Below are 119697 nucleotides of genomic sequence, written 5' to 3' on the forward strand. Positions count from 1 at the left end.
CGCTTTCATTGTATTATTAACATTATTGAAATGACAGTTATGTTTACAGTGATTTATTGGGGGCGACGAATCATATTTTTCCTATGATGGGGGGGGGGGGGGGGGTCGTGTCCCCTCTGTCTCCTCCAGAATTTCCGCCTATGTACAGTACAATATTTGAAGTAAAGAAGACTTCTGAGGCTTTGGTGTGTTTACAAAAGGCCTCAAACCGAGCAACCTCCTTCGTTCTTTCTTCCTCAGCACTCTTCCTTTTTAGGAAATGAGCCGCTGCCTTGGAGCCCCTCCTGGGAATCCGTGGGAATTCCTTCGCTGGTTTGGTTGGCAGTTGGTTTTCAATCCTGTGATATTGTTATTTCAGGGTGTGAGGTGGAATTTAAAATATGTGTATTGTAAAAGTGCTGAACGTTGACTAGTTACACCAAGCATTTCAACTAGTCTCTCTCCTGGTGGTCCAATTAAGTGAGTGAAGGCAAAAACTTATTTTTACGGAGGTTGTCATGACACAAAGTCTAACGTTAATAACTCCACAGCGGTGTAGCTGCAATATAGAAAGGTTGGCACATTGCTGCTTGATTGTTTGGGTTATTTTATTGTTCAATGACTTAAAGCAAGTTTTAAGTTCCCTCGAGAAAATGTGGACAATAATGAAAAAGGGTTCGTTTTGCGCGTTCAAGATCAGACCCGAAGGAATAAGCTAAATACATACAGTGGTTACAATAGCCTACATAAATATCACGACTTTATCCGCCTAAGTTTCTCAACTCGTCAAACAATGCGTAACCCCGATGTATTTACATATGCCTACTCCGTCTTCTTGCGAGTTGGAATTCACTCACTACTGAAGAGCCCATATTTCCCTTTTTAGGGCATGAGAATGTATTACGTAATTTAGGGAGCACTCGAGTCTCTAGCAAACCCGACTATGTGGAAAGGCGGAGCATAATGGAGCAGAGTAGCATTCACTTGTGCCAATCGCTGTAGCGATGGCATGCACGCCATTTCTCCAATTGGTCAGAAGGCGGACATCATTTTCATTGAGGTTTAGGTTGCTCACTGATTGCAAGCTGCGGTTGGATGTTCTCACGTTGATGGTTTCAAGGGGAGTAGTTGTAGTCTTCCCGGAGAGTAAAACTGTCCTGGGACAACCATTGGAATTATCGTAGACTTTGTAGAAGAACCAAAAAGCGGGAGAACTTTATAATTAGACGGCATTTCTTGTATTCCTGGATTGCGGACTCACATTTCACGATGCCGGTCTTTCACACAAAGACGATAGAAAGTATCCTAGAGCCAGTGGCTCAGCAGATATCCCATCTGGTGATAATGCACGAAGAAGGTGAAGTTGACGGAAAAGCAATTCCAGATCTCACGGCTCCCGTGGCTGCTGTGCAGGCGGCTGTCAGCAATCTTGTTCGGGTAGGCCAAAGTGTTTTACAGCTAAGTCTAAAAAGAGTGCTCTAGCGTTGCCGGATAGCCTACCTGTCGCTATCTGTCCCAAACAATTTACTACTCTGTTGAATTTTGCTTTGACTGTTCCAACGGCAAACTTTATTTTACTAGCTTGTGTAGTTGGAAAACAGACTTCGTAGTTAAAAGACTGCAATGTGTCAACATTTCTTTCATTTGGGAAAAGAGAGCAGTGACGCCCTTTTCCCCTTGAAATATTCCCTCCCCCCGGAGTCGCTGTAGCAGAGCCAATTGATTGCTTTCTCTTGTGTGGAAGAAGACACTTTCGTCTCTATGCTTATAGATTCAATGTATCCACAAGTTAAACAACGGAATTATGAATGCGATGCATTTTAAAACTTACCTGATAACTTGTCAAACCATCACACTACCTTAATTAATTTGATAGGCCTACTGTTTGAAGGCCTTTGATTCATGTCATTTTCTCTGAACTCGCTGTAAACATTTGTGAGCATGTCCATCATGTAATGTACGTGACAAAAATATAACTACTTTCCTACGATGCTGTTGTGGGATATTTGAGCAAACCTTCCACATCAGATGACTACAACGAGCAAGTCTTTTGGCTGTTTGTCTAATGATGGCCAAATATAGCATCAGATTGAATTAGTAAATAGTATTTGTGTTCTCTATCCTGCCATACAGGAAATTACAGAGCGTTTCCTTATGACATTTCTCACGGATTGTGGTTTCCAAAAAAGAGAACTGAAACTGTGAAATTTAGATTTAGAATATCTGTTTTTAGGACAGGTCCTTTGTGTGGCTTTAAGTGGTTGATCAGTTTGCTGGAGAAAATAATCCCTGACAGTTGTTGGAGATAAATATGGACAAATTGAACTGCTATCTCCCCCCTTGCAAATAAATGCCTAGTTTAACCCAGTTGGTTACCAAACCTGGCCATAAATCTAGGGCTATTGACATGAATTATTTCGGGGGGTTTTCTTTTCCCACTCTAGAACCCACTTTTGTGCCTAAAAGAGACAAGTTACTCTGCTGTTTGGATTGTTCATATCCCCACACCCACCAGACTTCCTTCCTGTGGGGAAGATTTGAGTTTTTCCAAAAGGATGAGAATCTGTTTTCTTGTTTTAGGAAGGATAGGGCTACCTAGTAGTTTGCAGCTGTGCTGCATTGCGGCAGTTGTTGTTGATCATTGGATGATAACAATATTCATAAATATTTTAGCTTTCAGACCAGAAGGAAATCTGGTCAAATCAGATCAAAATCAGACTTAAGTTTATTTTGTTTGGTAGTGAATCTCAGATGAGGTCTCAGAAGAATTATTACATTTACATGACAAACTGGAATAATTTCCTGTTGCACCAGAAACATTAGCCAACCAACTCTGCAATGAAGAATTGTGTGTCTACTGGGGTTGAGACATGGCTCATGTTAGATTCAAGTCATAAACCTACTCCTAGATTTGTGGTCTTGAAGGGTTAGCAAGCAGGGTTAGCAAGCAGGGTCTTCTGCATCATAACTCATGTCTTTAGCTGCTAAATAAGCATAATTGCTCCCCTGCAGACATTTTACATTGTCATTTAGCAGACGCTCTTATCCAGAGCAACTTACAGTAAGTACAGGGACATTCCCCGGGGGCAAGTAGGGTGAAGTGCCTTGCCCAAGGAAGCAACGTCATTATTGCACGGCCGGGAATCAAACTGGCAACCTTCTGATTAATAGCCCGATTCCCTAACCGCTCAGCCATCTGACCCTCAAGACATGTTGAGCAGAGGCTAAGCCAGGCTAAGCTATTCACCTCGTCTGTTCTCCCAAGAAAACCACAGGTTGCACAGACTTGTAGACCACAGGCTGCTTGTCAATGTAATGAAAACTTCCTACAATTTCCTGAACCAGCTGACTACAAAGTTTAACTGTTCTAGTATTGTTGACCATAGTATTGCGTAACTAATCTTCCTCGTTATTCAGCACATCTCATCAAAGCATTTCTAATGTTCTGGTGTTCGGTAAAGGTCTGGTTGAATGACCTTAATTATTCAATGGTAAATCAAGTGTCTTGTGAAACATTTAAATTGAGGGTTAATCTTATTATTTCGGATGCATGATGATCAAAAGGGCAGTGCTTGTAATGGTCCAAGATGTTCCCGGCTGATCCAGAAGACTATCTGACCACATACAGCCGCCACTTCTTTTTATTGACATGGAGAGAGCTCTATGGTTGGTTGGTACATAGTCTAATTAATGGCAGGCTATTACAAAGAAAAGGTTACTGTGGTTAGACAACCAAGAGGACCTTAAACCAAAAGCGAAGATTTACTTTTCGAATCTGCAATAAAGGGAAACAAATGTGTCCTTAAGCACTTTTAAAGTGAAGTGGTTTAAACTCTTACAAAAGAAAAGGCTTCCTATTACCTGTTTATACAGTTTCCTGTCATTTATCCAGGGAAATTATGTCATGCAGCTTGCCATTAGAACGGAACATTCCAAGGTTGCATTGTGATATGGTAATGATGCATGGTGTCTGCTTCACAAGCGAGCCCAAGACTTGGGGCTCACGAAACAATTTTTATCGCGTGGAGTCGTTAATGGATTCATTTGATCTGCAGTATTGAGCCTCTTGATTCTGTCATCGATCGGATGAAACGTAGCATTGTTAGGGGAGTGTGTGTGTGTGTGTTTCAGATGGATGAGGAAACGCTGGGAGCCAAGTTGTGAAGGCCTGGCGTAGCCTGGAGGACACAGAGCAGCTGTTAGCACTCTGCTGCAGGGGGGAGGGAGGTCCGGGCAGCGATGACAAGGCCTCACTTCCTCCCACCCCCTGGCCGGCCATGATCATGAGCGATAGATAGCCGTAGCCCTCGAGCCGAAGCCAGAGCCAGACGTATCAGACAGCACGCAGGTCAGAGTACTGCTTCTGTGCCTCGCTTAAGCTTCTGGCCTCGAATTATCGTGGGGTCATGAGGAAGAAGAACATGAGCCTTTATTTTATTTTTTTTGAGCAAACTGCACGGCGGATTTCTCCCACACTGTCTGTGAAAAAGATCCTTGTTCTTCATCCTTCTAAGGAGGGAGAAGTCTTTTGGAGACACTGCTGTGCATCAGAGGCATGTGCCCCTGCTGCGATATGAGTCCCCCGCCCCCCTCCGGTCCATCCAAGGAAGCCGTTTGATTTGTGTGTCTCATCACCAGAGGCACACAGTGTTACACTTCCTTAACTATATGAATAAAACACGTTTGACAGTTGCGGCAGGAAGATACACTCTGCCATATCTGCTGATCTCCACTGGTCTCTTCCTACTGTCAGCGCTCTCTATGATTGCTCACACGCCACTTGATGCCACTTCCAAGACAACACTGGCCGGGGAAAAGGCTTCAGCGGCGGCCCATTGATCAGGACACTAGGGCCTGTTCCCGTAAGAGACCACTAAAAGAAGGAGCCAGGGCCATGTGTGAAAGGCAGGCTGTGTCTGTGCCCTCTCACAGCCATTGAATGTGGGCCTTTCCTGTCTCTGCAGAGCGATGGCTTGATGTCGACAAAGCCCTGTCTGTTTGCCCAGCCCGGCCACTCTATCTAGCGACTTTACACTCCATCTAGCGACTTCACAACACAGTGTTTCACTGCCGCTCCTGGCAGCCCCCCAAAAATATAAATAATAATACAAGAGAGAGAAGTGTAAACTTTTCCACAGCGGAGCAGGCTGGTATGTGATCTGGCCGGCTGTACATCAGTGTGGTATGTGACAGGGTACTGCCACAGTAATACTAAACAGTGACCCAGGAGGGAGGGGGGGGCGTCATGGATGACATCAGAAATATTGATATCCACCTTTTTTGGTTGTAGAGGAGGCCGTTTGGGCTGTGGCTGAGGGAAGGTTGGTTTATCGCCGCCTGGTATAGGACTGCAGCTGGATGTACCGACCTGCCACGCCCTGAAACTATCATGAATAGAGGCTACACAGTGCAGTTCACTGAGAAGGTGTCAAAGCACATACAGGAGTGGTAGGAGAGAGAGAGAGAGAGAGAGAGAGAGAGAGAGAGAGAGAGAGAGAGAGAGAGAGAGAGAGAGAGAGAGAGAGAGAGAGAGAGAGAGAGAGAGAGAGAGAGAGAGAGAGAGAGAGAGAGAGAGAGAGAGAGAGAGAGAGAGAGAGAGAGAGAGAGAGAGAGAGAGAGAGAGAGAGAGAGAGAGAGAGAGAGAGAGAGAGAGAGAGAGAGAGAGAGAGAGAGAGAGAGAGAGAGAGAGAGAGAGAGAGAGAGAGAGAGAGAGAGAGAGAGAGAGAGAGAGAGACCATACATATCCCAGATTAGACCTTACTCGTCAATACACTCCTTGACGTTCTTATGGGCAAACTATAGTATCTCATTTTATATATCCCTGTCACATACATCCCCTTATATAGTTACAAGTTATCATTTAGAGTTTGCTGTGACCATTTGCCTCACGCAGGAAGTACCCTACATTAGTTTGTTCCTTGATTAGTCTGACTTCCTGTTCGCTTTCATCCGTTTTGTAAACAGAAGCTGAGAGAATTTTTTTTATCATAATACTCACAATATACGCACAAGTGAGAGACAGTCTTGTAGATAGGCCATCCTCGCTCGCCCACCCTGGCGTGAGGAGATAGTGTTGTGGGAAGGTGTCTGTGGAGTCTGGGATGTGGAGATAATAGTCATGAATGTGAAAGGACATGCTTTATGACGATGACGATGATGATGATGAAGACCTTAGTTTGAACAGAGTGTGCTGTGGGGGAATGTGCTGAACAGTGTGTGTGTGTGTGTGTGTGTGTGTGTGAGAGAGAGAGGGAGAGAGGGAGAGAGGGAGGGAGGGAGGGAGGGAGGGAGAGGGGGGGAGGGGGGAGGGGGGGGGGAGGGGGGAGGGGGGGGGGAGGGGGGAGGGGGAGGGGGAGGGAGGGAGGGAGGGAGGGAGAGAGGGAATAAAGAAGTGCATGGCTTGACAACAACAGTTATAAATGCGCTGTCACCGTCCTATTTATACCGTTGGTTGTTTGGATCCAGGCTGAGTCTGTTGTTGAACATTAGACTAGACTACAGGAAGGACCTTCTATGGGGAGGAGCTGACACGGAACACAGGATGAACCGTATGTTTTACCATTTAGAGGCTAATCTTCACTTTGTGCCGGATTCCTCTGTGCCTGAAAACTGTTCTCTGGGAGACAAACGCGACTGTTTGTGAAACATGTGCAGACGAAGCTCTGCTGAATGTGTCCCCCTTTCAAAGAGACTCTGGTGACCACTGAGTTCCAGACAACGTTTTGTAACCTGTTCCCCCCTCAAGTCTGCACCCTACTCTTTAAACACAGTCCTGCCTGAACAGGATAGCGTTGTTAGGACATTTCCTCCAAAGTCAGATTGATAGCTAATAGATTAAAAATCCAAACTAATGTTGTCTGTGGGTTAACATGCCAACAATTGATTCTAGGCTTACAACAACCTCCACCACGGTGGTTCAACATATTAGATCCAGACTTGTCTCCTCTGGTCCGGATTCCTCGTCCCAGACACAAGTTCTTAATCTGACTGATCTTCTGACTGAGTGCGGTTGTTCCTCATCTCCAGTTCATACATGGTAACTGGAGACCAGACATCAGTGTCTTATTAATCAGTGGTGATCATGTAAGATTAACGCCAGGGGGGGGAAGAAAGTCTGACAGTGTAACCATGTAGTCTAGCATTTTTTAGGAGGGTATCTGTGGCCAAATTCTTTTTTGGAATTCAAATGAACGACCTCTCTATGCTTCCCCTCCCCCCCTTCCCCCACACCTCTGTTCTAGCTGTGACTCTTTATCTCCAGGCTCTCTCTGGCTCCTCTCCCCTGTCCTCTCCCACCCCCTTGCCCTTTAGTTGAACGCCCCTGGAACGTTTCAGTCGGTCGTTTTTGGCTTTTGTTCACTGCCACTCCGGGGTGGAATGCCAGGGTGGCGTATGTAGGCTGTCTCCTGGACCTAGAGATGTGGTCTGCCTCAGCCAAGCTCCAGTTTTAGCTTGGCACAACCTTTTGTGTCTAATTTATGACCAGTCCGCCCCCCCCCTGACTCCTAGGAGAGGGAGGAGAAGTTCTCTTGGCCCACACAGACTCAAGTCAGCCCTGAGGAATAACTGCCTCCATTTGAACACATATAGAAGTTGTGACCCCTCGTTCAGCTCAACACTAAGTGTGCATTCTGTACCAACTAGAATGAACATGTAACTTGTCTGCATTGTGACAGTATGAAAAAGGGTTGAATTAAATGCTGGCCAAAATACACACACAGCCTAACCTGCATAGATGCTAGGTTGTTCCGTGAGAATAGTGTAACAAGTGAAGTCGGGCAGCTTGTATAACTGGGTACGCTAAGGACGTGTTAACACTTGCTGAACTGGATCATGTTCAGGAAGTGAATAAGATGATGGAGCAAGGGGCTCCTGGGGATGGAGGTGGGTTAACTGTCCCCACAGACCCCTCCCCCCTCTGTGACGGTGGGTTAACTGTCCCCACAGACCCCCCCCCCTCTGTGACAGTGGGTTAACTGTCCCCACAGACCCCCCCCCTCTGTGACAGTGGGTTAACTGTCCCCACAGACCCCCCCCCCTCTGTGACAGTGGGTTAACTGTCCCCACAGACCCCCCCTCTGTGACAGTGGGTTAACTGTCCCCACAGACCCCCCCTCTGTGACAGTGGGTTAACTGTCCCCACAGACCCCCCCCCCCTGTGACAGTGGGTTAACTGTCCCCACAGACCCCCCCCCCTCTGTGACAGTGGGTTAACTGTCCCCACAGACCCCCCCTCTGTGACAGTGGGTTAACTGTCCCCACAGACCCCCCCCCCCTCTGTGACGGTGGGTTAACTGTCCCCACAGACCCCCCCCCCCCTCTGTGACAGTGGGTTAACTGTCCCCACAGACCCCCCCTCTGTGACAGTGGGTTAACTGTCCCCACAGACCCCCCCTCTGTGACAGTGGGTTAACTGTCCCCACAGACCCCCCCCCCTGTGACAGTGGGTTAACTGTCCCCACAGACCCCCCCCCCCCTCTGTGACAGTGGGTTAACTGTCCCCACAGACCCCCCCTCTGTGACAGTGGGTTAACTGTCCCCACAGACCCCCCCCCTGTGACAGTGGGTTAACTGTCCCCACAGACCCCCCCCCCCCTCTGTGACAGTGGGTTAACTGTCCCCACAGACCCCCCCTCTGTGACAGTGGGTTAACTGTCCCCACAGACCCCCCCCCCCTCTGTGACGGTGGGTTAACTGTCCCCACAGACCCCCCCTCTGTGGCCTTTTCCTTGCAATTGATTGTGGGACGTTTGTTGAACTTGGTGTGTGTGTGGTGTGTGGGTGAGCGATGTGTCCCAGCAGAGCTTAGGTCATCGTGGGGGAGGTGAGTCACGCTCTGGCTGCTTGACAGGGGAGGCGTTCAGCTGCTTTACACATTACTCTGCTTTCCTGGCTCCCCACCAGAGAGCTGTGTTGAGACAATGGCTCATCAATGGCCCGGTTAACAAGTACTGCTGCTGGGCTAGTGGGTCACATGACATGGTTAAAACAACCCTAACCCCGTCCTGTCTTCTGTCAAAATAGTATTCGTGAATGGTCTTTGATTCTAGCAGTATTAACCTGAGATGCTTTTTACCGGACAGGGTGTGTTCCTTTTGACTAATGAAACGCCCCTCTGCTCTGCTGTAGGTGGGGAAGGAGACTGTCCAGACCACAGAGGACCAAGTTATGAAAAGGGACATGGCACCAGCGTTCATCAAGTAAGCAACACTAGCCCTCCTCATCTGATCTGCCAAAACGTTCATCAGAAACATCCCAGTTCTATATTGCTGGATTGTAAGAATTAAATCACTTGGATGTGGGTCTCTTTCTCTCTCTCTGTGTCTCTCTGTGTCTCTCTCTCTCTCTCTCTCTCTCTCTCTCTCTCTCTCTCTCTCTCTCTCTCTCTCTCTCTCTCTCTCTCTCTCTCTCTCTCTGTGTCTCTCTGTGTCTCTCTCTCTCTCTCTCTCTCTCTCTCTGTGTCTCTCTGTGTGTCTCTCTCTCTCTCTCTCTCTCTCTCTCTCTCTCTCTCTCTCTCTCTCTGTGTCTCTCTGTGTGTCTCTCTCTCTCTCTGTGTCTCTCTCTCTCTCTCTCTCTCTCTCTCTGTGTCTCTCTGTGTGTCTCTCTCTCTCTCTCTCTCTCTCTCTCTCTCTCTCTCTCTCTCTCTCTGTGTCTCTCTGTGTGTCTCTCTCTCTCCATGTGCTGCAGTAATGGCTGTTTGTACCCAGGCAAAGGTCAGACATGGCATGTTAAGTGCCTCCGAGGTGCCCTGGCGTTTTATAAATACTGCTGATGGAGGCTCAGGCCTCCGGCCTCTTCCTCTCTGCCCAGGGAGGGGCTCCTCTTAAGGAGCAAGACAAACCCACACACACCTCCACAAGATCTGCTCGGACAGCTGTTCTCACTTAACCTCCGCACACGGTCCCAGCTGAAGACATGCTGTTAAAGTATGACTTTGACCATAAACGCTGACATCCAGTGTCTGGGTATCTGATGTAGCTAGGCTATATGTGTTTCACCACATCTACCCTTAGTTGCTTTGCGTTGAGGCTCCATGAGTCACAGATGGCCTACGTTGTGTCCGATAGCTGCAGGAGAGCTCCACCTTCGGATGTGAGTCACCAGCGCCCTCCCACCCCCTAACCTCAGTCTTATTAAAGAGTGAGGGGCAGGGGGGGGGGGGGGGGGCAAGGTCAGAGATGAAAGGGACTGGCAGGCGTAGGTCATCGGGCTTAACGCATGTGGCGCCTTGAAGTCACATGGTCACCTTGTCATCATCCATCAGCAGCACACGTGCTGGGATGAGTCTCCTTCACTAAATATAGGGTGGGGTGTGTGTGTGTCCTTCCAGTATGCATGCTTGGCTGCTCTCTCTTTATATGTACGGAGCACACACACACACACACACAAAGTACACACAATCCCTGTGTCATTCCCGGCACTCTAACCCTTAATAAAGGCACACACATTAGCGCACTCTGCCTCAGCGAGAACGGAAAGCAAGCTGCTCTCGTCTTGCCTTTCAGCATGTGGAAAATACTGATAATGTTCCCCCTGTTACCCAGGGCAACGATTGACCCCGCAGGCAATAGGAGGAAGTCAGGGTTCTGTGAGAAGTCTGTCAGTCGCTGGCCTGTCGCCTGTTTCTGTGCATCCTGGACTGAATACAGGAGTTATGTGGCTGAGCCCTCCGCTATGATATTGACCCTGGCTGCATTCTGCTGACTGTCAGTAATAGTCAATTCACTGTATCTCATCGTGGCACCCCTGAGGACATATCTCAGCGGCCTTAGTGGCCTGTTTGAAAGTTATTCTCATCTGCATGATTGGCACAGTGAAAAGAATCGAGGGCACCGATTATGAGACAGAAGTTGGCGCCAAGATTCCACCTTCTGCTCAGCAGTTATGTCATGTTCACTCCCACCTCTGGCTGAAGCATAGTGGCCGTCTGGCTTTTGCAGAGGTCATCAGCATGGCTATTGATCTGTCCACTGCCTTGTATCAGTCCCTGACCTCTGACCTCCTGCACACACAGGGTGGAGAACGCCTGCACCAAGCTGGTCCAGGCTGCGTCCATGCTGAAAGCCGACCCCTACTCCGTCCCCGCCCGCGATTACCTCATCGACGGCTCCCGGGGCATCCTATCCGGAACATCCGACCTGCTCCTGACCTTCGACGAGGCTGAGGTGGGTCTGACGCAAAAAACTCTCCAGTCCTCTTGGTCTCTCTCTCTCTCTCTCTCTCTCTCTCTCTCTCTCTCTCTGTCTCTCTCTGTCTCTCTATCTGTCTCTCTCTCTGTCTCTCTCTCTCTCTCTCTCTCTTTCTCACTGAGGTACCAGGTAGCTGAACCATCCATCAGCCTCCTCTCCCTGGAGAGGAGGGGGGGTCAATTAGAGTAGTGTGGGCTCCCATCCAGAGGGACATCAGGCCCCGAACCTGTCTGCTGCAGTCAGCACGAGTCAGCAGTCAGACAGCGTGCCACAGCAGCAACACAGGACAGTGGAAGGGGGGGGGGGGGTGGGTGGGTACACACACACACACACACACACACACACACACACACACACGGTACTGGGAGGGAAACACAGCTGTGGCCAAACAAGACAGTGAGCCTGGCAGGAATGCCAGCATCAGGGGCCTTTCCCATGAGTTTAATTACTGTCCCACTCGTTTGTCATCGCAATCATTTCATCATTCACGTGTTGTGCAACACGTCATTCACACCCTGTTCGCTCTCCGTAGGTCCGCAAAATCATCCGCGTGTGCAAGGGCATCCTGGAGTACCTGACTGTGGCCGAGGTGGTGGAGTCCATGGACGACCTGGTCACCTACACTAAGAACCTGGGCCCAGGTCAGTCCACACCTCCCCCAGCGTGGGCTCCTCTCTCCATCACCATCTCCATCTCTCCATGGGGCTCTGCCCGGGATGGACAGTGTTCAGATAGGCTAGTTGTTGTGTGTAGCGTCAGGATTCCCATGCTGGGGGTTGTGTGCCGTAACGTGTTATTCTCCGCGTGGCGGTGCAGGGATGACGAAAATGGCAAAGATGATCGACGAGCGGCAGCAGGAGTTGACCCACCAGGAGCACCGCGTCATGCTGGTCAACTCCATGAACACCGTCAAGGAGCTGCTTCCTGTTCTCATCTCAGGTACGCCTGCTCGCTTCCCCTTCCCCCAACGGGCTGCACCAGGGTTCGGTTTAAAACGGCTGCCCGTGTCAGAGACACACCGTGCCTGCTGAACAGACCGCTGTCTCTGTGTTTCCTCACACACACACACGCAGGAATCAAGATCTTCGTCACCACCAAGACATCTCAAAGCCACGGAGTAGAGGAGTCGCTGAAGAACCGCAACTTTACCTTTGAGAAGATGTCCGCCGAAATCAACGAGATCATCCGGGTGCTGCAGCTCACTTCCTGGGATGAGGACGCCTGGGCCAATAAGGTACGAGGCACACGCTCTGGCCCCGCCCCTCACCCGCATACACGTCCACCCTCGACAGCTGCTCTGTTCACAGAGGGTAGACGCTTTGCTTAGTCACTCCCTTAAACAGCGACCGTGGTTAAAGGGTTTGGTGGCTTTTCCCCCCCCCTCACATGGGGGGTTAGAGAGCTCTGAGCGTCTGGGCAAATGTTTCTGTCTTGTGATACACCGCTTACGCACTCCCAGAATGCACTGAGAGATACGGCCTGGACTGGCTACAGTGTGTTTATTGTTTTATAAACGTTTTTCCGGTCATGTGCTTAATTTGTGCCTGGGTGAGCCTATCTTCAGAAATGCCGACCGTTAAAGAAGATAAAAAAGACATTGTATGCCAGCTGTTTGTTTCTACTGCTTTAGAGCAGAACACAACTAAGTGGTTCTTTTTTTTCCAAATTAAGCAGGTATGCTTATGTCTATTATGTCCCTGCTGAGGAAATCACTTCAACTCACTTTGACACTTCGAACCTCCACTCACTGGCTAGCATGCTGTGCTGTTTCTCCCATCCACCCCCCACTGTCAGAATGACTTCCTGTTCTGTGCTCCCTCTTTTCCCTTGATCTTCTCCTTTCTGTTTGGCCTCAATTGGTTATGTCTGGATAAACATTGTGTATATTTTTCTTGTTTTGTTTTTTCTTTCTTGACCGTTCTTTCCTCCCCTCCCCCTGTAGAAGGTAAGCCTACCTGTGGGCCCATGATTGTCCAGTAGCATGTCTGGTAGATGTGTGTGCTGGTATGACAGTCTTGTGCCGTGCGTTGCCCTTGGGTGCTTTTGAATAGTTTAGCCAGCGTGAGATATCCTGTATATCTTTTAGTGCCAGGTATTTTATTTGAGCGATGCCATGTACCCAAAAGCCATGCTAATGGAATGACATGTTGGGGGAGCGTGCAAGTTTTGGATGCATTTGTAAAAAAAAAAATACATATATATGTGCAACAGTTTAACCAGTGTTTTATTTATTTTGTACGTCATGTAAGTCAGTTTTGGTATGTTTTGAAGTTTGACGTGACATAACATTAATGAACATGTCTGCATTCCTCCGATGCCAAACCACACTCCCAGTGAGGAGAAAGGATGTCTTTAGATGCCCGATGCATTGATGACGCCCTCACTGAGTCATCCGATATCGATTGAGCCTTTGACGTGAATCCCTATGGCTTTCTCTTATTTCCCCTCGCAGCAACAACATCTCCCTGATCTGTGCATGCCCTTCAGAGTCATAGGATAAGGGCAGGCAACTGAGTGAAATCCATGGATTCTAGAACTGGATGCTCCTATTGTTAATCAAACGTCCAGGCGTCAAGGAGGTCATCTCTCCAGTGGACCATCCACTCACAGATTGTGTCCATAAATGTTGCATCATTTATGACCTGTCGCCTAACACGATCCTCCGTACGATTCCCTAGCAGCCTGTGTGTGCAGTATGTCCGGGGGTCCACTCTGTATTTATCAGATACATTACATTTAGTCATTTAGCAGGCGCTCTTATCCAGAGCGACTTACAGTAAGTACAGGGACATTCCCCCCGAGGCAAGTAGGGTGAAGTGCCTTGCCCAAGGACACGGCGTCATTTGCTTTGGCACAGCGGGGAATCGATCCGGCAACCGTCTGATTGCCGGATCGATTACTAGCCCGACTCCCTCACCGCTCAGCCATCTGACTCCGGACTGGTCAGAGGTTTGACTTCCTTGCTGTTTGCCCACCTCGCTAGACTCCTCCCCCTTCTCTGGCTGCTTTCGTGTTACATATTCAAAGGAAGCAGCAGTCAGACTATGAATCAGCAGCCAGGCAGCGCTGACGCACACAGCAGCACCACGCTTTGTCAGTTCACACCTGTTTTCTTCCTGTCGTCTGCCGTTTCCTCCTTACGGTGGGTGTGGCTTTCAAGAGAGTCAGAGATATCAGACAAACAAACATGTTGGTTGTTTGCTCTATTATTTGACCAGATCCCTTTTTGTAAAGATATCTTTTTTGATCGCCTTTCTGCTGTATTGTGATAGCTGTGGTTACAGAGAAACAGGAAATGTAGGGAATAGAGAGAGGGGATGTGGTGGCTGGCCTAGGTTGGACATCTATATTAAAGAAACATTGTCATCCAGCATTGTACAATGCTCAAATGTCCTCATTTGAAATTGTACAATGTCTGCCTACCATGTTAATTCAAAATATTGAGATATAAAAATATATATTAGTTATAAGATATTTTAGCTTTCAGCCAATGTGTTTGTTTGTCTGCTACTTTTGATTCCCCGTGTTTTGTCTTGCATTGTACAGTGTTTTGAGTCTGTAGATGCAGTAAAAGAGTCTTGTAGATACAGTAAAAGAGAGTAAAACCGTTTTTATCTGACAGATATTTATTTGACACTCACGTAGAAGGGTATCTGTCAGAAGAGAACTGGCGTGTGGCTTTTATTATACCACGGAAGAACAGCATCACTTTACAACTCTACCATCCACTCCCTCCCCCCCCCCCCCCCGGGGGCGGCCTATGTAAACCCTGCTTTGTTTACATTACATTTAGCAGACGCTCTTATCCAGAGCGACTTACAGTAAGTACAGGGACATTCCCCTCGAGGCAAGTAAGGTGAAGTACCTCGCCCAAGTACACAGTCATTTTGCACAGCCGGTTATATTGAACCGGCAACCTTCTGATTAATAGCCCGATTCCCTAACTGCTCACCCATCTGACTCCCTGTTCCAGTGAGTCATCGCCAAAGTGAAGCTGCTTGAATCGTATTGTCTCTCGTTCTGCTCGGGGCAAGATACATGGAGTCAGATGGCTGAGCGGTGAGGGAGTCGGGCTAGTAATCAGAAGGTTGCTGGATCGATTCCCCGCTGTGCCAAATTACGTTGTGTCCTTGGGCAAGGCACTTCACCCTACTTGCCTCGGGGGGAATGTCCCTGTACTTACTGTAAGTCGATCTGGATAAGAGCGTCTGCTAAATGTAAATGTAAATGTAAAGATACAATGGAGGCAACATGGGGTTGGGTGGTGTGAAGAAGTGATGCCCAAACTGACAGTGGAAGGAAGTTGAAACAGCATGCGCTGTCGGTTGCGCCTGCTGAATGTTTGCTGCTCTGCACATTTGAGATGCACAGACTGTGTGTCGCCGCTTCTTTTGGAGCGTCGCTGTGGTTATGGTAATGACTTGGACCGAGAGTTTTTCCCGGCAGCATGATCCGACGGGACGCATCGGAGGCCTTTAGTGATGATGACACGTTTGCATTACTCCTGTGTGTGTTTCTGCTGAGGTCAATACTATGAGTCACCCCTCCCCCCCATTCCCAAACACGGACATTCTGGTATGACATCACCCTTCCGACCACCTGTTAGAGCATCTGTCTGGCTTACTCATTACTTACCATGATGTAAAAGATCAAATGATTAACCTTACAAGGATTTCATTTTAACACTTACAATAAAAGGGAAATTATTTCATAGAGCATGTATTAAAAAAATGAAGAAACGTATCCATTCAATAGTTACAAACATACTTTTTCCATTTGCTGGTATACTAATATCAATGTATTTGTCATGTTATTTCACCCCCCCATTGAAGGACACTGAGGCCATGAAGAGGGCTCTTGCTCTGATCGACTCCAAGATAACTCAGGCCAAGAACTGGCTCAGGGACCCCAACGCCCAAGCAGGTACCAAAGACAGACAAGTCCCTCACATACCCAGATGCAGAACCCTTCCGCTCTGGTTCGTGTGTAACGCCTTCCGTGTCCTGTGTGCGTGTCCTGTTCCTAGGGGACGCAGGAGAGCAGGCCATCCGCCAGATCCTGGACGAGGCTGGGAAGGTAGGAGAGCTGTGTGCAGGGAAGGAACGCAGAGACATCCTGGGCACAGCCAAGACCCTGGGTCAGATGACCGACCAGGTGTCTGAGATCAGAGCCAGGTACGACACACACACATCTCTCTACACATCCCTGGACCAACCCAGACGTCTCACGATACCGTCCACTGTTTCCTGAGAAGGATAGCTTCCAGTATTCAGAAGCTACATGTGCCATAGGATATGATTTCCTTTGGTAATCTGATCAGGAAATGTTCCCTTGTACGGTGGCATCCATCTGTATGATGGTGGGGAAGTATAAGGTGGTAATCGTATTGTAAAGTTATTACTAAAGAAACTCTTAATAAGTGTTTCACTTTTGCCGCAGACACAGGGTTACTCTAGATTAAAAGCAGATGTTTGGTATTAATCCATAATCTGCTTTAACCCCTGCTCAGAAAACTGGGAGTGGCCACCAAGCCTTGTCTGGAACTTGAGACGTGGAGATTAAAGTATCTGTTATTATTACATGGGAGGAGGGCAGGAGGAAAACAATCACTCTCCCGGCAGACAACGGCAGCGTTGTCGGCTATTTTACAAGATCACATTAGCATCGCTGCATCACTAATCCGATTCTCAAGGGGATGATCCCCTTTACACATGTTGGTACACTGAGGGCATTCTGAGGAAGATATTGTTGTGCGGTGCTCCGGGGAAGATGTTGTTGTGCGGTGCTCCGGGGAAGATGTTGTTGTGCGGTGCTCCGGGGAAGATGTTGATGTGCGGTCTTCCGGGGTATCTGCTCTTTCCAGAGGTCAGGGGACGTCTCCGGCCGCCATGCAGAAAGCCCAGCAGGTGTCCCAGGGTCTGGACGTACTCACGGGAAAGGTGGAGAACGCCGCCCGCAAACTGGAGGCCATGACCAACTCCAAACAGGCCATTGCCAAAAGAATGGACGCCGCGCAGGTGTGCAGTCTTCCCAGCCCCGGCCGTCTGCTGGTCTGGGTTGAAATATGTCACGAGTAGACCTAGTGAAGGAGCTATACTCGAACCCTAGTGAAGGAGCATACTCGAACTAGTGAAGGAGAGATCGTATCTGATTGAGCTCCTTGAGGGCCAAGTGGTCGGTGTTATTGAGAATGTTGTTCTTGGCCCGTCCCCCTGCAGAACTGGCTGGCGGATCCCAACGGTGGTCCGGAAGGAGAGGAGAACATCAAGGGCCTTCTGACTGAGGCCAGGAAGATCGCTGACATGTGTGAAGACCCCAAGGAGAGGGAGGACATCCTGCGCTCCATCGGAGAGATAGCCGCCCTCACCGCCAAGCTCTCTGAGCTGAGGAGACAGTGAGTAGTGCGGCACTATGTATTCACGTGTTACCTGTTGACTAGAACCTTCTTTCATGGTTGCTAATAATAGATTACCTTGTGGCTCGGTAAGGACGCAATTTCCACTTCTTGTTTTACTTCTGCTTTCTTCTCGCTTGATCTCCTCTGTTACGGTTAAGACCCTCAGATACCACATTTCTGACGTTTGTCTACTCCCTCGCTTTTCCAGGGGCAAAGGTGACACGCCAGAGGCCAGGGCTTTGGCCAAGCAGATCGCCACGGCCCTGCAGAACTTGCAGTCCAAGACCAGCAAGGCGGTGGCCAACAGCAGACCTGCTAAAGCAGCCGTCCACCTGGAGGGAAAGATAGAGCAGGCACAGCGCTGGATAGACAACCCCACAATAGACGACAGTGGAGTGGGTGAGTCTGGACACTTTTTGGTCCCCGCCCTCTATCACTTCTCCTTCTCTGACCACACCAGACACCCAGACAGCAGATCGGTTTGCATGTCTGCTTTCTTTTGTTGGTATTTTCTATTATTTGCTTCTGCTGTACATTCCACAAACCCTCACCCTGCCTCATCCTTTGCCTTCTGGGTTGGCTGGTCTTCTCAAAAGCCTGGATATCTTCTCACAAGTCATATTGTTGGTAACGGAGCCCCAAGCTCTGACACAAGGCCCTGCTGTTCTGAGGATCTATGGTCCCTAGTCTCTGCAGAGTTGAAAACATCAGTCTGGGAGGCTCTGATATTATTAGCTGCTTCCAACTCACAACTGCCCCTCAACCATGTTCTGAGCTTTGTCTGTCTGTCTGTCTGTCTGTCTGTGTTTATGTGTGTGTGTTCCTGTGTGTTTGTGTGTGTGATTGTGTGTGTGTACACGTGTGTATCTCCAGGTCAGGCAGCCATCCGGGGGCTGGTAGCGGAGGGCCGCAGGTTGGCTAACGCCCTGCCCGGCCCATACCGCCAGGAGATGCATGGGAGGTGCGAGCTGGTGGAGCAGCTGATGGCCCAGCTGGCAGACCTGGCCGCCCGGGGCGAGGGCGACTCCCCGCAGGCGCGTGCCGTGGCTCAACAGCTCCAGGAGGCCTTGAAAGTAAGACGGCTCACGTTCACTGTCACCATCACACGCTCGAGACTCGTTTAAGATCCATTAAGACTCGGATACTCACCCTGGAGCTCCCCCTGCTGGTGGATGACTCCCACTCCAGTCTGCCTGCTAGTCATGATGTCGGTAGACATCGGATCCATAACTTGATATTTTGTCATCCATATCCAACAATTATATATATCCTTTGTCAGATTTACTATCGACTAAAAACATGTGTACGGTCTTTGCAGGACCTCAAAGGGAAAATGCAGGAGGCCATGACCCAGGAGGTTTCTGATATCTTTAGCGACACGACGACGCCCATCAAACTATTGGCTGTAGCTGCCACGGCCCCCCATGATGCGCCCAACAGGGATGAGGTGAGCTCATTATCTTCCCTATTCCACCAACAGGACACATTACATGACAATAACAATTGATCGTTTTTCCGATGGCTGTATTAAATTGTCATACTGCCATTCAGGTGTTTGATGAGAGGGCTGCCAACTTTGAGAACCACGCTAACAAGCTTGGAGCCACTGCAGAGAAGGCTGCTGCCGTGGGAACAGCCAATAGGAGCACAGTGGAGGGGATCCAGGCATCTGTCAAGTCAACAAGAGACTTGACACCACAGGTACGGTACAGTTTTACACCTAAATGTGGTTCGTTGTGGGTTTTCTGTAACTCTTTGTGCTTAGTTGCTTCCTGTTGATGGGGATTTCTCTTTTTTTTTTTCTAGGTTGTCTCCGCTGCTCGTATTCTACTGAGAAACCCTGGCAACCAAGCTGCGTATGAGCACTTTGAAACCATGAAGAACCAGTGGATCGACAATGTTGAGAAGATGACAGGTAGAATAATGGTACCCCTCAGCCAGTACACACATACTTCACTCAAGTAGAATTACATGATCATTTTTTCAGACTTTTTTTTCCAAAATATTTTTTCAACCTTTCAAAATATATATTTTGGGGGGGAACTTTTGAAGAAAATCTATTCTACTGAGTGAAAGATGTGTATACCTTTGCCATCTCTGCCCACAACTGACCATGTGGCCATTCTGAACGCTCTGACAGTACAACCTGATACTAACCTGGCCTGTGTCCTGGTCTAGGTTTGGTGGATGAAGCCATTGACACCAAGTCCCTGCTGGACGCTTCCGAGGACGCCATCAAGAAGGACCTGGACAAATGCCGCGTGGCCATGGCAAACCACCAGCCCCAGATGCTGGTAGCCGGTGCCACTAGCATCGCCCGGCGTGCCAACCGCATCCTTCTGGTGGCCAAACGGGAAGTGGAGAACTCCGAAGACCCCAAGTTCAGGGAGGTTGTGAAGGCCGCCTCTGATGAACTGAGCAGGACCATCTCTCCCATGGTGATGAACGCCAAGGCCGTGGCCGGGAACATCAAGGATCCAAGTACGCCACTGTTACTCCTCACACACACACACCAATCAGCTCAGTTCACTTGTTAAATCGAGTTTGTTTTCTAGAGCAGTAAGACATATGGATCCAAGCAGCATCTCACTGCTTCTCTGTGGCGTTCAGGTCTGCAGAAGGGCTTCCTGGACTCGGGCTACACCATCCTGGGTGCCGTGGCCAAGGTGAGGGAGGCCTTCCAGCCCCAGGAGCCTGACTTCCCACCTCCTCCTCCTGACCTGGAGCAGCTTCAGGTGAGTCCACAGCTGCTCTCCCCAATAGCAGGTCTCCAGTCACCCGCTTGGTCTCCACAAGCCATGTTCATAAGTAGTAGTAGTAGTAGCTTCTATCGTCATTCAAACATATACTGGTACAGTACATGATGGACATTTCTCCAGGACCATGAACGATACATAAAAACACTTAAGCGACCACACATCTACGTAGACCTAAACACTATGTTAGCCCGAAAGTGACTCACCCTGAGGTTGTGCGTGCACCGCCAGGTCAACGACGAGCCCGCCCCTCCCAAGCCTCCTCTTCCCGAGGGCGAGGTCCCCCCTCCACGACCCCCTCCTCCAGAGGAGAAGGACGAGGAGTTCCCCGAGCAGAAGGCCGGGGAGGTGGTGAGCGAGGCCATGATGGTGGCTGCCAGGCAGCTCCACGAAGAGGCTCGCAAATGGTCCAGCAAGGTGGGACACGACGTTGGATCATTCAGACCAGTGGTTCTCAAACCTTTTACATCCTGTACCACCTCGGAAAATATTTGACTCTCCAAGTACCACCATTGTGACGTTAAAAAAACAGTAGTGTAAGCCTACCCTATTGAGCTATACACAGTTCATGCAGTAACGATCGTGGATGTTTGAATGCGCCACTACCCCGGGAACAGTGAGGTAGTAGCGCGTTCCAACATTTATTTTCAATTGCATTTCAATTATATCATGGTTACGGTATTTAAATATTTCTGAGATTCCTCCGCATACCACTGGTGGTACGAGTACCATAGTTTGAGAACCACTGATTGAGACAACACTCCGCCCATTTTTTGTCTACATGTGAGGTAACTTTTTGTGTGGTCTTGTAGGGTAACGACATCATCGGGGCGGCCAAGCGCATGGCCTTGCTCATGGCGGAGATGTCCCGCCTGGTGCGTGGCGGCAGTGGAAACAAGCGCGCCCTCATCCAGTGTGCCAAGGACATTGCCAAGGCGTCTGACGAGGTCACACGACTGGCCAAGGAGGTGGCTAAGCAGTGCACCGACAAGCGCATCCGGACCAACCTACTCCAGGTGAGAGACCTACTTATCTGTTATCTGCACCTACAGATGTGAGAGTTCTTAGTTGATGATGAAACGCAGAGTATTTGCATTTCATTCTATTTTGCTTGGTTCAGGTGTGTGAGCGCATCCCTACCATAAGTACCCAGCTCAAGATCCTGTCCACAGTGAAGGCTACCATGTTGGGTCGTACCAACATCAGCGAGGAGGAGTCCGAGCAGGTGAGAACCGCAGGGCAGTCGTACCTGCTGGGAAACGAGTGTCACTGTCAACATCCAAGTCACAAACATAATAAGAAATTGTATTTAAAGGCGCCTTTTTTGGCACTCAAGGACACCGTACAGAGGTATATAACACGACCGTATCCACCTCACTCCCTGACCTTGTTCTGCCCTCCAGGCTACAGAGATGTTGGTCCACAACGCCCAGAACTTGATGCAGTCTGTGAAGGAGACAGTGCGGGAGGCTGAGGCTGCTTCCATTAAGATCCGGACGGATGCTGGCTTCACCCTCCACTGGATCAGGAAGACCCCTTGGTACCAGTAAGGCGGTTTGCTCTCTGCTGACTAAGGCACATCCTTTCGCATGGGCGAAGCGAATTTGGAACAGTAGATTGTCGGGACACGTAGATATTAATTCCAGTATGTAGTGACAGAATCCCCTCATACACAATTTGGGTCAAAGGAGTGAATACACTATTTACTATTTACTAAGTGACCCCACACCCTGTCTATAAATCGAGGCAGGCCAAGTTGATTTTTAAAGAAGGGACTACCCAATGCAACTTCCAATTATTTAGTTTCTTATTGGGAAAATGTGTTTTCTAATGTGTGTAAAGAATGTGTTTTTAGAGCTTATTGTGACAAATACCAGGTTTATATATATATATATTTTGATTGAGAGGTTTTTCATATCAAGAAGGGTTGATGATTGTTGGTCACTTCTAGACTGTCTCTGTTAAATTTGACAATTAAGATTTTCTTGGAAGATGTCGTTTTATATGTCTGTGTACTGGTCCTTGATGTCATATTCTGCTAGCATTGACCGTTGCAAGACTGATGAGCTTATCTACTCAAAAGGAGTTTCCAAAAGTATATGCTAAGATCTACACGCAAAATGTATTCACCGATATCATGTCTATTTACACAATGCCATGTTTTAGAAACGGAAACACTGTTAGCCTCTTGGGTTATATTTTAGTGAAATGTTTTTGTAGTATGCTGCCAAAGAGTTTAATCCACTATTAACTTCGCAATATGGTTTCTTATTTTGATTATGGTATATCAGAACTCATAGGCAAATGTAAGGGCTAGCTAATCATACACGAGTAGTGATATTTGATAGTGAAACTTCTAGCAAATCATCTTCCAACATTTTCACGATGTTGCAAAGAGATTACATGTAAACGATAGATAACATGAGGCTAAGTTAGCCTGGTGCTTTAAATTACATAACTCATCTGAGAAACAGCAAGCTAGACCAGACCGTGTTTTACCTGAATACTGTCTCATGGTGTTGTGATGTGCTAAACCAATGTTGAGATGAATACCGTAAGGCTTTTAAGGTTACGTACAGGCTGTATGTGGTAAAATGGTTCAAAAGAATGTTGTTTTCTATATGTTAATCTGATCTCAAACACGTGTATTTTGCATCTAGAACATACACTAAACATAACAGCACAAAGTTGGTACAATATGCAATCTAAAAATGTCTGTTGTGTGTTTGAGTAAGAACAGAAGTTTGCAAGTGTGTATGATATTACGACCCTATAAAAACATCTGATGTGCCTTTGGAGAAAATACTTTAAATAAATGTTTTGTTTTTCCATTTACAGAAACTTATGTTTTGTATCATGTACAAGTTGCATCATGATTTTGTCCAGAAACATGTTTGTTATATTTAATATGATTCTTAGGCAAGTGACGTTACCTGCATCTTTCAGTCTTGTATCTCACACAGGGTGTGGGAAACAGGCTGTATTTTGTGTTGTTATATCTCCATTTCAGAAGAAACCTTGAAACCGGGCTGAGAGCGCACCCGAGCAGGTGGGATGCGTGGGGAAGAACAAAATAAACTCCCTGATGCACGAGAAAACAAGAGCAACCCTTTTTTTTATACTTCTGTTTCAATTGCACTGTATAATATATGCTGGGGCAGGGACAGATAACCAGCTGGACTTCGTGAACCAGCCCAATGTTGCGGGTAGGGAAACATAGACAGCCCCAGAGCTCTGTACTTGTTGATTTACAACTGCTGCATTAAAGCTGATATTATCGGACCTCTGCGACTTTCTAGAACACACATTTGTGTCATTAAAAACCATCATTACATATTGGATTAGACACAAAGATTTTTAAATCCTTCAGTCCAACCCTGCTTCTTGGCATTATTCACATTTTGTAATAAAGCATTTTCATAACACCAAGTGGTACCATCTGTTATTGAAACATGTTAGGTGTGGCCCTTGCAACGCGAGTATGCCTGGCCAATCGCAGATGGTTTCAATACATTGTGCCCATGCCACATAGCGTTAGCTGCCTTTTCCATTTCTATCGAGCAGTCCGCATCCACATGAAAGACTAGACCAGGCGCGGTATTGGGTCAGGCTTTAATGTTTTGGTGCAGGCATTCTCCAAAGACAGCATTTTTTGCGTAATTATATTTTTGTGTAAAACAAAACGTCTGATAGCTTGCACTTCACCGTAGCTACAATGTCTGGCGAGGAACCCAACGTTAAGAAAGTCAGAGTGACAGGTAAAGCTCTGAGGTAAGTCTTATTGCTAGCTAAATATACTAACTAGCGCCGCGAAGGTTTAACCTACCAGCTAGCTCAAATTAGCTAGCATCTAAGCTAACGTGAGTCGGCGCGACCAGTGTTTGCCTTGATGTGGGGTGATGCTTCCGTCCAAATACAGCACGTCTTGACAGATAATTTACAGATAAACAACAAAAACGCTTAACCCTAATCATATAGCGCACTAATGAATGTAACTTCCAAGGTGTTCCTGTTGGCTGGTATGCTAGTAAGAAGGTGGTTACAAGAATGATAAGAATGTCCACGTGTGTAATTATTATGTCACGTGTAGCTAATAGTATACAGAGCGCCCCGATCAGAGACAGTTTCAAATCCCACAAACACTTGATATACATTTAAACCGGCCATCTGTTGATGTAATGTAATGTTTACATTTTGCTAACCATGATTGGCGGAAGATATGGCCCGTAATTAATAAAACATGATGATGCATTCGTTGTATCGGATACGGTGACATGAACGGCAGCATCGTCACGAGTATGTTAAATGGATTTGCATGCTTTTCCTTCGGAAGAGAAGTTGCTTCCCAATCGAAAGTATCTAAAATAGTTGACAACAGCAGAAAACCTCATAAGGTTCCTAGCTGAATATATTCAGCACCGCCCACTTCCTATGTAAGCCAATCAGTTCTGGCATAGAAAGTAGTCAAGGCTTCTCGTTTCACTGAAAAGTAGAAATCACCCAGTTAATGCTTGAGAAATCACCCAGTTAATGCTTGAGTTTGGTTGTAGGAGCTTTACCAGCTATCAAAAAAAGCTTTAAACTAGGATAATCTCATACCTGATACCATGCCAACAGCAAGGTAGGCTGCTTGTGTGTAACATGAATTGTACTGTGATTATCTAGCCTGTCACTGGACTTCTATCGTGTGATGTACCACAGACTGTCATTCTGAACTGAAGGGAACTAAAAAAGCACAAGTTGTTTTTGGGGGGAACCACTGCAAATCGAGACTTGGATCTTGTGTTATGGAATGTTGAAATCAGCAGTGGAGTTTGTGGTTTAGTCGGCTCTTTTTGAAATGTGTGTACATGCATGAGTAACTTGGCATGCTTTGACATATACAGCCATAGCTGTTGGTTGACACATGATCTCCACATGTGCTTGGATGAACTCCATGTGGCTCGGAGCTGCTTGTCGCCGTGGACCATTTTGCCTGAATAAGCCTCCATTGTGTAGAATAGTTTGAGGGCAGGAATGCGAACAATAGCCATTTCACTTAATTTAACGTCATTCCAAATGAACTTCTTCTTGCATGCGATACTGTCTGAGACACGTATTAGAAGTAAAACATGCCCAACTTTGGCCTGTCTTTTTCTCATGGCTGTTATCCTGACTGAATTGGCGACAGAACAACGGAATAATTTAGAACGGTGAAAAGACAGTTTTTCTGCAATGACGCAGTAGGTGTCCGTTATCACCCTATAATGTACACCCCTGCAGCCAATCAGAATCGAGTATTCACCCAGACCATGGTATAACCTGACTTAATTGGCGACAGAACAATTGCTTCACACACGTATGTGTTTACAGGAGGTACTTTTAAAATCAGGGGAGTCAGATGGCTGAGCGGTTAGGGAGTTGGGCTAGTAATCAGAAGGTTGTCGGTTCGATTCCTGACCGTGCCAATGACGTTGTGTCCTACATGCCTCGGGGGGAAATGTCCCTGTACTTACTGTAAGTCGCTCTGGATGAGAGCGTCTGCTAAATGACTAAATGTAAATGTCAAATTGTCTTTCACTAGAATATGCGGTCAGTCACGTATCCTGGATTCGATGGATCGAAACTATTTTAATCAGACTAATCCTGGGACACTCCTTGCACACCCATGGTTGCGTTGTCGAGTCTGAGTGAGACGATGCATACAGAGATCTTGCTTTTTTCAACCCCACAGTGAAAACACTCTGTTCGGGATGGGCAACCCGCTGCTGGACATCTCCGCTGTGGTGGACAAGGACTTCCTCGACAAGTACGTTCAAGCAGCTTCCAACAGCTCACAACATCTTCCTCATTCTGGCTTGGTGATCTACAGTACTGGGCAAAGGTCTTAGGCCCAAATAATGATAACAAAAATGAAGCAAAAATGGCTTGTGATGATGAAATGAAAAAAAAAAAGATAAAAAATACGACATGTAATGTTAAGCTGAATATTTTTGCTACCTATCTTGGGTGCCTAAGACTTGAGCACGGCATGGTAAGTGTGGGAAAGACATCACTCTGGAGTGTGTGTGTGTGTGTGTGTCTCCACAGGTACGGACTGAAGCCCAACGACCAGATCCTAGCTGAAGACCAACACAAAGCCTTGTAAGTGTCCCTACTGCGATGCTCTGATGATCCCCCACTGAATGATGTGAGGAAAAACGATCCCTGCTCCATTCATACCACCCTGGCCCCTCCTCAGGTGCATCTTGCCTCAGTAAGGGTTTCTCTAAATAGCTCTCACAGTAAAGTGTCTGTAAATCAGGCTTTCGTGAGAGGGCAGCTGCCCTTCAGCAATCCTCCCTCCCCCCAACGTGTCAAATCTTCGTTTGGCCCACACTGCCCCTATTGGCCTGAGAATGCGCCCCTGCCTGGGTGTTCCCTCCCCACACCACAGGATAATGATCTTCTGCCATCCAGCCATGGGGCCCAGCAAGGTAGAGGCTTGAAATATGAGGGTATGAAACACTGCCCTACCCTGAAACAACACAACTACAATCATCTGTGTGTGGGAATGTGTCCCTGTGGTTCATCCGACACTCCTTTCAAACCAGTCCTGCCACAGCTTGTTCCATACACATGCTGATTTACACAACAGGATGTCTAAATCGTGAAGGTGGGGAGCGCTGTGTGGGCTGAAAGCACTGGAGGACATCTGTTGAAGCGAAGACATAGATCTGTTTACGGAAGGTCCAAAGTGTACATTCTTCCTGGTCTGCAGTGGGACATTGAGGGAGACAAAGGGGGCGTGGCTAAAGGTGGACCCTCTCACTAGAGGGGTGTCCTATGCACCAAATGGCAAACAGGCTTCTGGGGCCTTTGTTCCATACAGATCATGCTGACGTCAGCTAGAATCTTTGGAATTCAGAGATTGCCCCGAAATTACTTTTCATTTCCTGTTTTTTTTTTTTTTTTTTTTTTACAGGCTCGTTGTGACATTCACCTACTCTGCACATGAAGTCAGCGCAGAACTTCAGTTAGACATTAGCCTCGTTCAATAACGTGCAGGGAAATACTCGTGTCATTCTTCGTCATGTGTAGATTACCAAACCCTGATACTAAAGTCTAAATAAAACAGGTCAGCAAAATATCCAGTCAGGGGCTGTTACAAATGGCAAAGATACCAGGAACATAGCTTGTCAGCCCTGATGCAAAGCAGCTCTCCAGATACAATGACAGCACTGTTATCTTGGGCCAGACAGACACTGTTCTGGCCTCTCACAGGGTCAGGGCAGGATTATCACAAGGCTTTACCGGTTAATTCCCCAGCCCTATGCATGTGCCCACGACCCCCACAGTAGCTCTGGCTGATATACATATTTTTTTCGATTTATTGAAGTAATGACTTCCCTCCAATAAAGATATCGTATCATTAATTCATTTTCAATAATATCAATAATGTTGATAAGGAATAATTAGGAACAGCAGTCCTTTTAATTTCTGCGATGCAGCAGGAAGTTGCGGAGAAATGGTAGCCTACGCTCACTAAAATATACTGAGCACCTCGAGTGGAGTAGCTAATGACAACCGCGTAAAATGACTCTTATTGCTGAAAACAGTGGCAGCGATAGCCATGGTGAGCAAGCAACTTCCAATGAAGAAATTATTGATAAAAAGGGTTCGTCTTCAGTTATTTGGAAGTGGTTTGGCTTTTTGAAATCCGACAAAGAGCAGAGCAATGTTCGGTGCAAATTGTGTAGTAAACAAACAGGTGGCTACCAACTCTGGTAATACAACAAACCTTTTTTACCACCTGAAGGACAATCACTCGTTGGAACATGCAGAAAGTGTGAGTTTTGCGCCAAGGTATTGATAAAAAGCACGTTTTTAAAAAGCTTAAGTTACTTAACCCCAGGTACGTGCTCCCTGGCCGCAAACATTTGTCTCACACCGCGCTGCCTAAACTGTATGCTGAGTGTAGGGAAAAAGTTGAGGAAGAGACTTATTTTGCTACTACTACGGATCTGTGGTCTAATGTCTTAAGTATCGTTATCGAATGGAAATATAAATATTGTGATAATTTTGTACCCAGATTGCCCAGCCCTACCCCACAGCCCTCTGCATTATGTGTCACCCACATATTTTTACCTGACCATGAGCTTGTTCTGCTGGTTAAGGGGAGCACAGGGAAGATTCTCCAGTGAATGCCTGTTTCTCTTCTTGGGGGGCAGAAATATGTGATGAAGCTCTCTAGTATTGCAGAAGACCGGTTCCATTTCATAGTCGGGTGTTTTTCTTGTGGCAACCCAGACTATTCTGACAGCCAAAGCCTTTTGTATTTACTGCTATCCATCAAAATGCAGTAGGCTTCTCTAAGGTCTAAACTAAAACAGTCATTAAACTATCTTCCAAATTCACCGCACTAGAAGTTCTACTTCGCCGTGGGACATCGTTATTCAGCACAGGACCCCGTGGTCATCTCTGAATTCAGTACTGTTGTCGGAGGCCACCTAGTCCTGTGGTGATCTGATAAATGGATGTACTGGGCTGTATGATCCATGAACCTTCCTGTCTGACCAGGTCACTGGATGGACCAGGTCACTGTGTGACCAGGTCACTGTCTAACCAGGTCACTGTGTGATCAGGTCACTGTCTGACCAGGTCACTGTGTGACCAGGTCACTGTCTAACCAGGTCACTGTGTGACCAAGTCACTGTCTGACCAGGTCACTGTCTGACCAGGTCACTGGATGGACCAGGTCACTGTCTGGACCAAGTCACTGTGTGACCAAGTCACTGTATGATCAGGTCACTGTGTGGACCAGGTCACTGAATGGACCAGGTCACTGTCTGGACCAGGTCACTGTCTGACCAGGTCACTGTGTGACCAAGTCACTGTGTGATCAGGTCACTGTCTGGACCAGGTCACTGTCTGACCAGGTCACTGGATGGACCAGGTCACTGTCTGGACCAGGTCACTGTCTGACCAAGTCACTGTCTGACCAGGTCACTGTCTGACCAGGTCACTGTCTGACCAGGTCACTGTGTGACCAAGTCACTGTGTGATCAGGTCACTGTCTGACCAGGTCACTGTCTGACCAGGTCACTGGATGGACCAGGTCACTGTCTGGACCAGGTCACTGTCTGACCAGGTCACTGTGTGACCAAGTCACTGTGTGATCAGGTCACTGTCTGACCAGGTCACTGTCTGACCAGGTCACTGGATGGACCAGGTCACTGTCTGACCAGGTCACTGTCTGACCAGGTCACTGTCTGACCAGGTCACTGGATGGACCAGGTCACTGTCTGGACCAGGTCACTGTCTGACCAGGTCACTGTGTGACCAAGTCACTGTGTGATCAGGTCACTGTCTGACCAGGTCACTGTCTGACCAGGTCACTGTCTGACCAGGTCACTGTCTGGACCAGGTCACTGTCTGACCAGGTCACTGTCTGACCAGGTCACTGTCTGACCAGGTCACTGTCTGGACCAGGTCACTGTCTGACCAGGTCACTGTCTGACCAGGTCACTGTCTGACCAGGTCACTGTCTGGACCAGGTCATTGTCTGACCAGGTCACTGTCTGACCAGGTCACTGTCTGACCAGGTCACTGTCTGGACCAGGTCACTGTCTGACCAGGTCACTGTCTGACCAGGTCACTGTCTGACCAGGTCACTAGATGATCAGGTCACTGTCTGACCAAACTGTCCTGTCCCTCCAAATTGCAGATCTGAGGCCCTTCAGTGAGAAATAATGCTGCTGCTGTACACAAAAGCACTTGTTTCATGTCCCAATGTCTCATTTTGTTTCTCTGTGAAAACAAATACAAGATTTGGACTGTAGCGGGCAAGTTCAGAAACCCTGCTTTCATGTCTTCATTTAGCTGAGGCTTGCATCCACGCTGTGCGGTGCAAGGTGGAGGAGAGCGGGTTTCCCCACAGCTCAACCACACTTCCTCCTCTGCATGTGTTCCTGCAGCGTGAGGCTGCAAAGCTGGGGTTTCCCAGCTGAAGTTTCAGAAGTTGCGTTGAGATGGCACAAAGTTTGTGGTTTCAAGACAAACTGTCATCTTTACGAATGATATCCAGATTTAAGAAGATTTGACCAGTGTTTCCCACACATACACTAATTCGAGGCGGTGCACCACAGATTCAACACCGGCCCCCTGCACATTGCGTTTTGTAATTATATATATTTGTTTACACTATTTTGGCTAAAACACGCAGCTTATTTGTTCAGCTGCATTTCCTTTCCCTGCTCTCCTTACGTTTCTCTGTCACTCACTTGCTAGCATCTTAGCTAGGGAGTGAGTGATACACCCCCCCCCCCTTCCCCTCTGCCACAAATGTATTTCTAATCTGTGGGAAACACAGTTTGACTTTGTAATGTTTTTGATTTTTTAAAATGCTTTGTTAAAGAGTTAACAATCAGCCGTGGATCTGTTAATCAACATCGCCATCATGTGGCGAAAAACTGCCATTGCGCTTCAGATGACATTGTTGGAATAAAACCCTCTTTGCCATGTTTTGAGGATGTGAACGCTCTGTAATTTTCCGACATAGTCTAGTTGTGGAGCCACAGTGGCCAATGGTCTTATGATTTGACCTTATCTGTAATGATTGGGATGATCTGAAGCATAATCGTACAGTGCACTTTTCACTAACACTCAAAGGACAATGCAAGAAATAAATAAATATGACACTGACACCTCTTCATGACGACCGTTTAGATGGCCGGTGTTTTATTTTGGCGTCGTTTTCTGTTTTAATGGCTGCTCTAGACGCGCGTGCCCTTTCTGTCCTGCAGGTGGCAACCACACGTCTTCATCCTCGATCTAGAACAGAAGAAGTAGCTCTGACAGTTTGACAGCTTCATGTCTCTCAGAGAAACGGAGGTTTTGATCAGAAAAACATTTCAGCTGATCACAGCCTGTCAGACGCCGTCATCTTAACCAATCACAAAGAGATCTCTCTCGCTCCTCAACACTGCTCCAACCACAGGACAGGGACTGGGATCGTCCAATCCTAATGAATTGTTTACCGTCTCATCTCAGGATTACGGCACAGGCTTTTTCAGAGGATGTATGCTTGCGGCAATTAAGTTCATCATGGCTCCCTTCTGCCTGCCTCTGTCACTGTCCCTGTGTCTCTCTCTGCTAAATGCAGATTAGCGGCGTCACAATCGCATCCTGAACGAGAGTAAACTGCTCATTATGCCGTGTGACCCTCCGCTGCATGAATAATTCAGAAGTGCAGTGTTGCTGCCTGTTATTAGCATGCAGGACGGGGGGGCGTACAGGGAGTGAGGGATGGGGGAGGTATAGGGGAGCAATGTAGTGGGTAAAGGAGGAGGGGGTGGTGGGGGAGTGATTGGGGGGGTGAGGGGGGAGGGTAGAGGAAGGGGGGGAGACGGGGGAGTGATGATGGGGGGGGGGGGGGGGTAGAGTGGAAGCTCCCATCACCAACAGGGCTGAGTGAGGGGATCAGTGGTGGATTGAGACACACATCACACCCACATCATCACACAACACAGGAGATCTGTGGAGGTTCCTGTGCCGCGCACACAGCCTGCTGTCTGCGCAGCTCAATCTGCTTACTGGGAGGAAAACAACAAAGGCTCCTCTCTCAATGAGTACAGGCTAAACACTCAGGCTCAGGGGTCTGTATGATAGATGCTGCTCTGTAAACACACTTGACTCCCCTTCCTCATTCTACTCCCTCCCCAGACTGTCTTGTCTTAAACAAATTATAACAAGAGAATTGTGAGTGTTGGGAAACCCCCCCCCCCCCCCCCCGCCCGCTGACAGATCCATCCTGGTGTGTCAGGGAAAGCGCACAGAAGCAGTTTGTGTGTGCGTGCGTGCTGTTGTGTGTACATACAATGTGTGTGTGTGCAGGGCTGCATGTGCTTTCCATCGTCCCACTTCACTGGAAGCACTCATGCTTGACTGAACGTGTAGACACACTGCATCTCCCACCCCCTCCGTCACTTACACCCCAGCTAGCTGGCTGTGTTGCAGAGGCTGAGTGCTGTTCCACAGCACCGTCGTTCACCTCCACCAGCCCATTAGGGTCAACACATCCAGCTCTCTTTCCGCTGAGGGCAAAGGTCATCGACCCACATCCATCAGTGACCTCAGTCCCAGAGAGAGAGAGCAACGATTAATAACTCTCCCTTGATGCTAATTGAGACGCCCCCCAAAAAATATTGTGTGTTTTAACACTGAGCGAAGAGGAACACAGATTTCTGAAATGTGTCTTTGTAGGAAGGAAAAAAAAAACAAGGAAAAAAAAAAAAACTCCCATGTGACTACATTCGTTGGGTTTTACATTTATTTTAAGTATTCCATTTTCTTTTTGTGTTTTTGCGTCAGTAACTTTTAATAATAATAATAATAATAATAATGAAAAAGAAAGACACTTAATAAAAACCAAACACTCAGTAACCAAGCACTCAGTGTGAGTGCTTAGTCCCAGGCATGCAGCATCATCAGAGATGGCTGATGCAATCTCAATTAAGCCTGTAGGTGCGCCCCAGTGCTGCCCTCTTGTTGACATCCACTACCAGCAGGGGGTGCCAGAAGGAAACATCCCGAGTCAAGCAGGTTGTAACAAAACATAATCCACATTTCAATGCGTGTGGGCGTTTTTTTTAAACATGTTTTATAATTAAAATGTGGGCGTCTCTTCCCTCCACGAACAGCATGTTCAGAAAGCATGCTCGCCGCTATTTTTAGTCAGCATTAACCTCCCCCACCTTCCTGCCACACACACACACACACACACACACACTCTCAAGGGAGATGGTGTGGTTCACATCCTCACAGGTGTAGGCTGGGTATTATCTGGCCATCATTTCTCCACACCCAGGGGTTAGTATTGGGAGTCCTGCCTGGTGAGCAGCCCTCTCCGGGTGTCTGAAGTTCACACTGGGCCATATGGTCTGCACAGCAGGGGGGGGCGCAGGTGGAATTATTCACACGGAGCATTGTGAATCACCAAGATCCTGGTATCAACCTCCGAGATGAGGGAAGGGTCTCAAAGGCTTTGTGCCCAGGCTTCAAATCTCAATCCTCTGGAGAAGACAAGCAGCCACCCTCTCTCTGTTTCTCTCTCCACACTCCACTCTCTCCCTCTCTGCACACTCCCCCCTCCTCTCTCTCTCTCTCTCTCTCTCTCTCTCTCTCTCTCTCTCTCTCTCTCTCTCTCTCTCTCTCTCTCTCTCTCCCTCTCTGCACACTCCCCCCTCCTCTCTCTCTCTCTCTCTCTCTCTCTCTCTCTCTCTCTCTCTCTCTCTCTCTCTCTCTCTCTCTCTCTCTCCTCTCTCTACACACTCCCTCCTCTCTCTCTCTCTCTCTCTCTCTCTCCTTTCTCTCCACACTCCCCCCCCTCTTCTCTCCCTCTCCACACTGCCCCCTCCTCTCTCTCTCTCTCTCTCTCTCTCTCTCTCTCTCTCTCTCCACACTCTCCCTCTCCCCCTGCATCCGCTCCCTACAGCATGACAACAACGCCTCACTCTGCAGCGCCAAAAACCTGTGACGTTTCAGAGGAAATAATATGAACTCATCCTCCATGACCAAATTTCCCCCCTAATCCTCGAGTGGAGCCTAATTAAGGACAACGCCAGTCCTATTAACGCCAGCAAATGGGCTGCCGGATGGGCTGAATATTAAGGGGATCCGCATTTGTTGTTTCTACATTCTAATGCAATTATTCAGCTATTACGGCCATGTAATTGCACACTTTAATGGGCATCTTGTCTATAATGTTGTGGGAAGGCCCAGCGAGTCTACAGACTGGGGTGTTCTGTGGGAGTTGCATGATTTAATGCACTGGAGATGAATAGCACATTCATACTAAATGGATTGAGATACCTGGCAGATTATATCATATTGCTGTTGTGTAAATCACAGCCCCCATCCCTCCAGGCCAGGGACTGGGACATGTCGGATGATAGGAACAAGGCTGCCTGTTGGGTTTATATCATTAGTCTTTGGTGCCTCGCACTTAACACACTTCATTCTTTCACATGATGCCCCGATGTCCCACCCCACCCGATACTAATGTTCTATTCATTCTGCCTTCTTCATCGGTTGCTACACAGTAAGGCAGTCTGCAGGCACTGAATGAAAAGCACATCTATTTCTGAGAGAGTGAGAGAGTGTGAGAGAGAGAGGATAATTATTGATTTGAAATAAGAAAAGATAAGGTTCAACCTTGAGCAGCCCCCGCGATAGCACACCCAACAGAATAATTAATGGGCCCGGCTTGTGTCGGGACAAGCTTTCACACTGAGACGGGCGTATTGATTTTAAACAGATAAACCGCGTAACCCTTTGTGAAGGGTTTGACAAACAATTTAATTGGGAGGGGGGAAAACAACAATATTCCTCACCCACGTTTTCAGTTTTCACCCCATCCTAGAGCAGTTTCCCCCTCTGCATGACCTATGGAAACAATTACTGTGCATCAAGCCTGAGTTCTGTCTCTCTGTCTCCGGAAGTATGGCCGGCATAGAGGGACGCTCGCCCAGACTGTGGAACCGGATTTTTCTAGAACGCTTCCCCACAGCAGATGCCTTTGTTGAAACAGGGATTACCCGAGGCTTTTAACTGTTCTGGACCCCTACCGTGGGCTTGCCTGTGTGTCTGTGTGTATGATGAAGTTGGCTGTTTCCGTGTACTTGCCTTCTGTAGACGGAGCCCAGATAATTTACTGTTACTGTGTCCCCACCTCCCTCCCCTAACCCCCGAGGGGAGCGGAGGAGAAGGCCCTGTCCCTTCCCCTGCCTGCCCCTGATTGGCGATAGGGCCGTTTGATCATGTTTCCCTGCCTGTCCTTGTGATTTGTAAGCTGTTTAAACGTGAACGAGGCAATTAAATAGGGCCGAGCGGCTAGGAGGAGAGTGGGTGCCGGGGCGATCATTAGCAATGAATTACCCCGGTGTGCACTCAAACACTTGGGAGGACTTTTCAGGCAGACCAGCAGCCGAGGATCCAGATCCAATCTAGCCATTGATTAACCGAGACTTGTTCTTCCTGTGAAATCACTCGATGGGGATTTTAGGGCACTCATCCGGTCTTATTGAGATAGGCTAACATCAAAGGGGAATGAAGAGGGATTGGGTAAATGTGCTCGTCTTGCCCTCCGTGTAAGAGACTTAGAAGAGCAAATCTTGAATTATTGCCTCATGTAAATAATCTACTCGCCGGTTCTTTTTTATTTATTTATTTAGGGGGGGGGGGGGGGGAGTAGAGGGGGGAGGGGGGGAGAGGAACTTGTGAGTCATCCAGAGGAGAGAGCACTCATAGTGCTTTGGAAGCTCTCATATTTCCCCTGATGGGGAACGGCGGGGGCTCTTACCCGTGGAATGTAAACAAGGAGATGTTCCTGAGTCGTGTTCTACCCAGGCCGTTAGAGTTAGGCTTCACATGGAGCACCGGAGTCAGAGGGATGACACTCGGTATCATCGGAATACAAATATCACATTCACTAAACTCTCTTTTAAATTTGATTCGATTCATTCTGAATTTATAAGTGCCACCATTAGTCATAAATTGCAAGGTATCAAAGTGGAAAAATATCTGCTTCCGGCCTACACTCGAGTGATATTTGAATGTCGTGTTCGGGGCAATCTCTCTTCGAAAACACTGTGTTATGCAACAGTGTGGGTCCTTACATCACAGGGATGTATGGCATGGCTGGAATAGTTTCTTCTGTGGTCAGCCCTGGAACCTGTGTGCCCATAGCCTCGGACATTTTGTCCAATCCGATTTCTTTTTCCAGAAATCACATTGTGAGCTCAGCAGACTGCAGTAGATGAAAAGGGATTTTCTCACCCTAAATGGCTGAGGGGCCCGTTTACGGTGTCACTACTATGGGATCACATGATGTCTGAGGGTGTAAAGGTCTCCAGGCAGCTGGTCCTTTTGGGATGGGGTTTGGGAGGGCTGAGAGCAAGGCCCCATGCTGTCTGCACTGAAAGGTGGAGCAAATACTTCTTCTGGGAGGGAAAAAACCCCTGAAATCCTCAGAAGCTGTGTGTCTATATGAAATGGATTCTGGAGTCCCTTGGCTGCCTTCATGTTATAAACACCCACAGTGCTCAAATTCTTCCTTTGTCATTGAGTCATAACAGGTGTCTCAGGAAGGTTTTTTTTCAGCTTAGCATATTTTCCACTAGCATGGAAAGGTTTCATTTTTTTTTATTGGGAAAGACATTCTGCCTTGGGTAGACTTCTTTGCCTAGAGACAGGATATGCAGACTTTCTTTGAAGAAGAAATGGTTACTTTCACACTTCTTGGAAAGCTAGACATGCCTTGTTAAACTTAGAGAGGTTGAAGCACACCTCTGGCTAACATAAATCTGTGTGTATTGAAGCTGTTTGCATACAGATACTGTCGTACCTTGTTAGATTATATTTTACCTCGGAGACAATCACGGTGGTCGGCCACAGTTACACAGTAGCATTTGTCATGGTTTATTTGCCGTGGGCCTCTTAGCATTTCAAGGCAGCAGAGTACAAATGTATAGAATTTGGAACCTTTGACCCCAAACAAATTATTGGAAGAGTGTAACTCCCTTGAAGTGAAAGGTATCGGTTTTTATTTGTAGGATGCTTTGTACATGACCAGGCCAATAAGGATTATTCTCACCATTTCCAGTCAGCCGCCTCTGATTCAGTTAATTTAAGGTGAAATCACACATGTAACCAGTAGGGAATGGTGTGGTATACCTTGAACCATTTACCATGTCATCAAAATTTCCCCAAGTGTAAATACACTTTCAAATCGGTGGTTTTCAATTGACAGCGTAAAAGAAGAGAAAGGCAAGGCCCTCTGAATGTGGCACATCATCTCTCGACTGTAGTTGGGTTCATCTCTCTTCTTCTGGGGGGCCACATCTCTGCTGTCCCCCCTGGGAGACGGCAAACTGGACGCCAACCGTCCAGGAAATAAACTCAAATCATGCTCTTGGCAGACACAATCAAGTCTTATTCTTTTCGTAGAGGTACCCTGCACGATCAGCACCAAGCTTGGCACCAAATGTGCATTTATTTAATATGACTTTTATAGACTGGAGATTATGTTTCAATTTAAGATAAGGTAAAATACAGTAATCATGTTAATAAGTATAATAAACCGAAGGGTAATTCAGTGGTTTGCGATTGTTAACCCCCCCGTTCGTCTCTCCTAATTTCTCGTCTTTCCACTCCGCTGTGTTAAGGAGGCTAAGCGTGGTGTGTTTGGTGTGAACATAGGTTCTCTCGCTAAATGCACGAGGGGAAAATGCACGCTTGAGACAGAAACGTCTCCGGGGTTTTAGAATGCCACAAAACAATAAAACGTTGTCTGTCCAATGAGGTACCAAATGTCTTGATTTCATTACAATTCTGGCATTTTATCAAGCTGATGTCAAGCTCTAAATTACTTTTGCTTCTCATCTTGCCTTTATATAGCTAACTACTTGCAGATGTGGAGAAAATGTTCTTTTTCTTTTATCAAGCAGACATTTAAGTGCCTCTGTCCAACATTTTGCGGTAAAGTATCTGGTTTAACAAAATCCAGCATTTCCTTGGTATTTGTTTTTGACTCAAGTTTATGTTTTCCTTAACCACTTTCACCTGGGATGTCATAGTTTAAACATTGTGAAAAAGCATCCCTCTCTCAAGTTTATTATGCACGTTTTTAATACACTCCCAACCACTTAACTAGCCATAAAACACGGCTGTAGCATGTAGATATGCGATCAGCCTGCTGCCCAACAAACTCCCAAAGAGATGGTTAGAAAATTGGAATGACTCTAAAAACCTCAACACTAGCGTCGTGCTTCCAAACCCTCTGACCTGACTGTCTCCTTATTAAACAGTATCAGAAATCTTTTCTGCAGATCTTGTTAAATGCCAATTAAGTATGACCTCATTTATTGTTCTTCATAAACACAAAAGCCCAAACAAACCTTTCTGGGGAGGTCTCTGAGCGTGTTGACATCAGCCTTATGAAGGTCTCATAAACATAATTTTCCCATAGTCTGTACTTTACAACTTCTCTTCATCCTTGCCTCTATGAGTGTTTCTTTCCCCTGAGGCCTGAGATAGACTCATGGCAGATCAGAACCATCTTATTGTAAAGAATAGTCCTTTTAATATGAATTGTACTGAAGACAAAAAGAGCCATTCTTGTGAGTCTCTGTTACAAGGGGAGGCAGTCGGCTTCACCAGACCTTTTATTAGGTCTGGTCTTTAGTTTCCTGTTTACAAACCCTGTGGCATGTGGTTAACCTTGAATATTTCCCTCCCATGAAGCGCCTCACTCTGACCTTGTGTATTTCAGGTTTGAAGAAATAGTCAAGAAGAGCAAAGTTGAATACCATGCCGGTGGCTCCACCCAGAATTCCGTGAAAATTGCCCAGGTTAGTCTCCCTCCGCCCATCCCCAGTGTTGCTGGGGTGTTTCCACCATACTGGAGTGTGCCTGTAGCCGTACGTTGGTCGGCCAGTCCTGAGAATACAGAGCATAGATTCATCGCTACTTTGAACATTTTAGGCAGCGCGGATTCATCCAACCTGTCATGGAAATGAAATTAGGAGGGGGGGGGGGGTGGGATTCATAATATTTGCAATGTTATCTAGTTGGCCTAATTTCCAGAGACATATCAAACATCAATTAGGAAGAATTACAAGTAGACGCAATTAACATGTCACAACAAATTACATTGAACAAAGCTGATATCCTGCCTGGCTGTTCCACCGATTGAAGCTTCAAAAACAAAGTGGGGATTGGCCCAAAATCTAAAATAGCTTTCTAAACTCACAGTAATTACTCTGTCTTATTTTTCCATTCTGTTTGCAATCAGTAAATAAAATAAACAAATAAATAAAGTACAGTGATGAGTTGTTGATAAGATTTTGTTCTGTTCCCAATAAACAAAGGCAAAGCAGGCGGGGGGGGTGAGTGGTGGTGAGGGGGGGGGTGAGTGGTGGTGAGGGGGGGGGGTGAGTGGTGGTGAGGGGGGGGGTGAATGGTGGTGAGGGGGGGGGGGTGAATGGTGGTGAGGGGGGGGGGTGAAGGGAGTGAGGGGGGGGTGTTAGCAGCTTCCAAAGAGGGATGGCTGTCGTAGCAAATTGACAGGCTGATGCTTGTGAAATAGCAGCCATTTCCTCGCGTGTGGTGTTCTGTTGTCCGTGTCTGTGTGTTTGTGCACTGTCTGTGTGTGTGTGTGTGTGTGTGTGCATGCGTGTCAAAGGGAGACAGACAGTGAGCTGGTAAGAGGGAGTGAGAGATGGAGGAAGGAAGGAAGGCCCTTAGGCAGCCAGCATCTTCATGCTTTAGAGACAGTAAACATCCCTTTCAAAGAGTCGCAGCGCTGTGCACCTCCGTGCAAACACTCTTTAATTATGAAGATCAGAAGCATTTACATAAAACTCACTCTCCAAAGACTACTTCTCAGACAAGCAGAAAGACACAAACTGCCAACTACATTTTTATTCTTTTAGCTGTGCTGTTTTTCGTACTGTCGAGCCCGATGCGATTAATGCAGATGGGTTTTGAAAACCTTACTGTGTTGGCTGAGTCCACTTGAGTGTGGGTTTGACTCCATTACAGCCTCGGAAATTGTGAGCCCTAACAAAGATTATTTCCACCATCTTGTAGTTAGTTGAAACCACATATTCTGTTTGGTCCATTTCTGCAGTTAAGACATAGACCTTGACATGGAGTTTTAATGTTTTATTTAAGAGGACATTGAGGGGAAAGGCCTAGGGGCGTGTTTCAACTCCCCTGGGAGACCGGATAGAGTTGCAGAATTCCACCGCTCACAACCCATTCTGAAGACGTAGCATTTACACCCTCTCCGCCCGGTTAAAAGCAAAGAATCGATCTGGTGAGCACGCAGACTGAGTCAAACTGCATTCTGCAGTGGCTGTTTCATCCCCTTCAGAGTGAGGATGCAGAGAAGTTGGTTCTGAAATGCAACAAACGGCGTATCTTTTTTATTAATCTGGCGCATTCGTCGCCGAAATATCCCCTGTCAATATATCTTGAAGCAATACATTTCCATGTCCTAAATTTCAGGTGATGTTGTTCTTTTAAGAAAAATGTATAATGCATAAACTGTCTCCCAGATTATCACATTGTAGCACCTGCAATATGTGAAACTTCAAACTGTGCTGTATTGTGGCTGCCAGACCTTCAAACACGATGATATGCACTGCAGCACTGAATCCACATCAAAGGGCCCTGCCGACTAAACGAGATGCTCGATCCAGGGCAGCTTTGCTCAGGAGCACCGACGCCGCTGGAGGAGAGAAGATGTTCAGAGGCTGTGCTCTGGAAGCGTGTTGCACACTGGGAAAACCCCCATGGCGTTGGAAGATCAATGCATCATCGTTGCTAGGAGAAGAAACCCTTCCCCATGAAATACAACCGCTTCATTGAGCCTGTAACAAGTTAAATATTCCCGTTTTTATCGGAGTTTAAACGGCCGTGTCATCAAGGAATACCGCAGCTTTGTCGGGGGCGCTCCAATCAATGCTCGTGGGAAACTGACCGGACTGAAGCTTGGTCAGATCAGTGTTGTTGTCCCCACCATCGCTCATCTCTCTGCGTGCTCGAAATCGCCCAGATCGTTCGCCGGGGGGGATTGTGGTTTGCGTGGTTGGCAGCACCGACCAGAGGTGGGCCCGCGTTCAGTCCGCCCCACCGTCCCTCTCCTAACCCTGCTCCACCTGCTCCTGCCCCAGATGCGCACAGTGGAACGCATCTCCTCCAGTGCCATGGCACGCGCTCCACAGCCTTTGTTTACTTCCGTACTCGTGCGCCAGGCCTCGTCGATCTGTGTCACCTCATATCTGGCGTATCTCATTAGATCAGTCCACTGGCAGGTGATGGGATGGGGGAGGTAGGTAGGGAGGGGGGGGGGGGAGTGTTGTATATTTGCCTTTTCTTAAGCTGCAACACTGCCCTGAAGAGGCCTCTTACACAAAGGTTCTCCTACTGGAGTTTTCACTGCGATGTGCAGAGCTGTAAGGTAACAAACACCAGCACGCCTCACTCTTCAACACTCAACCACGTCTACATCAAAGTATGCTGCACAGATGGGGGTTGGAGCCAACAATCATATTTCTCACTCGTTATACAACAGTGGGGGGAAAATACAAGTCTTTGGTTGCACGTGCTCCAAGATTTACACGCACAGAGCGCGCATGGTGTTTATCACAGGTGACAGAGTCGGTGGGGGTTATTTGCAGGGAGAACGCGGGGGGCTGTATCAGGAAGCACAGTCAATTCATTTAGACCCAACATCAAAGTCTGCCAAACAGGTCCTTAGGCGGCCCCAAAGATTGAAGTCTGCCAGCAAAGCCAACCTCACAGGAGTTCCTGCCGCTACCTGGGAGCTGGATCGTATTACAAATGCAAATGGAATGTTTCTTGTAAACTGGGTGTTTTCATTAAGACTCTCACATATCAACTCTATTGACATCAATTTATTTCCCGCTATAGGGGTCCCCCCCCAATTTATTTCAGTGGCCGTAGGAGAAGTACAAGCGTGCATGTTTATGTATGCTAAGTGCAGACATGACCGGAAAGTGTGATTAACGACATTTTCCTACATGGTTTGAAATCGGGGAGTTCAATTACATCATCACTTCACTTGAGTGTTCGAATTGTTGTTTATAAGATTGAAGCTTTTTTAATAAATCTGGAGTCTCTTGTTATGGTTATGATGCCTGTTTAACATTTCCTCAGACGTTGTCGATTTGTGGAAAGGGTGAGTGGGGCCTTGCTTGGAATGGAAGCTCAGAACTCTTAATTGGAAGCGCATGTGCAGGGTACTGTTGAACGTTCTATTTAGAAGAGGGGGGAAAAAAAGCCAGAAGTATCCCTTAGCTCTACTTGACTTGAGAAAAGGTCCTCACCAGCTCATATTTTGTAGGGATACCTAACCTGGGTTTGATGTCTTATTGTAGGCACAGCCTTATTCCTGGGGGTGAAGATATTCCATGACCTCATGTTTGGCTTTACAGCTCGTTCTGTTAAATAAATAAAGAAACGTAACTGGCCTCCATTCGAAAGGTCTGAATCAAGAAATGTCCCGGGTCTGTTCCCACTTAGGAGAGGGGAAAAAAACGTCAGAAAGAGGCGTTTTGTGCCGGAGTATGTGGCTGAGGTTTCAGGAGGATGTTCTGACGTGTATGTAACAGAAGGAGAGAAGGGGGTCGAGGGTTTACCTTCCTGTTTATTGCTTAAATGTGATCCATAATCACCTTTCTCTGTATTTCACGTTCAAGCACATATCTCTTATCTCCCAGGTAGATTGAAGGGGTGTTTAAGACCTTCAATTGGAAATTGTTCTTTAGTTTTTGAAGAGCTTTGATTTCATGATCACAGTGTATAGTGCGTGCGTGTGTGTGTTATGCAGGAGGTTGTGTATATCCCTGTGAAGCTGTGCTGAAATGAGCATACTAATGACTGATTAAAACCCAAACCCTGGTGAGCCTTTGAGTTTCTGAAACTAGCCCCTCTCAAGCACACCTCTGTTGTTAAAGCAAAGGCTCTTGTTTGTTTTAAGACAGGTTAATTGCAGCTCTGCCATTAGCACCAATGCCAAGCACCTTTTTTTTGTGTGTCTTCTCCTTTTTCTACGACCCACCCCAGCTTAGCCTATTCATCCCCGTTCTCCCTGTACTGGAGGGTCACAGTCCATTAAGCCTTGTGAGAGACGAGAGGACTCACCAAATGGATTCCCTCCCATCCCCACCTCCGCACCTCGCCTCTACATTGCAGGTGTGCGGTTTTTTTTGTTGCGGAGGCCCTCGATTGTTTTCTCCCCTCCGCACAACCGGCGGAAGAAAAAGCGACGCCTCATTCACTTTGATGAGCGATGTGCTCATGCGTGGGCTTCAATGTCACCCGCCACGAGGCAGCTGGGAAGGTGCATCTGCCTCCACCATTTACTCAGTGATGAAGTGAAGAGAAGGCGACGGGTCCCATCACACCATCTGAACGAGTGATCCTCTCCCCATTCCAACCACTTTGTGTCTGCGTGTTCCAGGTTTTACCAGTGTGTGTTTCATTTAAGTCTCTGTGATCACGATTGGAAAGGTTGTGTGGGTGATTATCCAAGTCTCCCTCATCAGAGGGATTCGTGCAACAGCTGATGGCCCCGTTCCGTGACTTTCCTTTTTCTTGTGTTTTCTTGAATTTCAACTCCCGCATGAAAATAAATCGTTTGATTTCATTTCACACTCGGTTGCTCCGGTTTCTGCGTCTGTGCGGTGAGAAACATCGCATCTCGTTGTATAGGTGACATATTACCATGGCTGCTGAAGTTAATTTGCCGTCAAATTCGCTACTTAATTTAAGCAGCCAAGGGGAAGACGCGGGGAGTAGAGTAACTCATAAGTATGCATTGGTAAGAATGTTGATTAACATTGAGGGCTCTGGAGGCAGACGCACTGCGTGGATCATGTTGGCTCAGAGGCCGGCAGTGGAATTGAATGTGATGTCTTGCGTAACGCGTCCTTGCTTCAAGTCCTTGGTTCTAGGCTAGGGAAGAAAATGGCACGATTGGTCTGCGTGCTTTTTCGTCCCCCGGTTTGGTGGCGTTATAGTGTACAGTTGTCAAGGCTCTGGGCAAACTCTTGACAGGAATCGGAAAAAGAGTCGACAGGCGCGCGTGTGTATCTGACGGCGTCCTGGCGTCATGATGAGGTTGTAATGGACAGAGTCTGAATGCCTGCCGCGACACGTTGTTCTGCAGTTAGGGGCAGAGTCTTGACTATGTGCTCAAACAATGAACCATGCTGCTCCCCATGTCTGAAGACTGGGATCACAACCATTCAGACAGAAAACAATGGTTCATTACACCGGCTATTGGTTGGAAATATCAGTTGACATAGGTCAAACGACTGATGAATGAAAGGATGATTGTGTTTTCTCCAAGCGCTCTACATTTCCATGTGATTATTTCGTGTGCGCCCCTTCTAGTATCTCCATCTGTAGGACTGTGGCAGTAGTATTTATTTGGCACATTCCCTGCATGCCCCTGCTCTTGTGGTTGAAGTGTTGCATAGCAACTAAGAGAAACAGCTTTAAATATTATGGTGAAAAAGATTTTAAGAAAATACAGAACAGCCTGCAATTACTGTTCATTTCTCTCAAGGTCAGAAGTTTAAAGAGCTCTGGAACTTCCCATTGCGCCTCACTATAACCCACAAGTATAGCCCCTAGTGAATGATTGGACTGTGGACAGCATTTTATCCATAGTTTTGAAACTATCTTTTTGGTTACACCAATCGAAATTAAATGGCTTGTTGTGGGTATGGTTGCCATGTGTTTTTTAGAGGAAATTGCTGCCTAGTTATGGGTATCTCAGTCATTCTCACAAGTAGTGAGCTGAGAAACACACCGTTGGTTCAGCGTTGAGGCGTGCCTCACAGGTTTCAACCAAACTGACTTTCTGTGACAGGATGGAAAAACGTGTAGGTGAGAAAGTGCAAATTTAAAGTGATGCGCCTCAGGTAAATGGCGATGGAGGGATGGGGAGGGGTTGGCAGGGTGGTAGGGGGGTGGTAGGAGAAGCGGGCTGGATGACACACAGCAGGTGACAGACAGACACTAATAGTAATGGCTCTTATCAGTGGTGGGTCTGCTTGCTTTTTTCACATGAGCTCTGACATTTTCCTCCTCCACCCCCTCCATCTAGCAGTGGGTGCTGGGAGCTCTCTGAGTTGTGCAGCTTGCTCAGTCGGAAAGAGCCTGCCAAACACCGGTCCCCTCACATATAAATTGCATCATTAACATCGCCCAGATTATTCCAAGCTCTCCCACCGGCTTTCATGGCAGCACAGGCTGGAGTTAACTGTTCAGCTCAACTGAAGACGTTCAGATTTCTGGAGTGAGTAGTGCCAGGACACGGGGGACAGATCCATGTGAGCTGTATGCTGCTGCAAGTTTTCACCAAAGACAAACTGAGGCTGGCGGTTTCTTCTGAGAGAATCGACATTAAAAAAAAACGCTTTCAGTCTCACATCTCTGATGTGCCGCTATTATGCCAAACTCAAAAAGGGAATTGCTATGGGTTTTGGTTTCAAAAAAGAATGATAAATAAATAAATATCACAAGCAGAATTGTCATGGTGAGAATCGTCACCGACAGGACTGGAGTCCAGGAGAGTCACCTCTGCACGGGCTAATTGTCCTTGATGTCGATTAGTTTGTAGAAGATGGCCTGTGATCCATCTCACCTCCGAGGGAGGTCCTTTAGCCTAAGTGATATCTGCACCACAGCTGGATGGACCCCAGTCCTCAGATCAGTTGGCAATTAACTCCGTAATTACTGACTGGGGCTGGGGTTAAGCTCCGAGTTAAGGGTTAGAGCAGCAAACAATTTTATATTCAGATCCCCTTACTCTATTATCCCCCCCTTCCTGCTACAAGGTTTTACCTCAGGGGGAGAAGAATACATTACACAAAGCCTCTTGGCAATTACTCTTCAATGATTACCCTCCTGCTATATAGTTCGTTTGATTAATCTGAAATCCCCTCCCTGGTCGACCACAGCCAAGGCACTGCTTACCGTGCAAGTTTAATTTTCACCTGAACAAATGGCTCCTTTAGACAAAAAGTGCCAACCTTTTACTTTTACTGGATGTTTGAAAAAAACGAGAGAGAGAGAGAGGGAGAGCACAACCTCCTGGTGTAATAACAGACATCGCTACAAGAGAAGGAGGAGGGGGTCGGGTCAGGTGGTGGTGGTGGGGGGGGGGGGGTTGGTGGGAGGAGAGGGGAGGGGAGGGGAGAAAGAGAGGGGGGGGGGTGCGCTTAATAGTGTTGAATAAAGGAACATTTATTTTTGTGCTTCAGCCTGTAACAGCCCCAGGAAATAGCTCAGTCTCTTGATTGGGAGCAAATCCTATTAACTTACAGTGCTCTCACTCAGGGTAATGGGCTCCACCTTGAGACTTTGGAGAGCACTTTTCCCTCTCACACCGTGTCTGCAGGCCTCTGGGATGGGGAGGCACAGACTAATCAAGTCAAACAATCTGCTCGGCTACAGCAACATCAAGTGAGGATGTTGATATCCAACGAGCTGGTTCCCAACAGGCCCCTTCACACGTCCCTAACCCAATACCAGAGGATCAGCGAGCAGGATCAGTTCACCAGTGGGTTATTCGAGCCCCTGAGAATTGTAAAGCGATCCCCAAGCAGGGTTTGCTTTCTCAGGAGTGATCAGAGCTGTCGACCCTGGTATAGACCCTGGTATAGACCCTGGTATAGACCCTGGTATAGACCCTGGTATAGACCCTGGTATAGACCCTGGTATAGACCCTGGTATAGACCCTGGTATAGGTTCTAGGAGCTGGGCCAGACTCGGGGAGCTCCAGAGGCATCCATTCATTTCTAGCCAATAAGTGTGTGTGTGTGTGTGTGTGTGTAAACGTGTTAAACTCACTTCACTGTACGTGGGTGACCACTTTCTGCAAGCCAGTTCACAGAAAGAAAAAAAACTCCCAAATCTCTCTTTAAAAACATAGACTATCTATAGTTTATTATTTCATGTCAGGATTTTGATGTTTGGAAATGGCTGGTGTGAGTTTAAAGCTGCCACACTCTGTAATTACTGTAAGGACCTCAGGAGAAATGGGTGCGCTGTATCAAAGCATAACTCCACCAATTAAGCAACTACCGGATTGAAAATAGCCTTTGTGGGTGGCAACACATCTTCCTCCAGCGACAAAAGACAGCAGCAAATGGCATGTTACCTCTCAGATCCCATATCCTTTAAAGCATGAGCACTCCTGTAATGCTCTACTTCGTGCCGTTAAAAAGGCACAGACAATTAGAGCTGGGGGTTGGGTTGGGGACATGCTGGCGTTCTGTGCTGTATGACTGTACTGACGGATCACCCCTCAGTCTAGGCGTCTTCATAAATCCCTGTTCGATGACACGCGCTCCTCTCCTGTCCCTGTTGCCTCTTGTGCCGGCTGTCACACTGCTGTCTCATGTCTGCAGAGTTACAGTGAGCACCTGTCAGACACAATTTATGGACGTCAATTTGCAGCGTACCATGGGGGGGGGGGGGCAGCGCAGTTTTTCTGACAACTTTTCTTTGGGGAATCACTGGCGTCTGGAGTACATAAACCATTGATGTTTTCCTCCCGCCGCACATTTTGGCCAAGAGTTGGCCTTCGATGATCCACTGCCCAGCTCAGATCCACGAAAATGAAAAGAAAAGTGGATAAGAGAATATGAAGCAATGAGATGTTTCCTATCCAGTAGAGCTGCTGCTTCTTCACTGCCAGGATTATCACCCCTAAGAGGGGGGGAGCGTCACCAAACGACAGCCTCTCATGTCGAACAAGTCAAGCTGATTCAGTGAATATTTAAGAGGCTCCCACCACATGTTCTCTTGCATGTTAAGGGAGCAGTGTTAACCTTGTTTTGATTTGCATCTCCTTAGCAATTAAGATAATATGTCCTAATTAGAATTTTAATGTACCGCTGTGAGATTTTTGATAATTGTGCAGAATCCTCTGCGGTGATTTCCTCTTTGCCTGCTTGTCTGTGCAGATGAATTCATGGCTGATTAGATCACAGCTTTAATCAGATTTGAGTTCCACTGTAAGACATCTTCCCACATGCCTCTGTCAAGCTGAGCTATTTAGTCGTCTTGTGAATACACTACGGAGTTGATCTTTACATGACTGCGAACGTTCAACAGCGAGGAAAGTGATCACATGGTCTGGTTTGTCGCCATCACATCTGCATCACAGGTGCAGGTGCTGTGTGATGTCACGCCTGCGTCTTCCCTCCCTCGTGCATGTGCCACGCATGTTTGTCGCTCATCTCGACGTTCAGATCTTCCCCATTGTGTTCTTATGCCATGAGAGGAAGAACAAGCCATCACTTTCTTTCTTTTTCTCTCTTATAACCAAGCTCCTCCTATCTCAGTCAGTCAATGGCATCTTAACAAACAAGGCACCGTATTCTGTGGTTGTGCTTGTCTGATGCACGTTGGTCAGCTGCTGCTCTCTGAGTACCGAAGCATCACAGTGCTTTTATTGATTTTGTTCGGTTTCTTGCCTCCATTGATGACTATAAATCAGCAGATAGTCCCCTTGGCCTTTGACTACTCGGAGAGGACCCACTCAATATCTGCTGGAGAAGAACACTTTATCTATAGATACCATAGTTGTCGACACCTCACAATGACCATTCCCCATGGGAAGTGGGCAGAAATCTGCAAAGATAGAGAGAGAGAAAAAAAGCTATGATCCTTTTGTGGTGTGAAAATGCCCACCACAAAGGAATTAATGACGGATCCTTCTAGCATAATTGTCTAATTATGCCAGGCAGATGGGGCACTGCTTTAACTAGGACACGTTGTACTTCCTCTCCAGACTCACCACAACAAAAGGCAAACCAGTGTGACAGCCTCTTCAGCAGTGAGTGGGAGGCAGAGAAAAGAAATAAAGAGGAGAGAGAGAGAGAGAGAGGGGTAGGAGAGAGAGAGGGGTGAGAGAGAGAGGGGTGAGAGAGAGGAGAAAGAGAGGAGAGAGAGAGAGAGAGAGAGGGGTAGGAGAGAGAGAGGGGTGAGAGAGAGGAGAAAGAGAGTAGAGAGAGAGAGAGAGAGAGAGAGGGGGGGGGTAGGAGAGAGAGAGGGGTGAGAGAGAGGAGAAAGAGAGTAGAGAGAGAGAGAGAGAGAGAGAGAGAGAGAGGGGTAGGAGAGAGAGAGGGGTGAGAGAGAGAGGGGTGAGAGAGAGGAGAAAGAGAGTAGAGAGAGAGAGAGAGAGAGAGAGAGAGAGAGAGAGAGAGAGAGAGAGAGAGAGAGAGAGAGAGAAAGAGAGAGAGAGAGAGAGAGAGAGAGAGAGAGTAGTTGAAAAGTAGGAGAGAAAAAATGTCAAGAAAAAAAAGAGAAAACCTAGTCTGTCACTGAGCCATTCCTCCACTCGATATGTTACCACAGAAACAAATGTATGGTGTAAACAGAGCTGGGTTCAGAGCTCCTGGGAGGTGAATCACTGTGGTGTAATGAGGTTGGTTTACACGCTGCCTCTCAGCTTCCAGCCCGGGCCAGCTCAATACTTAAACCCCCTAATTAAAGAGAATCGGCCACTCGATAATTGATCACATCGGTCGCTTTGGCATACGCCGCCACTGTAAGATTTCACACCCCTGTTTATTACAACTGTCTGCTTTGTGTGTCTCCTGGGAAGAAAGGGGAGGGGGGTGGTTGTTATAAACACTGCAAAATATAATCCTCCCCCATCCCTTTAAGCGGTGTTAAAAGAGCAGTAGATGGTGTTTGATACGACACATTCCACCCCAACCTAGCCTCACAATAGAGATGTCACTTTGATTGACAGACAGTGACTAGACAGTCTAGGGCCCACAGAATCCTCCTTCTGAGACAGGGTCGGTCCTGACAGCTCCCACTAACTATTGAGCCTCCACGCAATTAACCTCGCAAGCCACCTGGGGTCTACAGCAAGCGTCTGCGTAGACGCAGGGCCGCTCGGGATCCAAGATGGTGGTGTGGGAGGAGACAGGACCATCTGGGGGAGACTGGGGAGACGGAGCGGTCGATGTGGTGTCTAGGTCGAGGGAAGGAATGATGAGGAAGAGCTCGTGGAGCTCTGGAACACAGGTATGGTAAATGGGGTTAGAGAAAACATGGAGTTCACACCTGCAGAAGAGACAGTGTGTAATCACCTGGGACCCAGAACAGGTGTGGCTGGGCCATGTGTACTAAGATCTATGACCGTCTGTTGGTCTGTTGGTGTCGTGTCCCCCTCCCCTTACACACACACGCACGCACGCACACACACTTACACTTACACCCAAGCCCCAACACCACAGAAGGTGTTTATTCTTTATTCTTCCCTATTTTCCTGTTAACCAGTCTGGTCACTACATCTCCCAAGTGAACCCATCCCCAAATCATCGTACATCCTGGGTTTCACCTTCCAGACGTAGACTGCCCTTTGGAAAACGAAACATTAGCAATTTATCATCCCCTCAAAATTAGTTTTTGTAAAGTGATCCATTATTCAGACACTCACATTGGACAGTGAGGATCATTTACTGCTCCTGTTATATATTTTGAAAAGTCTGACCCCAAGGTAAATAATTATAGTTTATCTAAGCTCAGTGTTTTCGTTCAGAACAATCCGATCGCTCTGCTGTGTCTACATTGGCTGTGACCTGTTTGGCACTTCACCAAAGAGAAGCATGTTATTATAATGTGGGTGTAACTTCCTCATGTCAATCACAATGTGCTGCCTTGGCACTTCTACATTCCTGTGGCTGGCAGCTGTTAGCCATTTCTTTGACAGCCTTTTTTTAAGGAACCTGTTGGGGATTTCCCATCATTACCAATTACGCCCCCCCCCTCCCCCAACACACTTACACACACACCCACACAAACATTCGCATACACACAGACACCCACACAAACTATATGCAGAGTTATTAAAGTATGCACGGAAGGCAGAATTTGACTGTTTCTCCTCGTCGCTCAAATACTGTCACCAGCTGGATCTCTCCATCTGTGTTACCTACACATGTCCTCCTGCTGCCAGATTATGAGATACCATACCATACCAGGAGATACCATACCAGGAGATACCATACCATACCAGGAGATACCATACCAGGAGATACCATACCATACCAGGAGATACCATACCAGGAGATACCATACCATACCAGGAGATACCATACCAGGAGATACCATACCATACCAGGAGATACCATACATACCAGGGAACCATACCATGAGATACCATACCATGAGATACCATACCAGGAGATACCATACCATGAGATACCATACCATACCAGGAGATACCATACCATACCATGAGATACCATACCATACCAGGAGATACCATACCATACCATGAAATACCATACCATACTAGGAGATACCATACCAGGAGATACCATACCAGGAGATAGCATACCAGGAGATAGCATACCATACCAGGAGATAGCATACCAGGAGATACCATACCAGGAGATACCTTACCATACCAGGAGATAGCATACCAGGAGATAGCATACCAGGAGATACCATACCAGGAGATACCATACCATACCAGGCATATTCTGGTGGCATTATCATTGTCGCAACCTCATTAATGTTAGATACAAATTGGGTTCTTAAAATGTATTCATGTTGTGATGATGGAAGACATGGCCTTGATTCCATTTTCTTTTTTTCTTTTTTTTTTTCTTCCTCCACTTGTGAACGGAGGTGTTAATTGTGTTTAGTCTTCTGTGTTTTACGATTCATTACACCCACTTTCTCGTTAGCGAAGTTAAATAAGTGATTATTTTCAAATCGTACTTGCGTGAAGTTCTTCTTCCGTTGGTCTTTAAGTAGTTGACCGTCAGCTGACTGCTGTGCCATGCGCTGTCAGACCTCCCCCCCCTGTAGCCACAGTCTATTTATATGTAGTGGTATGGTAAAGCCCATGACCTTGGATCTTCCCTGAAGGCGTCTGTACTAGTTCCTATGGGCACAGAGCTCTGCTATGTATCCTCAGCTGAAAACTCCATGAACCTGTGTAGCCAAAGCCAACAGGGCAGAGGGCCATGGATGCTGCGCTGAAATTGGTTCGCTTTTTACCTCATAAGGAAAGCTGGCTGCGCCACAGACACGTCGCTCTCTCCCTCCCCCCTCCCTCTCTCCCTCCCTCTCTCCCTCTCCCCTCCTCTCTCCCTCTTCCCCCTCTCTCCCTCTCCCCCCTCTCCCTCCCCCCTCTCTCCCTCTCCCCCCCTCTCTCCCTCTCCCTCCCTCTCTCCCTTCCTCTCCCTCTCCCTCTCCCTCTCCCTCTCCCTCTCCCTCTCCCTCTCCCTCTCCCTCTCCCTCTCCCTCCCTCCCTCCCTCCCTCCCTCCCTCCCTCTCCCTCCCTCTCCCTCTCCCTCTCTCTCTCTCTCTCTCTCTCTCTCTCTCTCTCTCTCTCTCTCTCTCTCTCTCTCCCCCTCCCTCCCTCTCTCTCTCTCCCTCTTTCTCTGTCCCTCTCTCTCTCTCCCTCTCTCTCTCCAAACACTCCCTGTGACCAGAAGCACCTCCCTGTGCTCCACTTTGGGCTTCTGGTTTCACAGTAATGAATGTGTGTGTACACACAAATATATCAATTGGATTTGGATTCCATATGCTATGTATATATAGGTTAGGAAAACAGCTCCGATAGCGATATGTGGCCCTGCCCGTAAATGTTCAAACGTGGGCTGAGAGTCAGGTGAATCTGCTTTGGCATAAGACCAGCTCATAAACATTATTACTGAACTGTCATTTACAGCAGAGAAAGCCATTCGAAGTGAAGTTGGAGTGAGAACGGATTCAAGTTTTTTTGGCGGAGGGAATGACCAGCTGGCATGCCTAACAATGTCTAAATAGAATTCGCTTTTTTCCCTCTCTCTCTCTCTTTTTCTCTCTCTCTTTCTCTCTCTCTTTCTCTCTCTCTTTCTCTCTCTCTTTTCTCTCTCTCTTTCTCTCTCTCTTTCTCTCTCTCTCTCTCTCTCTCTCTCTCTCTCTCTCTCTCTCTCTCTCTCCTCTCTCCTCTCTCTCCAGATAGATTTAACTGGAGTGCATTGTCCTAAGTCTGGCTCAGCTACCAAGCTGTCTAGATCTGTGAAAGGCACAGCCACTGAGTTTCAGTGTATTAACTTTATTGGCACACCCGGTGTTGCATCTGGCAGGGAGAATCGATTGGGAGAGATGTTTTGCTCTGTACGCGGCAGTGCATCCAACACAGCACTTGGTGTTTCTCCTAACCTGCAAAGCGTTAAATAGACCAGTCACACTTTCCCTTCTTTCTTAGGGTTCTTTTAAAGCGTGCAGCATACCAAATCATTAGCATGGATGTGATCCAGAGCCCTAATGGCAACCAGGCCGCACTCCTGTGACATTGTTATTACAGCAGTCTACGGGAAAGTAGAGGGGGTGAGGGGGGAGGGGGGAGGGGGAGCTGAAAATGTAGATTTGATTTATAGCATAACTTAAATTGATGTCCTGCTCTCCATAGGAAAGCATGTGATCTTGTGAGCCCAACTTCTCTCAGAGAAGGCCGCGGAGCATCTGGAAGAGGAGACATCTCTGTATCACATCTGTATCACACACTGTAGAGAGAGGGCACCCCCTACACCTGTGGGGGATACACCAAACCAGGTATTTACACCTGTAGGGATGGTATCTTTACCCTGTCTGTTGGACGGGTTTCAGATGTGAGACAGGGTCTTGAGAAATGACGACATGCTCGTGCTGTGGTTGTCTGGGTGCAGCAACAGGTCACATGCTACACTTCTGATTGTTGACAGAGCCAGTCTGATGCTTAGCCTAGCGTAGCTAGCTGTTCACTTATGCAAAGGCTGGACTGTGTCATTATTTACCTTGTTTATTATGTATTAAATGCTATTTGATGGCCTAACTACCCACTCTGCATGGCTGGCGGTATGGGACTGATATAAACAACTTTTATTAGCGCCGCTAAAGTGGCGTTATTTATTACGAGTTCCCGCTCCAATAGCATGTTGACGAGGGGAGAAATATACTGCTCACTGTCATTCTCTTCCTGTCTGCCAGTGTGCCATTTAATCCTTGAAACATTGTGTCCTCACTGTTATTATCTACTTGAAACGATGATATGGATCCTATTCTTTATGGTTTGGTAATAACTGCCTTATTTTTCATAGGGGCGTGAGACATTATTTATCACTGGCTGTGTTCATAGGGATTAATGAAGCATAACTCTGCCGGAGTTTCCTGGCGTATGGTACCAGCTGAAGGAATCTGGAAGGTTATCAGAGTCATAAATCCCAACTTCTTTTTTTTTGTTTTTTGTTGCCGCTATTTGTCCAGATGCGCTGCAGCAGTGAGTGAGTGGTTCTGACTGTTACGACATGTCACATGTCCTTTCTGTAAGCAGTCACCAGGGAGAGCACACAGACCGAGGGGGAAAAACACTACTTCTTTAAGCTGCGAGGATGATAAGGTGGAATGTGATCGCGCTACTCCGAAAGTTCAAAGCAGACAACTGTTCTTAAATCTTCTTCTTATTCCGTTGCCTGGGTCTGCTTCTAGCTGGATGATGGTCTGCAGATAAGCAGCGCTATGTACCCTCTCTCTCTGCTTTCCGTCTCCCTCCTGACATGCAGTATTTCCCTGCCAGAACACCCCCAGCACAGTTCTGTGCACTCTTGCATTTTAACTGTTTTGTCATTTGCACTCAACCGATTCTGTTATGTCTATAAACCGAAAATGAGATTAGATGTACCGACTGGTAGTACAAGTGCAATCTATTCCCTCCAAATAGCAGAGGATGTACTTCCATCATGGCTTATTTTCTGGGGTTTAATTTATTGAATAAATTGCCCCTTTAACCTGCCACACTGGAGGAAACCATCCATGCTTTGTCCGTGATCCGGGAGAGAAGGAAGATCCAGTCTATTAGTGCAATGATAGGACCTTTACTGCTGCAAGGCTGCCTGATTGAATGGCATCCATCTCAAGGTCAGTCGAGGAGTTAAGAGCTTTTTTCTGCTTACCTGTGCAGCCAGCCAGCCACTGAATCTGCACACAAACTGCCTTTACACCGGCAGGCTTAGTAAGAGGAGAAGCTCCTCGCTGAGATTTCCAGCCGGTAACATGAAGAGAAAGCTCTTTGCCTGCAGAAACGAACACAAAGGCATGAGTAATCTGATAAATGGGGGAGGTGGGGGGGGGGGTAGTTCTACTGTGTGTGAAGACATTTGGAACGCAGTTCTCTTGATACTCGCCGAAGGCCGAATCGTCCCTTTTTGTTGAGGCTGTGTGAGATGAGCTGGTCAGTGTGGTGTGGAGCAGACCAGGTGACCTGGTCAGTGAGGTGTGGAGCAGACCAGGTGAGCAGGTCAGTGAGGTGTGGAGCAGACCAGGTGAGGAGGTCAGTGAGGTGTGGAGCAGACCAGGTGAGCAGGTCAGTGTGGTGTGGAGCAGACCAGGTGAGGAGGTCAGTGAGGTGTGGAGCAGACCAGGTGACCTGGTCAGTGTGGTGTGGAGCAGACCAGGTGACCTGGTCAGTGTGGTGTGGAGCAGACCAGGTGAGCAGGTCAGTGAGGTGTGGAGCAGACCAAGTGAGCAGGTCAGTGAGGTGTGGAGCAGACCAGGTGAGCAGGTCAGTGAGGTGTGGAGCAGACCAGGTGAGGAGGTCAGTGAGGTGTGGAGCAGACCAGGTGAGGAGGTCAGTGAGGTGTGGAGCAGACCAGGTGAGGAGGTCAGTGAGGTGTGGAGCAGACCAGGTGAGGAGGTCAGTGAGGTGTGGAGCAGACCAGGTGAGCAGGTCAGTGAGGTGTGGAGCAGACCAGGTGAGCAGGTCAGTGAGGTGTGGAGCAGACCAGGTGAGCAGGTCAGTGAGGTGTGGAGCAGACCAGGTGAGCAGGTCAGTGAGGTGTGGAGCAGACCAGGTGACCTGGTCAGTGTGGTGTGGAGCAGACCAGGTGAGGAGGTCAGTGAGGTGTGGAGCAGACCAGGTGAGGAGGTCAGTGAGGTGTGGAGCAGACCAGGTGAGCAGGTCAGTGAGGTGTGGAGCAGACCAGGTGAGGAGGTCAGTGAGGTGTGGAGCAGACCAGGTGAGGAGGTCAGTGAGGTGTGGAGCAGACCAGCCCTCAGACAGAGAGAATGGGGGTTGCCATGGGACCTGGTGGCTTTTGTCTCCCGGTTTCTTCCGCCCCTGTGGAACGAGGCTGCCTTGTTTCAGCCCATGTCGTTCTGACTGACGTGACGTAGTATGAGAGCTTGAACAGAAGCATTAACCAGCAACGCTGTTTAGCCAGGCCCGCACAGCGCCGGGGTCGGAGGTCAAGCAGGGCTGGATGTCCGGGAGATGCGTTGTGTTCCGGGCACATGGACCTCCGGTCCGTGGAGATCATGTCACCAGGCTGTGGTCGGACGTTGGTGAGCCTGCCGTCATCTTACCCGCTGGGCTCCGCTAAGGTTCTGGATGTTTCCGCGCTGCCGCATCAGATTCACCTGGGCCTGACCCCCTCCTCCCCCCACCCCCCTCCTCCACTCCTCCACCCAGCCTGTCATTGGCCTGCCTGTGAGTTTGGGCGGGTGAAGACGCAGATCACCCGTGCTGTCACCGCATCCACAGGGGAGCTGCCACCGCCAGCAGATCAGAGCGCCGCGCAAATCCACCGTGGGTGGGAGGAGGGAGGGGGGACAGGATGGAGGGGAGGGGGGCTGTGAGCAGGGGGGGGGGCGGGGGCGGGGGTGGTAATGGCTGTTAGAGCGACCTGTGAGCGGGCAGCGTGGCACAGCTGCACGCCCACACCAGCTGAGGGCCGCGCTCCACAGACAGGATTAGAGGCTTCGCCTGCAAAGGTCCCTCATCATCTCTCTCCCTGAGCCCTGTACAGCAATAACCCCCCCCCACACACACACACACACACACACACACACACACACACACCCAAGATAGCACCGTGATCAGCTAATACACACCACAAACAGACACACACACGTAAATTGCCTCGTGTTTTTAATAGCCCCTATTGTGTCCGCAAATATAAACATGGATTGGGGGTAAGGTGTGCATGTGTCCTGACCCCAGCTTCCTGTCCAGCAGGGTGTGGAGGACGTCTTCCCCCCACATAGGGACAGTCCCCAGGTCAGCCATGCTGCTGGTAGATCCGTGGATCCAGCCCCCCAGGCTGCCTGCTAAGACAGCCTCTCGGGGGGTTAGGGAGCTGGAGGAGGTCTGAAGCCCACTCTGATCTGGACTACATCACCTTGTTTATCTTGTAAATAACCTCCCTCCCTCCCTCCCTCCCTCCCTCCCTCCCTCCCTCCCTCCCTCCCTCCCTCCCTCCCTCCCTCCCTCCCTCCCTCCCTCCCTCCCTCCCTCCCTCCCTCCCTCCCTCCCTCCCTCCCTCCCTCCCTCCCTCCCTCCCTCCCTCCCTCCCTCCCTCCCTCCCTCCCTCCAGCAGCTGAAAACAAACCAAGGCTGTATAGTTAACAATGGAGCCAAGAGAAAGAGGGTTAGAGGAATGAGGGTGTGTGTGGGGGGGGGAGGTGTTTAGATAAACTTGGCGCCCGGTGATAGCAGGTAGCAACATATCTCTTATTCCTATGCAGCGCAAAAGATGCTCCAGCAAGATGTGCTGGGCGAGGCGGGGTGGGGGCGGGGGGGGCCGGGGGGGTAGGTTTTTAACGTGCTCTCTCCTCCTGCCCTTTGATAGCTCTGTGAAGAGGGAGGGGGAGTGGGGTGGAGAGATACTGTCTGGAACATTCTTGTCGTGTTTAACATCGAAGCCTACGGAGCGTGGCGAGGCGATGTGTCATCTGGCGGGATGTTTATCACCGTGGTCCCTGCGCCTCAGAGACGACTCCCCCTCTCACACACACACACCTCTCACACACACACACACACCCCCCTCCCTGTCTGAGGAGTACAGGGCCTCTCCTGGTGCCTGGTGGCTCCAGACTGCTTCGTGTCCCCCCGGCCCCCAAGGCCATCCCATAATAACCCTCAGTCTGTGAAGAACCTTGTCAGATGTGGAACAGGGTCGATCTTATCACAGCCACACTCTGGCGACTTCCCGGAAACGATAGTATCGTACTGTTCGACAACAGAGACACGCACGTCTACAGTAGATGCTGTGTAAGCCCTGGCACCGTGTCTGTGGGTTGCGTAACGACAGGTATTTCAGTACAGGATGATTATCGTTGGTTTTGTTCCATTGTTTGGTGGTGCTCATCTGAGGGTGCAGCTGGGGCCATGGAGGGCTCTCGCCTGCCTCGCTGAGGAAGCACATCAAGGTGCCTTACAATCCCAGAGAGCTTATCCAGACCTGACTGATAATCAGCTGCATTATCGTGTTGATCATTTACAGCTCTCTGTCTCTCTCTCTCTCTCTCTCGCTCGCACTCGCTATCTTTTCCCCCTTGGCGGTGTCACCGAGGCAAAAAACAGGGAGAGCGGTAATTGGCTGTCAGGGAGCCATGGTGACCAGCAGAGGTAAACCTGGGGTGCATCAGTCTAGTACCCTGCTAACCCCGCCCCCTCTCTCTCTCTGTCTCTCTCTCTCTCTCTCTCTCTCTCTCTCTGTCTCTCTCTTTCTCCCTCCCTCCCTCTCTTTCCCTCCCTCTCTCTCCCCCCATTCTCTCTCTCTCTCCCTCCCTCTCCCTCCTTCTCTTTCTCTCTCTCTCTGTCTGTCTCTCTCCCTCTCTCTCTCCCTCTCCCTCCTTCTCTTTCTCTGTCTGTCTGTCTCTCTCACTCTCTCCCTCTAAGTCCAGTCCACTCCAGGTCCCTACCCCACTTATCAACCCTCCCAAGGAAGAAAGGAAGGAGGAAGAGAACCCAACACATGCTACCTGCTGCTGCTGGTGCCCTGGCCGCCCCAGCACGGCTAACTGTGCATGAAATTGAACTGATAGGAGTTATTGACCAGAAGCTCTGGCCCCTAAGAGAAGGGGGGTGGCTGAGGGGGGTGGGGGAGGAGGGGGGAGGGTGGGAGGGGGGAGGGTGGGGGAGTCTTGCGTGTTACCTGATTGAGTGAAAAATCCTGGGCCACTGGCTTTGATGGCTGGCACTTTACAGGAAAGAGTGATTTAATGGAAGCTGCCAGACCTCATCAATGTCAGGGCTTGTGACGCCCCCCACCCCCCGCCCCCCCCGCCCCAATACACTTCTCTAAAAGCAGCTCACCTGACAGCTCTCTGATAGACAGATGTTTTGCTGTTGTTTTAACTACATAAACCGCCAATATTTGTTTGACCTGGTGGAGAGATGGAGAGAACCACTGTCGGCCACCTCAGAGACCAGGGCCCCTCACACGCACATACACACACACACACACACACACACACTTACACACACATACACACACTTACACACACAGCTCTCCTAGGCTTCTAAAAATAGCCTATTGAATTTCTTCGCCGGAGTTGATAAGCCTATAATGAATGTGGCCATCATTAGGCACAGACATGCTCCTTCTCCGGAGGGTCTAGCTGGGCCGCTGGCTGGAGGACTCCTTGTTTTAAGGGTGAACCCAAGTGGAGCAGCCAGGCCCTGCAGAGAGCTCCACCGGCCTTCACCCCAGGACTCCTCTGGCAGAGGAGGCAGGGGGTATGGAGGTAGAGGGTATGGAGGTAGAGGGTATAGACGTAGAGGGTATGGAGGTAGAGGGTATGGAGGTAGAGGGTACGGAGGTAGAGGGTATGGAGGTAGAGGGTATGGAGGTAGAGGGTATGGAGGTAGAGGGTATGGAGGTAGAGGGTGTGGAGGCAGGGGGTATGGAGGCAGAGCGATGTAGCACACAGGCATCAGCTATCGGCCTGCACTGCCGCCCTGTTGTGCTCTGTGTCTTTAGCACATCACGATTGCATCGGGATTGCATCATTAATGGCGCAGAAATGATTCCAAACAACTCCATCGAGCCCTAAGGGTGACTCGAAACAAGACAATGTTTTTACAGAGGGGAATATCCAACTAGTGCTTCCATTACCAGTTCATCAATATACAGAGCGAGAGAGCGAGAGAGAGCGAGAGAGAGAGAGAGAGAGAGAGAGAGAGAGAGAGAGAGAGAGAGAGAGAGAGAGAGAGAGAGAGAGAGAGAGAGAGAGAGAGAGAGAGAGAGAGAGAGAGAGAGAGAGAGAGAGAGAGAGAGAGAGAGAGAGAGAGAGAGAGAGAGAGAGGGGGGTAGAGAAAGTAATAGCTGATGGTGTTAATGGCTGCTTGAGTCTCTCAAGTCCCAAGCAGTGGTCTGCCTCGCCTCGCCCGGGCAGTGTAATTGCCCTCCTGGAAGCCGCCATGCGAGGCAGCCTGCCTCCGCTCTGAAGAGTGGCAGCTGTTGGATGTTGAGGAGCGCGCCGGGGTCAACTCCCCAAGTGGGGCCCCGTCGCATCCACAAGATGTCATAATTAATAGCTGTCTGGAGCCCCCCCCCCCAGGGCTGGGGAGGGAAGGGAATTGTGTGTGGGTAAATGGAAGCCAAACACAGAGGAGGGGAGGGGGGGGGGGACGGCCAACTTCTTCTCCCCTTAACATAATGTAGACTTATCATCTTGTTGCCCTTAGCTAGTAGGCCTCCTCTTCTCCTCTTTTCTCCTCCTTCCCTCTTTTCTGGATGACCCTCCCCACACACACACACACTGTCACACACTCTCCTTTGCTAGTTGTTTGTGGTTTCCCTGTATGTCCACACCTTGGGCTGTGTCTGTGAGCTGTGTCTGTGGGCTGTGTCTGTGAGCTGTGTCTGTGAGCTGTGTCTGTGAGCTGTGTCTGTGGGCTGTGTCTGTGGGCTGTGTCTGTGGGCTGTGTCTGTGGGCTGTGTCTGTGAGCTGTGTCTGTGAGCTGTGTCTGTGGGCTGTGTCTGTGGGCTGTGTCTGTGGGCTGTGTCTGTGAGCTGTGTCTGTGAGCTGTGTCTGTGGGCTGTGTCTGTGGGCTGTGTCTGTGGGCTGTTCCACTGGAGCTGAGCTGCTCTTTGGGGAACAGCCTTTTCCCTAGTTAAGTAAATATACATGAGCTGCTGCTGTGTGATACAGCAGCCTCCCCAGCGCCTTCACACTAATCTGTTATTTCTCTCATCTCCCTCCCTCCCTCCATTGCTCCCTCCATTGCTCCCTCCATTGCTCCCTCCCTCCCTCCCTCCCTCACTCCCTCCATCCCTCCCCCCTCCATCCCTCCCTCCCCTTCCCTTCCCTCCCTCCCCTCCCCTTCCCTCCCTCCCCTTCCCTCCCCTCCCCTTCCCTCCCCTCCCCTCCCCTCCCCTCCCCTCCCCTCCCCTCCCCTCCCCTCCCCTCCCCTCCCCTCCCCTCCCCTCCCCTCCCCTCCCCTCCCCTCCCCTCCCCTCCCCTCCCCTCCCCTCCCCTCCCCTCCCCTCCCCTCCCTCCCTCCCTCCCTCCCTCCCTCCATCGCTCCTCCCTCCCTCCCTTCCCTCCCCCCTCCCTCCCTCCCTCCCTCCATCCATCCCTCCCCCCTCCCTCCCTCCCTCCCTCCCTCCCTCCCTCCCTCCCTCCCTCCCTCCCTCCCCCCTTCCCTCCCTCCAACCTGTCATCTCTCCTCCCCCCCGTCTTGCTCGCCCTCTCTCTCTCCCTCTCTCTCTAACATGCCGCCTGGGGCCAAATTTCTCTCTGTCTCATCTGCTGCTTGATTTCACTGCAGCGGCCCTCAGTAATGAAGCGCCTTGATGTACATTTGCCAATTTCTGCCTCTGCCTCTGTGGTATAATTGGGATGTGACTAAGCATGAATACCCAGCGCCGGGCTGGGTGACCTCCTGGTGACCTCACAGATAGCGCTTTTGTCATAATGGAGGTATTATCTTTCCTAATCTAGGAGTGGAGAGGGATGGTCTGTTGGCTTCCAGGGATGGGAAATGAATTGATCTAACTCCCTACACCTGTGCAGGACCTAGAAAAAAAGATTATTTTGTATTATTATTTTCAGCCGGTACGTGCTTGTAATGATGACAATTTATACATGTTTATCTCTTTGCTTTGTGTTTTATTGATGTAGTGGAGAGCTACTGGCTGGGGGTGGGGTGGTACTTTGTGTTTGTTTGTGTGTGTGTGTGTGAGGGGGGCACAAGCACGTGCCTATTTCAACTGTCTGTGTGGAACATAGGTGGTGTGTGTCTAACCTGTATCATGCACATGCATTTATCTGCATGGGTGCTCTGGATACTCAGTCATGTGTGTGTGTATATACAGTACATGTGCACACACACACACACACTCGTGTATGTTAATGACCCTGTAAAATGCTGGCAGTGAGAGCCGAGACGATGGTCACAGAGAGAGAGAGGGAGAGAGAGGGGGAGAGGGGAGAGAGAGAGAGAGAGAGAGAGAGAGAAAGAGAAAGAGAGAAAGAGAGAGAGGGGGGGGGGGAGGGGGAGAGAGGGAGAGAGAGAGGAGGGGGCGGGGGGAGAGGGGGCCTGCTGTGATTCACCTGCTGTCATCAGAGGGGACGGGGACCCAGAGTGCCCCCCCTCCATTCCCACCTGAGAAGCCTGCAAATGGAGGGGCCACGCTGTCATTATTTACAGCCCGCAGCTCCTAACCTTGGATTCAGAGCTCATCACGGCTAAGGGAAAATCAGATTGGACTTGACGTGCACCCGGGCCGGTGACCTTGAGGAGTGTGAGGGGCCTGCAGCAGGAGGAGCGGCAAGAAGGGGGCATTTCTGTCTGCTTCCTACTCTGGGGGTTGTTGCGTGTGTGTGTCAGCGTGTGTGTGTGTGTCAGTGTGTGTGTGTGTGTCAGTGTGTGTCTGTGTGTGTGTGTGTGTGTCTGTGTGTGTGTGTGTGTGTCAGTGTGTGTGTGTGTGTGTGTGTCAGTGTGTGTGTGTCAGTGTGTGTGTGTCAGTGTGTGTGTGTGTCAGTGTGTGTGTCAGTGTGTGTGTGTGTGTGTCAGTGTGTGTGTGTGTGTGTGTCAGTGTGTGTGTCAGTGTGTGTGTGTGTGTGTGTGTCAGTGTGTGTGTGTGTGTGTGTGTGTCAGTGTGTGTGTGTGTGTGTGTGTGTGTGTGTGTGTGTCAGTGTGTGTGTCAGTGTGTGTGTGTGTCAGTGTGTGTGTGTGTGTGTCCTGTGCCCCCAGCTGACGCGTTGTGGACATGGAGCCAGCCTTCTTCAGTCTTCCTATCTGTTCATTTTGTTCCTCCCGTGGACAAATCCTCCATCTTCCTTCTTTCACTTCTTGTTTTAATTGGCGCCGCAGCCTAGAAGCACACCTGAGCCAAAAAAACGAAAGTCAAGATTTCTTTTTAGTTATTTATTTTCCCCCCTTTTTTCCAGAGTGGCCCAGAGAGTTGAGGCAGGATAGAAATACCAGCAGAGTGGAACTCAGAACGCTGGGTGATGAAAATGCTGCTTTTATTTTTTCTTCTCCTTTTCTCCCTCCCTACCGTGATGCTATTTGGTTGTGTGAAATGATTAATTTCACACACATACGGGTCATCCCTGAAAGCAGCAACATCTCATTCACAAGGGGCCCCCGTCAGCAACAAAACAGGAGGCTGCAATAAAATGAGCAAACATGGCAGCGTTGTACATCAATAAATCTTTGGAGGTTAAACCTGAGAGCAGGAGAATGTGAGCAGTCCCTCTCATCACCCAGGTACAAGTCACCGAGTGCATTAGGCCCGTCGGTGGAAGGAAGAGGCCCTTAACCAATCGGAAGGTGTCTATGGAAGGTAGCCTATACACACACACAGTAACACACACATACGTACAAACATACTTTCACAGAGTGCCTATGTTTGCAAAAAGTAGGATGGAACCTTGAATGATGGGGGTTTGGGTAAATAAGATGACGGCCTGTTTTGAGCTGGCCCAGAGCAGCTGCCCAGAGCGGGGAGAGCCTGGGCGGGAACAGAAGGCTCAGTGTGGAGCCGGGGGACAGCTAGCCTGGCTTGTTTATGTCTCCTTGCGGCCCTTCAAAATGTCAAACCTGCTAGCCGTGATCGGCGAGGAGCTACAGTGTGCGTGTGTTCTGCTGGCGTACCAAGATTAGCTCCCGACGAACAACCATCCTAACATAACACCCTTCTTTTGCTGGCTGGGCATCCCCCCTCCCCCAAGGCCTGTACCAGCTAGGCTTCTGTGACGTTCTAACGGTGACCCTCTCTTCTCCCTTCTCCTCTCCTCCCCTCCTCCTCTCTCCCCTCCTCCTCTCTCCTCATCCTCTCCTCCTCTCTCCTCTCCTCATCCCCTTATCCTCTCTCTTCCTCTCCTCCTCTCCTCCTCTCCTCTCCAGTGGATGATCCAGGAGCCCCACAAGGTGGCCACGTTCTTCGGCTGCATTGGGACTGACCGCTTCGGGGAGATCCTGAAGCAGAAAGCGGAGGAGGCCCATGTGGACGCCCACTACTACGAGCAGAGCGCCGAGCCAACCGGGACCTGCGCAGCCTGCATCACCGGGGACAACAGGTAGCGAGGCCAGCCAATCAGTGGGGATGGAGGGGCGGGGGGAGGGGACACTCTGACTTGAGAGGATATCACCCAGAGGGTGTAAAGTTTTCGATGCAGTAAAGGGAAAGTCATAGTTCAAATCATCTCAGAAGGACAAAGGGGACAGCATCCGTGTGTTCCTTCACCAGGCCATCTCTCGCTCGCTGCCGCCCCTGTGAGCTGTCACCCATCTCTAATCTGGCGTCCAGCCCCCCACCTCACACACACACACACACACACACACACCTGTCAACCTGCCGGCTTGTGAGGACTTCTCTTCCTCTCTCGCTAGCATCATCATCACCATGTCAGAGACAGCAGAGGTCATAACATCCCCTTGCCCCTCACCACACACTCATAGAGACTAACACAGGTATACACGCACACACACACACACACACACACACACACGGCCCGCTGCACCACTAGGGGCTTGGTGTGGATCAATAAGGTCTTCACTAAACTCCTCTCACTGTGGCCCATCATCCCCAGCTACTGGAGGTGTCAGTCAGCAGCTAGGCTGCCCGGTCACCCCCGAGCCAGTCCCAGTGAATGGTCTTAGTGGAGCTTGTTTGATGTGGGCTCTGACACATGAAAAGGTCAGCCGCTGTGCTTCAGGAGAAGGGGGGAGAGGAGGCGGAGGACGCGGAGGGTAATATTTCTTACAGGTGTTTTAACAGACCGCTCAGGAGGCCAGGGGAAAGGTCGCTGGCAGGGCCAGATTGGAAGGGAGATGATGGCTTTGAAGGGTTTGAGGCAGTGTGACATAGCCCAGGGGCTCTGATTAGCACGCGGCTTCCAGGAACCAGGACGCACCTTCTCATTTCTGACACTTTCTGGAGTTCTGCTAATGCTAAATCATGTTGACGATGCCATTCAAGGCCTGTTTAGTTAGTTTTTTTCCGTGCGCTCTGGATATTTAGTTACCATTAATGGCCGGGTTTCCCAGATTCGTTAAGAAGCTCTTAATGCTAAGAGCTTCTTAAGAGCGTTATAAGAGCGTTCTAAAGTGTTATTAGAATGCTCCTAAGAAGCTCTGAGCATTAAGAGCTTCTTAACGAATCTGGGAAACCCGGCCAATATCGGCCCAGCCTTCTAAAGCTCGATTACGGTGTTAGCTTTTACTGTTCGCTTAAATGTTAGCCTACCTTCCTTTCCGGCTCTCTTGTATTCCGTGGTTATTTTTACCTACCATTACCCACCATTTGTAGCCTCAGTGGCCCATCCTGTCCATCAGACCTGGTAGGTAATGACACCTGTTGTAGCTGTCATAGCTGAACTGACCCTGCAGTCCATTACCACGATCCAGGTCGAACACAGTTACAAACAACCTTCATTTTCATAGCCATCACCAAGGCCCCGGTCTGCCTATAGCTAGCATGCTGCTCATCTTTGACACTAATGACGATGAACAGGTTTTTTCTCAGCTAAGCAAAGTGAAAATGGACCTTCCTTATCGCCTATTCCGGAAGTATGCGGTTGGCTATCCCCCAAAGTTTCCATTTTGGAGTTTGTGCTCGTTTTCCTTTCGATGGCCGTTCGTAGTGGAGTCAGGCCGCATGGCACGTGTCAAGCGAGCATGTTCATGTAAGAAGCACCTGTTCTCTCTACAGTCCCCTTGCGTCCTTGACTGAAGAGCTCATTTTGGTAATGCATGCCTGTTGTTCCTCACCCTCAGTTAATAATGGCCCATTTCCAGAGATGATAATGGGACATGTTTGAGGTGGCTCCACGCTAGCCATAAAAATCCCCTCCGCCGGTTTAATCTCCTGCTCACAAGGGCCGTCTGCATGGGACGATAACCCATTTTTTCTTTCGTTTTTTTTTTTTTTTTTATAAAGTCGGGAACAAAAACCACTGTGACTTTATTTCACCTTGGCCCCAGACGTTCCCAGAAAAGCCATTATCATCCTCTTATATCGTGAGAGAACAAAGAAAAGTCTGCCGCCGGTGTTTTTAGGGATGTTTTTGGAGGCAAAATTAAGATGGATGATAAGCGAGTGGGAAGATTTATGGGGTCTGTCTCGACAGGTCCCTCGTCGCTAACCTGGCAGCGGCAAACTGCTACAAAAAGGAAAACCACCTGGACCTGGGCAGCAACTGGGAGCTAGTGGAGAAAGCCAAGGTCTATTATATTGCGGTAAGTGAGATACTTGTACATTCAAATGACTGTTCCCCCCCCCCAACTCCTCTGCCAGAGAACAAAATGTTAAGAAGCTTTATTCACGAAATGCCTTGGCGAGCTTACCGCAATTGTCAATATGGTCATTCATCTTTTGTCGGGCGAATTGAGCTGATGTTACCTATTGAGACAACGGCTGCTCGATTCCCCTGTTTGCCTTTTGTGTGTGACGGCGTCGTACAATGTGAAATTGTTACACATGTAATGGATTCATTCCTGCTCTTTTTTTACGAGGCGACATGCCAACAGGTGCTGCCAAAGTGTGAAAATTGATTATATGAGTTCATATCTACACCCACCCTTTTACAGACACATGCATACACAGATATATATATATATATATACACACCCACACACAACCACCAAAGTAACGTATAAACTCAGACTCGGTGTGGAAAGGCTAGCCATGCTCATGTTTCATTGTTTGGGATTACATTTAATTCTGATGGATCAAGCAAGTCTCTGATCTCCAGTCACAATGATAGCCCTGAAATTGTCCCACATTCCTGCTCTCTAAACAGTTCACTATCAACATAAATCAGTATTGGAGCCTGACCCAGCATCCTCTCTCGTGCTGCACTCTCCATCTCCAACGCTCCAGGTCCCACAGTGGCCCAGGCCTCCTGGTTCACTGTAGCGGTTCTCAACTTTGGACTCTTTTGTAATTAGCCACTCAGTTAAAGAAACAAACGAACACTGCCCTCCACCCCCCTACCCCCCCCAAAAAAACTAAACAATTTATTGTCTGTGCCAAAGAACGGTTCATTCAGTCATCCAGAGTTTGTGTGGTCCAATTCTTTCTCCTCTGCTTTCTATTTGCAAACACGGCACACCCGCAGCAGAACTGGCAGTTGGGTTTTGCCCACATCCGACAGTCATGTAGAGGGGTCTGTGGGATTGGAGTGTGTGTGGTGTGTGTGTGTGTGTGTGTGCTGGTGTGTGTGTGTGTGTGGGGGGGGGGGGGAGTGAGGGCGGATGGATGGACAAGAAGGCCTCACTGTCGTATGTTTGTTTGTCATTGCTCGGAATCTCAACGCTCGGAATCTCAACGCTCGGAATCTCAACGCTCGGAATCTCAACGCTCGGAATCTCAACGCTCGGAATCTCAACTCTCGGAATCTCAACTCTCGCCAGCGTGCGTCCCTCTCAGGTCTGCTTTGTCAAAACAGGCGGGATCGCTTTGCTTTATTAGAGTCTCTTTCCCACTCACAGAGTACTTAGCCAGATACACGACCACAGCCATTTGCACTTAATACTGTGTGCTGTGTCTAGACCACTGTTCACTAAGGCCTCCTCTCTCCATTAACCTTGTCGAGAGCACTCAGATATATTTACCCAATTTACAGCCAGATTGCATACTCTTCCTCTCTGTCTCTCCCTCTCTCCCCCCTTCCCCCTCTCTTTCTCTGGCCTACTCTGCCATGTATTAATGTGCTTTGTTGATTTTCATTAAACGACTGTTCGGTGGTATGCACGGTCTTGTATCGCTCTAATCTGTAAATCAGATTACTGAGCTGTGTGTGTGTGTGCAAGTGCCAGTGTTCATATACGTGCGTGTGCTCACATGCACGCGCTCTGCAGGTGTGTGCATAGACGTGTGTGCGTGTGTGTTAAAGAGGTGATTGATGATTCTTGGCAGGGGCTCTCAAGGTGCCTGCTACTATGTGCTGTGATTGGATGAAAACAGAATTATTAGAGGGCTTACACAGCCTGGCTGTTCAAGCAGCAGAGGCAGCTGCTCCTGTGTTAGCATCAGAACTGGAGGCAGCAGTACTGGAGGCAGCAGTACTGGAGGCAGCAGTACTGGAGGCAGCAGTACTGGAGGCAGCAGCACTGGAGGCAGCAGCACTGGAGGCAGCAGTACTGGAGGCAGCAGCACTGGAGGCAGCAGCACTGGAGGCAGCAGCACTAGAGGCAGCAGCACTAGAGGCAGCAGTACTGGAGGCAGCAGTACTGGAGGCAGCAGTACTGGAGGCAGCAGTACTGGAGGCAGCAGTACTGGAGGCAGACAGAGGCAGCAGAGGCAGCTGCTCCAGTGTTTCCAGCAGTACTGGAGGCAGCAGTACTGGAAGCAGCAGTACTGGAGGCAGGCAGAGGCAGCTGCTCCAGTGTTTGCAGCAGTACTGGAGGCAGCAGTACTGGAGGCAGGCAGAGGCAGCTGCTCCAGTGTTTGCAGCAGTACTGGAGGCAGCCGTACTGGAGGCAGACACAGAGGCAGCGGAGGCAGCACTCTTATTCCTCACAAAGGGAGAATGTTGAACTCCTGCCAAATGTTTGGTGGCAGGCTGTTGCTAGGAAATGTGGGTCCTTAGGCAAATCATTGCACAAAGAGCAATAACAAAAGTGAGGAGGGGAGAGGGGGGGGTAGAGAGAGGGCTAAACGGAGGTAGGCAGAGGATAGGTCTCTTTGAATACCAACGGTGGTGCAGTGTTGTTTACAGTGTGTGTGTCTCTCTCTCTCTCTGTGTCTCTGTGTGTGTGTGTCTCTCTCTGTGTGTCGATGTGTGTGTGTGTCTCTGTGTGTGTGTGTGTCTCTTTCTCTGTGTGTCTATGTGTGTGTCTCTCTCTCTGTGTGTCGATGTGTGTGTGTGTCTCTCTCTGTGTGTCGATGTGTGTGTGTGTCTCTGTGTGTGTGTCTATGTGTGTGTCTCTCTCTCTGTGTGTCTGTGTGTGTGTGTGTCTCTCTCTCTCTCTGTGTCTATGTGTGTGTCTCTCTCTCTGTGTGTCTATGTGTGTGTCTCTCTCTCTGTGTGTCGATGTGTCTCTCTCTCTGCGTGTCTATGTGTGTGTCTCTCTCTCTGTGTGTCGATGTGTGTGTGTGTCTCTCTCTGTGTGTCGATGTGTGTGTGTGTCTCTGTGTGTGTGTCTATGTGTGTGTCTCTCTCTCTGTGTGTCTGTGTGTGTGTGTCTCTCTCTCTCTCTCTCTCTCTGTGTCTGTGTGTGTGTGTCTCTCTCTCTGTGTGTCTATGTGTGTGTGTCTCTCTCTCTCTCTCTCTCTCTCTGTGTGTCTGTGTGTGTGTGTCTCTCTCTCTGTGTGTCTGTGTGTGTGTGTGTCTCTCTCTCTGTGTGTCTATGTGTGTGTCTCTCTCTCTGTGTGTCTGTGTGTGTCTCTCTCTCTCTCTCTCTCTGTGTGTCTGTGTGTGTGTGTCTCTCTCTCTGTGTGTCTGTGTGTGTGTGTGTCTCTCTCTCTGTGTGTCTATGTGTGTGTCTCTCTCTCTGTGTGTCTGTGTGTGTGTGTGTCTCTTTCTCTGTGTGTCTATGTGTGTGTGTGTGTCTGTGTGTGTGTGTCTATGTGTGTGTGTGTCTCTGTGTGTGTGTCGATGTGTGTGTGTGTCGATGTGTGTGTGTGTGTCTATGTGTGTGTGTGTCTCTCTGTGTGTGTCTATGTGTGTGTGTGTCTCTGTGTGTGTGTCTATGTGTGTGTGTGTGTCTGTGTGTGTGTGTCGATGTGTGTGTGTGTCGATGTGTGTGTGTCGATGTGTGTGTGTGTCTATGTGTGTGTGTGTCTCTCTGTGTGTGTCTATGTGTGTGTGTGTGTCTCTCTGTGTGTGTCTGTGTGTGTGTGTGTCTCTCTGTGTGTGTGTGTCTCTTTGTGTGTGTCTATGTGTGTGTGTGTGTCTCTCTGTGTGTGTCTATGTGTGTGTGTGTCTCTCTGTGTGTGTGTCTCTCTGTGTGTGTCTCTCTGTGTGTGTCTCTCTGTGTGTGTGTCTCTCTGTGTGTGTGTATGTGTTGTCTTCCTGAGCAGCATCAGAGATGGCTGATGTATTGTGTTGAAGAAGCTTTGCCGGAGAGATGACTGACTCTAATTGGAGGAGGTGATGTGTGTTTGTTAGCCCCCCCTCTCTCCCCCCCCCCCACTCCCAGCCTCCCCCCACACACACACACACCATCCTCTCCGCCTCCCTCCCTCACTTCATCCCCCTCTATGGACATTATCTCGCTCCCCCTCCCTCTTGCCCCCCCTCCCCCATTCCTCTCTCTCTCTGTGATCCCCCCCCCCTCCCTTGGTCTCTCTCTCTCTATCTGCTCTCTCTCAATCCCCACTACTCAGACCCACACAAACACACGTATACACACTCAACAATCTGCAGCATACCACTGGCTTGTTTTTCTGACCACTGAGCGCTTTGCCCTGTAATTTGATCTCTGCTGCTGGATGTCTCCTCCATGATGCCATGTGGAATGAGCGTCTGCTTGCCCTACTCTCCCAACCCGTCTGAAAAAAAACAAAAAAAAAACACTCTTCCTGTGAAGCTTCCATCCTCAGCTTAGATCTCTGGATTTTTTTTTTTATCATGCAGAAAGTCAGTAGAATAGAAACAGGGAAAAGGACAGCCATGTGAGACAATTGACTGTGAAAAGGCCTGTTAATGACTGGGCGCAGATGGTCTGAAATAACCCAAGGATATAGGAGAGACACCCCTGCCAAGCTGTCTGGTATGGAGAGCTCAGCCAATGGGAGATCAGCCATACCACTGTGGGGTCACACACTCCTTCCCTGCTATGGATCCTGTCCATCCCCGTCTCCAAGCCAACCCCCCCCCCCCCCCCGCCCCTCCCCCCCTGCAGGCGTTAGCCTAGCGGCTAGCCACACCCTGGCCAAAAGGCCGTTGGAGCAGTCCACACTCGTATTGCTCCACACTGTTAACACGAGCACATTGCAGATCTCTTTAATTGGCAGTTGTTTTTCTGCCCTCCCTGCAGGGGGGAAACGGTGTCGAGCTTCAGTCACTGTAGTGTAATATGCAAGGAGAGGGAGGAGAGGAGGGGGATGAGAGGAGGGGGATGAGGAGGGGGGGGGCGCAACACTAGCTGGCACCACAAGCAGCACATCAGACTGCTACGCCCCAGAGTGGCACACACACGCGCGCACACACACACACGCACACAGAACTTGCTCTGCCCAGACAGCCCCTGCAATTTTGCAGCCAAAAAAGCAAAGGGAGAGGCTCTCTCCACACACACACACACACATTACTAACTGACACCTCATCAGCCAGCCAACGGGCTGATTAGCACAGAGGTGACTGCGGCTCCCTTTCTGTCCTCCCAGCTCACAGGACCACACTGTCCTCACACTGACCTTGAGCCACTGAGCCCCTCTCCTCCTCTCCTCTCATCCTCCCTTCTCCTCTCCTCCTCTCCTCTCATCCTCCCTTCTCCTCTCCTCCTCTCCTCTCATCCTCCCTTCTCCTCTCATCCTCTCCTTTCCTGCTCCCTCTTCTCCTCCTCTCCTCTCATCCTCCCTTCTCCTCTTCTCCTCTCCTCTCATCCTCCCTTCTCCTCTCCTGCTCCCTCTTCTCCTCTCCTCTCATCCTCCCTTCTTTCCTCCTCTCATCCTCCCTTCTCTTCTCCTCCTCCCCCTCCCCTCCCCTCCCCTCTCTTCTCTGTACTGCACCACTCCACACTGTCCCTGTCCTTTCCCATAGTCATGGAGGGATCACGAGGTAAATCGCAGGCAGAGGAGAAACAGAGGGAGAAGAGGGGGGGGGAAACTGGCAGGCTCTCTCTTTGTCTGCAGGCGATCGGTTACAGTCTTGGTTGCCGATGAAATTTAATCCCCACTGCATTTACATGCCAAGTTTGACTTCTGGCAAGCCTTATTAAATAGATTTGTAAAAGCATTTCATCTTGATTAGAATCCATCCTCAAGGGATCAACATTTTTTCGCCTTGCCTGTTTTTAGTTTTTTTTCTTCTTCCAGACGGCTGATATTAAATGTGAGAACCGACCCCTAGTGTTATATCTGACAGATTTGGGGAGTGGGGTGGGGGGTGATTCTGTCGAGGGGACAAAGGATGTTCTCTGCCAAGTCCTGTCCATCATCAGCCCTGCTCTTCCTGCCTGTCCCCGGCTCCGGAGGTCATGTTTGTGGGAGACAAACCACCATGATGTGTCTTTCCCTTTATTACTCTGACACCCCCCCCCCCACACACACACACACACACACCCCCCCCCCACACACACACACACACACACACACACACACACACACACACACACACACACACACTCCCTCCCCCACCTTGTCTTTTGTGTGAAACAATGTCATTTCAAATCTAATCAGATTGCATTTTATAATTGCCAACAAGCATCTGATGGAAATGAACTCATAATTGTTCAATTACAAGCCTACTGGATCTTATTTATTAGTTGTTCTTTTTTTTTGTCTCCCTTCCTCTCCCCTCACTGCAATTATATGATTTCAATCCGAAGCAATCGGGTGATAAGGGTTAGGCGTTCAGTGTTTGCTGTCACTATGTGAGTCTCTTGCATGTTAAACATGCATCACCGTGGCTGGTTTGAGAGAGGGCCATATATGGAGGTGCACCTGCCTAATTGAGCTGTAATGAGCTGTCAAGAGTTCAGCCTGGTCATTGGCTCTCAGCTGGGTGCCTTGGGCCAATGGGAGGCCAGATGCTGGCCTATCGGACATGCCCTTTAAGTGGGGAATCCAGAAAAAGCCCTCTCAAGTAGATGTACAAGGTTAAGATCAGGGTGGGGTGGAGAGGAGAGACGGCGTGTAGATGATTAGGTTCTGTTGGTCATGTTAGAAATTGGTGCTCTGTATTTCCTTACATTTATTAGTGTGATTTACTGTTGCGTGAACGCAGTGAGCTTTGGAACAGCACAGTTTCTGGAACCCAAGATTGTTTATATGATCTTAAAATCCACACTTTTATGGAGGAAAGCACTATGGCTCGATTTCTCACTTGACACTGAATACTATTAGTTTTGTAATGGGTTTGGAGTTTGTGAAGATTTTGTTGGGTAAACATTCTACACTGGCAGAGGTCTGCTCTGCTATTTCAGGACTTCCAAGTCAGAGCTTCCTAATTTGAACAACGTTACAACCAGAAATAATTGCTTTAATCCATCGTGTCTTGAGTAATTGCCTCTGGTGTGAACTTCAGCCGTTTGGCTGTTGTCCAGTCCCCAAGTCCTTATTACTCCACCAGCCTTCTGGAACTTTCTCCTTTTACACCCACGTTACCTTGTAAAAACAGGTTCTCAGTTTCAGATGGGAAAACACCATGTCTTCTCCCTTAACTTTGGATCTGCAGCCCTGGAAATGGTTTATTTTCCTCTGTGCCGGGCTCGAAGGGGGATGAATAGTTCAGGCTGAATAATATTCTACCTTGCATCATCTTGTCCCAATTCACTGCGGCATCAAAAGCAACTGTGTCCAAGGTAGAAAGCCACAAAAAGTATCTAATTCGGTATCAACAAGGCAAGACAACCTCCCGCTCTTGCCAGCGATGAAAATTGATTGAATTGTCACAGTAATTATTTGTCAAGTAATGTCGGACAGAAAATGAACAGTCGCCTCGCTGCTTGCAAAACGATTCTGATGGCCGTGCGTTGATATGCTCGTTGGGGAGCCAGGAGAGTGGCTCCGCTGGGTGAATAACGCTGATTAAGATTCAGGTTCGGAATCCACGGGCGCTTTTACAGCAGAGTGAGTCTCCTGGGTCCAGATACTGAGTAGAGTTAAGTGTCAGACTTTATTACATCATTACAACGCAGGACCTGAGTAAATAGCTCGGGAATATTATCCACATGTAGGCCCGCTACGATAGCTGTTAGGCTAGCGTGCTGGCGAGTTGAGGAATGTTCTCTCATGATGGCTCCTCGCCACACATGCTCGTCTCTGCGAGGCAGATGCTGGACAACACAATTGTTTCCTTCTGCATTTGTCCTTTTATGCGGCGGTAATTTATAGGCCACTCTAAGCCCGCTTCTAGCTTCACTGTGCCTGTTTGGCTGCAGTCCACTCCAAACCGCCAGTGTTTCTCCTTCAGTCAAGGTAGATGAATCACTGTCAGGCGGAAGAAAGTCAAACTGGATAGTGATTTGAGGATCGTTTATTCATCTAAGTTCAGTTTGACAAATGTGAAGGAAATGTATTTTGTGGACCAAACTACCCAGTATCACAGAGTCCTAAGAAACCAGGGGCAGTGCATGCTGCGGAAAAGTGTTTATTTTTCGTATGTCGGCTCCACTCAGATATGGTGTACTGACCTTATCTATTGTCTCTCAAGTGGATATTGTAAGCAGCTTTCGGAGCGTTATAGAGACTTAGCCGTTGGTGCTGCTGCTACTCTGGTGGAACATTTTGACTTCTGGCAAGTGTCACATTTTCAGCAGCACATTAAATCTCTTAACCCAGTTCAGTGCCCCCCCCCCCCCCCTCCAACCCCCCTCCTTCCTCTCTGGTCCGCCATGCTAACAAGCAGGCTGTGATTTGTTGCATTGTTAGCGACCACCATTTATTTAGTTATATATATCTATCTTTTTTTCGGGGATCAGAAGTGTTGCGCCTGTGGCAAGCCTAGTGCCTGGGGGCCCGGGGCAGGGCTGGCCCCCCCCGGGGGGCTGGAGACCCAGCTACAGCAGCTGCAGTCTCCAGACCTGTCTCAGCCCTCCAGCTCCAATGAGACAGGCCACAGCCACTTTCATTAGCATGCCCATCTTTATTGGCCGGCTTGAATGTCACACGCCATGTGCCCAGTCGTCTAATGCTGTTCCTGGCCAATGGGGGACGCTCCCTGCAATTACTGATAGGCCGGGCGGGCTCCAATCCAGGGAAGGCGCCGGGCCTGGAGCTCCAAAGTGCCAAATGATTGGTCCTCCGTCAAATAAAAATCAGACATCTTCTTTTTGATGTTGTGTGCTGTGCGTGCCTCAGTTTCAAACGCCGCGGAGCAATCACATTTGAAAGCATTTTGTGCTCCAACATAACAGGATAGGGGACCAATCAAAACAATAACTGTGGTTCCTTTTGACAAAGCCCTTGGCTCACAATTGTCAGAAGATGTAAGCTGACTCATCCACACAAGAAGGGCATGCATCCCTAGGAGCAAGGAGCGAGAAGCGATGATGAATCTCCTGCTCTGTGCTCTCTCTCTCCCCCCCCCTCGCTCACCCCTCTCTCCGCTGAGGCTGCGTGGATTAATTACAGGACCAGTAGCTAGTTTACTTCCATACATTTATTAATCTAATGAATAATAATGTCTGCAGCTGCGGTACGATTCTCTTTACTCTGGATGTTATACGGCCGCATCGCCTGGAAAATAATGCATTGATTATTTTTCATCAAAAAAGGAAAAAAGAAAAATATACCTTAGCCGACGGAGGAATAACATGCCTTTCACTCCTAATTGGTTTGTTTATCTTGAGCAACAGACTCTGGGTTTGTTTGGACTCTGGCTGGCATCCACGTGTGTGTGTGTGTGTGTGTGTGTGTGTGTGGCAGGAGGTGTCTGTTCTGCTCCCGCCATGATTACTCACCTTGGGAGCACTGCTGCAGGAGCAAGGTTGATGTTCCCCTGCATAGACGTCAGCCTGTCATTCTGCCTGCTTATGTGACATCATTTGCCAAGACAGATTTGTTACAGGAAAAATAAATTCAGGCCTAAAAAGGGATTTGATTTAAGGACAGGGGGCTTGTGTAGTGTGTGTGTGTGTGTGTGTGTGTGTGTGGGGGGGGGGTGCCTGAAGAGAATTCGCCACTCAGAAGGTGAGGTTTAGATCTAAACAAGCTGCCAACATGAGATGGATTCTGGCTTTATTTATAATTGATATATGTTCTGCTGTAGGTGTCAGCTCCAGAGAGGAGGGCCCAGATCAGGAAGACATTTCTCTTCACCAAGGCTGGCGTCATTTACAATGTCTCTATCCCCGTTTTCTCCGGCTTATCTTTTCAGCTCAGGAAGTCTGCAAAAAATTATTGTTTGCTTTGAAGTCATTTTTAAGGAAGTTTTAAAATAGCTTCCTGTTCCAGCTCCTATTAGGACCGGGTTTAGGACAGTCTCCCATCTGACGCTACATCCTGAGTTATCGACATGAACCATCTCTCTTGTCATCCGCTGCATTCATCCTGGTTATAGGAGACTCCAGCACCCCCTGAAAGCGGCGTAAAAGGGTTAATGCACTACTTATCCTGTGAAAATAATGCCCTTTATTGAGCGGATTTGACACTGTTGAGGCTAATGATGACATTGAACGGAGCCCGGACAATTTAAGGGTGTGTTATCCCGTGTCATGAAGTAGGAAGGGTGGCTATTTGCATTCCTCTCGTTCAAACACTATTGATTTCAGGCATTTTGTTGTTTTACCTCAGCTGCAAGTCCCAAGACAAGCTCTCCTCAATCATTTAGACCTGTGTGGGGTGATGACCAGCTCTGCCTGAGTGGAGAAAGAAAATAATGTTATGCTGTCTCCTTCTTTGTGACATGATCATATTTCACCCTCGGAGCAGGGGTAAGGGAATAGTGGACTACCTGAGACCCAATATCCCACCTCCCAGTAGGCACATCGAGGGTGACATTAATGTGGCTTTGTCCAGTCACTTTGATGGTGACTGATCAGCATTGGCCCAGTCACACATCTATTAGGGTTCAGTACAACTCGTTCTTCACAGGCTTTACTGTTCTGATTAACACGAGAGCGCAAGAGGAAGGGAACGGGAAAAAAAATGAAAGGAACCTTTTGCACACTGCCGTTTCCCCTTTTATGGAACATAATTGTTGTGAAAAGCAGGTTTTCATACTGTATTTTATCCAGGGAATCCATTCTGTCCTACTAAAAATGGCTTGATTCATGTTATTTCTTTTCTTTTTTTCCTGCACCCCCCCCGTCTTATCCACTTTGGGCCATAAATGCTGCTGGATGGGCAGACTGGAAAGTAAACAGGATATGTCACAGCATGGGGTCTTCTTGCCTACCATGCAGGGGGAATTTAAATCAAGCTAAAATGATTGTAATTCACTGGAGGACAGTCTCCTTGAACTTTCAACATGATTTGATTATAAAGAGGTTAAGGGAAGTTAAACAACAGTAATAATAAATCTGTCACAATTTTAATAAGATGTGCCATTTTGTATTGGTTATTATTACACCGTGGGAGTTAGGGGCTGCTGTTTGGGGCCATCCAAGAAAGGCTGCCGGTTCCTTTGTGGTAAATTGCTGTTACCTGTACTGTATTATGTATTTCTCATTTTTATCTAAGGTTGACAAGATAGCGACCTTATCAATCATGGCTGCTCCTTCCTCTCTCGAGGCTTCCTCGTGTTCTGTGTTCTAAGGGCCGTCTCTGTTGGGGAACGTAATGGGAGTGTTACGTGAACATATCCACGGATGCCCCCATGGCTTTTAATGAGTTGATAACGCCTCAATTATGGAGCCAGTCCCCATTTTCTGATTTCCATCCCCAGCCCTCATTTCGGCACACTCAAAGGAAACTACAAATGAGGATTTTAAACCGTGCCTTCCCCAGAAATCTTGTCTGTAGTTCCTGTGTGTGCGTGTGTGTGTGTGTGTGTGTGTGTGTGTGTGTGTGTGTGTGTGTGTGAGAGAGAGAGAGGACACAGGGAGATGAACAGATTAGATTAGATGCAGTAGGTGCAAGCGCTGTCCTGGCCGCGTGTGTGCAGAATGTGATTTAAGTGTGAGTCTGGACACAGACCCAGGGGCTGCCATGGCAATGTGATGGGTGGAGGCACAGAGTGACCGTGACAGCTAGGGTTGCCAACTTTGTCACCATGAAATACAGCACCAAAGGCTGCAGTATCAGTGCAGGTTTTGGTTCTGTGCGAATATACAGTTTAAGGGCATTTGTCATTACGATAGCTAATTGACAAATCGGCGCATTTACTTCACGTATACCGATGCTCGTGAGGGTGGGCTGTGATTGGACGATGACGGGTGTCGGTGATCATTGTCAAGTGTCGTGATCAGCACTGCTGCTGCTGTTGTCGTTGTGTCAGTCAGTGGTTAGATCAGCGTAGCAGTCAATAAACAGGACAAGGGAGATCACGTATGGGACAAATCAATTAGGCCCAATATAAGGAACGTCCTGGCTAATACAGGACAGCTGACAACCCTAGTGACAGTAGGCTGGTCATGGCCCTGAATGACGAAACATTGAGGCCAGAGGCAGGTTGAACCCTCCACGCGGCCCTGCGGCGCGTCTACCCTCCTTCGGAAGGTTCCAGATAAATTCTAGAAGAAAATAGAACCCTCGCTCGGTACCGTTGAGCACTATCCTCCTGCGACTGTGTGGAGACGTCGCTTCTCGTGACTGAAAGTAGCATTTCAAACCCGGAGGACGACGCACTCAACAGCAGAGTGGAAGAGACGCAAGCTGACCTGTAGACCTTCCCCCAGCAGCCCGCGATGTCGGCATGTCGCTATCAGTAGCAGATCATTGTAATCACACGGTACAACGTCCTTGTTTGTTGTCAGACAGGAGCACAGCTTGTGTTTGCTTTTCTTGCCCCCCCCCCGCATCCTTCCCTCTCTGAAAGTGAAGCATCACAACGAGAACTTTTGACTGGAAAACACTGCAGTTCATGAAAAATGCATCCACTCAGCTCCTTTTCCCCTTTCCTCCGCCTCTTCCTGTGATACAGTTGTCATAATATATCCATGTCATGTCTTTGCGGGTGTTAATAATGTAGCATGCAGAGCTGGCGACGGCGTCAGAAGCTTCTCGACCTGAAGCCGCGCATACAGATTACTCACGCGTCATCAAGGCACGTAAACAGGGCTTAATCGAGGATGAGGAGCTCTTTTCATGTTTAGTCTTGTGTGTAAATAATTCTCGGTCTCTGTTTGGAGAAGGCATTCTGTTTAGACGTGTCTCACTCACTCACTCTGCCTCTTCCTCCCCGGGCTCGGGGGTTTGGCCTTAGTCCTTGTCCTCAGAGCAGAGTCTCTCTCTCTTTACCCACCGTGGTCATTCTTTTTCCGGTTCAGTTGAGGTCTGCGACCCTGGTCGTCTTTCTTGCTGTTAGTGTCTCTTTTGAGTTGGCCGCGTTCACAGTCGCTGAGCTTGCGGACCAAATGACACTCCATGGAAGTCTTGGAAGTGTCCCAAACTGCAAAGGTAATTCATTTCCACGCAAGCCGAATCGTGCATGAGCAAAAGCTCCCATTATAATATGAAATCACTCAGCACAGGGGGAGATTGTGTTCTGTGTGTGTGTGTGTGTACCAGAGATTGTTCAGGACGTGGGCCAGTGTTTGAGTGTCCTCTCCATACTGGGATCTCATGGGGCTGTCATCCCACTCGGATGTGTGCTCTCGTCAGACGAGTGTCAGGAAAAGACGATGCTGAATGGTCCCTCCTTGTAGTACAGCTGGTTCCCTCCTTCATCCCTCTTTCATAACAAATGCCCTCCCAAGATTAGATCCACTACAAACGCTATTAGGGGAGATCAATCTGTTTGAGGAACCTCACTTCACGGTTTGATTTAGACAGAAACCACATCAGCACGGCTCCTCTTGCACAAGCGGATATGAGTCTTCCCCTGGTAGATCTAGATTCGGCCCCACCGCGATTCAAACGCCGCGTTCAGCTGTAATGGAACCTCCTGTCGGTTCTACGTTAGCGAACCAGCGTGTTCGCTAATGTCAGAACGATTGTTTTACCGCGCCGTGATTGCAGCGGTTTGGTGGGGAGGAACGGAAAGTTCAAAGCGCAGATTCGTGAGGTTTGAGCCAGAGGGATGATGCTCTCCACAGACGTCATGTTTAATTTCCGAGAGCTTCTTCTGTAATTTACGCACGTCAGGAAACACACACTCACTGGTGTTATGGCACAATGCACTCTCGTTTCGTTCAGGCTCTTTGGAACAGATTCGGAGTGAATAAGTGTTTTGCCCCAGTAACATGCAGCACAGTAAAAAAAATAAAAAAATCTGGCACGTAGGCCTTCCGTCCCTGATTTACGGTTGCGGTTGAGCTCCCACTTGAACGCTAGCTCACGCTAGCTCACATTAGCTCCCACTTGAACGCTAGCTCACGCTAGCTCACATTAGCTCCCACTTGAACGCTAGCTCATGCTAGCTCACATTAGCTCCCACTTGAACGCTAGCTCACGCTAGCTCACATTAGCTCCCACTAGAACACCCTAGCTCGCTTTAGCACACTAGCTCAAACTAGCACACTTGCTCTTAAGGAATGGGCAGTACACTGCTGCACATCTTCCACAACATGAGTTTACAACTTAATACTGAACCAATTTGCGATGGAAACGCTCAACGGATATATGTATGAACTTTTGAACATGACATGGTCGTAGGGGTTGGCGGGGGGAGGGGTCATCTTCAAAAGAGGGACCGGAGGGGGAGGGGGAGGGGGAGGGGGGGGGGGGTTCCACATGCCGCACACACATTCTCTCACACGTTGAGCTCGTCTGTGAGCGTCTTTTGAAGAAGCAGAATGTGTCAACCACATGTAGCCAGCCACCCAGAGAGACCGCTGCAGATGCTGCTCTGCTTCTTTCTCACAAGGCTTAACTGGCTGGGAGGGTTCTGTAGAGACACCGCACGTGACGCCTGACGCCCTCCTCAATGCTCAGATTAAGGAGCGCCGTGTGTGTGTGGATTCCTCTCAACCGTTCTGATCAGTAAGCGGAGGAGATGGTTGTCTGTAGCCACGGCAGAATATGTCATTGATCTCGGATACTCTATTGCTAGGCTTGTTTAATAGAATATTATGATGAACTTGAGCCATGTCGTGTCAGGGTTACTGCCAGCAGCAGTCGGGTTTATTTATGACTCAACTTGTTAGGTTGATTCAGTCCCCTCCAACATGTTTAGATGGAAAAATCATTCATCATGTAATATCTGATCCTGAGTGCAAGGATGGTGAATTATTGATATCCTCTCCAGGTCTGACTCCTGTCAGTTCAGGAACCCGCCACTGTGGTATTTATAACACAGCTCCATAACTCAGTCCAGCAGTGTGGCATGAACAGGGGCAGTTCTACATGGGGGCCTACAGGGGCCAGTGCCCCTGGCCCCCCCTGTGGCCTCCCTAAGGTGACTGAATGTTTTTTTTTTTTTTTTTTTTTACACGTTGTTTTTCTTCTTTTAGTAGTCATCATGAAACGGGGAAGGGACATTGCAGCCTTTTTTGCTCCAGTAAATAAAAAAAGTTAGAGAGAAACATATCGCGGTAAAGACAGCTGAGGACCTGGAAGAGGTAGAGCAAGAGCCATTTGTATGATTTTAATTTAAAGCAAAATTAAAGTATTTAATGTTTAAATATCATTTGTTTCCCTTTTTTAATGTGCCCCTCTAATTAAACACTGGGCCCCCCTTGGCCCCCCCAGTAAAATTAGTCTAGAACTGCCACTGGGCATAGAGTCACGTGCCCGCTGCTGATTTTAATATCTAAAGCGAAAGGTCGGGACTATGTATCAAGGCCGCCATCGAAACGGTGACTTTACACTGAGCCAGTTCAAGATGGTACACCGTGGAGAGGCCCACCTGTCCTGTCGAGCTGCACGTTAATGAATCAATCCCTGCGAACGGTGTGAAACATTTATAGGTGCCCTCTCAGTACGGGGCCAATTAGGCCAGCCTCCACCGTCCCTGCATCCCCGGCCAGGGAAACCCCTCGCGTTGTCATATCAATATTCCTCTGCTGATCTCCTGCAGGGACAAGTCCGGCTGCTCTTTCCACACATGCTAATTTGCATGTGTGGGGGATGCCAGGCCTGCTGCCTCTCTCTCTCTCTCTCTCTCTCTCTCTCTTTCTCTCTCTCTCTGTCTCTCTCTCTGTCTCTCTCTGTGTCTGTCTCTCTGTCTATCACTCTCTCTGTCTCTGTGTCTGTCTCTCTGTCTATCACTCTCTCTCTATGTCTCTGTCTCTCTGTCTCTCTGTCTATCACTCTCTCTCTATGTCTCTCTCTCTATCACTCTCTCTCTATGTCTCTCTCTCTATGTCTCTCTCTCTCTGTCTCTCTCTCTATGTCTCTCTCTCTCTGTCTCTCTCTCTCTGTCTCTCTCTCTCTGTCTTTCTCCTCTCCCCAACCCCCCCCTCTCTTGTTCTCGAACCTACTGTTGCCTCTCGTTTTTTCCGAGAGGGAAAGGTTTCTTTATTCCTGGCATACTGGAGAAGGGCCCTGTGAGGATTACATTGGCTAAGCCCTTATCACTCCAGGAAATTCACTGCCTGCTTAAAAAAGTGGAAGGAGTAGAAAATCAAGGGGAAGTGTTATTCTTTTTAAGTTTCTCACCCTATTCCCATGGAAAGTTATTACGGGTTTGAAGAAAAAGTCTTCCTTTTTCTTATTTTTTCCTTTTTTTGGCACTCAGGTTTTTTCGTAACTGCATTTCATATTTCCCCTTATTTTCAAGTGGCTGTTGGAAGTTAGGAGGTGGAAAATGTGAAGGCAGGTGCTTGTGTGTGGAGAGACCCAGAGAGGGGCTGTGCAACATCCAGGGGAAATGTTTGTTATTCTAATGGGATACCGCCATGGTAACGGCTTTTAAAGACTCCCAAGGCTTTGTAGGAAGTCTATACATGCTTTCATCAATCTCGCCTAATTTCTTTTGGGATTTAATGAATATAATCAATCCTTTCTCTAAGACATCACCTGCTTGTCTAGGCTGTAAGAACACCCTGCCTAAACTGACTCACAATGTTTTTGTGTATGTGATAACATTTCTCTATTGGAAACAAAATCAAGCAAAGCAAGAACATAGTTAAATATGTGTGTAAGAAATGTTGGAAAGGAGAATGATAATTTGCTGAAAATTGGACATATTAGGTAAAAGGTTGTCATACATCATATTGGGTATAGAATTGCATGTTAGGTTATTTTTGGTTGACATGCAGTTTGTCTGGGTGAGATCTTATGTAAGACTAGTTTGGCTGTGTTGAAAAACATTTCTCATCCGTGTAATACTAATAATAACTTAAGACCAAAGGAGCTTCAAGGGTATTCAACCATATACATTTTACAGGTTTAAGATAGGTAATGAATTATGTTATTTTCAGTTTTAATACCTTAACAGGGATTAAGAGGCAATAGAAGGAACTCATTTAACAAGTCTGGAAAAAGGAAAGACAGTTGGATGAGGAGCCCTGATGTTTAAAGGGCTCCAGTAACTCTTAAGCCCTTCTCAGTTTTATACCTTTCTCTCTGCAGTTTTCTTTAAGTGGCTTATGTGAATTGCAATACATGGAATACACTTTGCTGGCACCTGTCAGCAAGCAGAGCTTTTAATAACTTGTGCATTCAGTGATGGGAGAGGTTTAGCACACACACTAACCCACAGTACCACAGCCTTACCCTGTCTTTGCACTGGGAGTACTGTAAAACCTGACCTGGAGCTAAGCCCCTAGCCACGCTAGCCTTCCATCAAACTCACCGCACTGCTCTCTTATCTCCCTGCATTTCTGTCAGATGGGGGATAGCCCAGAAGTGATACAGTTGCCTACATGTCATATCTAGTGTTGTGGTCCATCTCCTCCCCCAACTGTGAAATATAGGGCTTTCAGCTTAGCGGCTTTTTCCTGGTGCCATTTTTTACGTTTGTAGACAGAGAACAGTGTGTTTGCTCGCCTTGGCCAAAGGCCAAAAGCTTTTTTCTGATATAATCCTTTTCATCGATCAAACTATGTTTACCTACATGGTTTCTCTCCCCTGGAGCAATTAGGAGACAACCTTCCACCTCCAGCTCTTAACACTGGCTTTCTATACCTCAAATGCTTTCTTCAGGAGATCTTTTTCTGTGTCTGTTTTGAGTAATGATCATGCTTCGGCCATGCAATGTTAATCGTGAGCTAGTCTATGAAGCTGCCATGGAGCAAGGTAGAAGGCAACAAGAATAACATTTTTTGGGGGAAAAAGTTTCAGAAGGTTGAAAAAAGATTTGGGAGAAAAGTTATCTGGTAAACTGTTTTTAAAGGTTAAAAAAAGATTTTCGAACAAAGTTTCTGGAAAAAAAGTTTTGAAAGGTTGAATAAAGATTTTGGAAAGTAGGTTTAGACAATTTTTTATCTCTAAAGGTAGATTTTTTTTTTTTTTTAAAGGTTGGAAAAAGCTTTTCAAAAAATGTGTGTACTTTTGCCATCTCAACTGGGCATACAGACGCTGGCCATAGCCCGTTTACTCCAGAGAAAATCGTCCCTTTTTGCGGATGATGTGTGAATTGAAGGGTTGTATTTGTCAATTCACCCTGCCCTGGCTTCATTTGGGGAGCCTTCGCTCAGGGATCAGAAGCAGTGTGACATACTGGAGAAATGGATGTGGATGGGTTTCATAGACAAGATAGCCCCATTGCCTGCTTCCAAGGCACTTCCAGTGAACGGGTGAGAAGATTCCAGGCCTCCGTTGTCCTGGCAGAAGGAAAGACTGAAGCAGCTACTGTATGTGTTGGACTGAAAGAGATGTATACAGTAAAGGGACACTATAGGGAACATACTCACTGGGAGGTCTCACATATACATGGTTGTGTTTTCAGTTATAGTGGTGTTGCTTCATGTGAAGAGGCTTCAGTTCTGGCAGTGACCACAGGTCGACCTTACCCCAGGTTCACCTGGCAGTGACCACAGGTTGACCTTACCCCAGGTTCACCTGGCAGTGACCACAGGTCGACCTTACCTCAGGTTCACCTGGCAGTGACCACAGGTCGACCTTACCCCAGGTTCACCTGGCAGTGACCACAGGTCGACCTTACCCCAGGTTCACCTGGCAGTGACCACAGGTCGACCTTACCCCAGGTTCACCTGGCAGTGACCACAGGTCGACCTTACCTCAGGTTCACCTGGCAGTGACCACAGGTCGACCTTACCCCAGGTTCACCTGGCAGTGACCACAGGTCGACCTTACCTCAGGTTCACCTGGCAGTGACCACAGGTCGACCTTACCTCAGGTTCACCTGGCAGTGACCACAGGTCGACCTTACCTCAGGTTCAGGCAGTAGACCTTTACTATGCCTTGGGCCTGCCCTGCCAGGGAAAAACAAGGTTATGTTATACACAGTAAACAGTTAAGGTATTTCGTTATAAGTCCACTCTTCAAAGTAATTGGTTCTTTTGGCTGACTGCCCTAACATGCGAGGCCAAAGTCCGAAAAGTCCTGCCGTGTTTCGGGGGTAAGAGACGCAGATTTCACCAGCGTTGCCATGCATCGGTTTGACAGGAACACTCCGAGGTTCTGCACTGAGCTGTGTTCCCCAGCCTGTTATTGTCCGGTACTGTTCCTCAGTGCATGTTTACATGTGACTGCACTCCATAGTCTCCTCTCCAGGCCCCAGAAGGATCAGAGTTGACTCCCAGCATCATCAAATCACTGCCTGGATGAAAACACAAGCGTGAGTCAATGAAAGCAGTCCCCAGATTCTCTGGACTTTTGACGGCTGTTTCTCTTCAGTTGTCACTTCATTTAAGTGTCAGCCCTTTTGGCTGGATGCTACACGTCCATCATCTTGTGCGCCACACATATAGGCCAGTGTCGGTTCCAAAGGAGGCCGGATAAACACTTCAGGTTGTGCACTCGGAAAACCCCAGACTGTTTAAACCTTAATCAAGTTTGCACATTATTGAAATGCTGCCATCAGACTCAACACTCCTGCCCTCATCTCAAATTATAATTTGGTGATTAAGCAAAAAGCTGTTGATAGCTGGGCTGTTTTTGTTTTCATCCAGGGCCATCATATTACAGTAGCAATTAGATGATTTTTTAAACAGGCATGAATAATTAAGTGGTGCGCTTTTGCCATGTGCTCTGTTTGTCTTGGTTTCCCCCTCCATTCTGGACTGAAACAGACAAAGTTTATTATTAGAGTGGATTCAAACAGCAGTGTTGTGAACAGTGGGTGCTGACCTATTGCATTGAGTTTGACAGCCTTCATACAACAATATTTTTAAAGGGTTGCTTGTAAGTGAAGAAACTTTTTTTTTCGTGCTGTTTCAATACAAAATGGCATATGAATTGTTTTAAGGGTGACAGGGAAGGTCTCTCTCTCTCTCTCTTTCTCGTTCTGCAGACAAGGAAAAATATGTATTAAATTAACTCTATCCAGCAGAGCTTGCCCTTGTCTCTTCAGCAATCAGCGCTCTGTTATTTTAGTCTGTCAACCAAAACTGAATATGACTCACTGCCCTGAGCGATTACCTGCAATGTTCTGATGTGATCCTTAGACTTTTACCAGACAGACCCGCACAAAGTGAAAAGTTACCTTCCACATCCAAGTGTGGGAAGTTAGACACGCCTAATTCATTTACGTCTCTGGAGTGGCACATTTGGAAATGTTCACTTGGTTGCAACAGTGCTGAGGGAATGTCCGTGCAGATTAGGTTTCTGCCTGTGTCTCAGCCTCTGTGGTTACTAGGCTGTTGTAATGAGACACCCTCTCTGCAGAGCAGACACCCCAAAACTAGCCCCCTGCTTTGTACATCTGACCCATATATTAAAATGTCCTTTTCGAGGCAGTCTAGCAGAGAAAGCTCTGAAGTCTGAACATCTGTTTCTATATAGGTGTGTTTCTGCAGACTGTTATTCCATTTTCCATCAGCCACCCCCGCCTCCTTCTCTCCCAGTCCCCTCTCTCTGTCTCTCTCTCTCTCTCTCTCTCTCTCTCTCCGTCTCTCTCTCTCTCTCCGTCTCTCTCTCTCTCTCTCACACTCTCTCACTCTCTCTCTCTCTCTCTCACACTCTCTCTCTCACTCTCTCTCGCTCTCTCGCTCTCTCTCCCCATCCTGAACTGAAGTACTGTAGGAGCTCAGCTTGACAAGAAAAAACACCTCTGTGTGTTTAGTGTGTCCACACTAAGTCCTCTCTCCTTCAGAGGTAGTGAAGGAGAGAGAGCTACTCGCGCTGAAATGCTAATTAAGTCCAGTGTGTGGCCGACAAGGACACTTGTAAGTGTATACATTAGCAAGTTTTAACTCCCTGCAAACCAAACAGTTAGCTCTTGTAATGGTGGCAGAACAGTGGTACAAGAATGCTCCTCTCACTAGGGGGATTTTGTTATGTCTGGCGAAGGTTTTTTTTGTTATGGACCTTTTTTCATTAGGACTGAAACTAGGGAGAAGGGGAGGAGAGATGTGTTCTTCCACTGGAATGCTTGTTTTTTTGTCTCTTCACTGAGGTAACATGTGGTATTCTTTAAGGAGAGTCCGTTTTGCTTTGCACTGAATTATTTTGTGGATTAGTATTGGCGTTCGAACGCTCTTGGCTTTGCATGTCGTCTGGTTTAGATCTTAAGTACATTCCTTGGCCTTCCCTCTCTCTCTCCACTGCACCTCAGACCATGGCCAACACATTGCTGAAAGTCAGGGGGCATGACCGGCAAGCTTAAGCCAGAGATTTTGAGGAACCCCCCCCCCCCCCTGAAGCCGATCTCCTAATATCATTAGCAAGATAGCACCCTAATCTTGCCAACTCTTAAATAAGTGTGATGCAAGCCACATTTGAACCTCTTAGTGGGGTTATATACAGGGCTTTTTTCTTGATTGTTTTTCTTTGTTTTACCCCTCACTCAGGTAGTTTTCTTCCATTAGTTTTATGCAGCCAAGGCACCAGAGGTTAATGTAATTATGTTCTCCAATGGTTGTACAAATTGCAGGCATGGTGGTATGACACACTCCTCCCCCTCAAGTGGTCTGTGGTTAGGTCTAATGCCTTGTTTTACCCAGGCTCATTAAGGTAACCTTGGCCAGGTACGTTGGGGCATCGCAATGACCTACCAGCTGCATCTCCATATTTCATATAGACCACGAGGGAACTCCGGCGAGTTCCGGAAAGAAAAAAGTAAATCTGTTACTCGGAAAACCGAATGATATGAAAAACAGAGAGGAATTTCAAGGAATAAATACTGTAGCAGCTAGTGAGTAAGTAATGTCTCTCCCCAGTTGTTAAATCCAGTGTCTGTGGCACATTTATGTTGCCCGGGAGAGCCCAGCATGACTGATTTGATACCCCTGTCTCCATCACACAGGGGCTTGGCCTTCCTTAGTTTCCAGTGCAGTTGGCCATGCTCCAGCGCACTCAGAAGAGGAGAGATTCCTAAATATCTGATAAGGTCCTCCAGAACATGATTCTTAGCGTAAGAGAAAGAAGAAGCAGATGCTATCAGTGTGCTTGGACAGCCGTGCCAGTCACATTAAACATGTTGTGAAGAGCTCAGGGGCGTACAGTCAGTCTAGCGCTTCTTCCCCCGTTCCCGTCTCCATTGGCCTCATTGAACTTTTGTCTAAATGAAATCAACTGGCCATTCTGGCTGGAACATAACATCATTAGCGTTATAAAATCCTTCCCCTAGTTCGCCACACTCGTGTATATATGCCTTTGAAAGTGTTTTGAGGAATATAGAGTCGTCTTTAAAAAAGCACTACCGTCGTCTTTGTGATTTTTATCCACTCAGGACTCACTTCGCGGTACAATTACTCACTTGCCTCTGTCCATGTGCTCTCTCCTCTCATCTACAGAGCTACAGCCATCTCCTCTCTCTTTCTCTCTCCACCCCTCTCCATGTGTTTGAGTTTGTGTGGGGGTGTGTATGTGTGTGCACGCAACACAGCAGGCCCCTTCAATATCAGGGAGTAAAAGGCATCTCGGAACACCGGTGTAGCATGCCGGAGGTGTCTTGATGGAGATGGAGTCATACTGAGCTAATGAAGCTCCAAACCTGAGCTTATCGATCGGCCTGGCAACGCCGCTCCGCACAGACAGCCGCGGGGAAGAGCAGTGTGCGGCGTGGCACACACTCTGATCTGTGTGACATCTGAGTAGGGGTAATGAACCCCTCCGCACCAGAGAGCATGATGGGAGGGCTGTCCATGGTAATGACGGGTGAGCGTGGTAGAGCCGGCGTTCCTACAGCTTTGATGGAAGCACTCCGTTTAAGCCGGCTAGCTCGCTAGCAATGTGGACGTTACAGCCAGAGCAAGCGCCACAGTGAAGGATCGCAATGGGAGGCCTTTGGTGGAATTTAGTCACTAAGGGTCTACGGTTTTTACACTTCTTCGGGCTGGAAAGAGTACGTGTTCTCTCCATCATTCTTATGAGTAATGGGACGTGTCAAGAAAAGCGTTCATGATACAGTATTTGAAACACACCCCCTTAGCCCCGGCAGAATGAAAATAGCCCTGTGAAGAAGGAAAAAAACCTTTCCACAAACACCTCTGGTGGCACAAAGGAAAATGCCCTTCCCAAAATAGACGATTTTTTACCCTTCAGATGTCCAGTTTTATTTTAAGCACAGCGTCATTGTATCCTCCATCACACAGGGGGTTTTCGATGTGCAGAAGCTATAAAGCCATGCTACTGTGATACAACTGATAGAACGTGTTCAACAGTATACTGCTGTCCACTCAAGACTCCTGTGGTCAGATTACCACCTAGTTTGATCTTACACTGCCATTTAGACAGATTTCTTAAAGTGGAAATCGTTCCTCTTAAACACTGAGAACAGATTCCAAGTCCTCGGTCAAATTACAGCTTCACAATGCCAAACACAGCTCCTTCATCATCGGTGGCCAAGAAAAGGCATCTCCGAATGCCTTATTAAACGTTTTGGCTGGATGGAAATTGTACAAAGTGTCCCCAACACTTTGATCCCCCTGACCTGGAAAGGTGACACTCTCCACTTCACAAGACTCCCTGATACCTGGAGAAACCAGATCTGCCTCCTGGACACCCGAGCTCCACCGCAGTGCTAAAGACTCGCCTCCTCCTGTTTCTGCTCTCCAAAGTCGAGCCTTCGATGGGAACTGGAACCTCACATGGCACAAGATTCTATGTTCTACCCACAAGCCACTAGACTCACAAAGCTGAGAACTTGAAGAAAGTGGGGGGGGGAGGCAGTATTTTATGAAAAGCGCTGCCCAGGGCATTTCTGGAGCTTCAAACACGGAAACACAAAAAAAGTTTTAATAGGGATGGAATCGTTTTTTCCACGTTTCCGTGCATCAAAGCTGACGTATGGTTTAGGCTGATGATTTGAGGCCACTGTGTTGGAATGTATTAATCTGTGTTGGAAAACGAAACGTCTGAAAGTCGAGTTCTCCACAGTACTTTGATGAACGTTACACAAGTTCTGTCCAGCTCAAATCGTTTTCCGATCTTCCGGCATTTCACTGTTTGCCATATTTGCTGATGTGGACATATCAAGTTAGAACACATCACCAAATATACAGTGCAACCTGTGAGGTTAAAGTTTCTGGTGTACCAGCAGGCAGTGCCAGGCAGCCCAGTGTCTGTGAAGGCGGTGGTGTAGTTAGAGGTAAATGACATAGAGCCAGTGTGTGATTAGAGGAGGCAGTGGCATGGCTTTTAAAGTTCATCACCCCTCAGGACGTTTGATAGAGCCCCGGGCCTTTGATCACAGCTAACATTATGGCAACCACGACAGTTTATCTTCAACTACAAAAAGCCCATTTATGTGAGAAAACAATCTCCCCTCCGCCGACACATTGGCACACTCCAAAAGAGAGATGCCAGGGTCAATGATGGGCCATTAGTAGAGAGGGAACTCCTTTGTGCTGGCTAGCCCATTCAAAACACCTCTCCTTTACAACAGATGGTACCAGAACACTGCAACCGAGGGGAACTGACCCAATCCTGTGGCAGAGATGTCTTCCTCCACCATTCTGTAAAATAATGAGAAATCTTGCCTGGAGAGCGAGAGACTGCATGAATATGTAATTAAGCATTCAGCCACTTAGTGCCATGTAATATATTGTACGTTTGATTGACGACAGAGACTACCCCCCATTCACCAGCTTTCTCCTCAGTTCCTTTACATGAAGGTCACTGCTCTGTTGCAAATGTCATACATGCTTTAATGAGAGCTGCACTTGTGCTCACAATGGAAGCAGATTAAATGTGTCGTCATGCAGAACGTATATATATATTTGTTTTGTATTGCTCTCTCTCCCCCCCCCCCCCCTCCCACCATCTCTTCTCCAGTCCTATTGTGACACAGTGGTTTTAAAGACAAGTTTGTAGCTGAAAAACAAGGTTAAGGAGATTGGTATCAAAGGATCAGTGTTTTTGTGCGGGTTCGCAGGAGAGTCTCGCTTCGGATTTCAACCTGCAACACAAAGGTGTTTTCTTACCTGATTTGTATTCATTCACACAATGAGTGGACCTGCCTCTCTTGTTTCCAAGTAACGAGAGTCCAGACGAGACTTTTGTTCTTGCTATCATCGGATACGTGCATGTTGCTTCCTCTAGTACAGGTCTTGGACCTCAGCCACAAGCTTTGTCCTGGATGTATTTTTCCTGCCTCTTTTTTTCCCTCTCTCTCTTTCTTGCCCTCTCTCTCTCTCTCCCTTTCTTGCCCTCTCTCATTGTTGGACGGTATACATGTTCCAAAAAGCGATTGGAGTTAAACGTTTATGCAGTCTCATGCTGTCTGTCTCTGTTGTATTTAATGCCGCACCTTGTAGCCCGTTAGAAATTACCTTGTCAAAGTCCAAAAGCCACAAATTAGCAACAAGATCATAGGGTAGTGTCTGCTTCCATCTACTTTGGCTCATGTTCTCTGTCAGACCACAAACGATCCTGTCTGTCTGGTGGTGGGGGAGGGGGGGCGGGCGGGCGGGCGGGCGGGCTTGTTGGTTCTTGGGCATTGACGATGAAAGCAGTGAGGGAGAAAGAAAAAACAGTTTGAGAATCTTGTTTTCTTGTTGTTTTCAGGGTTTCTTCCTGACCGTTTCCCCAGAGTCCATCCTGAAGGTGGCAAAGCACGCCTCTGAAAACAACAAAATCTTTGGCCTGAACCTCTCCGCTCCCTTCATCAGCCAGTTCTTCCAGGAGCCCATGATGAAGGTCATGCCGTACGTCGACATCTTGTTTGGGAACGAGACGGTGAGCCAAACAGACCATTTGTCAAGACTTCTAGGATTGATGTATGCTGTTTGCACAGTTCAAAACACATTGTTTTGGGGTTGGTTATGTGTGTGTGTGTGTGTGTGTGTGTGTGGTAGTCTTAGGGGGAGGAGGGGGAGTTTAGAGTACATAACAGTTAAAGCATCTAATTCTCTCACTTCGTCGCCCGCTATCCCCCCTCCACCCCAACATCCATTTAACATTTCACTTTGCCGCCGCCCCAATGAAGAGACCGATAAGAATTAGCCCTGTAATCATTCATCTTAATCGTGTCACCATTTCATGCCGGTTAATCTATTGATTTTTCCTGGCCCGTGTGGAAGTGAGTAGTGTGTTGGTAGGTCAGGCTGTGGTCACAGACTGGTGTGCTGTAGGGAAGTGTCCCCTAGCTGGGAAAACAAGCTTGCCTGAGAGGCCAACTGCAGCTCTGGACTGTATTCTCACCCCCTCCCCCCTCAGCCAGCCAGCCTACCCTAGCCCCTACACCCCTTCCCCCCTCAGCCAGCCAGCCTACCCTAGCCCCTACACCCCTTCCCCCCTCAGCCAGCCAGCCTACCCTAGCCCCTACACCCCTTCCCCCCTCAGCCAGCCAGCCTACCCTAGCCCCTACACCCCTTCCCCCCTCAGCCAGCCAGCCTACCCTAGCCCCTACACCCCTTCCCCCCTCAGCCAGCCAGCCTACCCTAGCCCCTACACCCCTTCCCCCCTCAGCCAGCCAGCCTACCCTAGCCCCTACACCCCTTCCCCCCTCAGCCAGCCAGCCTACCCTAGCCCCTACACCCCTTCCCCCCTCAGCCAGCCAGCCTACCCTAGCCCCTACACCCCTTCCCCCCTCAGCCAGCCAGCCTACCCTAGCCCCTACACCCCTTCCCCCCTCAGCCAGCCAGCCTACCCTAGCCCCTACACCCCTTCCCCCCTCAGCCAGCCAGCCTACCCTAGCCCCTACACCCCTTCCCCCCTCAGCCAGCCAGCCTACCCTAGCCCCTACACCCCTTCCCCCCTCAGCCAGCCAGCCTACCCTAGCCCCTACACCCCTTCCCCCCTCAGCCAGCCAGCCTACCCTAGCCCCTACACCCCTTCCCCCCTCAGCCAGCCAGCCTACCCTAGCCCCTACACCCCTTCCCCCCTCAGCCAGCCAGCCTACCCTAGCCCCTACACCCCTTCCCCCTCAGCCAGCCAGCCTACCCTAGCCCCTACACCCCTTCCCCCCTCAGCCAGCCAGCCTACCCTAGCCCCTACACCCCTTCCCCCCTCAGCCAGCCAGCCTACCCTAGCCCCTACACCCCTTCCCCCCTCAGTCAACCAGCCTACCCTAGCCCCTACACCCCTTCCCCCCTCAGTCAACCAGCCTACCCTAGCCCCTACACCCCTTCCCCCGTTGCTAAAGCCACTAAACAGGGCCTGGTGTGTTCAGTGGAGAGCAGGTCCTCAGAGCGGGGGGTGGAACTGGAAGAAAGTGCTCGCAGGGTTGAGAATTTATGGGTAATGCTGACTTCAGCCTTCCCCCCCATTCCCCCTCCCTCCTCCCCCCCCCCCAAGCTCCTGAAGACCTGCTTCTGCATACACTCCCCACTCTCTCTCTCTATCTCTCTCTCTCTCTCTCTCTGCCTCTCCCTCTCTGCCTCTCCCTCTCTCTGCCTCTCCTTCTCTCTTTGTTTGTATCTCGCTGCCTAATTGCTGTGAGGAACGATTCAGTCTCACGCTGCACTCACTGTACATTTTGTAAATCATCTGTACTTTCTGGTGGGTTGTACTGTAACTGTTTGTGCACACACCTTCCAGTCATTATCGTTTAATGACTCTGATAATTACTCTCTAGTGTGTGTTTTGGAAGAGACTGCACTGTCTTTAGCGAGACCCTGTCCAGGCCTGTGCCCTATAATCAAGTCTTGGTTGGGCCTCTTAGTCATAAGCCAGCGTGGTAAACACCAGGAAATGGAAACACTTCCAAGAAGCAGAAGAAGAGGAAGAAGAGGAGGAAGTCCTCCCGGGCCTGTAGGGCTGTTTCCTGTTTCCTGTCCAGCTTGTGTTGGGTCTCCTGTTGGTCTGCCCTGTGGGGGCTGCTTGTGTAGAGTGTTGGGTCTCCCTTGGTCTGCTCTTTGGGGGCTGCTTGTGTAGAGTGTTGGGTCTCCCCTTGGTCTGCTCTTTGGGGGCTGCTTGTGTAGAGTGTTGGGTCTCCCCTTGGTCGGCTCTTTGGGGGCTGCTTGTGTAGAGTGTTGGGTCTCCCCTTGGTCGGCTCTTTGGGGGCTGCTTGTGTAGAGTGTGGAGGAGAGGCTGCCCATAGGGTTGGAGGCAGACCTCCCACCGTGCCCCAGCCAGACAGGGCTGGCCGTCATACAGCGGACATGCTGAGTGACAGGCAGCAGCACCGGATCAGTCACACTCCGGCCCCCGTTCCTCTCCCCAAACACACACACACACACACACACACACAGCCCCCCAGCTTCAGTGATGGATCAGCCCTTGCTCACAGTACTTTCGTAACGAGCCAATGACTCTCAGGATCACTGAGACACACTCCCCCTAGCCTGGAGAAGATGCCAGGAGCAAAAGCTAATGTGTCTCAGTGTCTCCTCCCCTTCCTTCCTCACCCGGCCCCATCAACTCCCTGTTCCCACAGACTGACTGAGTGGAGTTTACAATACAACGTGAATATAACTGAACACACTTTGAGTTTAAACAAATTGACATTTGTTTTCATATAAATGACTGAGATTTGAAAGGACTTTCCGATTTTGTGCCATGTACTTCCCACTAATAGCATGTTCTCTTCTTCTGCTTGACATTCAATCATATGCACTATAACATCATGCTATATAATACATCATAAATTAATGTTACATTTAGATGGCGGTGTATTTGACTTGTTTCTGCTGTTCAGCTGTGTGGCTGACAGAAGCTGCCTAATTCTACTGGAACTTAATCCTGCTGGTACTTGTTTGAAACTTGGCATCAGCAAGCAGGGCCTGCCTGCCTGTCTGTCTGTCTGTCTGCCTGTCTGTCTGCCTGTCTGTCTGCCTGTCTGCCTGTCTGCCTGTCTGTCTGTCTGTCTGTCTGTCTGTCTGCCTGTCCAGCCTTACTTAACAGTCTGTAATTACTGACTGCACTACACTGCACTATGCAGTGTAGTGCGTCTGTAGTGTATGTTGCGTCTACTCTTCTGCTGTGGGGGAAGGGGGGAGCAGACAGACAGACAGACAGACAGACAGGCAGACAGGCAGACGGACAGGCAGACGGACAGGCAGACGGACAGGCAGACGGACAGACAGGCAGACAGACAGGCAGACAGACAGACACAGGCAGACAGACAGACAGACAGACAGACAGGCAGACAGACAGGCAGACAGACAGACAGACAGACAGACAGGCAGACAGACAGACAGACAGACAGACAGGTAAACAGGGATGCTGTTTCTCTGGTGCCGGGGCCTCTGAGATGGAGAGGACAGAGGAGTAATAGGAGGCAGACACACATCAGACTGAACTCACTTAATTGGCAAACATGTGGTGTGATAACCCTGGCTCGGAGCAGGCCTAATTGAGTCCTCCTGTGTTGTCGTCTCTGGACTACCTGACATGAAACCCTGGGCACTACATTTCCCCACGTTTAATGGCCACAGTTAATTAGGCCCGAATGAGGGAATCATTACCGCCGGAGAAAGGGGAAAAAAACACATGCCAGCGGATTCCCCGATAAAATTAGCCACAAATTTGCTTTTTGCCTTTTGAGCGTTGAAGATAAACCACACAATGTGAGGGGAAAGGATTGGGCCATTACAGCGGATTTGTATTGTGGAATTTTAGACATATCATAGACAAATGGAACGATTAATTGAGCCAGAATTAATCACCCTGACTGATGTTCCATAAGCCGGAATTCATAGCCTGCTCGATTTAGATCACTTCAAGTAATTGGGGGGGGGCTTTTATCTGGGCAGCAGGAGCAACAGTTGAATGATTAAAAAAATGCCCCCCTCCCCCCTCCTGGTTAAACCCCACCACAGATGAAGAGCTTCAGGATTTGGCCCCATAGCCAATCCCCCCCCCCCCCCCTTCTAGTTTCTCTCTCAGTCTTTCTCTCTGGTTTCCCTCCCTCTGTCTATATTTCCACCCTGCCACCCTCTGCCATTGACATGACATGGTTATGCTCCTGCAGGAGGTCCGCATGCCTCCCCAGTTCTGTCCATTTCCTTCAGCACTTCTCCTCTCAGAGGGAGCTTCTTTATGTGGCCCACACTCCCGCTCTTCCAAAACGACAGACCGCCATTGTAATTGAATCCTCAACAGGCTAGCCATTTAACACAAGTGGAAACGGCATACGGCTCCATATTAATGCACTTTTCGTCCAGACGAGAAGAATCATCATCGTTTTCTGTGTTCAAGCTGTTCTTAAAGAGCCTTTAGCCAGCCTACTCCCCGGGCCATAAGGGAAAATGACACAGATTCTGTTTTCCTCTGTACTTTATGAATGTTCCTCACCTGATATTTGGTGCCGTTTCTTTTGCTTGTTTTCACATGCGTCCCCTCCGCCGCCCCGTGATGGAGGTGGCAGGAGACTCACAGCTCCACAGAAGGTTATTGTCATGAAAACCCCCTCAGGCATTTTGGCTCTCAGCCCTTTTCTCTCCATCTGCATGCAGTGTGTGTGAGGTGCTGGGGGGATTTAATGATTTTTCCAGGACAAGCTGAAGTGTGTTGGTGTGTCTGTCTGTGTCTGTGTGTGTGTCTTGGTGTGTGTGAGTGTGAGTGCACACACACGTGCAGAAAAGGCAGAGAGAAAGAGAGGCTACTCGACCAATATGGCGGCGTTCTCTTGAAACCTCCCCACATTCGTCATCCAGCTTTGTTTGTTTGACGGACTGCTAGGAAGCCTTATCTCCATGGTGAGGCCTGTGGCTGGTTATCGCTGCCGTGACGTGTGCGGGGAGTGCGTGCTCACCGCCTGCAGGGTGTGTGGGTGATGGCAAGTTCACTAAAGACCCCTGAGGGTAGAAGGGGTGTTCTCGCTACAAGAAGAAAAAAGAACAGTCAGAGGGAAGGTATTTCCCTTTTGACAGCTCAACCACACGACTGGAGATGTGCGTCTCACAGTAGCTTTGGGGAAAAGATCCTGTCTCACTGGCTAAAACAAAGAGATATGAGAGACAGATTAACATATCAGCGGTAACAGCCCTCCTTTTTAGACTCCAGTGTGCGGCTGTCTGGAGAGAGAGGGAGGAACACGAGGCGTTAGCTGCGCTGTGCCTTGACATGGCCCTGGGAAGCCGACTGGAAGGTCTTTAACACAGCCTCACTCCCATCTCCTCCCTCAGAAACCGTGTCAACCGAGGAGAGGAAGACATCAAGCCTCAGATCGGCGTTCTCCTCTGGTGCGGTCGGCGTTTACTTGAACGCGCCCTCTTGTCTGAGTCACGTGCTCTCGTCGTCGCTGCACAAGAACGCTGACTCTTCGCCGCCAGAGGAGTGTCAGTGACTGGCGCGGTGGCCAATCAGCCGAGGGGAGAGCTCCATGTGAATTGCTGTCTTGTTTCTAATTGGAGCCTACATCACATGGTGTAGCCTTGCAGGCCTGTTCGCCCCACACAGTAAGCTACCATGTCAGCACGTCTCTCTGCACCATATCCAACACGTCAACTGCCACGCATTAAAGTTTCATCTCCTTACTTTATTTGTTTATTGGGTTTCGCCAGATTGTTGTCATCGGAGCATTTGGAAAAATGCTTTTTATAGAAACCCGTTATTTAAAAAAAGTGACAGTTGACATAATGCAAAACACCATAAGAGCTTGCGAAGACTTGAAAAAACGAACTGACACAGTGAAAAACTAAACCAAGACATATCCGTGATAGACACTAAAAGTAACGCAGCATATCACAACATCTCCAATATCAATCGCCCTCCAAAACACGGAAGTTGCTTCAATCAGGAACGAGTGAGGACATTTATCCCCAAACGTGTTGGAAGAACTGATGCCATATTTTCTCAAATATATTGGGGTTCTCAGTACGTTTATTTCGCCTTTCGGAGAGAGTCGTCCGTGAGTGAAGAGGAATTCTAGTTGTAAGTTCCGGAAGGGGAGCCCTCCCCCAGCCTGGGGCACCTGCCCTCCCCAGCCTGGGGCACCTGCCCTCCCCCAGCCTGGGGCACCTTCCCTCCCTCAGCCTGGGGTACCTTCCATCCCTCAGCCTGGGGCACCTTCCCTCCCTCAGCCTGGGGCACCTTCCCTCCCTCAGCCTGGGGCACCTTCCCTCCCTCAGCCTGGGGTACCTTCCCTCCCTCAGCCTGGGGCACCTTCCCTCCCTCAGCCTGGGGCACCTTCCCTCCCTCAGCCTGGGGCACCTGCCCTCCCGCAGCCAGTATGGCTCCGCCGGAGGAGCCCGGCTAACCACTGTAATCGTGCCGGTCCAGAGCCGGCTCCCAGAACTTCTGGATTGAACCATGAAATATTACAAATTGCCGGGGTTAAAAGAGGAGGCGTTTTACAACCGCACCACGGCAAAGTAGAGAGCACCTTTAACAAGCTGGCATGATGGACAGAGATCCAGCCAACCAGCCAGGCAGGCAGGTCATCCAGGCACCTCTCACGGTGGAGTCCTCTCAAGGAGAATAATTATGGATGTAAGAGGAGCTATAGCGCTGGGAGCAGATCGATAACAGCCGTGCTCTGCTGGCTCTGAGGCCAGTGTATTTCTGTCACAGTGGGGGGGAGCTCAGCGCAGGATGTCATCTTGTTGCCGGAGCGACGCAGAAGTTTGAACACCAACCGACTCTTGATACCCTACAGAACTCCTGGTTCCCTGCTTGTGATCCCGTGAAACATTCACCCCCCCGCCCCCACCCCCGCCCCCTCCTTATCACCCATCCCCTTATCCACAGCATTGGAGGACTGCCCTGTGTCTACCAGGGCCTATTCCCACAGTCCAGGGAATGCTGTCATGTTTTCCAGTCCCTTGTTCTCCTGTTTGATTGGCTCTTCCAGTCCACTGTCATCAGAGAATATGGAGGTCAAACAGAAGTCCAATGTATGGAACTCAGTGTGTTGGGGGGGCTGGATAAATAGGGTTAGGAGTTGGGCTGATGACTAATTACTTTTATTATCCCCCAAATTAATTAAATGATATCAAATGAACGTGCGGTCAAGGAGGTTGTGTTTTTGGACGTGTTTTGGAAACCTCACTTCCCTGCCAGGCTCCTCTCTCTCCACTCAGTCACCCTGGACTGGCTGGCTCGCTTGTTTTTGTGACCTTAATTCTTGCGGGGCCAACTGTAGCATGCCGAGGCATTCCTTCAAGGGAAAACCAAACCAAACCCCTGTAGTAGTTTTTCCTCTGCAGGGCAGCACCTCAGCCAGCATGGCCAGCCACATGCACGTGTGTACAAGCACCAGGGTTTGACACAGCCTTCACAGAAGAGCCCTGCTTTTCGTCTGGCAAAAGGCCATCTTTTGCCACATCAACAGATAACAGATTAGACATCATCTCCTGTTTCATATGGACAATTTATCCAAACAAAAGCTTTCATCTCCCCCTCTCGTACACGCAAATGGTTTGAATTATGTTGAGGGCTGTTATACCCCTATTGTTTGAAGTGATCAAATCCCAGAAGATCAGATCTTTGTTTCTCATTAGGAGGTAAACAGAACGGTGCCGAACTCTCACGTTTCTTATCCACAGGAGGGCACAGTCGCTGTTCTCTTTGGAAAGGCCGGACACTATTCAGTCTGATGAAAAAATAAAATAAACCTTGTTTATTGTCTTGACCTTTTTCAGCCATCAAAGCCCCCCAGCACCAAGCAGTGAGTGTTCCCCTGGATCATATAACGAGCGAGAAGCGACAGAGCTTTAAATAACGAGATGGACCCCACCGTTGTGGTCGCTGCGCCTCTAACCGATTCTGCGGCGGGGAGAAGCTCATCTCCTGTTTCCCTCTCATTCCACTTCCTGTCAGCCAGTCGGTGGGTGCCCGGGTTCGTATGCTGACCCGTGTAAAAAGCCCCGGGGTGAGATCTGTGATAGAGGCCCTCACTGCTGATAAGACCATCACACTGAGAACTCCCTCCCCCCTCCCTCCCCCCTCCCTCCCCCCTCCTGGATCAGACTGTCGCTCCGCAGCGCCGCAGACACACCAGCTTGCAACGTGAGGTCACATCCTGTGGCGTTAACCCCTCTTCCCAACCTCCTCCGTTTCCTCCTCCCTGATCCCTATCAGCTGGGAGATATTTATGTACTGCACATGTTTCCGATTGTTTAACCTTTGGACCAGTGCTGGAGGTAACACCGTGGTCCCCGCGGGCACTCGCTAAGAGGCCGCTCTCCCTGCCCCTTCGGGCGGAGGGGGACCGTCAGACAGAGGCACGTGTGGAAACTGACCCGATGGTAGCATAGGTGACCCCCCCCCCCCCAGGCTCCTCGGTTGCTAAGCAGCCGTGTTTGTTTGGAACGCCTGGTCGTCAGGCACAGCATCAGGTCCGATGTTTAGGAAGCGTTGCACATGGCTGCTTGTGTCGTCCAATCAGAAACCGGCTGTTTTATCTGGTAAAGTGTGTCTGTCACTTGTGGTGAACAGCTTTCAATGGGCACGCTAATGTTGTCTATCTAGGCTGGATCTGACTGACATTCAGACATTTGGAAAGTCCTGTAATATCTCTTTAATTACAACCACAGACACTTCCTTGCCAGACCGTTCTGCAGAAGTGAGTTCCAGAGGTGCAAAACACACACAACAGGGTCATAAAGTGCACTAGATGAGTTCCCACTGGCGGTAATGCCGATGTGTGCCTTAGATCAGGTTAGGCAGGTGGGTGTGCTTGAGGCATGTTATGCTCCAGTAGGAATGCTGCATTCTCTAGCTAGCCCCAGCAGTTCCCAGCCCAACACATCTTACGTCCTCATCTGTCCTCCTTCAGAGCAACCACCCTGTCCTGCTACCCCCACCTCATCCTCACCCCCACCTCATCCTCACCCCTCCTCCCCTGCCCTCTCCTCCTTCCGTCAGGTCGTGGGGCCGCATGATCATATCAACCCCATGCAGCTGTCATGGGCACCAGTATCTGGGGTGTGGCAGCTCCCTGCACTGCGTCCCTGTGCTGAGGGGGAGGGGAGGGGGAGGCCGGGGGGAGGCCGGGGGGTCAACATTCCACAACCAGAGCACAGGTGTGACCCTCGGCAACTCTCAGGGCAACACCCACCCCACACACACACACACCACCCACACACACACACACACACACCTCCACCACCAACGATGTTCACGATGTTCTGTACTGAATCTTCCCCACCCATCCCCCCTCTTGAAGTATGCTACATAGTAAACGGTGTTGTCATAACGATGAGTTTATGCTGTGGGTAAAACTTGTGCAGAGTGCCAGCTGTTGTTTCGGTTTGTTTTCACTCTGCTTTAAGCTGCTAGAGACACTTCAGTCATGTTCCTAACTCTTGCATTAATTCTAGGAAACTGTCATGTGCTCTATTTTTATATTCCATACTTGATACACTCGATCCTTGGCAAAGCTGTCCGTTTGTCTTCAGGCTTATTTGTTACCTAACCTTTGTGCGAATTCATGTCAATGATCTGTCAGTGATTCAGTCAGGTATTTATCGGTGTCAACAATCTCTCCTGTGCCTTTTGTTACTTCTCTGCTTTCTCTGCTTCTTAGAGTACACTCAGTACTTCCAGAGAGGAAATGCTTTCTAATCTTGCCTCATTCTGTTTCATAACAAGCCCACTGCAAACCCAGCCAAATACAAACCCAGATGGAAAGAAGAAACTGAAACTGAAAAAACGGGTTCTTATTGAAATGTCCACAAAGGGACAACTAAACCCAAGTCCGGCTGTAAATAACTTGTCAGGGCCGCCTTCCCTTGTCCCCCCCCGCCTGCCCACCCTTCCCCAATGTCAAACACAATTCAATATCTACCACAGCTTCAGCCGTGGCGAACACGGTCAAGAAAAGGCCTCTTTTCTGAATGACCTAGGGGGAGCTGCTCTCCTCAGCTTATCAATTTTTATTAACCTTAACACAGAGGCCTGCTCTTTGATTTAGATTCTTTCTGAAACTCCAAAATAAGATCTTTTGTCCTCTTTACGCTGTTTTCTTCGGTCCTGTGACATCTGCTTGACAGCTCGTTACACAGACCAAGAGAGCGAGCACCATGTGATGTTGTTGTGGTTTGTTAACCTTATTATTTCGGTTTGTGTGCCAATGACTTCTGTAATTGCATTTTCCCGCTTGCCTTGTGGATATCCTTACCTATCAGTGACTGACATTACAAGCAGTCAAACAGAGTTGTGTTTTCACCCCACCGTTGGCCCAAAGGGAATTGGGTCTGTTGACACATGAATTCAGATTTATTTATAATCACAAATTGAATTCCCAGACGCACTGACTTTTTATTGCGTGTAGTTTGTATTTTTTCAGCTTCTGTTTTCAATGAAAGTACCTGTTCTACAGTGAGAAGCACTGCTGCTGCAGCAGTAATGTTGGTGCAGATCTGGTCCAGGTTTGGGAATTTCCTCAAGGTTTACATTTAGTCATTTAGCAGACGCTCTTATCCAGAGCAACTTACAGTAAGTACAGGGACATTCCCCCCGAGGCAAGTAGGGTGAAGTGCCTTGCCCAAGGACACACCGTCATTTGGCACAGTCGGGGAATCGAACCGGCAACCTTCTGATTACTAGCCCGACTCCCTAAACGCTCAGCCACCTGACTCCCTGTTTTAGGATTGCCTGTTTTTGAAATCTGTCTTGTCTCCATGCCCTGGTGAGTGGCCTGGGGCGAACAACCCCCAACAAAACACACAAAAACAAAACAAGAAAAAATCGCTTTTTTGCATCAAGCGTGTAGTCTATTTCCTGTTTCATTTTACTTGGCAAGAAATTCTAGTGGCCCCCACCTCCTCCAGCACCCCCCACCACCACCCCACCCCAAACCCTTTGACTGGGTTTTGGATTATTAACTTAAGCTCTCTAAAAATACCCCTTTGACTGCATGAGCCTCTGACAGCACTGGCACCATCTCCCCATGTTCTGAGAGCTTTATCCAAACCACGCCAGCACAGGGACTGGGAGGTTGTAAGCCCCGCTTGTTATCCCCTACCTCACACTGCCCCCGACACCATCCTCCCCCACCCCCACCCCGGTCCACCGTGATGCCATCTTGACAGGAGGAACCAGACTGCGCCCGGGCAACGTGTAATCACAGCCTTGGTTGAACAAGTGAGCTGGCTTTCTGAGGACTGGAAGATGTGGCGCAGATGCCTCCTGATGACACTTGCCTTTGTAGCGACAGCTGCAGAGGAACATACTGTGGTCCTTCACAAGGAGTCCCTGCCCTCCTACAAACAGGCTCCTCATAAAACCAGAAGACATGCAATCTGTGGTCATCTTGTTAGGGTGTTTCAATGAGCGCGCTATGGAAAACACACGATTCATCACTTTATGTGCTCTCGGTCGCCCCTTCAGTGCTTGTGGTAGCCTAGCTAGTTGTTGTTAGCGTCGAAAAGACGGTTTACGAAACGACTTAAAACATGGTCGTAAACGCGAAGATAACGTCATGCGACTTTACTTCACACAGCAGCTGTTCTGTGCATAGAAACACGTAATGCCACGTTTATGAGCTCATCTGCATAATAACACTGGCAGGGTTTTGTACGCAAACAGTGAATATCCATAAGTCTCTCTTTCGCTTCATTGAAATTCATAAATGCCTATTAGTGTTCACACACAGGTGGCTCGTAGGAAGGCTTGCCATTGGACGTTCCCTGCTGCTGACAGCCACTCTTCCTAAAGAGCCTTTTCTCACGACACAGATGCTAACTGGAGAGGGTAATAGAGGGAGGGAGGGAGGGAGGGAGGGAGGGAGGGAGAGAGGGGGGGAGAGATAGAGATAGAGTCTTGCCGCCCAACGGACAGCGTTATTCAGCCTTCATTCAAGCGTCCCTTTTTAAAACCTTCCTGAAGAGCTCCAGAAGACAGGTCTTTGTTTTGACGACACGTTTGTCAAGCTGCTCGAGGCTTGGCGAGAGGTTTCGCCTGTGTTGACATGTTCCAGAGGAGGAACGTCAATAACTGCTGGTAAATAAATGAAAACAAATGTGAACACCCGAACCTCAACTTACCAAAGCCTCTGCTCATTAAAAAGGGCTTGAGTGGCCACAGTCATTGACTAGCCCTCTGAAGTGTGTGTGTGCTGTGTGTGTGTGCTGTGTGTGTGTGCTGTGTGTGTGTGTGTGTGTGTGTGTGTGTGTGGGTGAGATACATTGACATATTCCTGGCTGGGGTTATGTTGATCCAGGGCAGGGAGGCGTGAGGAGAGCTTCACCTCCAGGGACCAGTCACCTTATCGTTCCATGTCACTTCCCCTCCTCCCCGTCCTCCCCCTCCTCCCCCCTCCTGTCCCCTCCTCCCCCTGCTCCTCCCCCTCCTCTTCCTCCCCCCTCCTCTCCCCTCCTCCTCCTCCCCCCTCCTCTCCCCTCCTCCCCCTGCTCCCCCCTCCTCCCCCTCCTCCTCCTCCCTCCTCCTCCCCTCCTGCCCCTCCTCCCTCCAGTGAAGAGCAGGTTGTCATCCTGTCCCCAAGGTCACACTGCCAGGCAAGCCACCGGTCTCTTTCATATAATTGGATCATTTAGCATCATAGCATCGACTTATTGCTTTGTCTGGGGTCGTGAGGGAAGCGAGTGCGCCGGCTTGTCACTGGTGATTTGTGCTGGCTTCATGGCCCCTGGCGTGCCTCAGCCTCTACTGTTGATTAGTGGGGAGCCACAGAGCGACAATCACCTGCTGTATTAAGCTGTATCATGCACTGTAAACTGTGGTCAGCATTGAATTCCACTAGTAGGGGAACCCCTCCCCACTCCCCTCCTCCCTCCTCCATTTCCTATTGGGTGGTTTCACAGCCTCTGGGCTGAAATGGTGTGGCCTTCCCCTCGCGCTCTGGTTGTAAGATGAGTTAAAGTGGGCCAGAGGATTAAATGGGTGCGCGCCTGCTGGTGGACTAAATCAGGAAGCAGCCTGCCTCCCCATCACCTCCAGTGACTCAACCCCTCAAGCGTCAGTGCCACACAGCACACATGCTACTGTAGCTGCTAGCTGGAGACAGTGAGATGGCTTGGCTCCTCCACTCTATAATTAACCGATCCTCTCTGTTGTTTTTGTGTCGTTTCTTTTGTCAGGAGGCGGCCACTTTTGCCAAAGAGCAAGGCTTTGAGGTGAGTTGACCGCCAATTGCACACTAAACAGATCCGAAAGGTTTATTTTTGCTGATAATGAAGTTCTTTTTGGACAGTGATTGATGTGCTATTATACTCTCCAGGCTTTGCAGCAGTTGCTATGGAAACCTGGCAGTCGTCATGGTTTCTTTGTTCAGCCAGCTCTGTGTTATGACGCACTCAGCTAGGTCTGCACCCAACATCGCCTACAGATGTTATTTATTGAATTTTGAAAAGCCTCTTGGGAAGCTGAGAAGTTGGGCACGGTTTCAAGCCTTCCTCTCCAGGCTGCGGGCTCGTCAGGTTGCCTGGTTAAAAAGGGGCCTCGTTAGCTTCATTACACCCTGGGAGGGCACGGGTCTCCCCAGCAGCAGCAGCAGCAGCAGCAGCAGCAGCAGCAGCAGCAGCAGCACACCTCGTCCTACAGCTCAGACAGCTCTTTTAATAGCCCCGATGACTGCCACCTGTGGTTTCTCAGATTATGCAAACACGAATATGACAGGGCTTGTTAGAACAGACAATATGCGTGTTTTTTTTGTTGTTGTTTTAAATTGGGGCTGCTTCTTCAGTAGAGGATGAACAATAGTGGTCCTCCATCGGTCTTAAAACACAAAATCACAAAGACAAATACAGGAGAGTTCTGAAGCGGGCAGAGGTGTTTTAAGTGGCGTCTCTTTATTTTATATCTTTTTTCCAAAGGTGGAGCTCTCTTGGAAAAGACTCAGCTCTGTGTGAATAATTGTCATCCTGAATCACCGACGGTGTGATCAACGTGACTGGAATAGAAAGGCAATCCTGGTGACTGTGACAGGAAGAGAGGAAGGGATGAGGGGGGGGTGAGGGGGGGGCTCACATCACAAAAAGTAAATATAAAGGGCAAAGCACAGACACTCCAGCAAGTGGCAATCCTTTGACATTTTCTGTGTCAACTTGATTTGTCAGAACACTCTGCAAAATTGCATTGGACGAATGTGATTTCTCAGATAACATCACTAGTATGTACTTATTTCCAGATGGTTCAAGCAGTTGGAGTGGAATTCTTCTCTCGTGTATTTGTGATTTGTATTTTTTGGGGGGTAACAGTTTTGGTCTGGGTCGCGTGAAGGTGAACTTAGAAAACATGAGCAAATTATTGTGCAGCTCCTTCCACTTTGAACCGACATTGTGATAAAGTATTTGAATGAAAGCTCACTTCAACATATTTGTACTGTATTTGTGTGTGTGTGTTTATATGTATATATATATATATATATATATATATATATATTTATACTTACATACTTATTGAAACACACACTAGGGTGTTTTCATGTATAAAGCTTGTCTGCTGGCTGTTTTCCAACGAAAGATAGAGTCTTTCCTCCACTTCCAGAACACCAACGATCAGTAAATCCAACCACATTTAGCCGCCCGATTGTGATCAGTTTCCTTTAAACGGTCAGAGAGGAGGTATCTGTAGAGCAGCCGTAAGTGAATCTGTCCCTGGCTCTTTTTCAGAAGCTGCGTTGGGGAGAGGATACATTTTTCAGTGGCTTTTGATACAGAAACAAAATTTAGTGCCCTCATATTTTACGGTCGAAAACGAACGGAGAAACAGCAAAACGCACACGTGGCAGATTTGGGCCTGATCAATCATGAGCACGATCAGGCCTCCGCCGTTTGTCAGCAGTAAACTAAATTGACCGTGTGTGAATCTACCACCAACAGCCCCCTCCCTCGCCCCTCCCCCCTCCCTCCCTTGCCCCCCCCCCCTCCCTCGCCCCCCCTCGCCTAAATTCATATGCACTCACGCTGAACATGATTTGTTTTCTGCATTGTGTCGCCGTAGGACGCAAACAGGTAAGTAGATCGTCCTCCCGGGTGAAATAACATCTTGTTTGGGTTTTAATTTTGTGGTGTGCACTCCTAAACTATCACAACACTTACCCTCCCACCTCCAACTGCTCCAGCCTTCAGGTTCCACACTGCCGTCCTACTGGATTTCTTGTCAGCGAACATAAAACCAAAGTGTGACAACATGTCGGAGCTCTGTGCGGTTTAGCATTCAGTGTCTGGAGGAGTGCTTGTGGTTACGTTCAGTCACAGTGACAAATTGCTTCTTTGCTGTTGCCTGCTAACAGCCTCTGTATTAACCTCGCCATTAGCACTTACTTAGAGTGTTACACCCATTTTTCCTCTGCCCAAGGTCTCTCCGGACCTCTTAGGGCTGGTTAAAGGACGTTTGGGAAGCATTTATAGGTGTTAAACCTCATTGGCTACAATGTCCCACTGCGGCTGCTCCTATGGGGCTGGAGTCTCTCTCTCTAAATCCTCCCTCTCTCCTCTGTGTGCTCGCCCCGGAGGGTCCTCAGTGGAAGCCACGACACGGGTGCCAGCGGGGGAGAAGGCTCCCGAGAGCCCTGTTCTCTGGGTGTGTTAGGAGGATGTAGGCGTCTGGTCCACTGTGAGGTGGTGATGAAGACAGCCCACCTGCTCATAGTGCATCATGATGAGTTCATAATAAAGCACAACTGACAGGTGTGGAGGTTTTTTTTTTTTTTTTTTTTTTTCGCTATCCCTCTCATGATCAAAGGCAAGAACTCGGGAGAGTTCCGTGGTCTCCAGGCGAATATCCATTCTGTGCAGATGCTGCAGAGAGATGGCCTGTTTCAGGAAGAGAGCGATGCCTTCCGCACTGAGCCAATCCCCATCCACTCTCATGAGCAGCTCTGTGTGACGGCAGCCCAGTCTTCGCACCCCGGCTATTTTCATCTCCCCCTTCTCCCCCCGCCACCGCAATGGAATGTGATACACCGCTAGTCCTGAAGTTCTCATTCATCTCGCGATTTCTCGATTAGAAAAACATTGAGCACCTACATTGATCCCTCTCGATCTCTATCTCAAATTGTTTTACACCCCATCTATTTTCATTATCACTTGATCTCTCGTCCGGTATTGGAGAAAGCCCCCCCCCCCCCCCCCCCCCCGCCACTCACTCACTCACCCACTACCACCCACCCTCAAATCATTATTTTGAACCCTGATTAACTCTCCCGAAATTGGCTCTCTCCTGGACTCTAGGCTACAGTGTTCATTTGACTAATGGTAGACCTTATTATCTCATGCTGGTGTCCTTGTGTTTTCGCAGACGAACGACATTGAAGAGGTTGCGAGGCAGGCCCAGAGCCTGCCCAAAGTCAACAAGAAGAGGCAGAGAGTCGTGGTCTTCACCCAGGGCAAGGACGACACCGTGGCAACTGTTGGTACGTAAACACCTCCCCCCACCCCACCCCCCCCACCCCACAGCTCAGTTCCTAATTTGTGATCATGATCACGTCTCCCTTCTTCCTCTGTCCTCATATCCTAGTGTGTTGTGTCGTAAGGTACTTTAAGCATGTTTATTTCTATTTTATTCAAGAAAGGACAATACACGTCGATTAACATGAGCACCTGGGTCCTTTGTGTAAATGTGTCAGATTGAGCAGGCAAATGTTCACCTGCAGTAGATCACCTGTTGTTGTCCTTCACTTGGTTCTCCTCTCTTCCCAGTGCAGAACACTGCCTTAAAATAGCTACATGCTACAAGTGCGAATGGCAACAATATTTTCTTTGAAGTGAACCGCGAAAATTGACACCAGATGTATAGAAAATCAAAGGCATTGTGATAAGCCATGTTGTTCCCTCACTACAAAAGAGGTGTGTAGGAAGTAGGAGGCAGGCATTGATTTGTGAAGTACTTCTTACCTTGTCTTGGGCACATTCCCAAGCAGTCCTGGGTGATTTAGCTCAACATGTCAGCTCTCTCTTTCTCTCTCTTGCTTTTGCTCCCTCTTTCTCGCCCTCTCACACCTGGGGGGGGAGGGGAGGGGAGGGGAGGGGAGGGGAGGGGAGGGGAGGGGAGGGGAGGGGAGGGGAGGGGAGGGGAGGGGAGGGGAGGGGAGGGGAGGGGAGGGGAGGGGAGGGGAGGGGAGGGGAGGGGAGGGGAGGGGGGGGTTCTTCTGTCTGTTGAATCTTATTTTTCATCCTCCCGGCTCCTTCTCAGGGAGCATATTTGTTGGCGTTAGTAGACATTAAATGACGGCATCATCGTAACTGGTCATGGGGTTTCAGGACTAAGCTCTTTGTTGGGGGAGGGAGAGGGAGTTGGAGGGTGGCGGGGGGGGGGGGGGGGGTGATGGTCTCCGATTACAGCTTGGAGCCTTTGTTTGGAGCCAGGGGGTGTCTCTCTTCAGTGCCCTGCAGCTCAGTCCACTGACACGTGCACAGGGATGGATGACCCTGGGTAAACACTCACAGCATTTCTCCAACCACAGGGAGCCAGGCCCAGCCTCTAGGCCTGAGGCCCAGCCTCTAGACCTGAGGCCCAGCCTCTAGACCTGAGGCCCAGCCTCTAGACCTGAGGCCCAGCCTCTAGACCTGAGGCCCAGCCTCTAGACCTGAGGCCCAGCCTCTAGACCTGAGGCCCAGCCTCTAGACCTGAGGCCCAGCCTCTAGACAGCTTGTACCGTAGCGCCACACAGCATCGGTCCAGCAGCTTACACCACTCCTCAGCACCCAGCAGCATGCACCACTCCTCAGCACCCAGCAGCATGCACCACTCCTCAGCACCTAGCAGCATGCACCACTCCTCAGCACCCAGCAGCATGCACCACTCCTCAGCACCCAGCAGCATGCACCACTCCTCAGCACCCAGCAGCATGCACCACTCCTCAGCACCCAGCAGCATGCACCACTCCTCAGCACCCAGCAGCATGCACCACTCCTCAGCACCCAGCAGCATGCACCACTCCTCAGCACCTAGCGTGGGATTAAACGGCTGCCGCACACCCCTGTAGGCAACCAGACTTAATCGCAGATCACTAGTATTAATCTTTCATCTAAGTAAGAAGATTGATACATCAATTGCCATTCATATGAAATAAAACAGAGGGGTTTGGTTAAGTAGTGTTTAAATATAGATTAACGCACATCCCTTTTTGCCACTTTGACGGATGGCATTATATTGGGCTAATAAGGGAATTTGTGGATTTGTCATTCTTCATACAAGTGTAGGGTTATTGGAAGTGGCTTCCCTCTCATGGAGATTTGAGTGGGATCCTCTAGGCCCCATGCTTAAAAGGAAAATGAAGCCATCCATTGTCGTGCAGGTGTTTCCTACTGATGGATCATTCCTGCCGCCTTCTCTCGTTGCTCCTGCATGAAGACAGAGCCCTGCGTCTCTGTGAACTAGATATAAAACACATGATAAATGCAGGCGGCATGAAAGACTATGTGTTTCTGATGTCATCTACAAAGGCAAACATGATAAATGTCATGGAATGTTCTAGTAGTGTGGTGAGGCACTTACAGACGCAGGCGTGGCAAAATCACTGTGCGTGTGTGTGTGTGTGTGTGTGTGTGTGTATGTGTGTGAATACTGTTATTCACAGAAGCCAAATAAATGTCAATGTAAAAAGAGAATTAAAGATTTTCATTTCCCAGAGGCAGTGCTCTAATAAACGTGATCTCTCATTTTGTTTGCAATTTGTCCTCCTGTCAGGATTTGATCATTTGCCAGCCCCTGCACGTCATGTTAAACCATTTTATAGTGATTAAGGACAGGAGAATGCCTTCCCCTGTGGTATAATTCTCTAAAAAGAGATGTCAATTTGTTATTGTTATCTGTTGGTTTCTCCCGCCCTTAATTTGGATACTCAACTAGTCTTTCATCACCTGCCAGCTCCCAACATGCCTCCAGAGATCTGAGAGGAAGGGAAACTGTCCTTCATTTAGCAGCCGCTGACATCGCTGAACTGCTCTCTGCTTTTGCTTATACACTCATTAAAGCGCTAATTAAGATCATTGTGCCTTGAACCTTAACGATGAGATCTAATAAACGATCATTCAGCGGGCGGGGGGGGGGGGGGGGGGGGGGGCAGCTCTGAACGTTGATCAGGACTAGATCAGGCCTGAGCCTGCTTCCTCTCTGCTGGGTTTAGGGCTCTCCAGGGGGGACCCGGAGGACAGGGCCTGGCTGGGAGGGCTTTAACTCTGGGAGAAAGGACCAGGTCTATAAGCGTTAATCAAATGACGTCGAGTTATTTCAAGTCCCTGATGATACAGGCTACTAGCCAGCAGCTCCTGGGCATGAGGAAGAGCCCACTCCTTTGAGGCAGGAAGTGGAGAGAAAACAGTGTCTACATGTTGACGTTTGCGCTGTTCTTACGGGTTTCCCGATTATCATGGTAGTTTCATCTGTTCAGCATTATAATCAGCTATAAGAGATTTGTTTTAAATTGTTGACGTAGAAAAGGCCCTGTTTTGTTTGGGTTTTTTTCTCTCTAGTGAAAGATGGAACCATTTAGCAGCTTGGACTCAGTGAGTGACCTCTCCTCTCTCGCTCGGCGCTGAGTCATGTTGGTGTACCATGTCTCCTGCAGTGGTTACAGTGAAGACAGACGACAGGCACCATAAAGAAACTGATTGTTGGTCATTTTGCTGCTAACCTGTTAGCATTGCCAAGAAAGCATGGAAATCTTTCCTTTCTTGGAGATCCTAGTTTGGGTGGAACGGGGAAGAATTGCTCCAGCACTAGGGTTATTGGGTAGGTGTCTTGCTGAGAAATATTGTCTTTAAACTGCATGATTGAATGTGCATTTTGAAGCAAAGAACTAATTCGATGACGTGACATGTTTCAGTTTTCCTAGATTTTCTTCTGTATGAGTGGTTGAGTGACCGTGCTTGTGTTGTGTAGCGATGTTGACAATTTTACATTTGCTAACCTGCAAGCCCTTTTCTCAACCTGATGTCAGTCTCAAATGAATGTAAACAGAATTACATCAAGCATGTAATAATTTCAAACTATAGTTCTATGTGCTTATTATCAAATCGTATGCGGTGTCTTATTTGCAGCCTTGTTTCTCAGACCATAGGAGAATAATTCTGCCCTGCTGGAATGGTGAGAATTTGCATTGTTCCGTAGAATAACCATTAACAAAGGCCCTAATTGATACAAATTTCAAAGAGTCTCATCTGTTGAAATGATTCCTCGAGTAAAATCATTAGCATTCAAGGGTTGTTAATGAGGGAGTAACAAGGAGTGAATTAACAAAAGCATATAATTGCAAATTATTGTTCGGAGATATTTCATTCTTAAACAAATCCCTGCTTTTGTCAATGCCACAGGTTAACTGTTGAAGAGCAGGCATGCTCTCACATACGCCCTACACTGCTTCAATGAACACAATCAACCTTTATTATACTTGTACTTCCAGCGATACAAGAACCTGTAAAGAGAGTGTAGCAGAGTTATAATGAGTGCAAATAATGACCTTGCCCTCATTACAGTGAAATGTGAACTGATTTTCTTGGAGTGATGTTTTCAGACATGCTACAAGCCAGTAACAACAGTCGCTGAGTTTTTTTGGCAGTGGGAGTTTTTATGACCATTTCCATGAGCGCCCTTTGCCAAAGAGTTCTTTGTGTTTCACATGGCAAGGGAACAGGCGGACTGTAACCTGAGCTAACTTGTCAGTCAAGTTTAATCATTTGCCTCAGAAGAAGTTCTGGGAACTGTTCACTTGCAGGGGATTGGCAGTGATGAGAGGAGGGGGAGAGGAGGGGGAGCAGGGAGAGGAGGAGGTAGAGGAGAGGAGGAAGAGGAGGGGGAAGGGGGAGGAGAGGAGGAGGTGGAGGAGAGGACGGGGGAGGTGGAGGAGAGGAGGAGGGAGGTGGAAGACAGGAGGAGGTGGAGGTGGAGGAGAGGAAGAGGGAGGTGGAGAAGAGGAGGAGGGAGGTGGAGAAGAGGAGGGGGGAGGTGGAGGAGAGGAGGAGGGAGGTGGAGGAGAGGAGGAGGTGGAGGAGAGGAGGGGGAGGTGAAGGAGGTCGAGGAGAGGAGGGGGAGGTGGAGGAGAGGAGGCGGAGGTGGAGGAGAGGGGGGGGGGAGGTGGAGGAGAGGAGGGGGGAGGTGGAGGGTGTACTACGTTTCTTGTGTTTTCTTAAGAGCCTTCAACGTGCAGTATTTCTTATGACTGGTCACTCACTGTGATTAAGGTGACGGTTGTACATTACACTTTGACGAGTATGTCGGAAGTCTTCATGAGGATGCTGTTTATTCATAATGTGTCGTTTGTAATCGTATAAACATGATTGTGTATAATAATCTGGTCATGGCCAGTCGATCATTCAGGCAGAACACATCCTAACAACCTCCCCTACATAAAACGGTAAAGTAAGGATCTTGGGTTGGCTGTGGAATAAGGCATATTCTCTCATCTAATCACCAGACATGCTCACCCCTAAAGAGTCGCATGCATTTAATCAGCAATCACATTGTATTAGATTCTTCTTCACTAAGCAGGGAAACAGTTATGGACTTCTCCCGCAACGACACATAATCATCACAGCGTGTCGCGTCAGCCTTCATGTGTGATTAGTGGGAGTTTGAAGGACCCTTGTGTAGTGTATCGTACACTTCTATATGTGATAGTGTATGCATGCATGTAGAAACATCCCCCTGATATTCCATCAGCGTGTTCTGCTGCGTGTCTCCCATCTGCCTCCCCTGCCGCCCACACTGGAAACCTTCATGAAGGAGTAACCTTTGTTTTGAGCTGTGTAAACAGATTTACCTTCTGAAGTTCTTTTCAGAGCCTTAGGGCTATTGAACAGCACAGCCCATGCTCAATAATTACAGCAGTTCCTATTACGGCTCTCCATGGAACACCTGGGTCTTTTAGCGGTGTCTTGTGTTGGTGTTTTGAATTAGACCCCGCTTTATATGTAAACAGCCTCACAATTAATGATTTCAATCTTTAACTGCGGAATAATTGACTAACTCTGATTTATTATTGGCGCAATTTACATGTAGGACGTGCAGTTAATCATTTCAAAAGGGAGGAGGGTTCACAAGCTTGATGTGCAGCATTAATTAAGCAAAGTCGTTATGCTACTAATTAGCTGATCCTAAAATGATCCTGGACTACAGTCATTTATTATCAAAGTGACAATCAGCTGCTTTCCTGAAAGGGAAACGGTTCTCTCAAATAAGCCACGTGCGATTGTTAGTAGTCTCCATGTGGCTGGTCACTGATGTACATGGGCAGTATTAATCCAGGATAATAAATTGTTTGACATCCGGCCAGTCAAACAACAGTGTCTGATTATCGTGTCAGACGCAACACGGACTCAGTCAGCCTGGTCAGGTGGGTGGTGTTTCAGTCAGCCTGGTCAGGTGGGTGGTGTTTCAGTCAGGCTGGTCAGGTGGGTGGTGTTTCAGTCAGGCTGGTCAGGTGGGTGGTGTTTCAGTCAGGCTGGTCAGGTGGGTGGTGTTTCAGTCAGCCTGGTCAGGTGGGTGGTGTTTCAGTCAGGCTGGTCAGGTGGGTGGTGTTTCAGTCAGGCTGGTCAGGTCAGGTGGGTGGTGTTTCAGTCAGGCTGGTCAGGTGGGTGGTGTCGGCTGCTCAGAAGGTGGAGGCGTGTGCTGTTGTGTTCTGTTAGCAGGGGGGCTCATTACGGTGCTCCTGTTGTCTTCCCTTCCCTTAATCTCCCGGGTTCCTTCTCCCGGGTTCCTTCTCCCGGGTTCCCTCTCCCGGGTTCCTTCTCCCGGGTTCCCTCTCCCGGGTTCCTTCTCCCGGGTTCCCTCTCCCGGGTTCCTTCTCCCGGGTTCCCTCTCCCGGGTTCCTTCTCCCGGGTTCCCTCTCCCGGGTTCCTTCTCCCGGGTTCCCTCTCCCAGGAGCAGGGCGGCTGGCCTCTCTGTGTTCCTTTCATCCCTGTGTATCAGTCTTTCGTCTCCCAACACCTTGTCTGAAGGTTCCCGTCGGCACGGAGACTGGCCCTGTTTAAAGAGGCTGTGTGTGGTTTCAATCGTACGGACCTCGGAGTCGGTGATTTAATGTCGTCCTCCACCTGGAGGCGTCATCTGAGTAGACGTGGTCTCTCCTTTCTTCCTCCCCTGGTTTCTCCTTTTCAACTGGAAGTCTCTTTGAAGAGCATGTGCTATCGATAATTGAAGCCGTATATTCCGACAGAAGATAACGCGCCGCGCTCAATTAAAGGGAGGGTCGGACAGGTGGTGTCTGTTTTTATGATAAATTAAAGTATCCTCCGCTAATGAAGCGCATCTTATTTACGGGTTGAATGTGGCTCGTCAAATATGAACTCAGTCATTGACCTAACTGATCCAGCCTGTGCTCCTTAGCATGTCAAGACTCTTCTGTGCTTGTCCGCAGGTGAGAAGGTGACCATGTTCCCCGTGCTGGACATTGACCAGAACGACATCGTGGACACAAACGGAGCAGGAGATGCATTCGTGGGAGGTACAGTTAAAGCATGTTCTGGTCTCGTTTGTGCCACTTAACCACCAACACAGCTGGGTCCACGCGTCCCATATCCAATTAACATCTGATTCATCACCAAGGAAACAGGGTGGCATCTCTAGATCATGCCGACGTGACATTTATCTCGCTGGGTTCGCTCGGCGTGAAACGGTTGTGTGGTCACGTGACACAGTCATTCATTGATTCCCCCCAGAGGATGAGGTAGCCCCTGTTATTCCCACTGCTGCTGCTGCCTCTCATGTCCCCCCCCTCCTTCCCCACACACACACACACACACGCTGGGTGGCGCTCAGCTGACCTCTGACCCTCTGTGCTCCTAGGTTTCCTGTCAGAGCTGGTGCAGGAGAGACCGCTGGAGGAGTGCATACGCGCCGGCCACTACGCAGCCAACGTCATCATCAGGCGGGTTGGGTGTACCTTCCCAGATAAGCCAGACTTCCACTGATACGCTCCGTATCCAAGCTCCGTATCCAAGCTCCGTATCCAAGCTCCGTATCCAAGCTCCGAGCATCTTCATGTCTTGTCTATCAGACACCTGCATTTTGCGTTTGCCTGAACGTTGTGTAAAGTTTGTACAATTACAGTAATTCCATGATGAATGGATCATCGACATTACTCGTATGCATTTATTTTAGGGAGTTCTTTAAAAAAACAAAGCATTGGTCTTCTTCAGTGGGTAACTTCATAAGCAACACTCCACTAGATTTGTGTGCCATATATTGGCATCATTAAATGTCATTTTTACACAGACCTTTATTGCAATATAGGCTATTTATAGGTTACTGTGTCCTATAAGTTATCACTCTCACATGAAGAGTGTTAGTTTGGAAAGAAAAAAAATTGGTGTCTGCTGAATGAATAAAATAAATTAAATTCTTAAAATAAAAGATCAAGTTTGTGTTACAGCACACCATGTTTCCTGACCCTTCAGTATCAGCACAGCCATGGGTGATCCCAGTGTATGTTGTCATTCATTACGTTTCAACAAAAAATGTGCCATCGTACAAAACGGCGGGGTTGTTTTTCACCTTTTGACAGAAAGTGGCAGCAACAAGTGAAGCGTTTGTGGGGGGCACAGTGGGCCTCTCCTCCCCCTCATCAGCTGGGGGGGGGGGGGGGGTCCAGGGCTGGCCAGGCCTCGTGTCCTGGTTCTCCTCAGGGTTCTCCAGTCGGCACAGTGGGGTTCTAACTGGATGCCCACAGTCCCTGGATCTCAATTGCACGGCTGCAGGAGGTCGTTTTTCCCAGTTATGGGATTAGGGGTTGCTCTTCATGGTGATCATTAGAGGGACCTGAAAATTAGGCTGATCCTTGGTTGCCAGCTGTGCCGGAGCCGGGTGTTGAAGACCAGGATCAGAGGGAGGCCCTGCCCCTCCCCCTGCGAACAGGCTAATAGGAGCGTTGGGTGGAAGACTTGAGAAATGTTCTGAGATCAACCACCACTACCCTCTCCCACTCTGAAAACACGGAAGTCTATATCTATACCGGTTTGGTTGTACCTGTAAGTACTGTTAACAACCTGTGAACCTTAATATTTCAGCTTCATTAAATGTGAAGTGGAGTTCTACATCCAACAAATCTCTTATGTGTGATCCGGTGTGGGTAATGAGTCTGGGTTTATGCGGTTATGCTAATCGGGGTCATCTAGGTGAAAGCGTGTTCCAGCCAAAATGTTATTAACAACTTTGAGACAGTTTTTTTCTCATCAGCATTTTTAAGGTTTCACACAGATGCGCTTTGAAAAGGACCACATTTCTGGTTGGACCAGATCACACTACATGGCAGCTGGTTCATTTGCCTCTCAAGATGACAGATGGCAAAACACAAACACAAAGGAGGCAGCCATGATTACGCAATGAAAACGCTTACCATGATAAGGAAACTATTAACCACATCTCAGTTCGCTTTAGCTTTGGCACAAGAAGTGACAAATCTAAGAAAATATTTCAGGCACTCAAACGTGACATTATAGAAAATAGTAAAGTACTGTTTCACTGATGTGGTTCCTACTCTGACTGAAGCCTCTCCTGGACACTCTTCAGTGTCCAAGTCGAAAACTTCAGAGTTTCATTTTCATTAAGAATTTCTGTCGGCATGAAAGAAGCTTGTGGAAGATCATGGCGATCTTGGACATGAATTGCAGTAGCATGATGTTAATAAAACTAAAATAAACAACTTGTATTTGCTCTGGTGGGTTTGCGACCACCGTTCTTAGTTTGCCCACCAGGCAGAGAATGGACAGGGGCAGCAGCCAAGGTTTTGCCCCACAGATGGACAGCAGTGGTTCGGAGCACCAGTGTGGCAGTTGGCAGGGATTGGGGTGGGGGGATGGGCAAGACTGATGGCACATGCTCCCATTCAAATGATCCGTGGGCCCATGCGGCGGCAGTGTCGGACCTGCTAGAGCATCGGGTGACATTCATTATATCTAGACGCAGGCGGGTCCTGCCACTGCTTCCCTGGACCCTTAGCTTGTGCCTCTTCTGCCCATATTAAGGGTGCTGTTTTCTGGATTAACTACTGTGTTATACGTGTGTTCTGATCCACTCATGCATTATGTTGCTGGCAATGGGTTTTGCAAGCAGAATTACTGTTAAGGTTTCTGATGAATGTGTCATTTGAGATGAATAAATCAACATGTTTGTGTCAAAATCCTTATAGTGATTCTGGTCAAAGATTCCACATGATCAAATGTTCTTCTCACATTATTATGTATGACTTGCTTGCCTGTGTTTATGTATGGACTAAAACACATGTCGACCTCGGTTTACACACATGACTTAATGCCTGTAACGTGAGAATGATGTTATATAAATGCAACATACTAGATATGACTCACTACATGACAATAACATCATAGTTATTTATCTTAAATAGTGCTACTGTCTTCCCACTGTTAATTTCGCACTGTTCATGGAATTTAAGTAGCTGCTAATTAAGATCGCCAGTGTCAAATATGATATTTATTATCAGGTTACTTCTAGGTTCTGGTTGAAGGGCAATGTAACATGTATTAATTGCCATATGGAATTTTTTATTGGAAAAATAATAGTCGACTTTTGATTTGTTTTTGATAATGTCTCCAGAGAGCCCTTTATACTGGCTTACAGCCTGTAAAACGCTGCTTTAATAAATGTCTAAGACGTTATCATCTAGTGGAAATGAATACAATTTTAGTCTGCGCATGTATTTGTTATTACAGAATAATCAGTGTCTGACTAGATACAGACATCTAGATACACTGAAAAAATGTTTTGTGTCATTCCCATAGACATCCCGTCAGGATATTTTAATGGGAAAAGTGGAATTGACAGTGCATTTTCTATGATCATTGTAGGAGCGCACAGGGACGACGGTCCGCTCCACTACACTGAAGTATGGATGTCTACAGTGAAGAAGAAGGGGGAGGGTACCACTTTGTCACAGGCTGCTATGTAGATTAACCTTTCAATTAGTTGTTATCAGGTCCTCTCTTTCTCAGCGCAAGCTTTCAACGTTCATTTAGGGATCAAATACAAGAAAACCGAATGGATATGCCGCTGAGTATATGTTGTTCGACGGTTCAATCATCTTGATAATGAAGAGGAGTATCCGGGGGAAAAACTTGAAGAGGTAACTACCAGCAAATATTTACGGTAGCCTATGCCTTTTTCCACACTGGTTACATGTTCATCCTTGCATGAAACTTGCGTAATTTGTTTGCCTCCTTGGCCAGCGGCAACGCATAAACGATGTAGGATAAATTGAAGGAGGTTGTAGATCACTGACTAATATAATCTGAAAACGAGAATGAACCAACAGAGACACGGAGCAAGAAACTGTAGCGATACATTATTGAGGAACAGTGATAGGCTACTCTCCGGTTTCTCGGCCGCTCCGATTACTCAGATTGTATATGGAAATTTCCCTCGTGTGTTTAATATTTCTCATCGGAAATGTTGGACATGTAATGCTGATAAAGAGGTCATGTCATGATCTACGGTAGAATGTTGATCACCTCGGCTGGCAGAAGTGCTATGTACATACATTGTCGCATGGGAGGCTAAAGAGGCTACAGATATTGCCTTCCTTATTCTGTTGTTTCATCAAAGGGTAGACTAGGTACAATCTCTGAAAACATTTGATGACACTGAAACGTTGCAAGGAGTGGAAAATAAGAGAAAAC

At 48.6% G+C, this 119697-nt stretch overlaps 2 protein-coding genes across 3 annotated transcripts; both read left to right on the plus strand.

The window, feature by feature from the left end:
• Window positions 1-1028: 1028 nt before the first annotated feature.
• Window positions 1029-23603, plus strand: vclb (vinculin b). The gene is made up of 21 exons (XM_084670033.1): window positions 1029-1416; window positions 9109-9179; window positions 10994-11144; window positions 11701-11809; window positions 11985-12107; window positions 12242-12402; window positions 16001-16091; window positions 16195-16342; window positions 17032-17185; window positions 17387-17562; window positions 17774-17964; window positions 18439-18638; window positions 18884-19012; window positions 19117-19266; window positions 19372-19480; window positions 19744-20046; window positions 20176-20300; window positions 20553-20738; window positions 21134-21337; window positions 21442-21546; window positions 21725-23603. Exons 1-21 carry the CDS (start codon window positions 1249-1251, stop codon window positions 21869-21871), a joined length of 3201 nt encoding a protein of 1066 aa, XP_084526159.1. The 5' UTR covers window positions 1029-1248; the 3' UTR covers window positions 21872-23603.
• A 234-nt stretch (window positions 23604-23837) lies between these two features.
• On the plus strand, window positions 23838-116454 carry adkb (adenosine kinase b). Of its 2 annotated transcripts, none has more exons than XM_084670695.1 (11): window positions 23838-24092; window positions 26035-26109; window positions 26391-26444; window positions 38611-38689; window positions 64021-64193; window positions 66246-66354; window positions 91844-92014; window positions 105205-105240; window positions 108368-108482; window positions 115425-115511; window positions 115853-116453. In XM_084670695.1, exons 1-11 carry the CDS (start codon window positions 24037-24039, stop codon window positions 115975-115977), a joined length of 1080 nt encoding a protein of 359 aa, XP_084526821.1. In that variant the 5' UTR covers window positions 23838-24036; the 3' UTR covers window positions 115978-116453. The 2 variants fall into 2 exon arrangements, with proteins under 2 accessions (XP_084526821.1, XP_084526822.1); XM_084670696.1 differs by lacking the exon at window positions 23838-24092 and adding an exon at window positions 24804-24942 and having other exon boundaries at window positions 115853-116454.
• Window positions 116455-119697: the final 3243 nt, after the last annotated feature.

This window comes from Hypomesus nipponensis, chromosome 13 (genome assembly GCF_054491055.1).
Source record: "Hypomesus nipponensis isolate SF chromosome 13, ASM5449105v1, whole genome shotgun sequence".
NCBI classification, from domain to species: domain Eukaryota; kingdom Metazoa; phylum Chordata; class Actinopteri; order Osmeriformes; family Osmeridae; genus Hypomesus; species Hypomesus nipponensis.

Excerpts from the sequence above, each read along its gene's own strand:
- vclb (XM_084670033.1), top strand. The coding sequence starts at position 1,249 with ATGCCGGTCTTTCACACAAAGACGATAGAAAGTATCCTAGAGCCAGTG. Across the intron at positions 1,417-9,108 it reads CTGTCAGCAATCTTGTTCGG|GTGGGGAAGGAGACTGTCCA; the intron begins GTAGGCCAAAGT and ends GCTCTGCTGTAG. Across the intron at positions 21,338-21,441 it reads TCCGGACCAACCTACTCCAG|GTGTGTGAGCGCATCCCTAC; the intron begins GTGAGAGACCTA and ends TGCTTGGTTCAG.
- adkb (XM_084670695.1), top strand. The coding sequence starts at position 24,037 with ATGTCTGGCGAGGAACCCAACGTTAAGAAAGTCAGAGTGACAGGTAAA. Across the intron at positions 24,093-26,034 it reads GTGACAGGTAAAGCTCTGAG|TGAAAACACTCTGTTCGGGA; the intron begins GTAAGTCTTATT and ends TCAACCCCACAG. Across the intron at positions 26,445-38,610 it reads GAAGACCAACACAAAGCCTT|GTTTGAAGAAATAGTCAAGA; the intron begins GTAAGTGTCCCT and ends TGTGTATTTCAG.